Source organism: Mustela nivalis (assembly GCF_964662115.1).
Source record: "Mustela nivalis genome assembly, chromosome: 9".
Lineage (NCBI taxonomy): Eukaryota > Metazoa > Chordata > Mammalia > Carnivora > Mustelidae > Mustela > Mustela nivalis.
In genome coordinates this window covers 75557822-75702000 of record NC_139028.1, presented here as the reverse complement: position 1 = coordinate 75702000, position 144179 = coordinate 75557822, and the positions used below count along the sequence as shown (strand labels likewise).

Here is a 144179-nt window from a genome sequence, read left to right as displayed (position 1 = left end):
TTACCATTCCTTCTTCTTGTGCTCTTCCAGAATTATTTCTAAGAAATAGAAATAGACTAGGAAATAGACTGTCTCTGTGCTCTTTTCCATTTGTGTTTACAGAGTAAAATCCTGGGTCTCACTGTCACCAAACCAAGGATCTTGGACTTGAATCCATGATGACACAGTCCTTTCATTTTTCAGGAAACATTCATTGAGCACCTGCTAGGCATCAGGGATTCAGGGATGTCTATGATGAAGTTCTTTCTGAAGGCTCCCAAACTATTGAAGAGAAGTTAAATAAGACAGAGGTCAAAAGTTCCCATAAATAGAGTGACTTGAAATCACAGTAGAGGAAGGTGCCAACCCATGGAAAGGACCAGGGAGGCCTGCTGATGAATTGCAGATGAAGTGGCAGGGAAACTGGTCTTGAAGTGTCTGTAGAAATTAGCAGGCAAAGAAGAAAGATGAGGACTCCAAGGAGATGGAAGCGCATGTTCAAGGCTAGAAAAACAATAAAGGACATGACTTGTCAGGAAATAAAAAGAATTTTGTGCAGCAAGAGAGTGGTGAGAGAGAAGTCTAAAAAAAATGAGTAGTCGGGAGGGAGACAAACCATAAGAGACTCTTAATCTCACAAAGCAAACTGAGGGTTGCTGGGGGGTAGGGGAGTAGGGATAGGGTGGCTGTGTGATGGACATTGGGGAGGGTATGTGCTATGGTGAGTGCTGTGAAATGTGTAAGTCTGATGATTCACAGGCCTGTACTCCTGAAACAAATAGTACATTATATGTTAATTAAAAAACACAAATAATTTTTAAAAAGTGGCTAGAGGCTAGCTTTTGACAAGTCCTTGTGTGCTGCGTTAAAGAATGTGGGATGCATTCAGTATTCATACATAGGGAGCACTGGAAGTTCTCAAGTGACAGAGAGTGACATGATTACATTTGTATTTCTGATAGATTGTATGGACAATAGTGTCACCCCCTTATAGTAAGTAAGTCCTTCCAGTCCTGCTCTTTGGATTTGATGTTCTTTGGATTGATCCAACTTTTAGTCTTTATGATCACTACTGTTTTCAGGTGTTTCTCTTTCCTTCCTCAACATATAATCGGCATACCCTAAGGATCCCCCTTACCCATCAGCCTGGGTTATAGTATTCCCTTAGAGAAGTAATTCTCACCCATGTGTGGTTGTGTGCACTGTGGGAAGAGTATAATATTTTCTTCTGGAGGGCATATTCAAGCATATTCAAAATACATATGCCTTTGTGATACTTTCCTCTTTTCCTGAAAGTGTGATAGGCCTAAGGTTTAGGAGGATGGGTTGCATTGGTTGGGGAGACCAGCATTTGGAAAAGGTTATTTTTTTAAAAAGATTTATTTACTTATTTTAGAGAGAGAGGGGTCGGGGAGGGACAGAGGGAGAGAGAGAATCCTGAAGCCGACTCCCCACTGAGTGCAGAGCCCTAAGCAGGACTCGATCCCAAGACCCTGAGATGACCTGAGCTGAAACCAAGAGTCAGCTGCTTAACTGACTGAGCAACCCAGGCACCTCTGGAAAAGTTTATCCTTTTAAAGAGTTGGGATCTGGCCACGGGCACTATAATCAAGATAACGTCCCTCTCGATTCCATGATTGTTATTAAAATACAACAAAATCTGCACTAACATTTGAATAATGATACCCTCTATAGATGGTTGAACTGGCCTCCAAAAACATATGTCCATGTCCTAATACCTAGATCCTGTGAATGCCACCTTACTTGGAAAAAAGCTCTTTGCAGCTGTAATTAAGTATTTGAGATAAGATCATCCTGGTGGGCCATGGATCTAGTGATGAGAGGCTTTATAGGAGACAGAATTGGGGCACCTGGATGGCTCCATTGGTTGGGCAGCTGCCTTCAGATCAGGTCATGATCCTGCAATCCTGGGATCCAGCCCCATGTTGGGACCTCTGCTCAGCAGGGGAGTCTGCTTCTGGTGTGTTCTCTCTCTCTCACTCAGTCAGTCTCTCTCTTTCAAATAAATAAATAACATCTTTAAGAAAGGAGAGAGAGAGAAGAAAAGATGGGGATCAAGAGGAAAGACCATGTGAAGTTGGAGGAGGAGACTGGAGTTTTGCAGCCCCAAGGCAAGGTATGTCTGGAGTCACCAGAAGCTGAAAGAGGCGAGGAAGGATTCTCCTCTAGAGCTTCCAGAAGGAGCACAGACTGCCAACATCTTGATTTCAGCCTTCTGGCCTCTAGAAGGTGGAGAAAATAAATTTATTTTTTTAAGCCAGCAGGTTTGTGGTAATTTGTTATGGCATCCTTAGAAAACTTACGCACTGTCTTTCTCATAAGGTATGCTTAACAGTCACTTTTCAGAGAGGAGACAGTTTTCAAAAGTGTTGTATGGTGGTACAATGTAAACGGATTTGGGCAAGGTAACTTAATCCACACAAGGATTTTCCACCTGAAAACATGGAAACAGTAACCCTATCCTCACAGAATGTTAGACTATTAAGTGAGATAAAATAAGACTAGCCAGCAAAATAAAACTGGCAAAAAAGGCAGCTGCTCAAAGATTTATCCATTTTAGTGTAGGAGCCGACATATACAGCACAGACACCCTAGTGAGACAAGGCCTCCCAGGAAAGAGCAGGGACGGTGAACGTGCAAAGTCAGGGCCTGTCTCAGAATCTCTTTTGAATGTAACCACTTGACACCCATCTGGCGTCAGCTCCTGTTCTCACCAACTAACCACTGCCCTATCCCCCAACCTTCTCTACTTCCTGTTTACGTAGATGGCTGCTTCCTGGCCGAGGGAACTGAACTGTTTCAGCCAGACTGCCTTTCCCCTGGACCTATGCCAAGAGTACTTTCTTTGCTTAACTCTCATTCTGCTTTCTTCTTGTCTTAGAAGCCATCACATTACTGGGGAGCAGATTGTTGCCCCGAGCAATCCCCAGCTAAGCAGTTGGTTCTCTTCCTGGATATTGGACTGAATTAGATGGACATGAGAAAAAAGCAAAAAAAAAAAAAAAAAAAAGCCCTATTCAAGTATTATGTGGGCATCAAGAAATCTGTCCATCCCTGCTTGCTGCAAGCCCTCCAAGCTATTGGTACTGATGTTTTTTATTAAGTTGTTCTGGTCACAATGCCTTCACTCTCAGGCTCAGCCCTAACTTGTTTGTGGGGAGCAGTCCTGACTGAGACGGGCAAGACAGCAGTAAGTTAAATTTGACTAGAAGGCCATGTCAGTTGGTGGTGAAAATTGTTTGATTTCTGGTTCTCAATATGAGACCAATGTCTAAATCATCTGAGAGTGTCTACCAAAATAAATAAATAAGCAAACATTTAGAACTTGAGGGTAGCCATGGGTACTTTGAAAAAAAGTCCCCAGATGATAATGCTTTTCCTCACAATTCCAGGCTTATCATCCTTAACTCAGCAGATAAGAATGGGGAACTCTGGAGCCTGACTGCATTCCAGTTCTGGCTTTGACATCTATAAGCGGTGTGATATTATACATGTTACTTTATCTCTCTGTGCTTCAATTTCCTCATCTATAAAACAGTGGTACTAGTACCTACCTTCATTACAGAATTGTGAGGAATGAATGAGTCAGCATATGAAAAGCACTTACACTATAAAAAAGTTAGCTATTATTATCATTACTTTTATTGTATTTATTGACCTGCTGAAGGGAGAGGAAGCTGGCCAGAGGCTGGAATGCCTTAATTAGTGACTTGAAGGTGACACAGGTAGAGGTGATGACAGAGTTCGCAGTAGGACAGTGGAAGTGGGTCATGGGAGCTGAAATGGAAAAAAGAACACCACTGGAAAGAGAAATATTGGAGCAGTGAAGCGCATGTTCTCTGGGACTAAAGTGCCTGAGTTTAGTCCTACCTTCACTACTTAATGGGTGACACGACCGTGAGCAATATACTTAATTGCTTCCTCATTTGTAAAATGGAGATGATAATAACAATGACCAATCTTACCAGGCTGTCATGGAATCAAATGAGTTAATACATGACCTCCTGATTTCTTAGACTAGTGACTGGCATGTAGCAAGTGTTAGCTTTTATTCTTACCATTTTTACTAGAGATGAGAAGGTCAAGGAACTGAGGGGCCAATTGTGAGCTGAACATTGGCATTATCTGAGGTGACAGAAAGGTCTGAGGTAAACAGGAACACTGTGATCCAGGTGTAAAAGTCTCCCATGAATAAGATGACCAGGAGGCTGATAATAAAGCAGTGAGGAGGAGGAAAGTAATCATAGCCAGATGGCGTTAGCCTCCAATGGCTGAGTCTTTCATGAGAGTGTGGAGGCATGTACGGGGAGCAAAGCAGACCCACCACCATATCCTGATCCTGAATGGAGGAAATCAAATAAAGCCAAGAGTTAGAAGGAACACTCAGAGTAGGTATTGAGGCTATATAGGGTTCTCTGGTGAGGGAATGACAGTCTAGATGGTGTGGTAGGAATCTGGAAGGTACAGGAAGGATGGGAATGGAGCTACATTTGCTAAACAGCATAGAGCCATGGACAATATATGGTACAGGTCAGCACTATCAACTAAAACCTTAGGCAGTGATGGAAATGTTCCATATCTGTACGTCCAATATGGTCAACATAAGCCACGTATGGCTATTGAGCCCTTGAAATGAGGCAGTCCAACCAGTGATCCTAAATCATAACTGAGGAATTTTTTCCTCAGTTAAGATGCAGAACCCCAGACCTCACTTTTATCTACTTAACTAGAATCTCTGGGGCTTGGTCAGAGATCCCCAGGTGACAAATAAACAGCCATATTTAGGAATTGCTACATGATCTAAGGAGGCTGGAGAAAAAAAGGTATCCATTTGGGCATAAATATAGGAAGGGCTATCACAGAAGTTTAGATTTGGAGGGGTTTCAACTTGTTATTTATTCTGAGTGGCATGAATCACATTGATAGTTTTATTTTGATGATGTTTGGCATGGTTGATATAAGAAAATTCAAAACTAAAATAATGTAACAGTAGAGAAAATTTTACATTAAAGATTAGCACCAGTGTTCCTATTAGGGGAGAATTAACTGCTTAAGAAGAAATATTTGGATAACTGCTATGAGAGTTGAAAAGTGTGAGACAGAAAATCTGCTCTGCATAAAAGGGTAGGAGAATTTGAAATTTGGAGGGCTCTGTGGGATGGATAAAGTTAGAGTAGAGAAAGTAATGGGGAGAGAAGTCATACAAGATGGCAGTGGGCTGGGTACCATACAATGTAATAGCACCTCTCCTGAAAAGTCTTAGTAAAGTCCACCAAATTACAAGTGTTCATTGTCCTCTCTGTGCCTTAGTTTCCCCATCAGTAAACCAGTGGTGATAATACCTACCACTATGTAATACCCACAAATTGTTTTGGTTGGGAGTAACATGTGAAAAAGCCGAGTTTTCTAGCTCTTGACAAAACTTGGGTTGAATAATTTCCTTACATCAAACACAAAAATAGACTCAAAATGGATGAAAGACATAAATATGAGATAGGAATCCATCAAAATCCTTGAGGAGAATACAGGCAGCAACCTCTGTGACCTTGGCAAGGGAAGAAAAGGCAAAAATAAACTATTGGGACTTCATCAAGATAAAAAGCTTTTGCACAGAAAAAGAAACAGTTGACAAAACCAAAAGTCAACCCACAGAATAGAAGAAGATGTTTGCAAATTTCTTATCAGATAAAGGGCTAGAATCCAAAAATCTATAAAGAACTTCTCAAACTCAACACCCAAAGAACAAATAATCCAATCAAGAAATGGGCAGAAGACATGAACAGACATTTCTCCAAAGAAGAAATACACATACACATGGTCAACAGACACATGAAAAAATGCTCAACATCATTCGGCATCAGGGAAATACAAATCAAAACCACAATGAAATACCACCTCACACCAGTCAGAATGGCTAAAATCAACCAATCAGGAAATGACAGGTGTTGGTGAGGATGCAGAGATAGGGGAACCCTCTTACACTGTTGGTGGGAATGCAAGCTGGTGCAGCCACTCTGGAAAACAGTATGGAGGTTCCTCAGAGAGTTGAAAATAGAGTTACTCTACAACTCAGCAATTGCACCACTGGGTATTTACCCCAAAGATACAAATTGTAGTGATCTGAAGGGACATCCACACCCCAATATTTACAGCAGAAATGTCCACAATAGCCAAACTTTGGAAAGAGCCCAGATGTCCATGAACAGGTGAATGGATAAAGAAGATGCGGTGTATGGGCGCCTGGGTGGCTCAGTGGGTTAAGCCGCTGCCTTCGGCTCAGGTCATGATCTCAGGGTCTGAGTCCCGCATCGGGCTCTCTGCTCAGCAGGGAGCCTGCCTGCTTCCTCCTCTCTCTCTCTACCTGCCTCTCTGCCTGCTTGTAATTTCTCTCTGTCAAATAAATAAATAAAATCTTAAAAAAAAAAAAAAAAGAAGATGCGGTGTATATATACAATGGAATACTACTCAGCCATCAAAAATTTGAAATCTTGCCATTTGCAATGATGTGGATGAGGCCAATTATTATCAGTATTAGGCTAAGCAAAATAAGTCAATCAGAGAAAGACAGTTATCATATGATCTTACTTATATGTGGAACTTAAGAAACAAAACAGAGGATCATAGGGGAAGAGAGGAAAAAAATAAAACAAGATGAAACCAGAGAGGGAAAAAAACCATAAGAGACTCTTGATCATAGAAAACAAACAGGGTTGCAGAGGGGAGGTGGGGAGGGGGATGGGGTAACTGAGTGATGGACATTAAAGAGGGCATGCGATATAATGAGCACTGGGTATTACACAGGACTGATAAACCACTGAACTCTACCTCTGAAACTGATCATATAGTGTATGTTAATTAATTGAATTTAAATTAAAAAAAAGAAACAGAAAAAAGTTAATGTAAAGCAAAAAGCAAACAAACAAAACTTGGGTTGAACAGGGGCAAGTTAGAGCTAGCACAATTGAATGCAGAAGGCTGGAGGTAGAGAGGGTTAGGAAAGTAGAAACCTCCAGAAGTTCCCAGAAGGCTGGGGAAAGTTTTGTGTTACTCCATGTTATGGAATCAGTTAGAAGAAGCAACTAGCTCTCATGGGTCAGGGAAGCCTCAGCCTTCATCTGGGTAGCAGCAGGAAAGAAAGCAAAACAGAAAATGGCCTGTGGGTCCTTATACCAGAACCAGCTGACTCTTAGGTTGGCCACATAAGCCACTGTGCACTCATGGGCCTCTCTGCTAGTCTCTCCGGTCTCTGCGGCTGGTCAGAGTGGGCTGGACAGCTCTGGCCTCAGCTCTTATCACTCCCTCAAGGAGTGTCACAAGGAGCTATGCAGATATTGTAGGTGCTAGAGTCTAGGGCATTGAGGAAGAGAGACAGCAGTGTGGGCTTGAGTGATTAGGTATCTGATCTGCCCTTGAGAGAGGCCAGATTAGGTCAGGCAGGGCCACAGGCAAAAGTGAGGCCCAGAAGGTAGGGACAGCTCTGGGGTTCCTGAAGTACAGAGTTCTCCAGAGCATTTGGGATATAATTGAGACAGGAAAAAGAGCAAATGATGAATATATGTCAGCAACTGAGTCTTTGACACCAAACCTGCATTGCATCCAAGCAACAAGGAATGGTCAGATATGGAAGAAGCCCAGTGTCAGGAGTAAGTAAATGCAGAAACAGAACAGAGGACAGGGTTGAGGCAGGAATGAGCAAAAGGTACAGGCTTTCCAGCCACATGATAGGTTACCTAGGGCTCTCCTCTACCTCAGTGGGGGATAGAGGTTGGGGAAAAAGTGTATGCCCTGCACACTGAAACATACCTTTTTGGGATGCCTGGGTGGCTCAGTGGGTTAAGGCCTCTGCCTTCGGCTCATGTCATGATCCCAGGGTCCTGGGATCGAGCCCCGCGTTGGGTTTTCTGCTCCGCTGGGAGCCTACTTCCTCCCCCCTCTCTCTCTCTGCCTGCCTCTCTGCCTACTTGTGATCTCTCTGTCAAATAAATAAAATCTTTAAAAACAAACAAACAAACCAACAAAAATCATATCTTTTTGTATGTGTGTTCAACAACATAAAATTTACCATTTTAACTATTTTTAAGCACACAGTTCAGCAGTATTAAGTACATTCACACTGGAGTGCAACATCCCCACTAACTATCTCCAGAACTCTTTCATCATCCCAAACTAAAGCTCCATATCCATGAAACAGCTCCCCGTTTTCCCAGTCCCACTGGGAACCACTGCCGTACTTTGTTTCTATGAATTTGTTCTATCAAATTGTTTCTATGAATTTGACTACTTTATGTCCTTCGTGTAAGTGAAAGCATACAGTATTTGTCCATTTATGTCTGGTTTATGAAACATAGCTTTTTAAAAAGAATTCATTATTTATTTATTTGAGAGAGAGGGAGAGAGCAAGAGAACGTAAGCAAGACCAGGGGCAAAGGGAGAAGCAGACTCCCCACTGAGAGTAGAGACCCATGAGAGCTAGCCCCGACATGGGGCTCAATCTCTAGGATGCTGGAATCATGACGTGAGCCAAAGGCAAAGGCTTAACAGATTAGGCACCTAGGCACCCCGAAACATAGCTTTTTCATATTCCCTTAAATTTCTAGGGAATCTGTTGTCAGATGAGCCCCAGGTCATTCCACCATTGGGGCCTTCCAATAAACCCGCCATCTGGCCCTTATCCACCATTGGTTGTGATTCTCCCTTTGATGGAGATGAGCATGTCAAGAGCAAGTCAGTCAAGAACATGATGACCCATTTTTTCCCTTTCCATCATTTCTGCTGTCCCTGCTAATGTGCCTCCTCTGGTTTCCAGTGCTGATCACCATACCAGTGTGAGGTCTATTGAATCATACCACAGCTTTCTCCAACCCTAAAATAGAATGAAATCGTTCCTCCAAAGAGTGAGAGCATTTCCAACACATCGTAGGTAGTCTGGCATCTAAACAAGTGCATTTGGACTCAGCTAACCACAAACTCTTTTCATTAAGTAAGGTTTGATTTGGTCTAGGACTCCCTTGGTGACACCACCTATCTCAGCCTCTCTCACCTATCTGATTTGTGCCCATAGTAAGATGGACATACCCTTCCACTCTCCAGCACTACCCCACTATCACCTTAAGACAGTCGGTGGGGCCTGCTTGACTCTTGATCTTGGGGTTGTAAATTCAAGCCCCACATTGTGTGTAGAGATTACTTAAAAAAATAAAAAATAAAAATAAAATCTTTTTTTTTTTTTAAACGGGGGAAAGATAGTCCTCTGGTTTTCCAGCACGAGGCATCTGCCCTCCTCCTGGGACTAGGGCCTACTTCATCATCCCCTCTCTGTTCAAGGGTGTCAACCATTTCTCTAGGACCCCAATCATTAGTTCCAATGGTCCTCTACACCATTTCCCCTAGAAAGCCTAAGAGCCTTCATGCAAACCAGACACCTGGGGACTGCTGTGACATCCCAGAACTCTCAAGGTAATATGCAATCGAGTCTCACCATGACTCTTATGACTCATGGATTTTACTTTTGAAAGGGAGGAGAGAGGGGCAAGTTGAAGCCTGTACTCTCATGACCAGACACTGTCAGAGGGCTTTGCTGAAAGGCTCTTGCCAACCAGAGAAATATAAACACTATCACCCTCACAGTCTGTGAGTAAATAACGAGGAGGAGGAAAACACACGGGCTTTGGCAAAAACTGTGATTCATACCCTAATTCCTTCATCTACTAATTGGTTGACCTTCATAAATGATTTAATCTGGCTAAGCCACAGTGTTCTCATTTGTAAAACTGGAATAATATTGTACCTGGTATATAGAGCATATCAGTTTGTATTAGTGCTGGCTGTGAGAAACAGAAATACAGTTCAAGGGGTTTAAGCAATATTTTACTGTTATTTTGCATGGCAATCCTGAGTTAGAAAACACAGAGCTTCTCTACAGTGTCCTCAGAGACCCAGGCTTATCTCACTGTTCTTCATTCCCCAGTGAGGCCCTCGCTCTCATGGTCCAAGATGGTAACTAGCATGGCAACCATCCCATCTGCGTTCCAGGAAGCAGGGGGGAGGATGGGATGAAGAAGAGGCAAAGGGCATGCACCATTTATCTTTTGAGGACAATTGCCAGAAGTGGCCATACAACACTTATGCTTGCATATCATTGACAAGAAGATAGTGACCTGGTCATATCTAGCTGCAAGGGAGGCTGGGAAATGCCAGGGAGCCTTGGGCACAGCTAAAACTTGGGAATCCTATTACTATCAAAGAGAGACAAGGTGTTTTGGGAGGACAGTCTGAGGCTCCATTAAAGACTCAAGTGCTTGAAAAAATTCAAGAACTCCATCAATACATGTCAGTTACTTTTAGTATCCTTCCTTGAGCGATTACTAAGGAGTAACTCAGGGAAGCAGGAGTAAGAGTGTCCCCTTAAAGATGAGAAAATGTAGCTTTCATTCTATAGTTTGTCTTCTTTTTTTTTTAAGTTTTTATTTAAATTTCAGTTAGTTAACATCCAATGTAATACTAATTTCAGGTGTCCAATATAGTGATTCAACACTTCCCAAACAGCCCTGGTGTTCCTTACAGCAAGTGCCCTCTATAATCTCCCCCAGCTATTTAAGCCCTCCCCCTGCCCACCTCCCCTCTGGTAACCATCAGTTCTCTGTAGTTAAGAGGCCGCTTCTTGGTTTGCCTCTCTCTTTTTTTTTTCCCCTTTGCTCATTTGTTTTGCTTCTTAAATTCCACATACGATCTTTTGTCTTTAGATAGTGACTCACCCCAGACATTGTGGCCTATGAGGTGCTGACTTAAAATTTTCTAAGTTGTTATCTCCTTTACAGATTTAAATAAGTGATACTCTAATGGGACTGAACTTGCTTTGAGAGTCTCATATTAAGCCAATCAGTGGCATGGCAAAACAGATTCTCAGAAGGGAGCATATCAATATCCCAACCACATATGGTCCCTAAAAGGGAAATTTTCAAAATATCTCTGTACCTCCTCATACCTCATTCCCCATCATTGTGAGTTTCCTTTTCTGTAGACTCCTCCAGTGTCTAGCGCCTGATCAGCAGCTGTCTTTAACCTGAGTCAGACTTCCCCTCTGCCCTCAGCTTACATTTATTCTGTGATGCAGAAAAGTGCCTAGAGAATCTTGCTTCTTCTCTACCTTAATAATTCTTGCGTCACTCACTAACTGAGATGATCTCTTTCATCCTAGAGAGCAAAGCCCTAATTGCATTCAGAAAATAACCAATGCACTGGCATTGGAAGAACTGATGAATTAACTAGGGACAATTAGGACAGACTTCCAGAATCACAGGGACAAGGTGGTCAGATTCCAGTGCAATGGTCTTCAAGAGGCTATTTCAGCAGAACTTCATCCCATCTTTCTTTCTATTGAAATATCACATTGCATCCCAATAGTAGAGCTAATAATAGCAGATCTGGCCTGATTGTCGGTGGGAAGAGCCCAAAGCCCAGCCCACTCAGCTTGCCTCTTCCCAAGCACCTTCACTCCCATGCAAGGAGTCTTGCGTACCTCCATAAAACCCTAGGGCTTGCTCCAGTCATCTCAGCTTGAACATCCCCATTTTGGTCCACTCCCTTGCTTTAAGGCTGGTCAGGTGGAGGGGAAGGAAAAGGGCTTTGGAAGCAAACAGTCCAGGTGTGAAATGTTGAGCTCTTACTAGCTGTATAATGTTGGGCCACAATTCTCCCCTTTGTAAAAAGGAGATTATAAAAGCTCTTTTCCAGGACACCTGGGTGGCTCAGTTGGTTAAGCAGCTGCCTTCGGCTCAAGTCATGATCCCAGGGTCCTGGGATCGAGTCCCACATCAGGCTCCTTGCTCGGCAGAGAGCCTGCTTCTCCCTCTGCCTCTGCCTGCCTCTCTGTCTGCCTGTGCTCGCTCGCTCTCTCTCCCTCTGTCTCTGACAAATAAATAAAATCTTTAAAAATAAATAAATAAAAGCTCTTTTCCTGCATTATAATGAGAATTAAAGTAAGTTGAAGATATAAAGTTTCTAACACCAAAGCAAGTTCTCAATAAATGTTTCTTTCCCCTTAAGATAGGATTACACCTAGCGCATCTTTATTTTTTAAAGTTTTATTTTAATTCCAGTGAGTTAACATACAGTGTTATGTGAGTTTCAGGGATGCAATATAGTAATTCGGCACTTCCATACATGACCCTGTGGACATCTAGCACATCTTAATGGATGTTTAAGATCTTTTCCCACTGCATTAATCACTGTATGTGTAGATGAGTGTGTCTCCATGCATGTATCGAAGAAGGTCTGAGTGTGCTTTCATGTACATATTTAAAACAGCACAGGAACCTCTGAGTAGTTTTAGGAGCTGGAAACTAATGATTATTGTAGTTTGTATAAACTGTCCTCAGGCATTAATCGAGTTAATGAAAGTACTATCAGATAAGGCTGGGACATAGAATGGAGAGATAAGCTTCTTACGTTTGAAAATATCCATCAAAGAAAAACCAGATCTATGAGCTAGCTATCACAGTAAAAAATCTGAAGGTGGAGGGGCGCCTGGGTAGCTCAGTGGGTTAAAGCCTCTGCCTTTGGCTCAGGTCATGATCTCAGGGACCTGGGATCGAGCCCCCGCATTGTGCTCTCTGTTTGGCAGGGAGCCTGCTTCTTCCTCTCTCTCTGCCTGCCTCTCTGCCTACTTGTGATCTGTCTCTGCCAAAGAAATGAATGGAATCTTTAAAAAAAAAAAATCTGAAGGTGAAGAAATAAAGAGAAGTTTCTCCTACCCACCAGTTTGGCAAGAGCAACCAGAGTACTTACATTCTCAGTGTATGGCACCTCAGGCCATTTTATTTATTTATTTTTAAGATTTTTAAATTTTAAGTGTGTAAACCTGGTGATTCACAGACCTGTACCCCTGGGGATAAAAATATATGTTTATAAAAAATAAAAAATTAAAAAAAAGATTTTTAAATTTTATTTCTTTTTTGAGAGAGAGAGAGAGAGAGAGAGAGAGAGAGAGCAGGAGCCGGGGGAGGGCAGAGGGAGAAGCAGACTCCCCCAGCTGAACAGAGGGACCAAGCAGGGCTCCATCCCAGGACCCTGAGATTATGACCTCAGGGGAAAGCGGAGGCTTCATCGACTGAGCTTCTCAGGTGACCCCTTGGGTCATTTTATATGAAGGGAGCCGGTGAGGCCATAGACCAACTCCTCCAGCATGGGATTCACAGACACTATCACAATGAGCTTGAGCCTGGTATCTGAGGGAGTTTACTAAATTCCAAATTTTGGTTTAGAAACAGAGAGCAGCACATAATGGATAATGGTTGTCGAATGTGGAACAGGAACCCCCAAAGATACACGTACCCTATCTCTGGAACCTATGAATATACTACCTTAGAGTGCAAGGGAACTCGTGGCACTCCAGCAAGGGTTGCCAATAGAACGAAGGATGATTTTAAGGAGATTATCCTGGATTATTCAGGTGGGCCCTCTGTAATAAGGGTCCTTAATATGAAAGAAGGAAGCAGAAAAGTCAGAAGGAAATGTGATGACAGACGTAGAGGTTGGAGTGACTGGATGTGAGGATTCACGCTGCCATTGCTGGCTTTGAAGATGGAAGAGGGCCATGAGCCGGGAAACACAGGTGACCTCTAGAAGCTGGAGAGGTAAAGAAACAAACTGTCCCCTCCAGGGCCTCTAGAAAGGAACACAGCCCTCCTGACACTCTGATTTTAGCTTGGTGAGGTCAATTTTGCTGTTTTGATCTCCAGAACTATAAGATCATAAATTGGGGTTGTTTAAGCCACCAAGGTTGTGATCATTTGTAATAGCTGCATAAAGAACTAGTACAATGGGTGATAGGCAAAAACTGGGTGGGGGGAGGGGGGATTTTGCACCAGTGAGCCTAGCCATGGGAAACTAAAGGTTACAGAAATTGGGAGGTAAAGCCCAATGTGCCAGGGCTTATGGTAGCTTAATCGCCAGCTTTCTGGCTTATTGGCTTGTTTGTTGGCTAAATTAGATTTGGCCACTTTTTACAACCCAGGCTTGTAGATCAGGACTCAAGATGAGTAAACTTTTCTAGTTAGTCACCCTATGATCTTGAGAACTAATGGTCTCCGGAGCCCCCATTATAATTACTGCTGAGGAGTGTTCTGCAGGCTTTCTGACACTTAAGTTATCAGAATTGTTTCTCAGACAGAGTCTGAGAAGTCTTCCTCTTTAAAATCCTCAGAAACTCAGTCTATTTTGCTTCCATCCTCAGATCTGAGAAGAAAAAAAAATACCTCACTATGTGTAAGGGAATAACACAAGGTGAATCATATGATTTTTTTTAAAGATTTTATTTATTTATTTGATAGTGCTCACAAGTAGGCAGAGAGGCAGGCAGAGAGAGAGGAGGAAGCAGGCTCCCCGCGGAGCAGAGAGCCCGATGTGGGGCTCGATCTCAGGACCCTGGGATCATGACCCGAGCCGAAGGCAAAGGCTCAACCCACTGAGCCACCCAGGCGCCCCAGGTGATCATATTATTAATGATAATAATAATAGATACCATTTGAGTTTCCTGAGCACACTGCACAAAATTTGCTAAACCTCATTTCTTTTAGTCATTATGATCCCATAAGGTACATACTACTGTTATCTTCATCTTACAGATACAAGGAGTAAAATCCAGAGTGATTAATGAACCTACCCGACGTTACAGCTAGCAGGTGGTAACCTAGCTCAATCTTACTCCAAAACCCATGCACCGTCTCCCATAGCCTTAAGCGCCACTCCTCCCCAGTTAGGGACAGACTGGGAATCTCTAGCTTCCTGTAGCTCTTCCAACACCAGGGCAGAGATTCTGACTGAAAATCACTTCCAGGACTAAAACAGCAAAAATGTGGTTCAGAAATCTAAAATTTGTTCCCACTCTAGCTGCCCTGCTATATTGGTACACTCACCGTCAATCCCTTCTTAGGCTCCCAGTCAAGTAGATCTATCTCTTCCCTGCCTGACTTCTGATCTCCTCTTCTGTATTCTCTCTGAAACCCCATTTGCAATGACTGATGGGGAAGAAAAGGGGAAAGTAAATAGGGTAGAGGAAGACAGGGGCCGGTCTAGGCTAACGGAGTGGTAAGCGTCCAGAGCCCTGTGTAAGAATGGGCAGCACTGGTGCCCAGCAAGTCTAGTAAGCTGAAGGCTGGGGTCCTGTAGTTCAGAGTCAAAACTAGCTCCCAGCTCAAGCCATACCCCAGGACTTCTCTTCCCCCATATGCCTCCATTCCAGTCCTGCTTGGGATTCCTAGATCCATCTTACCAGAAGTAAAGGGGTAAGCCATAGGAGAGAACATGAGGACAAATGAAGAAAAGAGACAGATTCAACAGAATGTAGCTCCAACTCAGTTTCATTTACAATTTCTTAACTGCTTCCCCTGAAAAACTCCAACACCCTCCCCGTTTTACCCCCCTATCCCCCCACCCCCAGCTCTGCCTGCCCAGCTTTGTGCCCTTAAGGATTTCATTCTGTCACTAGCCTATCCCAGAGCTCTTTCCTCTGGGGAAGACAGGTGTCAGTCTAGCTGCCCAGACCTCCGTTCAGCAAACGTCACTGAGGATCATCTCTATGCCAGCCAGTGCTTCAGGCAAAGTGACTCAGAGATGAACAAGAAAGATGGTTCCCATCAAGATGCATCTTTCAGGAGCAAAGTCCTATGGGAAAATATCCAGAAAGCCTTTCCAAAGAGAGTTAACCAGACACTCAGAGCTACCAGGGGGTCTAGGCTTTGAAACTGACGTATTCGCTTCAACTCTCAAGTTCCTTAAGCCTGGCAATGCAGATCCTCTAAGTGTATTCTTCATCTTTAAGGACACCGGCTATCATGCAAGGAAGTTAACAGTTTCATCTTATAGGCCAACTCTGATGAGTGGATAGTGGTTGCCTGGATCCTGTCTTGAGAAGGAGTATGGAGCTCCCATCAAGGCTCAACAGGAAGAGGGGCTGTGGTAGATGAGCGATGCCTGCCACATATATTTAAGGGATGAGAGGACAAACGTGTTACATGTTATTGTCCCAGCCTTAATGTAGATCCTACTATGGTTTCCACAGTTGTTTCATACCTGTTCATTTCCCAACTAGGCAACAGTTTCTAGAGGAGGCAGCAGTGTGCAGTGGAAGGAGCACTGGAAGGAGCAAGAGGTGTCCAGAATCTGAGAGGCATGGCTTCAGAGCTGGGTGTCCAAACTGGTCCACCGATCCTGTACATGGTACAGTGGATCCTTGTTTTTCGTGGTAGTTATACTCTGTAAAGTCGCTACAGACACTGAATTAGCAAACACTGAACTATTATGCCCAGGGGAAATATGGGGTTTGATCCCTGTGGGCCCAAGGTCATGACATTTTCATCACCTGTCAATGTACAACTTCATTTTATGCTTGTTTCTGCTTAAAGACAGACAATTTAATATATATTACTGATTCATTAACACTGACCTCACAGCCAACAGCACTACAACTCCTGCCTAAACAAAGATCGAACACACATTTTCTCTGTAAGGCACGTCAGTCATGGCTTTCTTGTGCTTAGAAGCCCAGACTGGAGGCCATCTGAAATAGTGAAATCGCCAAAACCCAACACGAAATGTGACAAATGTGGCACTAAATAGACTGCAGATGGGAACCTTGTTTACAGTGTGGGAGCTGAAACAGAAGGGCTGAGTGTCACGTTTTTAACATCAGCTGGGAACATGTGCCTGGAACAATTCAATTTTTTCACCACTCTGCAGGTGTCTGTCAACACTGGGAAAGGACTCAGGGTACTGATTTGGGGTTACAAATAGATTTTAGGGAGTAGGCCAATCTGCAAATCCAGATTCAATGAATAACAAAGGTAGGCTATACTTAACCCTCTGTGAGCCTCCATAATGCTACCTCTCTGACCCTCCAGATTAAAGGAGACAAGGTATGCAAAACGCTTCACATGATTCCAGCTAGTTCTTTACCCAAATATTTGAATTGTCACCTTTGTACCTTGTCTGCCATGCTCGATCCTGAGAGATAAGCAGACACCAAGAAACTTCCAGTTAAATGCCTCGTAGACCAAGAACAACTCCCACCAACTTAAGTAGGAAAGGAAGTAGTTTGAACTGATACAAAAGGTACGGTCTCCAGGGGCTCTGAAGTGCAGGGATCAGCCCAGCAGGGACCACGCCCCCAGGATGGGACTGAAACAGGTAGGTGAGATGCTATGCGGTATCTCATGCGGCTGCCTCATCACCCATCCCTGCTTCTCTCTGAGCATCTCTACACTTTCTGCTTCTCTCAGGAAACAGCTTTCCTCTGCTTTCTCTGGCTTCCTCGAACCCTCGTAATTTGGGCTCATGTTTGGTTCTGGCTTCTGAAGAGTCAATCCCAGCCTGACTTGGCACACTGGAGCACACCTGTAGTCTTTGTCCGTCTAGTGCCATTCCCCCGCCCCTGGTAACAGAGGAGGTGACTGTACCTCTGGCTCCAAGGTTGGCCAGTGACCCAGACCTGGCCATGAACTCCTTCTCCAGAGAATCTGATGCGGTCTTAGTTGTCTTCTGTCACTTCCATCATTACTTCATATAACTTTGGGCTGCTTCATGGCTTTCGTTCGCTCAGATTCTTGTTTATGCACCGCTTTGGCTTACTCATGACGTCTGAATGCTGCCTCTCCCTGTGACTGCCCGCTTCTGCTTTCATGGATTGTCTTTTCTTATTTCTCCAGGTCTGATTGTTGAAAGGGAAAATCATTGGCACAGTTAATTGCCACTTATTTGGGCAAAACTTTCATACCAGGACACTCTGTAGGCTAATGTCCAGCCTATTGATCAATTCCTCCTACCTTAAGTGTCTGCCATTGTCCAATAAGTTGTGAGCAGGGTTGTAGGGGTGGGAAGGGTGCGTATGGTATGGAATGCGGTCACCTGCACTTAAGGATGGAGCTTAAGCTGCTTATCTACATACCTAACTTTTTTGAATACCCCAAGTCCAGCCTATAAAGAACTCCTATTAGCTCTACTCTCAAAACGTGTGTATGTATTTTTAAAGATTTATTAATTTATTTTAGAGAGCACGCATGGGGAGGAGGAGAAGGGGGGAGAGAGTCTCAAGCAGACCCCATGCTGAGCACAGAGCCTGACATGGGACTCAAACTCCCCACCCTGAGACCATGATTTGGGCTGAAACCAAGAGTCAGATGCTCCACTGACTGCGCCAACCAGGCACCCCCAAAATGTATTTAGAATGTAATCACTTCAGGGGTGCCTGGGTGGCTCAGTCATTTAGCGTCTGCCTTCGGCTCGGGTCATGATCCCAGGGTCCAGGGATTGAGCCCCGTATTGGACTTCTTGCTCCGTGAGGAGCCTGCTTCTCCCCCTCCCACTCCTCTTGCTTGTGTTCCCTTTCTTGCTGTCTCTGTCAAATAAATAAATAAAATCTTTAAAAAAAAAAATGTAATCACTTCTCCCCATTCCTGCTGCTAGCACTCTGCCCCAAGCCACACCACCTCTCACTTGCATTGCTGCAGTAGCCTGCTAAGAGGTCACCTGCTTCTCTTCTCCACTTGGTCTGACCTGCACATAGCAGCCAGAGTGATTCTGTGAACACCTAAACCGAGTCATGTCATTCCTTTGCTTCACATACTGCAACACCTCCCCATTTCACTCAGAGCAAGACCCAAAGACCTGGCTCCCATTATACTCTGATCTCATCTTTACTATGTCCCCCTTGCTCATCCTGTGCTAGTCACACTGGTCACCTTGCTTCTCCTCAGATAATCCAGGCACACGCTCACCACAGGGCCTTTGCTCTAGCTGTCCTACCTGTCTGTAGCATACTGCTACCAGATATGGGCCTCACTAACTCTTTGAGATCTTTACTCAAATCTCACCTTCTCCACAATCCTGCCTGACCAACCTGTTCAGTACTATGCCTGTAGTGTCAAACACCGTACTGTCAGTACTGGAGTATTAAACACTGTAGTTCCCCACATGTCCCTTTCCTCTTGTCCTGCAGTACTTTTTGCTCCTGTACATATCCCTTTCTACCATCCTATCTAAATGATGCTCATTATTTATTGTGAGTCTCCCCAGCTAGAATGTGAGTTCTACAAAGATAGAGATCTTTGTCTGGCTTGTTCCCGGTGTACATTGAGGATTTAGAACAGTGCCTGGCCCAAGCACTCCATAAATATTTGCTGAATTGAATTGAATTCCTCAGTAGGGAATTATACACATGGCAGGTACACTACAGTTTCCCTATACAATAGAAAAATATCTCTTTCAGGGAAATTTTTTTTAAAAATTTTATTTATTTATTTGACAGACAGAGATCACAAGCAGGCAGAGAGAGAGGAAGGGAAGCAGGTTCCCTGCCAAGCAGAGAGTCTGATGCGGGGCTCAATCCCAGTACCCTGGTATCATGACCTGAGCTGAAGGCAGAGGCTTTAACCCACTGAGCCACCCAGGCACCCTGTCTTTCAGGGAAATTTATAACACTAAGTGCACATATTAGAAAAAAGGAGACATCTCAGATCAATATTCTTTCTAAAAAAATTTTTTTTTATTTTTAAAGATTTTATTTATTTATCTGACAGAGGCAGAGACGGCTAGAGAGGGAACACAAGCAGGAGGAGTGGGAGCGAGAGAAGCAGGCTTCCTGCTGAGCAGGGAGCCCAATGTAGGACTGGATCCCAGGACTCTGGGATCGTGATCCGAGCCAAAGGCAGATGCTCAATGACGGAGCCACCCAGGCACCCTCAGATCAATATTCTAAGCACCCATTTAAGGAACTAGAAAAAGAGCAAAATAAACCCAAAGCAAAAGAAAGGGAATAACAAATAGCAGAAATTAATGATTTTCATTTTTTTAAATTTTTTTAAAAAGTTTTTATTTAAGGGACACCTGGGTGGCCCAGTCGGTTAAGCTACTGCCTTCGGCCCAGGTCATGATCCCAGGGTCCTGGGATCGAGCCCCGCATCGGGCTCCTTGCTCTGCAGGGAGCCTGCTTCTCTCTCTGCCTCTGCCTGCTACTCTGCCTGCTTATGCTCTCTCTCACTCTCTCTGACAAATAAATAAAGAAAATCTTTTTTAAAAAATTGTTATTTAAATTGCAGTTAGTTAACATATAGTGTAATATTAGTTTCAGGTATACAATTTTTCCATATTCAACACTTCATACATCACCAGGTGCTCATCACAAGTGTCCTTCTTAATCCCCATCACCTATTTCACCCATTCCACACCCTTCAAACCTCCCCTCTGATAACCTTCAGTTTGTTCTCTATAGTTAAGAGTCTCTTTCTTGGTTTGTCTGTCTCTCTCTCTCTTTCTCCTTTTTCCCCTTTGCTCATTTATTTTGTTTCTTAAATTCCATATATGAGTGCAATCATACGGTATTTGTCAGTCTCTGACTTATGCTTGATACTCTTTAGCTCCACCCATGTTATTGCAAATGCCAAGAGAAATCAATGATTTTTTTAAAAAAATACTATGAACAATTCTACACACATAAATTCAGCACCTTAGATGAAATGGACTAATTTGTTGAAAAATGCAAACTAACACAACTCACCCAATATGAAATAGATCTTTCGAATAGCAATGTAACTATGTTTTAAAGATTTATTTATGTATTAGAGAGAGAGAAAGAGAAAGACAGCATGAGTGGGAGAGTCAGAAAGAGAAGGAGAGAGAATCTCCAACAGACTCCACACTCATCCCAGAGCCCTGTGCGGGTCTCCATCCCAGGACCCTGAGATCAGGATCAGACCTGAAACTAAGAGTTGGACACTTAAATGACTATGCCAGCCAGGCGCCTCCGCACTACAACTATTAAGGAAATTCATACCAATCAGGAAGGCTAAAATAAAAAGTTAACACCAAATGCTGGTGAGGATGCCAAGAAATCAGATGGTTCATACAGTTTGGTAGTTTTATAAAGCATTAAACATCCAACTACCATACAACCCAGAAATTGCATTCCCAGCTGTTTATCCCAGGCAAATGGAGACTTCTGTTCGCACAAAAATCTGTCCATGAATGTTTACAGCAGATTTTTTTTTAAAAGACTTTATTTATTCATTTGACAGAGAGAGATCACAAGTAGGCAGAGAGGCAGGCAGAGGGAGAGGAAGGGTAGCAGGCTCCCTGCTGAGCAGAGAGCCTAATGCGGGACTCAATCCCAGGACACCGGGATCATGACCTGAGCCAAAGGCAGAGGCTTTAACCCTCTGAGCCACCCATGCGCCTGGTTTACAGCAGCTTTATTTATAATAGCCAAAAGCTGAAAACAACCCAGATGTACTTCAGTGGATGAATGGTTAAACAAATTGGATATGTCCTATTCATGGAATACTCAACAATGAAAAAAGAACACATTATTGATACATGCTAAATTTGGCATGCTAGGTGAAATTAAGTTAAAAAATTACTAATTTCACTAAGTTAAGAAAAGAATTATGTGAATTGGGAAAATAAAAGCCAAAAAATACATACTGTGTGATTCCACAAAATTATAGAAATAAAGAACCAACTGATAGCTGCCAGGGATAACAGACCCAGTGTGGGTGAGGAGAGTGGGACAAGTTGCCTTACAAAGGGCAACATGGGGATTCTTGTGGTGATGGAATGTTCTGTACAGTATCAATATCCTGGTTGCAGGGTGTCTGGGTGTCTCAGTGGATTAAGTGTCAACTCTTGGTTTCAGCTCAGGTTATGATCTCAGGGTCGTGATTACAGAGCCCCACGTCACACTCTCAACTGAGCGTGGAGCCTGCTTAAGATTTTCTCTCTCCCTCTGCCCCTATGCAGCCCCCTCTTCCCTCTCAGAAAGAGAGAAAGAAAGAAAGAAAAAGAAAGAAAGGAAGAAAGAAAGAAAATAAAGAAAGAGAAGTGCCTGGGTGGCTCAGTGGGTTAAGCCTCTGCCTTTGGCTCAGGTCATGATCCCAGCATCTTGGGATCGAGCCCCACACTGGGCTCTCTACTTAGCAGGAAGCTTGTTTCCTCCACTCTCTCTGCCTGCCTCTCTGCCTACTTGTGATCTCTGTTTGTCAAATCAATAAATAAAATCTTAAAAAAAAAAAATGGAAGGAAGGAAGGGAGAAAATCCTGGTTGTGAATCTATACTACAGTTTTGCAAGACAGTGGAAGAAACTGGGTATATTAGTTAGGCGTCTCCAGAGAAAGAGAACTAATAGGATTATAGATAAAGATGTCAATGTTGATAGAGATATATAGATATAAGAGGAGATTTATTATAGGAATTGGTTCACATGATTATAGAGAAAGTCTCATGAATGTGTATATTCATTTTTATAATCCTGTACATCTGATCTAGGAAACCATTCAGAAGAAAAGACACCAAAATCACAGTAGTCATTTCTAAGTAGTGAAATTATGAGCATTCTTTTTCTTTTCTCTTTTTCTTTTCTTCTTAGCTTCTGGGGATTTCATCATTTTTGTATAGTGAATACTTTTGTGCAATTTTCAAAGCACACCATATTTTTAGGACATTATTCAGACCGATTCGTAACCCATGGCTTGAAAACCTGTGACCAATCTCCAAATAATTAGTCATTTCAGTCTTTCATATCATAGAAATCAATAGTTCCCAAAGCAGTTCAGGTAGATCTAATTATTAGAAATGAGAGCTATTGAAAGCAAAGGTCTATACTCCCTGTGCCTTCAGAGTAAAGGTTTAAGGACATGGATTCGGTCCGAGCAGAGTTCATTTAACTTGGGTCATTCATGGGGGAAAGTGGGAAAGGTACCCCTTCCCAATGGCTCACGAGGGCCACATACTACTCAAACACTGTCCATATAAGAGACATAAACATGTGAAAGCAAAGAGGTGACACAAATCCATCTCTGCTCTGGACCCCCTCTCATGCTGAACAGACAATTCCTCATTTCCTCAAGTGGTCAGAAGGGAACATACAAAGATTTTAAAATACGTAGTTGCTATAAGCAGTAGCCAGAAATGGACGTGTAAAAAAACAATCCATCCACAATCAAGACTCCAGATCCCCACTAAATATTTTAATGTCTAACAAAAACTATAGAGGAAACTCCAAAACCTTGATGATGATACAGTAAAAGGAAATCAGACTTGATGGAGAGTTAACCTTGTTCATAACTGAAAAGACTGAATACATGTTAAGGTGACACTTTCCATTCACAGATTTAATGCAATGCTAATTAATGGAACATTAAGAGTTTTACAAATATAAAACACAAAACAATTGTAAAATGCACCTGAAAGGCAGCAAACAAAAATGCTCATGTTCTGGGAGATAAAAAGATAACATTGCAGAACTTCCCTTTCCTGGATTTAAAAACATTGTAATGTCACAGAGCACAACTCTCTTTGGCAGCTCAACTCCCAAACAGAGGGTCTGTTCTGAGTCAGGGCAGTAAAGGAAAACATGGGGGAAGAGGCCAAGGCTGATGGCCATAATGGGGATCTTGGGAGGGTTTGTTTGTGAGACAAGTAAAAGGAGGCTTATTTTAAGACTATAATATGTCATTTCACCTCACTGAGGATGAAAACAGAGTCGTAGGATCTCACTGCACAAAAACTATGAACCAAGGCAACTCTCTCCAGATCCCAAGAACCTTTCCTAGTGCCTCCGTGATCCCCCAGCTCTGAGCACTGGCTGGGTGACAGCATCTCACACCTGTCCCCACGGGTCCAGCTCCCGCAGTAGCGGCAGCCTTGGAGGAGTTGCCTTCCCAGCGTTCTGACAAACTCCCTGAATTAAATCCCTTCTGTATAACATGTCCGCGGTGGTTTCGGTTTTCCGGATTGGACCCTGATTGCTATGTGGCCACCTCCAGGACTGACCTTCATTTGGTTTTTTTGAGCATTCGGGCGCACAAAGCACAAGCTATCTCTCCTGTGGGCAAAGAGATCCATTTCTGCCATTTCTGGTCCAAAAAAGCACGTCCAGGCCATGGCTACTTTGAGCAGATGGTCTGTCCCCGCAATGTTCTGATGCAGCTGAGAATAGGGCAGCCCAGAAGCTGGGAGAGCTGGGGGCGGGTGGGCAGTAAGAAGGTGAGCAGAGTTGATAATTGAGGCAGGACTTCAAAGAGATTTGAGCAGCTGCCCAAACACAGAAAGAGCAAAATCTGGTATCAGAACTCTAGAAATCAATGACTGGTAGCCACTGTGCTAACCAACTGGGTCTAACACCAAAGGTAGCTAAAGTTGCAACTCATAGGTAGAAGTTTGCACGAATAGGACTGAGACAGGCTGGGACAGGAGAGCAGATATTTCAGAAACGTCAGGGGCAGCTCTGCAGAGATAAGCTTACACAGAGGGCTGGATGGTGTCAAGCATAATTACATGAAGGGACTTGAGAAGAATTACCGTTTGTCTGAGTTTGCCCCCAATGTGACATATTCCCTAACCTGCTCCTTCTTCTTTCTATTTTCCTAATAACTGCCTTTTATTTCATGATTGATATTTTTGTTTTCTTCATTTTGTTTTGAAGAGTTCCTCCGTTTTTAAGTAATGAAGTGATAGGTGTTAATATTAATGTAATATATATTAGAGTTTATAGATAAATGACAAGAAAAGTATGAAATTCATCTGTAATCCAACCATCCACAGTTAACCCTCCAGGCTTTTTTGTCTCATATTTATTTTTATGCATATACTTATGGTCATATGCATATATTTTAGAGGGAAGAGTCTTATAGTACTAGATTTTTTTTTTTTTTAAATAGACCGATTGGGGGTACTTGGGTGGTATAGTTGGTTAAGCATCCAACGCTTGGTTTCAGCTCAGGTCATGATTTTGGAGTCATAGGATCATGGGGTTGTGGAATCAGACCGAGTTGGGCTGCACATCCAGGAGGGAGTCTGCTTGGGATTCTCTCTCCCTCTGCCCCTTTCTGTCCCCCTGTCTCAAATAAATAAATAAATAAATAAATCTTTAAAAAAAAAAAAAAAGTAGACAACTGACCAAATTAGAAATTGCAGAAATAAATTCAAATCTACACAATGCATGAAAAATTTGTTGAAATAAATAACAAATAAATTAATCCCTGTTAAGCCATAGTGGAGAAACTGGATATCATTTAAAAGAAGGTAAATATATGACCCCATTTACACTATTTGTTGCAATAACTTTGGAGAAGTTAAACCAAAATCGATTTCATTCGAAGGTAAAAATTTCAAAAATTTGTCATAAAACATAGAAGACAATCCAATAATATTCCCTTCCTAACAGAAAATAAAGTATCAATGTTAGAATATTGAAGCACTTAAAAAAATGATTTCTGGCAAGATCAGTGGGTTTTTATGCTGTAAAACACAAAGCCAACTGGGACACCGGGTGGCTCAGTCAGGTAAGTGTCCATCTTTGGCTCAGGTCATGATCTCACCGTTCTGGGATTGAGTCCTTCATCAGGCTCCTTGCTCAGCCAGGAGCCTTCTTTTCCCTCTGCCAGCTCTACCTGCTGCTCCCCCTGCTTGTGCTTTCTCTATGACAAATAAATAAAAGTAAAATCTTAAAAACAACAATAACAAAATCACAAAGCCAACTATTTAAAAAGTGAATTCAAGATAAAGAATAATGGAATGAGAAACCACTGAAAAGAAATGTCAAAGTTTATTATCTGTAATATATAAAGGCCTGATAGAAATATGAAAACTCAGTACCCGTTTAGATAAATAGCCAAAAGATATAAATAACAAAAAATACAAAAAGTAAATAAACACTTGGAAAAACTCCCTGCCTCACTGATAATTAAGGAAACTGAATTTAAAACAATGATGAGGTGACAATTCATTCTACTATCAAAAATACAAGTGAGAAAAATCCAATCTTAGCATTATAATGGGTTAACAGGCATTTGAACATTGCTTATAGCACTGCAAATTAAGAAAACCTTTCTCAGGGCTCCTGGGTGGCTCAGTGGGTTAAGCCTCTGCCTTTGACTCAGGTCATGGTCTCAGGGTCCTGGGATCGAGTCCTGCATCGGGCTCTCTGCTTGGCAGGGAGCCTGCTTCCTCTTCTCTCTGCCTGCCTCTCCGCCTACTTGTGATCTCTCTCTGTGTCAAATAAATAAATAAAATCTTTAAAAAAAAAAAAAAGGAAAGAAAAGAAAAAGAAAACCTTCCTCAAAAGCAACATGGGAATATAGCTGTTAATACCACTTTGGGGGGAAAAAAAAAAAGAGAGAAAGATTTTAAAAACTGGGACTTTAAAATAATTAATTAATTAATTTTTAAAAGATTTTATTTCTTTATTTGGGAGACAGCAAGAGAGAGCCTGTGGCGGGGAGGATAGAGGAAAACAGGAGGAGAAGCAGACTCCCCAGTAAATAGGGAGCCCAATGTGGGGACTTGATCCCAGGACTCTGGGATCACGACCTGAGCTGAAAGCATACACTTAACCAACTGAACCACCCGGGTGCCCATTGGGTTTTTGCTTTTTTAAAAAAAGATATTTTTATTTATTCATTTGAGAGAAAGAGCGAGCCAGGGAAAATAGGAGCAGCGGGGAGGAGGGAGGATCAGAGGGTCATAGGGAGCGAGAGAAGCAGACTCCCCGCTGCGCAGTAGGGAGGTGACGAGGGACGTGGGGCTCTCTCCCAGGACCCCAAGATCATGACCGGAGCCAAAGGCAGATGCTTAACCGACAAGGCCACCCAGGCGCCACTTGAGAACTGTTTTAAATAAGCATTATTTATTATTGTGAAAAACGATAGAGGTCAAATGCCCCCAATAGAGGGAATAAGTCATTATGAAAACATTGATAAATTAATATGGAACAATACTGAATTGCTAATAAAAATAATAAATTTGGGACGCTGGCTGGCTCAGTTGGTTAAGCAGCTGCCTTCGGCTCAGGTCATGATCCCAGCGTCCTGGGATGGAGTCCCGCATTGGGCTCCTTGCTCCGCAGGGAGTCCGCTTCTCCCTCTGCCTCTGCCTGCCACTCTGTCTGCCTGTGCTCGCTCTCGCTCTCCCTCTCTGACAAATAAATAAATAAAATCTTAAAAAATAAATAAATAAATTTATGAACAATGTGTATTCATGGAAAAGAAAACACAGAAATTAAAATAGTATAAAAACAACTTTTCGTTAAGACTATGCAAACATTATGTCTATATAACAATAGTTTTTAAAAAGCAAGCAGAATCTCATAAATGGTGAATTTTTTTTTTAGATTTTTTATTTTTTATAAACATATATTTTTATCCCCAGGGGTACAGGTCTGTGAATCGCCAGGTTTACACACTTCACAGCACTCACCAAAGCACATAACCTCCCCAATGTCCATAACCCCAACCTCCTTCTCCCAACCCCCCTCCCCCCAGCAACCCTCAGTTTGTTTTGTGAGATTAAGAATCACTTATGGTTTGTCTCCCTCCCAAACCCATCTTGTTTCATTGATTCTTCTCCTACCCACTTAAGCCCCCATGTTGCATCACCACTTCCTCATATCAGGGAGACCATATGATAGTTGTCTTTCTCTGCTTGACTTATTTTGCTAAGCACGATACGTTCTAGTTCCATCCATGTTGTCGCAAATGGCAAGATTTCATTTCTTTTGATGGCTGCATAGTATTCCATTGTGTATATATACCACCTCTTCTGTTGATGGACATCTAGGTTCTTTCCATAGTTTGGCTATTGTGGACATTGCTGCTAAATGGTGAATATTTTATGAAAAAACCCTTCTCTGTGTTTTTTGTTGATCTGTTTAGTTTTTTTTTTTTTTTTTTTGGCCTGGATCAACATGAAACAACAAAATAGGCAGTTTTCAATGAATTTTTCCAGATAATCCGCTATGAAATTTGGCAGGTGATACATCTCACAAATCTCTATCCTAACTCCAACCCATCCCCATTCCAGAACTCCTCAGAATATCTGAAATTTAAAACAGAAACTCCTACCATTTAGTCATTGTAGTGGATTCTGTGGTAGGCTGCCTCCCTAGATCTCCCTTTCCCTACTGATGCACTCATCCACCCGGCCTCCACGGACCCTCATCCCCCACACCCCTTGCCCATCCCAGGGGAGGTGGCTGGCAACTCTCAGAGGAGGATCTCTTCAAGAATTTCCCTCATGAGAGCCTGGGTGGCTCAGTCAATTAAGTGTCTGCCTTTGGCTCAGGTCATGAGCCAGGGCCCTTAAAGCGAGCCCCACATCAAGCCTCACATCAGTGGGGAGCCTGCTTCTCCCTCTGCCTGCAGCTTCCCCTGCTTGTGATCTCTCTCTCTGTGTCAAATAAATAAATAAATAAAAAGAATTGCCCTCTTTCAACTGAAAAGAGCTGCCTTGCTCAAGGTTGTGTCCCTTCCTTGAGGGGAGCCACTTCTAATGTCTGGCCAATGACGGGGAGTAGGGATAAAAAAGGCCAGACTCCCTTGCCTCAAGGAAGCACACCTCCAGTGGTCATCTGGTCCCAGGGCTCCCTATGGGAGCCTTTGTGGCCACTGCATTCACTGTTAACTTCTCCCTCTGTCCAACACGCCACCAAGAGATACCAAGCCTGAGCCCCCAGTACAGCACCATTTTTTGGGAGAGCAACCAGCCCCTTAATGACAAGTTGGTTACACCAGAACGGGCAGTGATTCATTCTGTCAGGAATGGATATATATTTGGGGTATAGGTTTGCCTTTCCTGCCCTCAGCCCTCAGCCAGCACCACCATCTGCGGGCATGCAGTGTCTGATCCACCAACATGGAATCCTGGGAAGTATTTTTATTGGACCCAGGAACCCATTTCACTACAGAGTAGCTACACCAGCAGCCCATGACCCTGGGATCCACTCTTCCTATTTCACACCAGGCTGCATAGAGGCTGTCAGCTCCAGTAAGGAAATGGCCTTTTGAAGGTACAACTGAGCTACCGCTCTGAAGGTGATATCTTTCAGGAACGGAGTGACATCTTCCAAGATGTTGATGCAAATCAACAATTATTGTACAGGCCTCGGTTCTCAGTAGGCATAATACATGGTTCTGGAATTGAAGGGAAGGAAGTAGCAGTGGCTTTGAGCCCTGCTTACCATCACTCACAGTGACCCACTTGCGGTATTTATGCTTCTTGTCCCAGTAACTCTAAACTCTGTGGGTTTGGAGGTCCTAGTGATTGAGTAAGAAACGCTTCGCCAATTGTGATGGTAAACAGAGCTGAGAGTGAGGGAAACAAAACTGGGTTACAGGGTAAGGAGATAAGTATCAGTTGCAACGTTCAGACCAGGTGCAGTACCGGGGGTGCTGCTGGTAGCTGTAGTTTATCCTACTAACCTTCCTCTTCCCCAGCAAAAGAGACCAACTGGAGGAGTTCTCGGATCTTATTATACAAAGTGAGTGGATCCAGTGCAAAGAGTTTGCCGCAATGGATGCTACGGTATGCCACTCAGATCCTTCCTTCCGAATCAAGACAATCATTCACTTAGCTGATGGAAATATTGGTGGCCCATGGCTCTCAGATGAGTGTCTTTTCTGATATTGTCCTCAGCTTGAGAGTCACCTTGCCCACATCTAATTGATGTGGTTTTGGAATATAGATAAGGTTTGGTGAGGTGAGGTCTGGCGCTGACTGCCAAGAAGGAATTCTTAAGACATCTTTGGTGCAAAAAGGTGTTTGTTTGTTTTAAAGACTGATTGATGGGGCACCTGGGTGGCTCAGTGGTTTAGGCTGATGCCTTTGGCTCGGGTCATGATCTCGGGGTCCTGGGATCGAGCCCCGCATCGGGCTCTCTGCTCCGCAGGAAGCCTGCTTCCCTCTCTCTCTTTCTCTCTCTCTCTACCTGCCTCTCTGCCTGCTTGTGATCTCTGTCTGTCAAATAAATAAATAAAATCTTTAAAAAAAAAAAAGACTGATTGATTGATTGATTGATTGATTTGACAGACAGAGATCACAGGTAGGCAAAGCAGCAGGCAGAGAGAGAAGAAGAGAAGCAGGTACCTTGCTAAGCTAAGAGCCCGATGCGGGGCTCTATCCCAGGACCCTAACATAATGACCTGAGCCAAAGGCAGAGGCTTTAACCCACTGAGCCACCCAGGCGCCCCAAAAAGGTGGTTGTATTAAGGCACAGGGAAGGGATCCCTGGGCAGAAAGAGCTGCTGCCCCGGGTTAGGGAGGCGTGGCTGATTATATACTTGGGAGTTAGGGGAGGTAAGGAAAAGGGAGGTCTCAAAAGAACTTTCATAGGCTAAAGAAGACCTTTAAGATTTCTGAGGCCTTGCCAAAATCAGGTTAGGTTACTTTCCCCTCTAGCAGGGTATTAACTTTTAGAAAATTGGGAGATTCTTGGAAGAATGTCACACAGATCCCACCCAGGAGAGAGGGGTAGGGGGAGGTTACGGGGGTGTCGGCTTATGCTTTGTCTTCACCCAGTCTTCTGCTCCCTCATGATAGTGACCAGTTCATGCCCAGGTGTGAAGACTCAGCCCACTTTGCTCCAAAGCAGGACAGAGTTTCCTACAGACTGGCTGAGAAGCTTTGGTGTGACCGTACTGTCTGTCATTCAGTCCTTCCTTCTACCCAGTCTTATTTCCTTTACTCCTCTACTGGTGTTGAATCCCTAGGTTCTCCCCAGTAAACTTCTTGCATGCAAATCTCCATCTCAGAGTCAGTTTCTGGGTGACTCAGTATGCAAACGTTGTATCAGTTTTTTGTTTTTGTTTTTTCAAACAGAAAATACCACCTAACACACAGGCTTTGTGTGGCTATCACCTGTAAGTAGATATTTGGAATCCCTAGATGATCTGCATCTGGAAAGCTCATTGACCTCACCAGCAACACTGACACCGTTACTTCTCCTTTTGGAGACGGTTTTCCTGGGACCCTGTTGCAGGCGCTAAATGCTAGAAGCAGCCAGGGAGCCTTCCAGTTCAGCTTGTCTCATGGTCCTTTCTTTTCTTCTTCAGCTCTCTGGTTGTGCCAGGCCATCTTTCCAGAAAGTCTCTCTCCTGTCCTTCTAGAAAGCTCCTGATACTGCTAGCTGTCACTTATCTCCCTCCACTCCCAGTCCAGGAAGTCCCAGATGCTGAAGGAGTTGTGGGAATCTCTGTGTCACTAGGAAGAGGGGACCTTAAATTTCTCCGGTTACTAATCACCATTTGTTTCATTTGCTCCCATTGACTTTCTCTCATGATCAGAGAGTTAAGTCACTTCCTTACTCCACTGCATCTTCAAGTTCCTATGCCCTCTGGGATTTCAATACCCTTTGATAGTAAATCTCTGTATTACACTTTCAGATTTTATTATTATTATTATTGTTACAGTTTAAAATTTTTGAATGACAAAGCTAAAATGAAAACGAAGCTCTTTCCTTCCTTCCTTTAGTACATTTCTTATGAACCAACCCTGAGTCATCGCTTAAGTGAAGCTGGGCTATACCTACACCCAATTTAAGGTTATTAAAAGTGTTGTTAGGGGCACAACCATTCTTTCTTGCAGATTCCCTGGGGATCAAAGTTGGCATCAGATTGCTGTGTCTGGCTGAATCTTGCAATACATCCCACTGCAACAACCCAGAGCTCATGCCCTTGGATGGAGATCGTATTAACATCATTCTCTTTGTGTAGGTGTTAGGTCCCCCCAAAATGGGCACCCCAATAATGGGTCCGTGATTAAAGGAGCGAGACTGATACAAAGCAAAGGTCAAGCAAAGCTTTATTTCACGCCAAGCATCAAGAATCCGACTGACCGTCAAACAGACCAGTCAGGGCCACCCCTTACAGAGAGGGCAACCTCTCTCTTCTTTACAGACTAGCTTTTAAGGGCAAAGGCCATGTGGTTGGGCCTGGCCACACACAGGTGACCAGTAAGATTGTAACACACACAGGAAACTCCACAGTGATGCTAGGTGACTAATTAAAATACAATTTGCCCTAGTAGACATCTGAACCAGCCTATCACCTAGTTCAGAATTGGCACCCAAAAGGTGCCCAAAGGGCAGGGCCCATACTCCTTGGTAGCTAGGAGACAGTATGGGCCCCCACTGATTGAATACCTCCACCTGGCCTGACCCACCCTTGTATTTGGACTTTGTTACTTGGGACTGGTTTCCTGGACTTGCTTTTAAATAAGTTCCGGGGGTGGGGGGGCAAGGTCAATTTAAGTTTTACAACAAAATGGCAGTTCAACCATTGTGGGGCCACTCTGGCTGAATAGGCCCTTACATTCCCCCCTTTTCTTTGGAGATTAGTCAAATCTTTGCCTTTTTAGCCAGTTCCATGTCCCTTTTTTAATAGCTGCCAGACTGTTTTAATGATTCCAGAGTGATTTACCCAGAAACAGCATTTCTCTCCTAGGGCTACGCAGAGACCGTCCCCCCTTTTTAGAAAGAGTATGTCAAGCCCTAATTGGTCTATATTTCCCACCTATATTTTAACAACAGGAGCAACAATGAACTCATTGTTTCCCGAGTCTTAGCTTTAGTCCACGATCGGTGGGGTCCGTCGGCAGCAGCATCCACCTCTGGGGGGCGTACTCATCCTTGGCTCATTTGACGTGACCTGCGAAAATCCAGGCCCTGATGACTTCTATTTTCACAGCTGTGGGGGGTGGTCGGGATGACAGCAAACGGTCCCTTCCAGCGAGGCTCCAAGCCTCCCACTTGGCGGCAGCGCATCCAAACCAACTCCCTGGGTTGGTGAGGATGTGGCTCCTTCCAAGACAGCCTGCAATGCCTGCAGTGGCTGGAGTACAGACTGATCAGTCATTTCTGCCAGGACAAACTCTTGTAGCCCAGGGCAGAGCAGGGGGTGCCTCGCGAACACGATTTCAAATGGGGTCACCTTGTTTAAGCAGGGTATACATCGTGCCCTGAGGAGAGCGAAGGGAAGGAGATCCACCCATCCACCGCCAGTCTCCAGAATTAACTTTGTCAAGGTCTCTTTAAGAGTCCGGTTGATCCTCTCTACTTGCCCAGAACTCTGGGGTCGGTAGGCACAATGTAGTTTCCAATTAGTGCCCGCAGCCTTGGCCAATGCCTGTCAGACTGAACTCACAAATGCAGGGCTGTGGTCTGACCCAATCGCGAGAGGTAACCCAAACCTCTAGTAGCCTTTTTGGCTACCATTCCTGCCATCTCCTGTTTAGCAGGAAAAGCCTCTACCCAGACTACCATCTGTATAGATGTTGGCGGTCTTACCCTTGGCCATCTGTAGTGCCTTGGTGAGTGCGATCAGCTTCGCTATTTGCGCCGAGGTTCTGTGTGGCAGGGCTGTTGTCCAGAGTTCCTGCTCAGGAGAAACCACCGTAGCCCACATACCTCTTCCCATTGACCATGTAGCTACCCCCGTCTGTGAACAGAGTCACCTCCGCATCCGGGAGGGGAGTGTCTCTGAGGTCCGGCCTTATTCCTGCGACCTGGGTTAGGACCTCCCCACATTCTCATGGGTGGTCAGCCAGTTCCTCTGGTAGCAACGTGGCTGGATTTAGCACTGCCTGAAGCTGGAAGATCACTTTTGGTTCGTTGAGGAGGGCCTGATACCCCATCACTCGGGCGTTTGTCATCCACCAATCTGGTGGAGTCCGAAGGAGGCCGTCCATAGTGTGGGTGGTGGTCAAGATGAGATTTTACCCAAAGTCAATTTGCTTGCATCCTTGACCAGGAGGTCCATGGCACAATTATGCTGAGGCAAGGGGGAACCCATCCGCTACTAGATCTAGTTTCTTAATAAGATAGGCGACTGGCCTTTGCCAATGCCACAGAGTCTGAGTGAAAACTCCTTTAGTCAGTTCGTAGAGAGGTCACGCCATCTTCGCAAACTGCGGTATCCACAGCCTGTAGTAGCCCACCGTCCCAAGAAACTCCCTCTTGGAGATAGAAGCCTAAATAAGTGGCATGGCTCTGACAAAGCTGTGCTTTCATTGCTGGCACCTGATACCCTTTTTTCCTGCAGAATCTGTAAGAGAGCTCTTGTCCCCCACAAACATGACCCATAGTCCTCAGCGGCTATTTCCACTCTTCCCACTAACTCATATTTTTCCTTTCAAATCCTTCAATTTCCTGGAGTTTCCTCCTTATCTCTGGGGCTGACTGACTGCCAAAAGCAAGATCATTTTGGGCGCCTGGGTTGCTCAGTGGGTTAAAGCCTCTGCCTTCCGCTCAGGTCATGAAACTAAGGACCTAGGATTGAGGCCTCAGGCGCTCTGCTCAGCGGGGAGCCTGCTTCCCTTCCTCTCTCTCTGCCTGCCTCTCTGCCTACTTGTGATCTCTGTCAAATAAATAAATAATCTTTAAAAAAAAAAAAGACAAGATCGTCTAAATGAGCTATCATGCAACTTGTCTGAAGTTTACCTCAAGTTATCTAGCTTAGGTATACATTTAAAGACAACCAAATCTAGAATTTAACACCCATAAAGGTGTGTTATTAAAACTAATTTTTCTTTCTAAAATAACTCTCATTTCCAGAGATAGCCAAATCAGGACTAATTCACTTGAAAAACAAGTCCAGTTTTAACAAACTTGGCCTAATTATTTATATAAGCTCAGCAAGAACAGTTGAGTGTGATCATATAGATCTTTTAGAATCTGCTCTGCTGGAACTTCTTATAAGGAATCTCTACGTTGAACTTTTAGTAGCCTCTCGGGGCCAGAAGCCAAGCCATGTACTTGCCATCATACATGCCTGCAATACCTGTCGAAATGGGTGAATTACTCTTCCTGAGGTCCTGTCCCTGCGAGGGAGTGACATTCTTGACTCATCTGGTAAGGCTGCTGGGAACTCTGTAAGCAAGGTATCAGGCCAACAGTTCCAAAGGGCTTTAGGGCTCCAGGTTTCATAAAGTCAACCTTAGTTCCTTTAAACTGTCTGGTCATATCTGAGCCTTTTCAAATATGACATCCCAGTCAAAGCCTTGGTAAAATAACCAGTGTTTCCAACGCTGTCCTGTTAAAGGAGAACAGATTCTTATTGAACTTATGCAAATGACTGATTGCCGTGAAAGAATACTTACTAAGACCTTTTGGTTTCAGAGGGTTCAGATAGAGAGAAAAGTTGAATGCCTTGATTCGTTTACAAATGAGTACTTTTACATCTCTGTAAGTTATAGATAACTTAAGAAAAAGTTTCCCTAGTCTAGAGGAGCAAACATTACAGAACCAGTCTCATGTCTAAAACAAGACAAAACATTAAGAGACACAACATTACAACTTCCTTCAGTTCACCTAGTCCCTGGTTTAGTCCGAATGCAGCTTTTACTTCTGGAAATTCTTACTCATTTCAGTTCCCCTGAACATCTCCCATATGAATTGCCTTTAGGGTGGTTACCCAAATGGAAGGCAAGGTTTATCCTTGGTTTAGCAGTACTCCCTGAGTAACTTAGCATATCAAGGAAAAGCCTTGAGTCCAAGAGACCTTATTTACAACTCTGGGCAGGCAAAGAGAAAACCATTTACAGATCCACTAACCTAAGAAAACTTTCCCTTTTTAAACAGAGAGAAAACCAGCTTTTCTATACCAGTGTCTTTCCTCTTTTTTTTAAGATAGTGAGTTTTCTGGGTTTCCCTCCCATTGTAAAGGAAGGGGGCTCTTTCAGATGCTGTCCTGCTCGTGTTCCTCGCGGGAACTTAAGAGCATCTTAGCTAAGGTCTGTCCGTATAAGCCCCAGACCAGGCTACTCCGTGGAGTAGATGACCGTTATGCCGTATGACGCCCTGCGAGACTCAGGGTGCAGCCCACTCAGACTCCGTAGCCGAAGTGGTGGAGCCATACAGACACATTCACACAGTCGAGCACTCTTCAGATTCAAACAGGTTGGACACCCTCCCCTTAGGGTATCCCTGGCTAATGGGAGGTGATCAGTCTTCCCTTCCATTCTTTACGAATGGGTCTAGCTCAGACAGTGGCCCCGGGGCTGTTAGAACAGAATTCCATTAAGCACAAAAGATATTTACCAACAGATTTCAAAAAACACAAACCTAGATCCAGCAACCAGCGGCTCTAGCATTTTACCCCATTTGGTTTAAAGTTTCAGGTTAGCAAAGACTTTGAGAGCTACTTTAACAATTACCCATTAAAACTTTGAGACAGCGGCATGGAGCCTGCTTCCTCCTCTCTCTCTGCTTGCCTCTCTGCCTACTTGTGATCTCTCTCTGTCAAATAAATAAATAAATAAAATCTTAAAAAAAAGAATATTAAAAAAAAACTTTGAGACAACTCTTTGCTAACAAATTTCAACAGATTTTTACAGATAACACGAGCTTATTTGACTTTAAGAACTCTTCAGTTTCACATTTACTACTGTGAACTCAAAAGACATGTTTATCCTAATTAACCCAACAAACTTAACTTAGTTCAAATACTGATTAATGTTCCACCTGGGCCCACTCTGTTTCGAATGTTTACCTGAGACCCGCGTGGGAAGATCTGGAATGGGGGGTGTTGGGTCCAGGGGGCGCTCTTCTTGTTTCCAGACAGTGAAGACCAGAAAAAAGTGCCACCAGAAGGCAGAGGAAGGATTCCCAGTTTTAGAGCACATCAGCTCCAAGAGAGGAGAAGACGCCATGCTTTCCCGCCAGCAAGGGGGGAGGGGCTAGGCAGTCTCCCTCGGGCCAGAGAGGGCAAGGAATGTCCCCGAAACAAAGTAATTTTTGGCAGCTGCTTGGGAATATTCCTAAAAGTCTGTCTCGAGTTAGACTAACCCCAGTTGGCTCCAGTTATAGCCCTAAACACGCTAAATGAGTGAGGGAGAAGCCCCACATCTATTAGGAGGTGGAGAGACGAAAGTTCAGAGTCCCCTTACCCTCTGCTTGCCCCCTTCTTTCAAACACAACAATACAACAGACAACAAAAAGACAAGACAAAGACAACCGCAAACCCAGGGGTCCTCGTCCAGAGCCTGCCATAGGTGGAGGTTTTCCTGGCCCCTATAGGGGTTACCCGGCCCCCTACAGATGCTGGCCAGGACTAGCCACAGAACAGAACCAGACTCAGCGGCTCTCACCCGCTGGTGGGGGTTTTCCCAGCCCCCTACAGATGGGGGTTACCCAGCCCCCTAGAGACCCAGATGACCACCTGGGGGGACTTGGACCCCTAGATGATCTACCAGAAGAGGGATGGGGCATCCCTGCATCCACTCCAGCCCTGGGGAGCATGGCTGCTTCCAGCTTCACCCCGGTGGGCCATACCTGGAGCTCCACAACCAGGCAGACAAATTCAGACCCAGAAATTCCGATGCTGGCTCAGTTCTCGTTGTTTAATCCAGGACGAGCTCCCATGTTAGGTCCCCCCAAAATGGGTACCCCAATAATGGCTCCGTGACTGAAGGAGCGAGATTGATACAAAGCAAAGGTCAAGCAAAACTTTATTTCGTGTCAAGCATCAAGAATCAGACCGACCCTCAAACAGACCGGCTGGGGATGCCCCTTACAGAGAACGACCCCTCCCTGCTTTCCAGACTAACTTTTATAGAGCAAAGGCCATGTGGTTGCGCCTGGCCACACACAGGTGACCAATGAGATTGTAACACACACAGGAAACTCCAGTGATGCTAGGTGACCAATTAAATTACAATTTACCCTGTAGACATTTGAACTAGCCTATCACCTAGTTCAGAATTGGCACTAAAAAGGTGCCCAAAGGGCGGGGCCCATACTCCTTGGTAGCTAGGAGACAGTATGGGCCCCCACTGATTGAATACCACCACCTGGCCTGACCCACCCTTGTATTTGGACTTGTTACCTGGGACTGGTTTCCTGGACTTGTTTTTAAATAAGGGGAGGGGGCAAGGTCAATTTAAGTTTCACAACAAAATGGCAGTTCAACTGGGGTGGGGCTGCGCTGGCTGAATAGACCCTTACATTGGAAGGCCTGCAAGTTTTGTAAAGGCCCACTATATCTAGTGTAGTAAAGTGCAATGTCCCCAACAGTAGATTTCTATCAACCTGCGGATCTTCAAGGCCAACCGGACAGGGAGGTTGGAAACCACAACCCAGCCCCCTCCCCAGTGGCTCCTTTAAGACATCAAAGCCTCTTGGGCACTTCTGAATCAAGCGCCTCGAGAAACTGGATCCTCCCCAGCCTCATATTGTTGTAGACCTTAGTTCTCAAACCTGGACCTACTTCTCAATCTTTCAACAACCTTCAGGTTTCTGACATTGGAACATTCTTCCATATATAGCCTCGCCTCTCCTTCAAGGCAGAGCTGGCATGGCAAAGGGAACTACTGCTCCTCTTCAGCCCATTATCTCAAAGTACAGTCTTTTAAATGGAGAAGTATGTAGAGAAAGTAGACAAAGACTGTGACTTTTAATACAATTACTCCTCCAGTTTCAGAACCTTCTTGTTTCTTGCTCCTGTTTTGTACCTGATTACAGGCACCATTTCTCTGACTTTAACTTCCAACTTTTGTTTTTCTCCTGAATCAGGATTCAGGTTCCCTCACACTGGGACAGATCAAAGAAGGCAGAAAGAAGTAAGATAAATTGAACTGGTATATTGGTATACTCTGAAATTGAAGGCATCAGATGCCCCCTGAAGATGGGAATGTGAGGTAGAAAGGAAAGATGCTTCGAAGCCTTTACAATGACCAGTTAAATGTCCAAATCTTCTTCCCAAGAGTACAGCCAAGTGACTACCCTTCCGCCACCCTAGAAGAGGCCAGGAAGTTTATTCTCTTGAGAGGCTGGGCCAAAGGCTCTAGGCTTGGGGGTGAGGGCTGCTGATTAATAAAAGTCTCTACAAGGAATTATGAACTCCCCTCACCCTACCCTACAGTCCCTTTCCCCTGATAAGCTCCCAGAGGGCTAAGGCAGGTTTATAAATTCCCATGCAAAAAATTTCTCTGACTGACTGACTTCCCAGCCTAAGAGAAAAGATCTTCCCGTAATGACATTTGGAGGTCCCTCCCCTGCAAAATAGAAATGTGAAACTACTTTGAAGCTCAAAAGCCAAGAGGATCTGCCCATTCAGAGGGGCATTTAAGTTTCTCACTCTTTAATATAAATAGGCAGCCATTCATGAGAAGTCACTAATGTGAAATACAAACAAAAAGAGTTCAGAGGGAGAGGACAATGTGGCAAATAAAGGAAAACTTCAAACACTAAAGTTAATGTCCTTAGATGAGAGAAAACACGGCATCCATGGAGTATCTATCTATTTACTTATTTTTAAAAGATTTTATTTATTTGACACAGAGACACAGTGAGAGCAGGAACACAAGCAGGGGGAGTGGAAAAGGGAGAAGCAGGCATCCTGCCTAGCAGGGACCCCAAAGTAGGGCTCCGATCCCAGGACTCTGGGATCAAGACCTGAGCTGAAAGCAGATGCTTAAGGACTGAGCCACCCAGGCTCCCCCATCCATGGAGTATTTAAATGACAAGGACAAGATGCCACTTAAAAACAAGGCAAAACAAAACCAGGAATAGAGGGAGGGGACAGAGAACGAGATAGAGCTTTTTAAAAAATAACAATATGAAAAAAAATAATATGAGACCAGAAATTTACACTTTCAATAGAAGAGTTAGAAGACAAAGAAAATCTCCCATAAAAAATATTCAAAGACTATTACATCAGTTCAAGTGATCCAAGAACTGAATCAAGAGTTCTAGAAATAGGAATGCTTGGGTGGCTCAGTCACTTCAGTGTCTGCCTTCAGCTCAGGTCATGATTCCAGGGTCCTAGGATTGAGTCTCGCATCAGGCTCCTTGCTCAACAGGGAGCCTGCTTCTCCCTCTCCCTCTGCCTGCTGCTCCCCCTGCTTGTGCTCTCTCTATCTCTCTCTCTCTCACAAAAATAAATAAATAAGATCTTAAAAAAAAAAAAAAAAGGAGTTCTAGAAAGAGTGGAAAGAGAAAATGGAGGGAGTAGTGTAAGGGCCTATTTAAAGGGCCTATTTAGCCAGAGCAGCTCCATCCTGACCCTGCCCTCCCTCCTTCAGGGAACTTACTTAAAAACAAGTCCCGGAAACCAGTTCTAGGTTACAAAGCCCAAATACAAGGGTGGGTCAGGCCAGGTGGAGGTATTCAATCAGTGGGGACCCATACTGTTTCCCTAGCTACCAAGGAGTATGGGCCCCGCCCTTTGGGCACCTTTTGGGTGCCAATTCTGAACTAGGTGATAGGCTGGTTCAGATGTCTACTAGGGTAAATTGTAATTCAATTGGTCACTTATGTGTGACCTAGCAGGACTGTGCAGCTATTTCTGTGTTACAATCTCATTGGTCACCTGTGTGTGGCCAGGCCCAACCACATGGCCTTTGCCCTTAAAAGCCAGTCTGTAAAGAAGAGAGCGGTTGCCCTCTCTGTAAGGGGCGGCCCGGATTCTTGATGCTTGGCTCGAAATAAAGCTTTGCTTGACCTTTGCTTTGTATCAGTCTCGCTCCTTTGACCATGGACCCATTATTGGGGGACCGAACAGTAGGATGACAAAAATAAGAATATACATTAAAAAAAAGGAATATAAGTGATAATTTCTCAAAACCTAAGGAAATGTGTTTTCAGATTGAAAGAGCCTGTTGTGTTGAGTTCATTCCACACACTGTATGAAAAGAGACCCTGTTCCAAGGTATATCAACGTGAAATTTCAGAACATTAGGGGAAAAGGGAAGATCCCAAGACCTTCCAGAGAGGAGGGAAAAAACCATGGAAGGTGTTAGCATCTCAATAGCTAGGTGGGAAGCTAGACAACTAAGAAGCAATGCCTTTAAAATTCCAAGTGAAAATAATTTCCAAACTATAATTCCATAACCAGACTCTCATCCCAGGGTATTGCTAAAACAAAGGCATTTCAAGACATGTGAGGTCTGAAAAATATTTACCTTTCATGAACTTTTTCTCAGGAAGCTATTGCAGGATGAGCTCCACCAAACCAAGTACGTAAAACCAAAAGGAAGATGAGATCTGGTAAACAAGGGATCCGACAGAAGAGAGATGCAGAAGAAATTCCTAAAATGATGTAAAAGGGAAATCTTAGGATGACAGCTGGATGGCTGGCCTAGAGAGCATTAGGTTTAGACCTAAGCTGGATCATGGAAAGTTCCAGAAGAGAAGTCTTTGAGGGGGAAAAAAACACACACAAAACTGATGGAGTGAGAGATTCACAATTCTGTCAGAAGGCTTCAGCAGATGGGCGCCTGGGTGGCTCAGTGGGTTAAGCCGCTGCCTTCGGCTCAGGTCATGATCTCAGGGTTCTGGGATCGAGTCCCACATCGGGCTCTCTGCTCAGCAGGGAGCCTGCTTCCCTCTCTCTCTCTCTGCCTGCCTCTCCATCTACTTGTGATTTCTCTCTGTCAATAAATAAATAAAATCTTTAAAAAAAAAAAAAAAAAAAAAGAAGGCTTCAGCAGAAATTAATGATTGCTGTAATTATGAAACTGAAGCTTAAAAAGGACAATAGTTGGCTCTGTAGAGCAGAAATCATAAGTGGGAAGGAGTGGGCAAAGGGTCTGCCATTTTATTTCGCCAGTGTTGTTAAAAGCTTTGTATTTGATTTTTTTTTTATAGTATGTGTGTTTATATTTTGATTCTTAAAAAGACTGAAGAAAAAAGTGAGGGAGGAAATAAGGAAGAAGAGAAAATCAGAGTAGAAAAAACAAGATGAAGTCAGAAGTAATATTAGATCTAGTATATATCATTGCTAAAGATAGGCTGGAAATTTGGTTCTGAGCTTTTTAGCGGACAGCACAAAGTGGGAAATGTAATCATTTATACGGTTTCACCATGTCCAAGAGATAAAAACAAACCACTTACTCAGGAAAAATATATCTATTCCGGGTACTGAGATCTGAGAGACATTTTTCCCATCTGTCCTCCTAAAGAGGACATCATGTGACACAGTGAACCACAACCTCATCAACTTGCCTCCAGCAACTGCAACAATACTTTCACTGAGCTGTTTCTTATGATGTCTCTTGACGTAGGCCGATGACAAAATGCCAACACAGATGCCAGTAAAAGCAATCCTGTGTAAAAGATAAAATGTGCAACATGGTGCCAGTGAGTGGGCCTGAGTTTAAAATCTGTCTCTTCAGAAAGTTACTTAACTTCTCTCCACTCATTTTTCTCATCTATAAAATAGGCCTAAATATTAGCATTTCATAGGACTCTGTGAGGATTAAATAACTTTATGCTTTTGAAGCACTTACAGCAATGCTTGGCATAATAAGCACTCAAAGAAAAAGAGCTATTTTTCAGAAAGATTTTTTTTTAAATGGATTGCATATGATAAAATTATACTGAAACACCAAGATATTGGTGAAGGGATAGATACATTGATTAATGGAATAGTATAGGGAAATAGACGCACACAAGTGTAGCCAACTGATTTTTTTTTTAAGATTTTATTTATTTCAGACAGAGAGAAAGCACAATGGGGGGAGGGGACAGAGGCAGAGGGAGAAGCAGGCTCCCCACAAAGCAGAAATCCCAAGTGGGGCAGGACTCTGGGATCATGACCTGAGCTGAAGGCAGACACTTAAATGACTGAGCCACCCAGGTGCCCCATAGTCAACTGATTTTTGACAAAAGTACAAAATACTTAATGGAGGAAAGATAGTCTTTTCAACAAAGGATGCTAGAGCAATTGGATGCCCATAGTCAAAGAAATGAACTTTACTGTAAACTTATACAAAAATCAACTCAAAATGGATCACAGATTTAAATGTAGGGGCGCCTGGGTGGCTCAGTCATTAGGTGTCTGCCTTCGGCTCAGGTCTTGATCCCAGTCCTGGGATCAAGCCCCGAATGGGGTTCCCTGCTCAGCAGAAAGCCTGCTTCTCCCTCTCCACTCCCCCTGCTTGTGTTCCCTCTCTCACTGGCTCTCTCTCTGTCAATTAAATAAATAAAATCTATTTTTAAAAAAGAGATTCAGGGGCGCCTGGGTGGCTCAGTGGGTTAAGCCGCTGCCTTCAGCTCAGGTCATGATCTTGGGGTCCTGGGATCGAGTCCCGCATCAGGCTCCCTGCTGAGCAGAGAGCCTGCTTCCCTCTCTCTCTCTCTCTGCCTGCCTCTCCATCTACTTGTGATTTCTCTCTGTCAATTAAAAAAAAAAAATCTTAAAAAAGAGATTCAAACGTAATATGTCAAACTATAAAACTTTTAGATAAAAACAAAGGAGAAAATCTGTAGAGCCTAAGCCTAAGTGAAGATTTCTTAGATATGATACTCCAAGCATACTCAGTAAGAGAAAATGTGATAAATAGGACTTCATCAAACTTAAAAATTTTTGCTCTGTTCTATTAAGAGCAAACCCATTGGAGTGCCTGGGTAGTGCAGTTGCTTAAGTGACCGACTCTTGGTTTCAGCTCAGGGTCATGAGATCAAGCCTTGAGTCAGGTCCTGCAGTCAGTGCAGAGTGTGTTTGAAGTTTCTCTCTCCCTCTTTGTGCTCCTCCAACCCCCTCCCCACTGCCCCATGTGTGCATCCTCTCTCTCAAATAAATAAATTAAAAAAGAAAAAGAAAACCTCTCAAAAAGACCCTGTTAATAGGATGAAAAGACAAGACACAGACGGAGAAAGTAGTCACAAACCAAAACATATTAATAGCAGAAAGTACTGCAAACCAAACATCTGTTAAGAACCATAAAGAATTCTAAGAAAATCAACGGTAAGAAAACAATCCAATTAGAAAATGAGCAAAAAGAATGCCTGGGTGGCTCAGTAGTTTATGCATCTGCCTTCGGCTCAGGCTATGATCCCAGAGATGAGCTCCTTGCTCAATGGCGATCCTGTTTCTCCCTCTGTCTGCTACCCCCCACAGCACCCCCCCCACCCCCAATAGGCTCTGGTCCTCCAAGGACACCCAGCATCATCTAATCAATCATGTTAGCTTTTGCAGACAGTGGGAAAAACCATTAACTTGAAGCTACTTTTATTTTTGGTCCTGCCAAAATACCTGCAGTAATTACAAAGCCTCACTATCTTCTGAAACGTGGGGGAAAATATAGGGAGAACAAAATAAAATTAGTATTTTAACAAATCATTCTGCCAAAACTACACTGAACCAGAAAAGCCATTTAATTGATTTGCAATAAGCAATGAATATCACAGCAACAGGTCACATTCCCGTGGCTAGCCCATTCTGCTCTTTTTTTTTCTAAAGATTTTATTTATTTATTTGATAGCAATCACAAGTAGGCAGAGAGGCAGGCAGAGAGAAAGGAGGAGAAAGCAGGCTTCCTGCTGAGCAGAGAGCCCAATGTGGGGCTCAATCCCAAGAGCCTGAGATCATGACCTGAGCACGAGAAGGGGGGCAGGGTGCAGAGGAAGAGGGAGAAGCAGACTCCTCCCTGAGCAGAGAGTTTGACATGGGGTTGAATCCCAGGGCCCCAGGATCATGACTTGAGCAAGACGATGCTTAACCGACTAAGCTCTCCATTCTGCTCTCTTTAAGATAAATATTCAAGATTTTAGACTGTTCCTTGATGAGCCTAGAATTAGAACCAGGGAAATTAGAACAATTCAACATTTAAAGGGGTCAGGCTGAATGAATGAATGAATAAATGAATAAATAAATAAATAGGTAGATAATTGAATCAGACTGTTTTAGTCTCAGGTATCAATCCCACGATAGGGATACTGACATCATGCTAAGGGAGTTGGAAACACTGGAAGTTCATTGGCTATAGTCCCCTGGGTCCATGCTCACTTTGGGAATGTCCTTGCCAATGAAGTTGCAATATTCAGAGGCATTTGGCTATGACTCTCTCTCCCAGGAGACCACTTGGATGAGCACCACGACCATTTGTCCTAGAGACTGTCCTTTTTTTAATGCTTCCACAACTGACCACCTCTTTCATCAAATAACAGGCCAGTCCTGCTTGGCCTAGGATTCACATCTCTTTGAGATAATTTGCACAGATCTGTTCCAATCAGTTGCACAGGGACTTTAGATTGAACGCTCAAAGAGCCATATAATTTCTTTGTTCTTGGGTTACTCCTCCCGTATCTGCCACATCCTAATAATATACAAAACTATATATACAAAACTAATTATATTAGATATACAAAACTAATTATATTAGATCTTCAGTGTGGGATTCTAAACACAGAAGCATCCACAATAATTATCTTAAAATTTTTTTAAATAATTGCATTTTTCTTTTTAAAGATTTTTTTAATTGGGGGAAGGGTCAAAGGGAGAAGCAGACTCCCTGTTGAGCAGGGAGCCCCATGTAAGACTAGATCTTGAGACTCCAGGATCATGTCCTGAGCCGAAGGCAGTTGCTCAACCAACTGAGCCACCCTAGTGTCCAAAATAAATCATACTTTTAAAAAAATTACATCATAGTAACCATTGAAGAATAATTATTAGTATGCATGATGATGGGTGAAATTTGCTGGATATAAACGATCCATAATGAAATCTGAAATCAGATTTTTAAGTGTTAAGTACATACTGTTAAGTATCAAGTGATTTCACTGTAAATGTTCCTAGGTGTTTAGGTGTTAGTGGGTAACGATATCTTTTTTGGGTTATTGTATTTTATTATGTTGTGTGATTATTATTATTGTACTGTGTTGAGATATCTAGTATATTTTATACTAGATTATCAATAATCTAGTATAAAATAAGCAAGTCCATGACATTTCCTCCCACTCTTTGCAGAGAAATAATGGATGTTCTAACAAAAGTATTGTACTCTCAATTTGAAAATGCTTAAAAGCAATCTTTAGGGTAATTCCTCACCTATATTATCTATGTGGAAACTATGAATTATTACCCTATTTTCTACTTTATAGAAGAATAAGAAAACATAATTAATAGTAACAGTAATAATAGATTTCAAGGTCATTTTTCCCATAAAAAGTTTCAGTTATATTACCCATTGTAGCATGAATAAAATTAAGACTAAGCTTGTTTCCTCAAACTGTTTAGTTCCCTTATATTCTCTAATAACTTCTGCTTGCTTTTTATTTCCCTTTTAATCTTACTTTTCTTCTCTAGTTTTCTCAAAAAGGCACAAGCAGAGTACTCATCATTACTAATGAGATCTTCCTAATCTTAATCAATTCATTAAGTGCAATAAAGCAAGAAAAAAACACCAGTCAATTGGCCTCATGAATGATTTTGTAATAGCTTTATCTACGAAGATAAATAGATAGGCCATTAGCATGTTAAGGCTTCTGAGTAATTCCAGTATAATTTTAGGCTTCCAAAGGCAGTATATGAGAAAAATGAAGTTTTTTAAAGTTCAGTTCAACTGGTTTGGGGGTAAAACAGCATAATGTTTCTATCAAGTTGTGCTGTTTTATTTTGATTTGATTCCTTGACTATTTATGAAACACATGAATGTTTATGAAATACATGAATATATTTACTTTGAGCTTTGCTTTCCTCCAACTCATGCATACTGACCCTTTTTTATTTATGTGAACTTGAAATAATAATAATAAGCTAGTTGTGTTCAGCTCTGTCCTTTGAGATGAAGAGATGCAGTCATAGCCCCAGAGGGAAGTCATATGGTCTCCATCGCTCTCAGCAGGATTACAAGTAAGGACTGTGCTCAGAATCTTGTTCAGATGACCATTTCACCCAAGACACATTTTTGTGAAATACAGAACACCAGGCATTAGGGTAAGATGAGGCTTAGAAGAGTTAACAAGTCTTGTTTTGCTAAGACAAGAACAGATCCAGTTCCACGTATCCTTATTACCTACTGACTCCATCCCCTTGCAACAGGATTGGAGCATCAGGACAGAATCTGTTCCCGTCCTCCCGGCTCTGGCCAGAGCTCCTGTCTTGCGTACACTCTGTGATACTTGGCCGGGAAGAAGCAAGGGCACAGGGAGAGCGGCCCTGTTGCCATGTTGCATGAGGTGACAAGAATATCTCTTTAGATTTAATTTTCACTGCAGGGAATTATAAAATCATTTGACTGCACAGAATGGGACTCACTCTAAGAGGCGAGAGTGAGATATAGAAGCCTTTCAGCCCACTTACCAAATGCTTATAGTTTCCATTTCATTGTGGATGAAACAATAATAAATATTGAGCAAAGGAAGTTGATCCACATCCGGACAATTGTATTAAGTCAAACAACAAAAGCTGTGCAGATCCCAGGCAATGAGTTTCATATTAAAATTCACAGCAACCCATAGGCACATTTAATCAAAACCCTCAAGAGACATATTGTAGGGGCGCCTGGGTGGCTCAGTAGGTTCAGCCTCTGCCTTTGGCCCAGGTCATGATCTCAGGGCCTGGGATCGAGCCCCGAATTGGGCTCTCTGTTCAGCGGAAAGCCTGCTTCTCTCCCCACCCACTGCCTGCCTCTCTGCCTACTTGTGATCTCTGCCTGTCAAATAAATAAATAAAATCTTTAAAAAAGAGAGAGAGACACATTGTTGTATATCTTTCTCACTGCAGACTCTATCATGAGTCTGGCTGACAAACCAACAGTAATCACAAAAATCAGTATTTTTCTTTTAACAACATAGCAGATCTAGGGACCTATCAGATAGTGTCCACAGAACGGTATCAAGGCATTATTTCTTATAACAAAATTTAATTTCATATTTTATAGCAAGTATCTTTTTTTTTTTTTAAGATTTTGTTTATTTGACAGAAACAGAGAAAGGGCACATGAGCTGGGGGGAGGGGCAGAGGGAGATGGAGAAGCAGACCCCACTGATTAGACAGCTGGATGTGGGGCTCAATCCCAGGATCATCCCCACCCAGGGACCCCTTATAGCAAGTATCTTCTAAAGAAATCTTCTAAATTGATCTTTTAAATCAATTAGGCTGAGTGTGAGGGAAAGTAGGTCAAAATAAAGTTATTATGCAGTCTTAGTATTTTTAAACCTTGTTTTATATTTCGGCACTTTTAATTTATGTGTGGTTTATAATATATCTATGTGATATGTGTACCCAGTGATATGCTAGTCAAATAAGTAAAGTCTTAGTTTATATAGCCTTTGACAATTTCCATGCTGTAAATACTCCCACCATGGCCAATTTCAAGCCACCCACATGATGCCACTGAACATGAAGTTGGGAAAAGATATGCACATGTGGCTCTAGAGAGTCAGTACCAACAAGCCCCACCTCACTGCTATATCTAGATAGGTGTAGAAGCATATACATACACATATACACACACATATACATACACATATGCACACACACACAAGCATACACATATACACACATACACACACACCTACACATACATGTATGTACACATATATACATGTACACACACATAAAGATATGTATGCACACAAAGCACATACTCCTTTGTGTATGGGTATGTATACACACCACACACACACACACACACACACACACGTGCGCACGCATGGGCACGAAGAAGGCTACGGAGTAGAGAGAAAGACTGAAGGCAGTGCCCACTTTGAAATCCTACCTCTACCAATCCATTTCTAGTTATGTGAGTTGGGAAAATCACTTAATGTTTCTGTTCTGTTCTGTTCTTTTGCATTATGAACATAATTATACCATTTAGAAGGTACATTATGCAGATTAAATAAATTAATGTGTGCAAAGTATCAACAGTAACATGTAAGTGCTGTATAAGTATCAGCTATGATTATTGCTGTTGCTACTCAATTATTACCTACATATGACTCTATGTGTGTGCATACCTGTGTGTACACATAGATGTAAGGATTTGTCAGGATCTTACCCCCCTGAAGCAGCTGCGGCTGCCCTGGATCTCCTCCTCCACTCCCCAGCCTCTGTTCCATCTCTCTCTTCCTCTAATTTGCAGGTTCAGGTTAGCCTTGTAGGGATTAGACTCTGTCCCAATTAGAATCAGCAAATCTTTAGACTTGAGGAAGGACCCGTTCTGTGATGGGACCTTAAGGGTGCTGTCTTGCTGCGTGCGTGTCCCTCTCCACCAGTCAGTCCCTGGGGAGCTCCAAGAACTGGAGCGCTGCCCTGGGTGTTTGGCTACCTACCCTCATTCCCCAGAGCATTTGAGCTCATGTAGTTTTCTCTCTTCTATTGCTTTCTTTTTTTTTTTTTTTTTAAGATTTTATTTATTTGAGAGAGAGAGAGAAATCACAAGTAGGCAGAGAGGCAGACAGAGAGAGAGGAGCTCTCTTCTATTGCTTTCTGACTGGTGTCTTTTCCTTATCCTTGCTCTGAGTATATACCTGGATCTCTGGACTTCAACTGCTGGGTTTTGACCTCATGACCTTGCTTTGCTTTGGAACCCCAACTGATGATCTTGTTCTCAACCTTCCTCATTTCTTACCCATTTTTACTGCAATTCCAATTCTCTTGACCTGGGATATCTGTAACTATGATAGCCATTCAACCTGGGTTTTCCAGATAGTGTCAGTTTCAAATATTCTGTCCTTCCAACCTCCAATGCTTTGGTATATAAACTCTTGCCTAGAGAATTTTTGATGACAGAAAGAACTACAAAACCCCATAGTTTTTTTTCTTTAATCCAGGAAAATCATGGTGGGTCTAACCTTTTAATTTCCAATACTGAAGTGACCACTAGTCTTTTTTTTTTTTTTTTTTTAAGATCTTATTTGAGAGAGAGAGAGAGAAAGGAAAGGAGTGTGGAGGAGGGGCAGAGAGGGAGAGAGAAGCAGGCTTCCCGCTGAGCAAGGAGCCCGATGTGGGACTCAGTCCCAGGACCCTAGGATCATGACCTGAGCTGAAGGCAGATGCTTAACCAACTAAGCTGAAGGCAGATGCTTAACCAACTAAGGTGCCCCAAGAAGTGACCACTATTTTCTTAAAATTTTTTTATTAAGTTTTTTTTTATTATTATTAATTTGACAGACAGACATCACAAGTAGACAGAGAGGCAGGCAGAGAGAGAGAGGAGGAAGCAGGTTTCCTGCTGAGCAGAAAGCCGATGCTGGGCTCCATCCCAGGACTCTGGGATCATGACCCAAGCCGAAGGCAGAGGCTTTAACCCACTGAACCACCCAGGTGCCCCAGTCACCACTATTCTTAATGGCCAGTCCCAATCCCTGGTCCAAGCCCTACTACTCTATCAGGCAGAAACATATTGTGTGCTGTAAGTGATTTGGAAAGAAGGCATAGCTCACAGGAACTATATAGTTCCTCATAGTTCACAAAAACTTTCTTGCTCCAGAATTCAAATAATGGCAGAAATGTCACACATTCTGTTCTCATTTTAAAAAGTTATTTACTCTATTTGTGTGTACATATTGTAATCATCTGGTATTTGTTGTCTGGATGTAATGGAGGCAAACAACTTTACTATTTTCCTCCATTCCACCTCTTAGTGACCATATGTGTATTAGCGGCTGTCTCTAATGATGGCGTGCCCTGGTAAACTCCTCTGTAACTCAGAAAGTGGCTAAATTTCTGCGAAATCTAAAATCAGTGGTTGGAGCTTGGTTACCCCATCACTTCCCACTGATTCAAACTCTGCCGGCAGCTTTCCTGCCTTGCCAGGCATTCAAAGGCAAGTTCTTAAAAATATTCCCTCTGAGAAAACTGAAAAATTCACATTTCCCCTAGAATTCTAAGTAACAAGTATTTCTCAAAATCAGTGTATTCTATTGAAAGGGAGAAGAAGCATTCTAGCATCATTTGACGATGGTAGTTGTGGTGAGGCGGGGGCGGAGGGGGGGTTGGGACAGGGTAGGAAGGGGAAGGTTAGAGCCAAAAATCCTTTTTTCTTTAGAAACTCCCATGCAAGCAAATCTTGGGTCCCTCTCTTTTAGAAATGACTCACTTTGGGACGCCTGGGTGGCTCAGTTGGTTAAGCGGCTGCCTTCGGCTCAGGTCATGATCCCAGCGTCCTGGGATCAAGTCCCACATCGGGCTCCTTGCTTGGCAGGGAGCCTGCTTCTCCCTCTGCCTCTAGCCTGCCACTCTGTCTGCCTGTGCTTGCGCTCTGTATCTCTCTCTCTCTCTCTAACAAATAAATAAAAATCTTTAAAAAAAAAAAAAAAAAGAAATGACTCACTGTAGCAGTTTAAATAAAATTCATTCTTTTCTACTTACTCCCCTTTATTCAAAAAGAGTAAGGTTCGATGGGGTACTGGGCTGTCATGAAGAATAGTTTTATACCACCTCTCTCACTGACTTTCCTGATGAACCCCTACAGGGTCTATAGATAGAATTCAAGGTGCCAGTGAATTTGGAAAGGAAAAAATTACATCATTATTAATTGAAAATTAGCATTTCATTCAGCACCTCCCAACATCTCCTCTATGTGTTACTTCTTCCCGTTTGTAGGCTTAAATATGCCATGTAGTCCTTCGATTATTACTACAGACAAGAAACCAGCGTGTTAGTAGGACTTGTGACTTTTCACCAACAGAAATCAGATATTTTATTGCTTTACATTTGTTGCTGATTTATCTCAAAGTATCATAACCATTCATCACTACTTCAAAATCATGGTAGTTAATAGATTTGCTGCTGTAATTTAAAACTTTATGTGTTAATAAGAAAGCACATATCTTACAATATCACATATTTGTTTTTTAATATACTGATGACCACATTCTGATAGAATTGGTTTCCTTTGGGTTCTTATGTATGCTATTTTTAAAAAAGATCTTTATTGAGATATAATTCATATCACATAAAATTCATTCATTTAAAGTGTACAATTCAATGGCTTTACTGTAGTCACTGAACTATACAACCATCATTATAATCTAAGTTTAGAACATTTTCATTACCACAAAAAAGAAACCCATCCTCATTAGTTATCACTTTCCACTCTCTTCCTTCTAGCCCTCAGCCCTAGATAACCACTAATCTACTTCTGATTTTTATAAATGTGCCTATTCCAGATCTTTCATATAAATGGAGTCATACAATATATGGTCTTTTGTAACTGGTGTCTTTCACTTAATGTAATGTTTTTTAAGGTTCATCTGAGTTGTATCGTAGATCAGGACTTCATTTCTTTCTACTGTCAAAAAATATTCCATCGCAATAGATATACCATGTTTTTATTCATACTGATGGAAATTTAGGTTGTTTCAACTTTTTAGCTATTATGAATAATGCCGGTATGAGCATTCAGCTACAACTGTTTGTAGATGGGTGCTTTAATTTATAATGGGTTTATCCCTAGAGTTGCTGGGTCATAAGGTAATTTCATGTTTGACCTCTTGAAGACTTGCCTGACTGTTCTCCAAAGTGGTTGTACTATTTTATACCACCAGCAGTGTTTGCCAGTTTTGATCTCTCAATGTTCTTTCTATCTCTAGTTGTTGTGTATCTTTTTGTTTACAGCATTCTAGTAGGTATGAAGTAGTATCTCATTGTGGTTTTGATTTGCATTTGCCTAATGGCTAATAAGGCTTCGCATTTTTTCATGTGGTTATTGTGGTGTCTAAAAAGGGTGTCCCTCGATCAGATGGGGCCCCCCAAATGTGGGGCAACAATAGAGTGGAGGCCAGTGGTAGGGGCAGTGAAAGGATTCACCTGAGGCAGAAAAAAGGAGACAGAAGTCTATTGAACATACCACAGGGGAACAGCCGGCAGAACAGTAGCAGGAAGGACAGCAGAGAAGAGGCTGTCTGCAATGAAGCAGTGGGTGGGGGCTGTTTTTAAGGTGGGGAGGTGAGGAGGTATGGCAACATATGGAATTCTCCCTTTTCGATAACTGTGCCTGGTTATAAGTAGCCCATTGGTTAGGGTCTATGGATATCTGGAGGTGAGTGAGCCTGATGGGTATTTTCTACATTCCATTGCTGAAGCTCTTTTGCCATCTGTATTCCTTTTTTTTTTTTTTAAGATTTTATTTATTTATTTGACAAAGTGATAGAGAGAGAGCATGAGATCCTGATGCAGGACTTGATCCCGGACTCTGGGATCATGACCTGAGCCGAAGGCAGTCCCTTAACCAACTGAGCCACCCAGGCGCCCCTTGTATTTCTTTTTTGAAGAACTATCTATTCAAATCCTTTCCCCATCTTTAATTGGATCATTTGCCATTAATTGTTGAGCTGTAAGAGTTCTTTATATATTCTGGATAGAAGTCCCCTATCATATGTATAATTTGGAAATACTTCTCCCATTCTGTGGGTTGCCTTTTCAATGACTTGGTATTATTTGCAGCAGAGAAGTTTCTAATTTTGAAGTAATTAATTTTAATTTTTAATTTTTTCTTTTTTTAAAGATTTTATTTATTTATTTGACAGACAGAGATTACAAGTAGGCAGAGAGGCAGGCAGAGAGAGAGGAGGAAGCAGGCTCCCTGCCGAGCAGAGAGCCCAATGTGGGGCTCGATCCCAGGACCCTGAGATCACGACTCGAGCCGAAGGCAGAGGCTTTAACCCACTGAGCCACCCAGGTGCCCCTAAATTTTTAATTTTAAGTAATACAATTTACCTTTTGTCTTTATGGCTTGTGCTTTTGAAGTCGTGTCTAAGAAATCATTGTCTTGGTAATGATTGCACAACTCTGTGAATATACCAAAAACTATTGAATTATATATTTTAAATGAGTGAATTATATAATATGTGGCTTAATCTAAGAGATATACCTTTTAAAAATAGCAAAAGAAAAGAAGAGGTAGACTGAGAAAAATCTAGACTTTGTTGTCACTGTTTGGTCATCTCTGTACATATACCAATAAATCCTCCTTATTGTTTAAAAATAAATAAGTAAGTGGGGCACCTGGCTGGCTTTGTTGGAAGACCATTCAGCCCTTGATCTCCAGGGTTGTGAGTTCAGGCCCCCAAAATAAGTGAAGATTACTTAAAAAAAAAATTAAAATCAACAAATCAGGTCCTAAAATTAGACCATGATAATAGTTGCACAACTCTGTAAATATACTAAAACTATATATACTTTAAATGGATGGATTTTATGGTATATATAGATTACAGTTTGATAAACTGTTTTAAGAAAGGCAGAAGAAAACATTCCCTAATCTACAGTTACTCAAGTTTACTCATATTTTCTTCTAAGAATTCTATCATTTTAATTCTACTAGGTTTTTGATCCATTCTGAGTTAAGTTTTGTTTTATGGTGTGAAGAAGGAGTCCAACTTCATAAACTTGATTTTATGCTCTTAAAAAAAAAAAAAAAAGATTTTATTTATTTATTTATTTTAGAGGGGGGAGAGTGAGAGCATGAGCAGGGGGAGGGGCAGGAGAGAGAAAAACAATCTCAAGCAGACTCCCCACTGACCTTGGAGCCTGATGCAGGGCTGCATCTCAGGACCTGATATCAGTACCCCAGCCAAAATAAAGAGTTGGTGCCTCAAGGGACTGAGCCACTCAGGCAGCCACTCTGCCCCTCCCTGTGCTCATGCGTTCTCTCTTGCTCTCTCTCTCTCTCAAATAAATAAATAAAATCTGTTTTTTGTTTTTTAATTTTTTAAAAGATTTTATTTATTTATTTGAGAGAGAGGTCACAAGTAGGCAGAGAGGCAGGCGGGGGGGGGGGGAGCAGGTTCCCTGCTGAGCAGAGAGCCTGATGTGGGGGGCTCAATCCCAGGACCCCGAGATCATGACCTGAGCCAAAGGCAGAGGCTTAACCCACTGAGCCACCCAGGCACCACAAGAACATTATTTTGAGAGGGAGTCCATAGGTTTCACCAGATGACAAGGTGATTCATGGTATAGAAAAAGAAATCTCTGCCTTAGAAATCGGACGATAGGGGCGCCTGGGTGGCTCAGTGGTTTGGGCTGCTGCCTTTGGCTCGGGTCATGATCTCAGGGTCCTGGGATCGAGCCCCGCATCGGGCTCCCTGCTCCGCAGGAAGCCTGCTTCCCTCTCTCTCTCTCTCTGCCTGCCTCTCTGCCTACTTGTGATCTCCGTCTTTCAAATAAATAAATAAAATCTTAAAAAAAAAAAAAAAGAAAAGAAATCGGACGATACTCTTAGTCCTCTGGGCCTCAGTCCCCCGTAAATTCATGGGTGGGATTAAATTGGGAAATCCCTTCCAGTTCTATGGTGCTTTTCATTTTCATTATGGGTAGAGATCAAGGACTCTTTTCTTAAGAAAATACCGGTTGCTTCTAAGTACTTTTTTTAAAGGAAGCCAAGCTCTGGCAATTACAAGAGGGCTCAGCCGGAGCTTTATGAAGTGTTTTAAGGGGTAGAGGTGACACAATAGGGGAAGGAAAAGCAGTCAATTGCTTGCAACAAGTAGCCAACAAACTGGGAAAAGATTTTTTCCTCTGGTTTCAGTTGAATGCCAGCTTTTGGAAGGTAAATAGAAGAGGCCTGATGAAAGAGTAATAGACACCCCCAAATGAGGGAGGGCATTGTTTGTACAAAGTTAGCAGGAGGAGAGATGCCAAGCATGCAACTGAGCCACTGGCACTAAAGTCATCGAAGGGGAAGAAAAATCCGGAAAATCAAATCTTTACTTTTGCAATGATAAAGGTAATTTTACAATTGTTACAATTGTTGCTCCATATAATTTACTTCTTTCTTAAATATTAAACACAGTATAGAAGGTGTTACATATTGTTAGGGTCTCTTTCAAAATTAATCAAATAATTATGAAAAAAATCATTTGCATTTTCAAAGTTTTTAGCATTAAAATTTATAACTTACTTGATCATGGTCTATATGCACTGCAATTTTTCCTTAAATCTATTCCCCTACAACAGAACTACTGATAATAATTACAAAAAGGAAGCAAACTGTCTGTAAAAAGTTTGATTAAATACAGAGTTTAAAAAAGACTATGGGATATTTGCAGAAGGGCTAGCATGGTCTTCTGAGGCTTGTAAATTACCCTAATACATAGAGCCTGCTAAATTCTCCATATTTTTGCAAATTTCGCATGTCTTATGTTGACATCCTTTTAAATTAACAGTATCTCTCCTATCAAGGACGGAAAGAAAATCCTTAGAGGCTCAAGAGTTAGGACTTTCACTTATCCTCTCCCCAGCCCTTCTTCCTCAGGCTTTTTCCCTCTTCCAAGAAGTACCAACAGTGTGGGGAAGAGGAAGAGCATGGGCAAAGAGGCAGCAGGGTTAGGGCACAAGAGCCCTGCAGGCTAGTCAAAGGTCAGCACGGAAGGGACTGTCTGTGAGAGGACAAGGAAGCTGAACTTCTCATGAGCCAGCTCAACTGGAGGGCAGCCAATCTCTGTCTCCTTCCTGGGCCCGCCGGGAGCTCTCCATGGCTGTTTGGCCCTACATAAAAACAAAAATACTCTGTAGAAATAGGGTCTAGTTTTACCTTTTTAGGTGAACAGACTGAGCCAGGTTTCAGCAGGGGGTCAAGGGACAGAGGACAGAGAGGACCAAACTGGTATTTGCTCTGTCAAAACTTACAGGCTTATTTGGAAAGACTGAAACTAAATAAAGCTTCTTATGAACATAGGACTAGAGTTGTGAAATCTGGTCAAAGGGTTTCATGCAAGGTTGTATGTATGTATGTATGTATACATACATACATACATACATACACACATGTATGTATACACTCTCATGGTAATGGGGAAAAGTAGGGAAAATGCAATATTTTAATTAGGAAAGAAAGCGATTATTTTTCGTAAATTCATAACATTTCTCATGCCAGCAATTTTCTTTTTATACTGGAACGCAGGAAAGATGCTCCCAAGTTTTTGCCCCTCTCCTCAAAATGAAAAGGGAAGTAAAATTCTTTTCACAGAAATAAAAAGCACTTTTTAAAAAAAAGATTTTATTTATTTGTCAGAGAGAGCGAGCCAGTGAGCAAAAGCAGGTGGAGCAGGAGGCAGAGGGAGAAGCAGACTCCCTGCTAAGCAGGGAGCCCCACATGGGACTTGACCATGACCCAAACTGAAGGCAGATGCCCAGCCAACTGAGCCACCCAGGTGTCCCTAAAAGGCACTTTTTAAAAAAGAGCATTAAACCAACATTAGATGACTTATCTTCCCGTTTAACTGGGTTTTTCTTCAGATTTTCTAAGAAAAATTGACGTCTACCTTGATGTGTTAGTTCCTTTTTTGCTTTCATAAATTGTTTTCTCACATTTACTTCCTAGAGAAGTACTTTTTTATTGTTCTGTGAAAATCTGACTGTAATCCATCAGATATCAATTGTTAGTAAGGTAATATGTGTAAAACTGGGGATGTCTGGGTGGCTTAGTCAGTTTAGCGTCTGTCTTTGACTCAGGTCGGGCTGACCCAAGTCGGGCTTTTCTCCCTCTACCTGCTGCTCCCCCTGCTTGTACTCTTTCTCTCTTGCTCTGTCAAAAAAAATAAATAAAATATATTTAAAATATTATGTGTAAAACTGAAAAACAAACATTTATGTCCAGAAATCATGGGCCTTTTGCTTTTTTTGCACTAAGGTGCTCTCAGCCTATATTCTGGAAATATGCATAGAAACATAAGGGATACCTGATCTCTCCTGAGGACATGATCTTGCTCAATGCCTGTCTGGGTTCATTGTCTTTACGATAGGAGGAAGAATACTGAAGAGTGGGTCCAACAAGGAGGAATATTACCCAAGGCAGCCTGAGACAACATAGCTGTCCCCAGTTTTCATCCTCCTATTTGTAGGGAGTCAAGGTCATGGTACGGAAGACAACCTTGTGCGTTCGTGGGCCAGGGAAATGCAGAGAGGTAAGCGGTGAAGCTGAGATCAGGTGAGTGAAGCCATGAACAGAGTGAGGTGGGTGCAGAGGGTCAAGGGTAGTGTTTCAGTTCTGAAGCTAGAAACGGGAAGCGGGGCCGGAGTGCCTCTTTTATGTCAGCTTTTGAGAGAGTTCTGGTGCTTGGAGCAGATGCCCAGCACTCCAAGCTAAATACTGAAAATCAATAAGTATACCAGACCTATTTCCATTCACTCTTTCAAATACTTTCTTTTCTTTTCATCTCAGTGCTATAATAGTGTTTTATCCTTTCATTCTTCCTTCCATGGGTTCCTGTTTTTAAACTCCCTTCTCCATACTTCTAGGTTCCTTTGCATTTTGGGGGTTTGTTTCCTTTAAGGGCTTTGTGAAAGCTAGCATTTTTGCCTTTTTTTTTTTTTCCCCTTTGTTCGTGTAGTCTGACCTGGAAACCAGGACTTTATGTTGGCCTAGATTTCTCTAATCAACTCTGCAGAAAGTGAAATAGCTTGGCGACAGGCATAATAATAATAATTAAAAATAACTGTGAGCACAGAACTAAGAAATGAGATTCAAAAATAAAAAGGAAAGTGATAGAGAGTCCTAGGCTTTCATGCAAAAATATCTATTCTGGTCAACTTAGAAGCACCCTTACAAATCAGTTTAATAGCCATCTCCCAACGTGGAGAAAAGCAAAACCATTGGGAAATACTGCCTTCGGGAGTAAAGTTTGCTTTGTGTATTACCTTCTGGTGAAATTCCCACATACAAACCAACATTTGAAAAGCTTGATGAAAACAATGGCTGCCACTAGTTAGATTTCCAAGGGTCCTTGTAAAACACAGAGTAGATTTGTTTTGCTGGGACAACTCCTTCGTAGAAGTTCTCCCTTAAATCCATGCATGGTCATTTTCTATCTCCCATTTATGCATTCTTGTTTGCTGAACGTAGTCCCGTCAGCGAGTTATTTTAAAAAAGTACTTTTTAAAGTTACCCACACCCTAAACAGCAGAACTGTTCTGTGTATACAAATGCTCTGGAAAGGCACAAGTCAGGTATTGGGTGTAGGCACAGGACAAACCGCATCGTCTGCCTTGGCAGCCCTGTCCTCACCTGCAGGCTGCCCACACACACTCCCTTCCAAACGGTGCTCTTCTGATGCCAATTGGCTAGCTGAGCCACTCCGGGAGGAGGCCTATGGGAGGAGAAGGGGGGGAAGGTGATGCAGAGAAATATTTTATAAACTAAACTTTAAGCTTTCAATTTGATTTACTCTTTCAACCAATTCACACTGTAAGTCCCATGTCTTAAAAACCTTGGATACTGAGGAGTTAAAGGGGTATGGAAGCTGGTGTAGCCCAGGGCTACCATCCAAGGCCGGCAGAAAAGGCAGCAGGAAGGGTTTGGTTCTGGCTAGGCTACAGACGGGCCATCTGGATGCAGGGAAGGCCTAGAATGCCAGAAACAGCTTTTCTTTTTGGTGTTAGGCTTCATTAAGTTCAGCCTGGGGAGAGTCTTTTTGGTTTGAGACCCAAACTGAGAGTCTTCTTTGAATAGGGATTTGAAATTTTGAATTTTATGGAGCAAAACACCCACTACATACAGTCTTTTGGTAAGGAAAGTCACAAAAAGCAATGTACATGAGTAAATATATTTTTAAAAGCATTCAGACCAGACTCCTAGATTTATAAACACACAGAAAGTATGTGTAGCCTTTAAATAATTTCGATAGGAATAGATAAATCTGAATAGGTCATCTGAAAAGGGGGGGAAAAAACAACAAAACCTTAGTTTTTAAAAAAAATATTGTACCAGTCTGTGATTCTGATAAAGAATTATTTTATTGTTTTTCCTATAGTTCACCTGGAAAGCAGCGTCACCACACTGGAATTACTTTGAGGTCTTTAAAATTATTTTCCTCCTCCATTTTTATTTTATATTTAACTATATTACATTTGGCATAAAGTTGGCATGGGCCAGTTATAATTCCTTTCACAGGAAATTTTCTTTAGTAAAACTGAAAGAAGAAAAAATGCTGCAGGGAAATTATAGCAACTTCCTACTCTATATCACTCATGAACATACACTCTTTTTGGAAACCACCCTCTTTAAAAGATACGATCTATTCTTCCCTAGCTATAGCAGTCTGCTTTAGATTTGTATGTGTTATTCTTAACAATTAAAGGAAAAGGTGAATGTAAATTCACTTGGACAAAACAAAACAGGAAAGAGAATATTATCCTTAAGAGAATTCTTACCTTAAGGAAGAGAAAACGCACGTATCTTTCTGGGTGGGGAAGGAGTGGGTGGGGGCCCGGGCAGACCTTTTCCTCTCCAAGGCATTAATTGCCACCTAGCAGCAGAGAAGGGAATTGCACACTGGACTTCAAGTCAATTGGTTTTAAAGGGCACGTTACTTTTTTTTTTTTTTTTTAAAGTAATCCCTACACTCAACATGGAACTTGAACCCACAACCACCGGATCAAGAGTTGCCCACTCCACAAACTAAGCCAGCCAGGCGCCCCTAAAGGGCATGCTACTTTTTTTTTTTTTAAGATTTTATTTATTTATTTGTGAGAGTGAGAGAGTATGAATGAGAGAGAGAGAGAGAGAGAGAGAGAGAGAGAGAACAAGCAGGGGAAGAGGCAGAGGGAGAACCAGATGAGCAAGGACCCTGATGCGGAACTCAATTCCAGGACCTGGAGATCATGCCCTGAGCCGAAGGGAGACACTTAACCGACTGAGCCACCCAGGTGAAAGGCACGTTATTTTTAACATGACCAATATTTGAAGAATAATTAGCCTACTCGTAGATTAGGGATTGAATTTTTTTTCTCTTGTCATGAGGAAACAAAAAGAAATAAAACAAATGAAAAATTTTGGCTTATTGATAAGAATGCTATTTCCATCACAAAATGTCTTGGTTTTTGTTGTTATTGTTGTTTCTCAGTGGTTACCTCTGCCACCTCAGCAATAGGCCAAAGGGAAAGAAAGGCTGAACTCACTCTGGGACTAAAAAATGCTGGCTTTAAAGGTAGAACTGGGTGTAGGCATCTTTATTTTAAAGATCTTATTTATTTATTTATCACAAGTAGGCAGAGAGGCAGGCAGAGACAGAAGAAGAGAAGCAGGCTCCCCGCCGAGCAGAGAGCCCGATGCAGGGCTCAGTCATGGGACTCTGGGATCATGACCTGAGCCGAAGGCAGAGGCTTTAAGCCACTGAGCCACCCAGGTGCCCCAGAACTGTCTGTTTTTAATACAGAAAGTGATTTTCCAAATAATCTTGGGGTGGATTTCTATAAAAAAAGGATCAAAATGGATTTTATTTGGTTAGGATAAGAGGTTGTTTATTTTAAAAATTAGAAGACATCTTCCTATAAAGCATGAAATAATTTCTAGACCAATGAGTATTCAAATCTGTTGAAGAAGGACATCCTTATTTCAAACTTTACCAACTATGTGTCTACTTTTATAGCAGTCAGCCATACTGAATGCCAAGGCTTTAAAGGAGTCCCTATCCTTGTATTTCAGAGATCTGGGCAACTAAAACAAAATTAACTTCTTTCTTCAAAGAAGACCTACAGGTGGCCAACAGACACATGAAAAGATGTTCAGTATCACTCATCATCAGGGAAATGCCAATCAAAACCACAATGAGATATCACCTCATACCTGTCAGAATGGCTAAAATAAAAACACAAGAAACAACAAGTATTGGTAAGGATGTGGAGAAAAAGGAACTCCCGTATGCTGTTGGTGGGAATCCAAACTCACGCAGCCACTGTGGAAGACAGAATGAAGGTTCCTCAAAACATTAAGCATAGAACTACTCTAAAATCTAGTGATTGCACTACTGGGTATTTACACACACAAAAAATGCAAAAACACTAATTTTGGGGATACATGCACCCTATGTTTACTGCAGCATTATATGCCATAGCCAAACTATGGAAACTGCCCATGTGCCCAATGATTGATGAATGGATAAAGACAATATGATATATATATAGATATAGATATATAATGAAATACTATTCAGCCATCAAAAATAATGAAATCTTGCCATCTGCAGCAACATGGATGGAGCTGGAAAGTATAATACTAAGCAAAACTAGTCAGCAAAAGACAAATACTATATGATTTCACTCATATGTGGAATTTAAAAAACAAAATAAATGAGCAAATGGAGAAAAAAAAAAACAAAGAAATAGACTCTGTTTTTAAAACTAAGCTTTCTGCCCAACATGATGCTTTAACTCACAATCCTAACAGCAAGAGTTTCATGTTCTACCAACTGAACCAGTCAATCAGGATATAGACTCTTAAATATAGAGAACAGACTGATGGTTACCAGAGGGGAGGTGGGTGGGGGGAAGGGTGAATTAGGTGATGGGGATTAAGGAGTATGTTTCTCATGATGAAAAAATAAGTTACATTTTTAGCCAGGAACCTTTTTTTCAACTTCTTAGCTTTTGAAGTTCTCCTAAATATTTAATTTTGCTTGAATCTCCTTTGAGAAATGTTTATTTATTTATTTATTTATATTTTTAAAACTGTGCTGAGCAGGGAGCCTGATGTGGGGCTTGATCCCAGGACCCTGAATTATGACCTGAGCTAAAGGCAGACACTTAACTGATTGAGCCACCCAGGAGCCCCATTACTTTATTTATTTATTTAAGATACTATATATGGGGGAGGGAGTCACACACTGGACACTTCAGTTTGCCACATTTTATTTAGCTAAATAATAGGTATTGTTACAGTATAGATTCTATGAGTATATTATCACCAAAGCAACCAGCAACATTTTGGAAGACAAATGCTGGTTTAAAGATAATAGTAATAGCTAATATCTTATTGAGTATTTACGATGAGCCAGACAGTGTGTTAAGTGCTTTAAATAAAAAGTTCACTTAGTCTTCACAATAATCATAAAAGATACTAGCCAATATTATCTTTATTTTATTTTTAAAAAATTTTAAAAATATTTTATTATTTATTTGACAGATAGTAAGTGAGCACAAGCAGGGGGAGTGGCAGGCAAAGGGAGAAGCAGACTCCCTACTAAAGCAGGGAGCTCGATGTGGGTCTCGATCCCAGGACCCTAGAATCATGTCCTGAGCTAAAGGCAGACATTTAACCGACTGAACCACCCAGGTACCCCTTAAAAAAGATTTTATCTGCACCCAGTGTGTGGCTTCAACTCAACCCCAAGATTAAGAGTCACAGGCTCTACCAACTGAACCAGCCAGAAGCCCTGGTGACTTCCAATTTTAGATCTGCAGCCTCCATCTTTCCACTGAATTCCAACTCACATGCCAACAAACTATGCCTCAACTCCACTAGATAGTCCAGCAGATATCCCAAAGTTGAAATATACAAAACTGCCTTCTCATCTCCCCACCTCCCACCCAAGACTTGCTCCTCCCACCTCTCTTTCCGTACAGTTCACTGGAACTCCATTCTTCCATCTGCTCAGTCCAGTAACATTCATCATTTTGCAACCTCTCTTTCTCTTACCTGCCACATCAGCAAAGTCTTGTTGGCTCTGCCTTCAAAATAGATGCAGAATCCAACTATGCCCCACCATCTCAGCATTACAACTCTGGCCCAAGCCACCGTCATTTCTAAGAGCCTTGATCTTATCAGCCTGCTTGGCCCTCTATAATCTGTTCTCAGTACATGGATCAGGACAATCTTTTTTAAAGGCCAGTCTTGGGGCACTCAACTGGCTCAGTTGGAAGAGCTTGGGACTCTTGATCTTGGGGTTGTGAGTTCGAGCCCCACATTAGGCGTAGAGATTACTTAAAAATAATTAAACTTAAGAAAATGAAAATATGGGACGCCTGGGTGGCTCAGTCGATTAAGCCACTGCCTTTGGCTCAGGCCATGATCCAGTGTCCTGGGATCGAGTCCCACATCGCACTCCTTGCTTGGCAGGGAGCCTGCTTCTCCCTCTGCCTCTGCCTGCCTCTCTGCCTGCCTGTGCTCGTTCTAGCTCCTCTCTCTCTGACAAATAAATAAAATCTTAAAAAAAAAAAAAAAGGCCATTATTTATTAGCTCAGGATTTTTTTTTATTATTTTAAAGATTTTTTTATTTATTTGACAGAGAGAGAGACAGTGAGAGAGGGAACACAAGCAGTGGGACTGGGAGAGGGAGAAGAAGGCTTCCTGCTGAGCAAGGAGTCTGACAAGGGGTTCAATCCCAGAACCCCAGGATGGATCATGACCCAAGATGAAGACAGACGCTTAATGACTGAGCCATCCAGACACCCCAGTTCAGGATTTTTTAGAATTAAATAAAAATAAATTCTAATATGAGCCAAGCTGAAATTCTCCCATGGATATGTAACATTCATTGTTACTCAACAATCTAGATGACATTCTGTAATAATTGCTTCATTTCTGGAAAAAATATTTCTAAACAACTAAAGGATGCCAATGGCTTTTGTACAGGCCTCACTTTTGGTAATACTAAGGGAGGGAAATTATATTATGAGTTTAGATAAGACTCTAAATTGTTGCTCTTCTAAATTATGTCTATTAGTTCCAACTGTTCTATTCCAAGCTTTAGTTATTACCAGAAGAGAACTGTAACTTCTGAATAACTAGAAAAAGTAAAAATAAAAAGGTAGTAAACACAGATAAGGCTGCCTTTAGAATGAGGTATCAGTTAAATGTCTGTTAAATAAATGATAATATGGGCGCCTGGGTGGCTCAGTGGTTAAGCCACTGCCTTCAGCTCAGGTCATGATCTCGGGGTCCTGGGATCAAGTCCCGCATTGGGCTCTCTGCTCAGCAGGGAGCCTACTTCCACTTTCTCCCAATGCCCCCTCAGCCCCACGTGCCTCTCTGCCTACTTGTGATTTCTCTCACTGTCAAAAAAACAAAATCTTAAAAAAAAAAGAAGAAGAAGGTAGTGGGAGAAAGAGGTCAGTGTATTTATTACCCTCCCTCCCTCCATACTGGTCCAAGTTGGCAGTGGTACTGTACCATCTCTTGCTGCCTTGCCCACATGCTGATGTACTCTCTTCAGTTGTGCCTTTTGACTGTGCCATCTGTTTCCTGCTGGGACCCTGACGGATTTGAATAATATTTTAAATATTTACAGGGTACAGGAGGTATACAATACCTCCTGGGAAGACAGGAATGCCTTTCAAAGTGAGGTGGAAGAGAGATTCCTCAAGACTTAGAAGTCTGAAACGCAAAAGGTTGAGTGAGCAGCTAAATCTTCCATCTTGCTCTGTGACAGAGCCCAGGATGATGGCAAAACCTCAAAGGGGAAGTCTGCACCTGGGTGCTGGGGTTGCCAGATTCACTCATTTGAGTCCAGATTCTTGAGTTCCAAGAGTGGTAAATGAATACTGGAATCATCAGACCAGAAGGGAAGATGGCATAAAAGGAAATCTCAGCAGTAAATCAATGTGGACAGACAACTAAATAATTTCCAGGTATAGGGCATCTGGGTGGCTCAGGTCATGGTCTCAGGGCCCTGGGATGGAGCCCCACATCACATCGGGCTCCCTGCTCAGCAGGGAGTCTGCTTCTCCTTTTTCCTCTGTCCCTCTCCCCCACTCATGTACTCTCTTTAGGTCTCTCAAAGAAATGAAAAATAAAACCTTTAAAAAATAATAATTTCCACGTACTTCCACAATAATTAAGGCCCTAGAAACTTCGTACAATCGTAGGTGGAGAGGAAATGCTCAGTAACTGAGACTGACTTTCCCACCAGCCTTGGCAGGGTGAGAGCTCAAGATCAGATTCAGGTTGATCTAAAGAAATGCAATATTTATTTCAGTGGAATGAGAGCCACACCTACAATACATATATACTTATACAATGTACTGCATATTATAAATATTAGAAATATATTCTCACGGTAAATTTTCTTCCTTTCTTTAGATGTACATTATTATAGGAGAAAAAAAATCACTAAAATTTTAACAGTGATTTTTCTCTACCTAGTGAATTAGAAGACATTTTTTTCATGCTGTTTGCATTTGAAAAAGTTTAAATGTGTATTCCTTTTAGTATTGGAAAAAATTATAAAACCAACTGTAAGCTGACTTTTTTCCCTGTATATTTGAGCAGGAAAAAAACAGGGAAGGGGATATATCATAATCTTAGGTTCTATTTTCCAGTTGTTTCAGACCTACCAATATTAACCTTCTAAGAGGTATAATATAAACTCAACTTCAAGAAAACAAGCTTTTCTCACATTAAAAAAAAAAAGGTATTGTATACCTCCTGTACCCTGTAAATATTTAAAATATTATTCAAATCCGTCAGGGTCCCATCAGGAAACAGATGGCACAGTCAAAAGGCACAACTGAAGAGAGTACATCAGCATGCGGGCAGGGCAGCAAGAGATGGTACAGTACCACTGCCAACTTGGGCCACTATGGAGGGAGGGAGGGTAATAAATACACTGACCTCTTTCTCCCACTACCTTCTTCTTCTTTTTTTTTTTTTAAGATTTTGTTTTTTTGACAGTGAGAGAAATCACAAGTAGGCAGAGAGGCACGTGGGGCTGGGGGGGCATTGGGAGAAAGTGGAAGTAGGCTCCCTGCTGAGCAGAGAGCCCGATGTGGGGCTAGATCCCAGGACCCTGGGATCATGACCTGAGCCCTGAGCCGAAGGCAGAGGCTTAACCCACTGAGCCACCCAGGTGTCCCTCTCCCACTACTTTCTGATGTCCTGCTGGTGCCCTCCATCCGCTGAGCTCAACCAGAAGCCAGAGGGGAAAGGGATGTTGCTGAAGAAGATCTATAGGGGCAATGGAGACTATCTAGCTCAGAAACATCAAGGTATAAGCAATCCTACAAAGCTGCTATAAATATTTCCAAATTTAGGAATTAAGTGGTACAAACTTCCAGTAATAAAATAAATAAGTCACAGGGACGAAGAGTACAGCATAGGGTATATAGTCAATAATATTATAATAACTTTGTATGGTGGACCGGTAGTGACAACACTTACTGACGTGAGCATTTTGTAACATATATAATTGTTGGATCACTATGTTGAGACTAAAACTAATATAATATTGTATGTCAATTATACTTCAATTAAAGAAATTTTTTTAGGGGCGCTTGGGTGGCTCAGTCATTAAGCATTTGCTTTAAGCTCAGTTTTTAATCCCTGTATCCTGGCATGGAGCCCCACATTGGGCTCCCTGCTTGGCAGGGAGCCTGCTTCTCCCTCTCCAGCTCCCCTGTGCTTGGGTTCCCTCTCTCCCTATCTCTGTCATAAATAAATAAAATCTTTAAAAAAATTTTTTTAATAGAAAAAAAATACTTTCAAACTTAAAGATTTCTTCTAGAAGAGTATTCAGAAGACAGTTTTCGACATTAATTCTGGTACTGTGCAATATGTTTGGTATTATTATTATTATTGCTACTAACGTACCTTTATTCATTCTTAACTTTTTAAACCATATTGAGCACTCAGTTTGCATGACACCATATGTATGTGTGTGTGTATAATATAAATATGTTTATTTATATGTAATATATATAACATAAATTATATATGTGTGTGTATATATATGTGTGTATGTAAATATACACGTGTATATATATGTATATATACATGTGTGTGTATATGTGTGTGTGTGTGTGTGTATAGATATATATATAAAACATAGGCCTTGTCTTCCAGGAGCTTATGATTTAATAGATGGAGACAGTACATAAACAAACATGTACAATTGGGTTTTTTTGCTTTTTTAAATTGTTTTTATTAATACAATGTATTATTTGCCCCAGGGGTACAGGTCTGTGAATCATCAGGCTTACATACTTCACAGCACTCAAAACAGGTGCAGTTGTTATGTGTGTGTAGCAGGAGGTTAAAATGAGACTCTTACTTTTGTTTGCGCCTCTAAGAAAGTGAATTATTCCCACATTCCATGGTAAAGTGGAGGGCCATCAAATGTAGAAACTGAAAAAAAAAAAATGGGGGCTGCTTTTGCAATTCTTACTTGTCTATCCACTTCTAAGTTAGAAAAAAGTTGAAGTTTAGAAGATTTTGAGAGGCGGTGCCTGTGTAGCTCAGTTGGTGAAGCATCTGCCTTTGGCTCGGGTATGCCAGTATGCCTTTGGCTCAGGTCATGATTCTAGGGTCTTGGGATCGAGCCCCACGTTGGGCTCCCTGCTCATTGGAGAGCCTGCTTCTCCCTCTCCCTCTGCCTGCTGTTCTGTCTACTTGTGCTCTTTCTCTAGCTCTCTGTGAAATAAATAAATAAAATCTTAAAAGAAAAAAAAAAGATTTTGAGAGGGTTTTCAGTGTGCAGTGTGTTGACATTGCTTCTTTCCTCACCCCATGCCTAGGGAGATAGGCTTTATACAACTTTGATATATGGCCCTTAGAGCTGAGGGTTCTGGAGATCATAGTGCACTAATGTCAGGATGATATTTGAGGAAATCATTCATTCGGTACTTACAGAGCACTTAAAAAATACAAGTATATTCTAGGCACAGGTGACTACAGCTGTGAATGAAATACATGAAAATCTCCTGCCTTCATGGAGCCAACATTCTAGTGGAATCTAGACAAGCAAAGATGGCTGGCTAATTGCAAAGATGAGTTTTGAGTTTGGTCCAAATATATACTCCCAGAGGTGTGAGGCAAAGCCACTCCAGATATCTGGATCAGATATGGACTACTGAAGAAAGTCAAGTGGAAGAGTAGAGACTTCCACAGAAAGAAGCTTGAGGCATAGAGCACAGATGCCAGCAACCATTGAACTGATTGCCAGATGACATTTATTCACCCAAGTGTAAGCAAGAGATTGCCAGTATTTGCTCATCAGGGTAAGATGAGGGTAGAGGTGTTTCCAAAGAATGCATAAAGTAACAAGTATCAAGTGTAAACATCTGTTAAGTTCAGAGAGCATCAACCCTTAATTGCAGAACTTTATTAGCCATGTTAAGAACGCTCTTGCCCTTCCCTCGGTCCCAACTTGGGAGAAGTAAGGAAACCTCCTTGGTAAAGGGAAGGGGTATTAAAAAAGAAATTTTAGGTAGGGACACAGAAACGAAGTCAACCATTCCCCTTTCTGTCAGAACAGGCTCAAGCTGGAGGGAAGATAATACTGGTGATATTTGTGTCATGTTTCATTCAAGGAACAGGGAGGAATTAACTCCACTGAGTGTGGTTTTGGGTTTTGTTCTTTAAGGGAGAAAGAGTGGGAGGGCATGGGCACTGGGGGGAATGTGGGAGGGGCAGAAGGAGAGAGAGAATCTTCAGTAGGCTCCATGCTCAGCATAGAGCCCTACTCTGGGCTTGATCTCATGACTGAGACCATGACCCAAGCCAAAATCAAGAGTCCGACGCTCAAGTGCCTATGCCCAGGCACCCCAACCACTGGGTGTGTTTTAATGTATGGGGGAAAATAGTAAGTTATTTGCAAATTGTACCTTACACATCTCATTTGCACAATGTACCGATTATAGCTGTTAAACAGTAACATATTGAGATTTATATCCCCATGGGGAAAATTTCCAACTTGGCTTTTATTGAGCATTTACTGTTTAACTTGATTCTAAAAAAGCCTGGCATATGGGTGCCTAGGTAGCTCAGGTGGTTAAGCCTCTGCCTTCGGCTCAGGTTATGAACTCCGGATCCTGGAATGGAGCCCTGCATCCGGCTCCCTGCTCAGCAGGCAGTCTCCTTCTCCCTCTCCTTCCCTCCCTACTCTGCTTGTGCTCTATCTCTTGCCCACTCTCTCCCTCTCTCTCTAATAAATAATAAATAAAATATTTTTAAAAAATAAAATTAAAAAGCTTGACATAAATTAACCAGTGACTGGGGCACCTGGTGGCTCAGTGGGTTAAAGCCTCTGCCTTCGGCTTGGGTTGTGATCACAGGGTCCTGGGATCGAGACCCACATCAGGCTCTCTGCTCAGCAGGGAGCCTGTTTCCCCCACTCTCTCTGCCTGCCTCTCTGCCTACTTGTGACCTCTCTCTCTGTCAAATAAAGAAGTAAAATCTTAAAAAAAAAATTAACTAATGACCATTAAATTGAAGAAGCAGTGTTACATTTGCTGACCCAGTCTTCTTACTAAATATCTTTATTGACTAATTTTTCAGCTCTTGGTTAAGGACCAAGATGTATTCCACCCAAATCCCCAAAACATGCAGAAAGGAGCTGAAAGTCATATCAAAACTATGTTAAGTACTTAGGACCTTCAGTTTTGACAAAAGGACAACCAAATGCCTCTTCTGATGGCTCATAAGTGGAGCCTTGATAAGAGCCAATCACTGTGAATGAATAATATATCACAAAGCCCCAGATATTTGCAAAAGGGCAAGTTTGGGAGTAAGAGATTAACCACTCTTTCATTCAACAAATGTTTAGTGACTACCTATTACTATGCCAGGCCTTGTCCTAACACCTAGAAATACCTCAGTAAATAAAAAAATTCATATCCTTGAGTATTTATGTGATTCCCTATTACATATTTACAGTATCCCCATGCTGCAGCCCACCAACTTTTACTTGAATTAATTTCATTGAGTTTCTTTTTTTTGTATTCAACAGGATCCTTCTACGAAAGTAACACAGTAACAAGATAATGGAAGGGAACTCCTACAAATCAATGAGAAAATGACTAATAATAATAAATTGAGAAAAGGAATTAAATGACAATTCCCTAAAGCAACATAAATTGCCAAGAAATGCATGCAAAGTTTTTTTTTTTGCTAATCAAAAAATACATTAAAATTAAAGTTTTTTGTTTGCTTGTTTGTTTGTTTTCTTGCCTATCAACTTGATAAAGGTAAAAAGTACTCACCCTATCCAGTGCTGGTGAAGTCAGAAAGTGGAACTCTCAGGCACTGTAGAATATAAATTGATGTAACTTTTTACTGTTTTGTAACTTAGCCATATTTATCCTAATTGTAAATGCAGGTTCCCTTTGACCTGGCAATTCTATCACTATGAATTAATTCATCATAAAGAGGAAATCAGGAAAGTACACAAAATGTGTGTATGTATAAGAATATTCATTATAGTATTTTTATATTAGCACAGGCTTAGAAATGATCTAATGGCTTACCCATAGTTAATTAACATATTTCTACACAATGGGATAATATCGACTATTGAAAATAATATGTATCATTATTTAACGAACATGAAAACATGGCCATAACTTTTTTTAAAAAATATTTTATTTATTTATTTATTTATTTGAGAGAAGGGGAGAGAGAGAGAGTGCTTGCACATGGACAAGCAAGGAAAGGGGCGGAGGGGGAGGGAGAGAGGTAGACAATTTCAAGCAGACTCCTCACTGAGCATGGAGCCCATATGGGGCTCCATTCCATGATCCTGAGATCATGACCTAAGCCGAAACTAAGAGTCAGATGCTTAACCGTCTGAGCCATCCAGGCAACCCCACCATAACTTTTTAAGTGTAGTATAAAACAATTTAGGATGATCTTATTTGTAAAAACAATTATATATCTATTATACATATGTATATTTTTAAGCAGGCTCCATGCCCAGTGTGGAGCACAACGTGGGGCTTGAACTCACAACCCTGAGATCAAGACCTGAACTGAGATCAAGAGTTGGACCCTTAACAGACTGAGCAACCCAGGTGCCTCCATTATACGTATTTTTGAAGCAAGTGAATATATACATGTGAAGAATAGTCAAAATGTTTTTGGGCTACATGAACAATTTTAAATGAATAGTTCCTTGGTCTCTCAACATTCAGTATTTATTAAACATTTAGTATGTGCTAGGCATTATGCTGAGTGCTAGAGAAACAAAAGAGAACAATCTGTTAATTTAAACCTGTTAATTTAATTCACTAAATTAACAGTGATTTTTAAAAATGACAACAACCAATATTGGTGAATTTAGGGAGAAGACCCTCATATACTATTGTGAAGAGCGCCAAATCCTAACCACTAGACCACCAGAGAGGTTTCATCTAATATTGTGCAGAGTATAAACTGGCAAAACATTTCTGGAGGGCAATTTAGCACTTTCTATTAAAAGCTTTAGAAAAATCCATTTCATTTGACCCTGCAATTCCACTTTAAGGAATTTATTCTAAAGATTTTTATTTATTTATTTACTTGACAGAGATCTCAAGTAGGCAGAGAGGCAGGCAGACAGAGAGAGAGGAGGAAGCAGGCTCCCCGTGGACCAGAGAGCCCGATGTGGGGCTCTGTGGGACTCGATCCCAGGATCCCAGGATCATGACTGGAGCTGAAGGCAGAGGCCTTAACCCATTGAGCCACCCAGGTGCTCCAGGAATTTATTCTAGAGAAAGGAGTATAGCTTGCTTCTCCCTCTGCCTGACACTTCCCCTGCTTATGCTCTCTTTCTGACAAATAAATAAAATCTTAAAAAAAAAGAGTCTAAAAATATTTATCAAGCAGCTCATAAATGAGTGGGTAAGTGGTGGGGGGAACTAAATATTAAACAATGGGGACTTCGGTAAATAAAACATCATATATGCATAACGCAGAATACTAGAAAGTCATATTTAACCTAAAAATGTTTAACAGGGGAAAAAGACCAAAATATAAAAGCGAAGGTTTAAAAAGAGTGTGATACTAAATTGCTCTTAACTTGAGCAAATCACTTAAGTGATCTGAGTGTATTACTTACCTGCAAATTTAAGATCATTAAGGATCCTTTCAATTCATACCTTAACTCATACATATCTTCTCTACTTTGTAAAGAAAATAAGTCAACCCTGGCGCAAAGTGGATGTTACTGTACCGAAGTCTTTTATCTGAGGATTTACTGAAAGTTCTCAAGAGAGAAAATATGTTTCAGAAGAAAATGCCCAGTTCCCCTCCTCCAGTAGTCTAATCTACCAGATTAAAAATTTATATTAAAAAAAAAAACAGATAAAAACCAAGCATCATGCTTGGTTTTGAGACCCTAGAAAGACATTACTGCCCTCATGGAGTTCAAAGTCTTGTAGAGGAAACCAATCACGATAAAGCGCGATCAAGGGTAACAGCCTTGAAAAGTGTTTTCTCCAGGAAATGGAGAAAAGGATTCCAAAGTAGAAAGAAAAGCATGTACACAGACAATATACTAGACGAAGAGTGTGGTTCACACATACAAACGGACCATTATTTTGTGGCCTTTCTTACAGCCTCGTCCTCTCCCAGCCACATAACACCCCAAATCTCTGTGGACCCTGAACGAAAGATGTCCAGCGGCACACTGGATCACCTGGAGTCGCAGGTGTTGTCTCGATCGATTTCAGGTGTATCGGTCGGGCCGGTGAGGACTTGGCGGGAATCTGCAAAAACACAGGGAATCTGCAAACCACTGAGAATCCAAGAAGGGCGACTTTGTAGCGGCCGCCCCGCAACTCTCTGCCGCCGCCCGCACTCCTTACCCAAGATTTCCCGCCAATCTCAACTCCTCCTTCTTCCTGAGCCCCGCCCACTTTGGAGAGGCGGTGAGCCTTGAGGGCGGGGAAGCGCCGGGTTCTATCGATATCTCTGGGATAGACTGCCCTGCCCTGCGCCGCCTTCGTCAAAATCCCGAAGGCTTCTCTGTAGATTGTCGAGCGGTAGTTTCGGCAACCTTTCGGATTCCGCACCTCTGCAGGAGGCCGCAGCCAGATCCGCGCCGGAACCATGGTGCGTTGGTTTCAGAGCGCGGGCAGTTTTGGGGCTGAGGTCCGCGGGCGGGGGGAATGGCGAGCCCCCCGTCCTGTCATTCTCAGAGCGGCCCGGGGCTAGGGGCTATGGGGAACCCCCGCCAACGGGAGGATTCCGGCAGTGATTCAGCATCTCCGGCCTGGCCGGGAGAGGGGCGGTGGGTAGTCGGTGCCGCGGTTCTCCGGGGTTCGTTTCGCTTTCTTCCAAGCCTGGGACACTGTTTCCTCGGTCAGCCAGCTGAGTTCGCCCCTCCAGTTATTTCAGTGGTGTAATTCCAAGCAGCTCAGAGTGGCCCCTCGTGCCCTGTGTGGGAGAGAAGGGGACACAGGGACTAGACTTCGACGCTTCACTGTATTGCCAGAGCAGACTTGATCCCTGGGTTTGGGTTCCAGGACAGCGTCCATTTTACTTGTGGGTCCGTCTGATTTCTTTCTCCCCTACCGCTTGATCAGAAAGGGTTCTTTTGGGGCACCTGGGTGGTTCAGTTAGTTAAGCGTCTGCCTTTGTCTCGGGTCATGATCCCAGGGTCCTGGGGTCAAGCCCCATGTCGGGTTCCCTGCTTCTCAGAGAGTCTGCTTCTCTCCCTCTCCCTCCCTCCCCGTCCCTCGCGCTGTTGTGCGCTCTCTCTCTCTCTCAATAAATCTTTTTTTAAAAAGAAAGGGTTCTTTTCATTTTGGCCAGTCACCTAGTTTTACGGATGAATAAACCGAAGCTGGGAGAAGTGGTGGTGTCACGGCTACCACCTGGCTTCAGGACTTCCAGCCATAATCTGCCATTCCAGCACTCAACTTTCTCACTCTCCCCCGGTCCCGATTATTCTCCCAGTATTTGGCTAGTAGGCTCGTTTCAGTGTCTATTAAAGCAGTAGTGGTTCTGATGGCTGTAACTGTTTGTGTCAACGTCAGACTTCCTGAGAACATTCTTGTGTTTATTCATTCAGTATGAATGTTTATACGTTCAAGGCACTGTTTTGAGTGCAGCAAGGGTTCAAAGATAAATCTGCTCTCCTCCTAATCATTAAGCAGAAAGGGACGTGCAGATAAAGAATTGATGGGAGTGTATGTTGGAATTTTGGGAGAAAAGACGAAGACTTAAAGAGGTAGACATTTGAGCGAGTTTAAAGAGGAAAAGTGCTTTTAACTCTTTTAATGAGGGACCAGGATAAGGAAAGAGCATAAACAGGGAACGAACGTTGAACACTATTGAACTTTAGTAATTGAACCCAAAGGGAGTATGACAGATAGAAAGTTGGTCCCATCTAGGTCCCTTTTAGCTCCTGGTAAGTTTTAGAATTTGTTTTGCAACTGAATAATCTTCCAATGAGGTTGTATAACAGCATGTGTTAATGTTGAATGGAAACAGATGGGAGAACATTTTTTAATGATAGAGCTTATTAAAAATTTGAATTTGTAATGTTCTTAAATCAATAGGTGTTTTTTCTTTTACTTTTAGTTTCGCAACCAGTATGACAATGATGTCACTGTTTGGAGCCCTCAGGTAAAAATGTTTTGTACTTTGTCTGTGAAGTGGCTTTAGAGGGTCAACTAGCTAGCTCACTAGCAGCTCTTGATCTTGGGGTGGTGAATTTGAGACACACATTGGGTGTGGAGCCTACTTTAAAAAGAAAGAAAAACTCATGAAATTTGTAGGCTGTGAGAAAATAATCACAACTCATGAAATTTGTAGGCTGTGGGAATATAATCATTTCAGACATTCTTGCAACCTAGATTTATCATTAAAGTAACTTTCCTAATTTAAATGAAAAATCAGGGTCGCCTGGGTCGCTCAGTTGATTAAGGGACTGCCTTAGGCTCAAGTTGTGGTCCCAGAATCCAGGGATCGAGCTCCATGGGGAATCTGCTTCTCCCTCTGACCTTCTCTGTCATGCTCTTTCTCTCAAATAAATAAATAAAATCTTTATAAAATAATAGAAAAGAAAAATCATATGAGATTTAACTATATTCACCTGAGATTTAAGAACACTAGATCAATTTTGAATATATGAAGGGTCTTGTAAGATGACTCTAAGATGTGTTGTTGTTTTCTCTTTAGGGCAGGATTCATCAAATTGAGTATGCAATGGAAGCTGTCAAGCAAGGTTCAGCCACGGTTGGTCTGAAATCGAAAACCCATGCAGTGTTGGTTGCACTAAAGGTGAGTGAGGCAGTAAATAAATCTTCCTCATGTAGGAAATGGAACTAACAAATGTAAGTTTCACTGTGTAAATAATAAAGCATAAATGTTTTTGTGTTTTATAATGTCCCTGTTTAGAGAGCACAGTCAGAGCTTGCAGCTCATCAGAAAAAAATTCTCCATGTTGACAACCATATTGGTATCTCAATTGCGGGACTTACTGCTGATGCTAGACTGTTATGGTGAGTATGATTATGTAAAACAAAAGAAATACCCCTTTTGATTCGTCCAGTTAAGACATTTTAGGAAGTTGTCTGGTAGAGATTCTAAATTCAGATTGTGATACCTTAGTGGATTTGGGCTCAGTTGCTGAATGCTCTGTTTCTTGATCCCTCTAGTAGAAACTACTAGATTTAACCATGTTAAGATTTTTTTTTTTTTAAGATTTTATTTATTTATTTGACAGAGAGAGATCACAAGTAGGTAGAGAGGCAGGCAGAGAGAGAGAGAGAGGAAAGCAGGCTCCCTGCTGAGCAAAGAGCCCGATGTGGAACTCGATCACAGGACCCTGAGATCATGACCTGAGCCAAAGGCAGTGGGTTAACCCACTGAGCCACCCAGGCGCCCCAACCATGTTAAGATTAAAGCTTTTGTAGGGCACCTGGGTGGCTCAGTGGGTTAAGCCTCTGCCTTCGGCTCAGATCATGATCTTGGGATCCTGGGATCGAGCCCTACATCAGGCTCTCTGCTTGGCGGGGAGCCTGCTTCTCTCTCACTCTCTGCCTACTTGTGATCTCTGTCAAAAAAATAAATTAAAAAAATCTGAAAAAAAAAAAACATTAAAGCTTTTGAGAAGTCACCAAATAATGTGATACTTGTTAACTCAGGATATATTGTTTGAGACAATGTTATGACGAAGAAGACCTTGACACTTTGGTCTGATTTCTGAGGGTTGGGGGAACTACTCTTGCTTTCTTTAATATGCCAGTATTTATTAGACATATATTTCTTGCAAAGCTCAATACTGGATACTGCAGGGTACACAAGGATGAGTCATATAAGCATCTTTTCTAGGAACTTAAAATCTAGTAGTATATCCATAATACAAGGTAGAAAGTGGAGAGTAACAGGTAGATTTCTGTGAGTCCAGAGGAAACAGATTATATCTAGTTGAGAGGCATTCTAAAAATGAAGAGCTGGGGCTTTGAAGGCACACAGATTGAGTTTCATTCTTTCTTTTACCCCTTAGTATTTGAGATGAGGCTAGTTACTTAAATCATCAGTTCTTTTAGTATTTACTTTTTCAAGGTTTTTGTTTAAGAGCCCAACATGTAAAGCATGTAACGCAGTACCTTTTGGGTAATTTATTGCTCTTTTTCTCTTGCTCAGCCTTCTCTGTTCTCTAAAGTGCTCAGAGACCAAGTTTATCTAGACTAAGGAGTATTTTAATCCTTTTTTTTTTTTTAAACCTCATGTGTCCCAAGAGTTTGGTATAAATACACATCCTTGTGGCCTTTCTCATTCCCTTACATGGATGTAATCCATGTGAAGAAAACAAAACAAAACAAAAAAATCAAACTACTTTATTTAGACTGAAATAACTCTGATGTGAAATAACTAATTTTCCTTGTTTCCTTTTTAGTAATTTTATGCGCCAGGAGTGTTTGGATTCCAGATTTGTATTTGACAGACCTCTTCCTGTTTCTCGTCTTGTATCTCTAATTGGAAGCAGTATCCTTTTTTTGTTAGCATTTATGAATGTGAACTTTAAATAGAGTTTTGATACTTAAGTGTTATGTTAATTATTGGGAATATAATACATAGCATAGGTAAAATTTTGAAAACTTTAAGGTTAGTTACTTTTCAACAACAAAATGTTTAAAATTTTGAAGGAATTGTGGGGCATTTTGTCATGGAAAAATGTATTCTAAATAAGGATTTGGGTTGCTTTTTTGTCAGCCCTTTTCTAGCCATAGATAAGCTCAATTTGAGGAAAATCAGTCAAGTCTCATTTTTAGAGAAGATTTAAAGTTTTTTATTGGTGGTTCTAGATGTCCTTCAAAATTCATGATCCCTTATATCCAAAACAGATGAGGTACTCTATGTGAAGAGACCATTTTGCTAGCACTCATTCTTGGGTTGGGTGGATAGTTCTAACATTTTTGTAATACTAGGCCAAAGAAATATTTCTCTTGTATTTCTTCTTGCTGTGGTGGATTGTGCAGCAACTTTAAAAGAAGAGCAACAAAAACAGAGCTCTTTGTTAATAGTGTTTAATTTGAGAATAAATTTAATACTTTATTACTTGTTAGAACAGTTTCTTTAACTAGTTTAAGAGACCCAGATACCAACCCAGCGATATGGCCGGAGACCATATGGTGTTGGACTGCTGATTGCTGGTTATGATGTAAGTTAATAGAATTATTATATTTTTATGATTTAAAAAAAAAAACTGACTAGAGGGTTCCTGTGTGGCTTATTGGGTTAAGCCTCTGCCTTTGGCTTGGGTCATGATCGTGGGGTCCTAGGATCAAGGCTCACATCAGGCTCTCTGGTCAGCTGGGAGCCTACTTCCCCATCTCTCTGCCTGCTCCTCTGCCTACTTGTGTTGTCTCTCTCTCTCTCTGTCAAATAAATAAAAAAAATCTTTAAAAAAGGCAAAAACAAAAACAAAAGAAAACTGACTAGAAATTATACAGTGTGTGTATGTATATGTATTTCTTTTCTATTTGTAGGATATGGGCCCTCACATTTTCCAAACCTGTCCGTCTGCCAACTATTTTGACTGTAGAGCTATGTCCATTGGAGCCCGTTCTCAATCAGCTCGTACTTACTTGGAGAGACATATGTCTGGATTTATGGAGTGTGAGTGATTTTTTTGCGGGGGTCCCCTCTAGTCTTTATATAGTGAATAAATAGTATCCTAAATGAAGAAAACTATCAGCCTTACAGAAGGAGTTTTTGTTTTACTTTGTTTTCAAATATGCCCATGGAGTGTTCATTATTTTTCTCATACATACTGGTTATTACCCCATGTAGCCATCACAGTAGTTTCCATCATAATAGAACTTTGTCAAAATACAAATAGGAAAATACAAATGTCCTCAACTTTGAAGAGTCTTGGTTCTGTTGGTCTGAAGTGTGTCCCAACCAGAGTTGAGGACCAGTGTACTGTTTACCAGTTTTAAGTTCTTTTATCAGCTTTTAGTTTTCTGTGATTCTCTTATTTTTAGCCACACAGATATTTCTGTATTAAATAGTCCATAAACAAGTAAAAAATTAATGTAACTATGGGAAAGAAAAGTAAAATGTTGATGTAAGATGTGGTCATAGGACAAGCTTTTCAAGTGCTTTGCTTATGCAAGGGTCTTAGACCTTAACACATCCTTTTTGGACATCTCTTGAGGTGACCATGTGGTTGTTTCCCCTTCGTTCTATCATGGTATATTGCATTATTTGACTTTTGAATGTTAAACCAGCTTTGCATTCCTAGGATAAATCCTTCTTGCTCATGATTTATAATATAAACTATATATATATATATACATATATATATAAATGTTTATATAAACATAAATGTTGCTGGATTCATTTTGTGGATATTTTGTTGAGGTTTTTTTTTGTGTGTCTGTATCTGTAAGGATTATTGATCTGTAGTTTTAGTTTTTTGTGATATTTTTTTCTAGTTTGGTATCAGGTTAATACTGGCCGCATAGAAAGAGTTGGAGACTTTGTTTATAAAGAGCAAACACCTTCCATAGAATACATTCTACAAAACTTTGTGCTGTAGCATTTCTGAATCAGGATTCCCATTTGATTTAGAATAAAAAAGGCCAAATTTAGGAATAAAAATCATGTATTTTCTTAATACATAAAATAATGGTGATGTTATTTATTATTATTAGAAGATTATATGGCTAAACATTATAATTTTGGCTGTTATTATTGTGATATATTTAGTATGTGACTGAAACCATAATAGACCTGACAAATAAAAGTAGCCTAGCAGGAAGGTGAAATTAAGAAATAATTGTTAATTTATTATATAGGCAATTTAAATGAACTGGTGAAACATGGTCTGCGTGCCTTACGAGAGACGCTTCCGGCAGAACAGGACCTAACTACAAAGGTAGATAACATGTTCTTCAATTCAAGATTTCAACATTATAGGTCAGTCATTGATTTCATAAATATAATAGAGGAGTATATGCTTAACAGTTCTTTAATTTGGGAGTTGGTTCCCTTGGTTGGTTCATTCTTTTTCTTTAAGCTATTCACTAAATGATCTGATTATGAAATGATTTTCAAACATTTCTTTTTGGAATAAAGCAATAAAACCAGTAAGTCTTAGGTGGAATGTCCTTCAGTTTCTTCAGCAGGTGGGAATATCTTTGTATTATTAACTCAGTTAACAAATATATATATTGAGCACCTATCATGTGTAGGCAGTAGACATTGAGAATATAATAAACGCAGCAAACATCTTGGCTTTCTTGGAGCATACATTCAGGTCGGGGAGGTAGACAATATATGTATAAGTAAATTATATAATACATTAGAAAATGATAAATACTACAGAAAAAATAGGTTAAGAGGAGAAAGAAGGACCATCTGGATATGGGAAGAAGGTGTGGTGAGGGACATTTAAAATAGGTTGGTTAAAGATGGCTTCACTGAGAACGTGAAATTTGAGGAAGATATCTAAAGGAGGTGAGTTAGTGAGTTATTCAGATGTCTAGAGCAAGATCATTCCAGGGAATACAAGTATAAGGGCTTTGAGTCCAGAATATTTCTAGTCTTTGAGGCAAGAAGGCCAGGAGTGTTGGAGATCAAGAGGAAGAGAATGACTAAAGTGCAATAATGGAGCCCAGATTGTGTATAAACCATTGTAGGTACTTTGGATTTTACTGAATAGATTATTAAGTTTGAACAGAAGAATACCATGATTTGATTTAGGTTTCAAAAGAGTTATTCTGGATGCCATTCTGAAAATAGATTGTAGTGGGCAACATGGGTGAAAATAGTTTTGAAACTGTTACGTTGATATAGAATACAGAGGAATTGTGGTGTAAAAGAGCCTTGAAGTTGGAGATCAGGATAAGGGGTTCAGTTTTGGGTATGCTTTAAAATTAGAGCTAAAAACATTTGCTAGTGAATTGGTTGTGAGGGTGTAAAAACAACAAAAAAAGTTGTTTTCAAGATTTTGGGATTGATTAGAGGAAGGAGAGATTTATGATTTACTGAGCTGATTATAAGACAGTGGAAGGAACAAGTCTTGGGGTAGGAGTTGTGGAGAAAGATCAGGCAGTTAGCTTAGGACTTAAAACTTGTTAATGCCTACTGTCCATTGCTGATAGAGAATAAGCAGATACTGGGGCACCAGGTTGGCTCAGTCAGTAGACTATACAGCTCTTGATCTTGGGTTTATGAGTTCAAGCCCCATGTTGGGCATAAAGCTTACTTTAAAAAAAAAGATGATAATACTAAGCAGCTATCAGATGTGTATGCCCTGGAGTTTGGTGGAAAATGATCTAGCTAGACTTAGAAAGTTTGGAGTCTTTATGTAGAAATGACATTTAGAGAATGAATTGGATGAAACCACTGAAGGAATCAAATAGTTTCTCAAGAGGTTTGAGGCCTGGACAAGGGGCCCTCTAGAGTGCCTATCGCACCTTTAGAGATTGGAACGTGAGTATCAACAAAAAGAGACTGAGAAAGATGACAAAGAAGGTTGGAGGAAAGCATTCTTGAAAACAAATGAAGAAACTATTTCGATGAAGAGGGAATGAAAAATTGCTAATACATCAAGGAAGATAGGGAATGAGAATTAACCATTAGATTAATAATGATGGGGACTTGACTAGACAATTTTATTGAAACAGTAAGCCCAAAACTGAAAGGAATGGAATCGGGACAGAATGGGAGAAGAGGAATTGGAAGTGGCTTTCATTCTCTTGCAGGTTCAGAGAAATGGGGTGGTGGTTGGAAGAGAATGTAGTGAGAGTTTTTCGTTGTTTTGGTTTTTTAAAATGGGAGAAATTACAGCATGTCTGGTGCATGATTATAAGAATAATCCAGTGTAAAGAGAAACATTTATGTTGGAGAAATAGGAGAAAAACTGGTGGACCAATGTCCTTAAACAGTATACAGGTGGAAAGGTAGACCTTAGGATATTGATTCATTCACACTAACAGGAAGGGAGAGAATCTAGGGTCGTAGATACAGGAAACAGTAGTTACTATGCTTCTGTTTTCTCAGTGAAATGAGGAGCAAGGAGAATGGAAAATCTTAGAAAGATGTCCAGGAGAGAGGAGATTGGATGATCTAGGGACCCGTATAGTACAATGCAGGAACCACTATAGGCCTCCTTGTGGTTAATGATCATGAAAGGGAGATCAGTCAGCATTTTGTAAATCTGTCTTATTATCGTGATTGGATAGTTATTATTGTATATGTATGTGAAAAATTTATAGCCTGTGTAATCTTTTAAAAATAATTTTTCCTATCCTAAAAGTAATTTTTTAAAAATCAGGAATGTACATTAAATTATTTTTATTTGTTTACCATAGGGGCACCTGGGTAGCTCAGTTGCTTAAGGATCTGACTCTTGATTTTGGTTCAGGTCATGATAAGATCGAACCTGCATTAGGCTCCATGCTGAGTGTGGAACCTGCTTAAGATTCTCTCTATCCCTGCCCACCCCACTCCCCCCAAAAATGAGTAAAGTACCCATAATGCCATCACTCCAAGACAACTATCTTTTAAAATCGGGGTTTACAGTTACTTGTTGACATTTGCAATTTGGAAAACTTTGCTCAGGTATCTGGCTTTCTCATTTCATATGTTTACTGACTCATGGAGAATGATAGTGAAATCATTGAGAGAAGGCCTATATATCATGCCTCAATTTTTCACTAAAATTTTAATCTTATAGAAGGCCTTTTTACACTGGTTGGCATTCACTGAGCATTTTAAGAATTGCTCTTGAATTTTAACATGTAGAAAATAGTTCAAGACCCCACCAAAGTCAACATTTTAGAACCTAAAACTTATTCTCTTTCCTTATTAAGAATCACCATGTCTTAATTCACATAGGAAACAAACCCGATTATTTCTTTGAAGTTAGGCTTACTTCCCAGACAAGTTGCTTGGTCTGGTAACACTGGTCTGCAGCACATTTCCATTATGAGCCTCGTTACAAATTCCTAGGAGGCCAGACCTTTGGCATTCCTCATGATTATCAAAAGTGAATATTAAATTTGCAAGTTAAACAGGGATCTACTAGTTTTCATCTTCCTTTTTTCTCTACACTTAAGTACTTTTTAGTTTTATTAAGTGCTATATAAACTTTTATTTTGTTTTTTTTACTCAACATTTAATCAAAAGCATTTTTCAATATGAATTCTCCTGATTTTCAATTTTTATCTTTCCCTCCTCCTGCCCCCAGAATGTCTCCATTGGAATTGTTGGTAAAGACTTGGAGTTCACGATTTATGATGATGATGATGTATCTCCATTCCTGGAAGGTCTTGAAGAAAGACCGCAGAGAAAGGCACAGGTATATAACTAATCATAATACCAGAAGGTTTAGTTCTGTCATAAACTGCTGTTCCTACCACAGTTGTGGAGGAAAGACACCATTTTTGGCTTTAATTATTGAGATAGGCTCGCAGTTCAAATGGCAGTAGGAAAACTTGGAACTGAATAATGTAAAGTACTGAGGGGGCGGTAATCTCTATAAGCAACGAGGGTTGATGATTTGGCTCTCTGTTGGTGTTTTTCGCAAATCTCTTTGTGGACTGTGGCTAAGTCATTCTTTTGCTGGTCTCATTTAGGGTCTCTTATAGTCAGTTGAAGCAGTGGGACTGGAACATCCAAGGTGGCTTTATTCACAGTCTTCATTATTCATACTCTCTAGGTATATCCTAGAGGGACAGCTAGAAGGTTGGGACCTCTGCTAAGATGACTGGACCACTGTCCGTGTAGTCTCAGAGCCTCTCTTCACCAGGGTCTCTTTAGCAGGGTAACAGCTCAGGGCTTGCAAAAGTTCAAAAGCTCAAAAACGGAAGGTGCTAGACATTCTTAAAGGCTAGGCCTGGGAGGGGCACAGCATCAGTTTTACTTATTCTGTTGGTTAAAGGAAATCATAAAGCCAGCCACGAGTCTATAGGAGTGGGGACTGAGAGAAAGTTTATTGGGGTCCCTTTGGAAACTGAATTGACCCTTCACAAATACTGAGAAAAGGATCAGGAAGTGTTGGGAAATCTTAGATTAAATACTGGTCTTTTTTGTTGGGTATTTAGAATACAGAGTTGCTATTTATAGATACTTATCTGATGGCTGTGTAATTGAAAATAAAGTGTCCTAGAGAGAAATATTTTCTGCATTGTGAATTTTTTTTTCAACTTGGAGAGGATATTGTTGGTACTATTTGGAGGAGTAGGATTTGCATTATTTAAACTGTTGTTGGTAAGAACCAGTGCTGTTGGGAAGAATGCTGTGAGTTACACACAGCTGATTTGTTCGATCATGTTTTCTCTGTGTTATTAGTGCTGAAGAAGATGAGAATGTCAAAAATGTACTGATTATATTCTAAGGCTAGAAGTGATAATAAAAAGGAGGCCTTTGTTCCTGAACAAGACAAAGTATGATAAAATGCTGGAATTGTTCAATGATGCTTTGGTTTTCAGACCTATAAAATGATGCCTGCTTAAAAACAAAAAACGTTTGTTCAGAAACTTTAACAGGGCAGTTAACTAAAATATTTTAGTTAACTAAAATTGAGTATCCAGAATATCTCCTAACCCCTTTTTCTTGCATATTTTTTATAATATTTGTGATAAGAAGTATATATTGGTCAAGTGATTTTTTTCTTTTTAACCTGTTTTCTTTTTTCTTCCCCTACAGCCTGCTCAACCTGCTGATGAACCTGCAGAAAAGGCTGATGAACCAATGGAACATTAAGTTACAAGCCAGTCTATGTGTGTATTATCAAATCTGTAAGAATTCAGGAACATGTACTGATGACAGTAATCTATACTTTGAACCAAAAGATGCAGGGTGGTCTTATGGTATGTTTTAGGAATCAGTCCAGATGTGTTTTTCCTAAGCAACTTGTCTGAAACCATATAATGGTATGATTTTTCTTTGAGAGGGTCTATATAATCATTTTCTAGTAAGTATAGTTATCTGTACTAATGTTTTTATATGAAGAACATAGTGTCTTTGTGTTTTTAAAGACAACTGTGAAATAAAATTGTTTCACCTGCCTGTGTATTGGGTTTTTGTTTTTTAAGTAGCTTCAACTATAAATAGTAATGAGATTACAACTGGTCGTCTGCCATGTTTGCCAAATTAATTTGCCTTAGGTTTAGTGATGGGGAAAAATAGTACCTCTTATCTATCACAGCCTTATACCAATCCCCTAGGTATGGACTGGCTACATGAGAATCCATGGAGATTTGGTTCAGAATACAAATTGCAGGGTTCAACCCTGGAGATTTTTTTTTAAGATTTTATTTATATATTTGACAGAGACATCACAAGTAGGCAGAGAGGCAAGCAGAGAGAGAGGAGGAAGGAGGCTCCCCGCTGAGCAGAAAGCAAGATGTGGGGCTCGATCCCAGGACCCCGAGATCAAGACCCCAGCTGAAGACAGGCTTTAACCCACTGAGCCACCCACACACCCCAACTCGAGATTCTTACTAAAACCTGAGAAACCATGAATGGTTTTTCATTACAACCAGCAGATGGCAGTAGTGATAACACTGGTCTCAGTGTAGGGAACTTTTGCAAAAATGACAAAAGGGGTTTTAATTCCAAACCATCATTTCCTCTTATCATGTCCAGCCCCACTCTGGCGTAATCTTTAGACTGCCTTCCATTATTTTTGTGAGTGGTGTATCCAGATACTGCAATACAATTTTTATCTTAGGCCATGTAAAATGAAATTCGAGGAAATCTGATTTACTCCAAACACTCCAAAATTTTGCTGCTTAGGAACCTTGCGGAGTTTTTTATTTCCTGAGATTCCTATCGTTCTAGAGAAGAACAGTTCATTTGTAGTTAGGGAACTTGGATTTTAGATCTAATTCTACTAATTAGTTGCTGTTTGGAGAATTATTTTAAAGGTAAAATGGGAAACTTTATGTGAAAATACCTTATACACTCTAAAATTCATAAAATGTTAGTTTATTTTTTTTCTAAATTGCCCAAAATTTATTTTTATTTAAAGATTTTATTTTGGGGGCACCTGCGTGGCTCTGTTGGTTAAGTGTCTGCCTTTGGCTCAGGTTGTGGTCCCAACATCCTGGGATCAAGCCCCACATGATGCTTCCTGTTGAGCTATAGCCTGCTTCTCCTTCTCCCTGTCTGCCTGCCACTCCCCCTGCTTGTGCTCTCTCTCTCTCTCTCAAATAAAATATTTAAAAAATAATATTTTAAGTAATCTCTACACCCAATGAAGGGCTTGAACCTATAAGCCCAAGACCAAGAGTCACATGCTCCACTGATGGAGCCAGCCAAGTGCCCTACAGATTGCCCAAAAGTTTAAAAGTGTTAGTAGATTTAAATCTCTCTCACTTCTTGAAGGTAAAGTGCTAAGACAAACTCTGGCAATCTTGTTGAGAGAAAGACCTGACTAAACACAGGAATGTGTGAGGTGTTGGGTCTTTATTCTGGAAGTAGACCCAGGAACAGGCATTGGATCTTGGGATGAGGCCATAAAGACCATGTGGCCATTTTACCTACCATAGAAGTTGGTTTGAGCATGTGCAACTAACACACACAAAGTGAATGGAAGGGAGGGGTCCCACCCGCCTTCACACTCAATGGCTCTTCTTGTCTGGAGGAGGGAACATAAGTGGGAAATTTCATAATCTCTTTAAAGCCTCAGGCAAGTCTCTCTTCCTCTGTGCCTAGCATTGTATGAGCCTCTTGTCTTGTTGGGTGATTCTGTTGTTTAAAGATAATGTGTAACATTTTGTATCTGTTCCCTAAATGCAAACAAATTACTTGACTGGCACTCAGCTGGGGGAAAAAAAGTCATCCCTCAGAGCCAGTTTTAGTAATCTTTTTATTTTTATTTTTGTAAAGATTTCATTTATTTGAAACAGAGGGTATGAACACAGGACCATAGAGGGAGAGCAAAAAGCAGAGCCCCACAGAGCATGGGGCCTGATGTAGAGTTTGAGCCTAAGACCCACAGATCATGACCTGAGCCAAAGGCAGACAGACACCTAAGCAACTGAGCCACCCAGGAGCCCCTTAGTAATCTTTTTTCTTTTTTTTTTTTAAGGATTTTATTTATTTTTTTGACAGAGAGATAGAGCACAAGTAGGGGAAGTGACAGGGAGAGGGAGAATCAGACTCTCTGCGGAGCAAGGAGCCCATTGCAGGGTTGCAAGGCTCAATCCCAGGATGCGAGATCATGACCTGAGCCAAAGGCAGAGGCTTAACCGTGAGCCACACAGCGCTCCCTTAGTAATCTTTTTAATATATGATGTTAGTCTTATACACTGACCTTAGAACTTAAAATCCCTTCCACCCCAATAAGATTCAATCAACTCCACTGTCTGTACAGAGTTCTTTGTGAAGCATTTCCATTGTTGTTTTGTCTAGTGTGTTATCTTTAGTTATTCTGTTTAATCTGTGTTAAATAATGATAAACAAATCCCTAATAATCTCTCATTAAACCTATCACTGATATAAAAATATTTAATTCATCTGGAATTTATTAGGCATCTATAGGTGCAGCTTTGAAGAACTCATGGTTAAAAAATAAGAGGCAGTTGGGGCGCCTGGGTGGCTCAGTGGGTTAAGCCGCTGCCTTCGGCTCAGGTCATGATCTCAGGGTTCTGGGATCGAGTCCCGCATCGGGCTCTCTGCTCGGCAGGGAGCCTGCTTCCTTCCCTTCCTCTCTCTCTGCCTACTTGTGATCTCTCGCTGTCAAATAAATAAATAAAATTTTTTAAAAAATATTTTATTTATTTAGGGGCGCCTGGGTAGCTCAGTGGGTTAAGACTCTACCTTCGGCTCAGGTCATGATCCCAGGGGCCTGGGATCGAGTCCCGCATGGGGCTCTCTGCTCAGCAGGGACCCTGCTTCTCCTCAACTCTCTCTCTGTCTGTCTCTCTGCCTATTTGTGATCTCTCTCTCTGTCAAATAAATAAAATCTTTAAAAAAAAATATATTTTATTTATTTATTTGTCAGAGACAGAGGGAGAGAGAGCGAGCGAGCACAGACAAAGAGGCAGGCAGAGGCAGAGGGAGAAGCAGGCTCCCTGCTGAGCAAGGAGCCCGATGTGGGACTTGATCCCAGAACCCTGGGATCATGACCTGAGCCGAAGGCAGCTGCTTAACCAACTGAGCCACCCAGGCGTCCCAATAAATAAAATCTTTAAAAAAAAAAATAAGAGGCAGTAAAGTAGGTGACAGGATTCAGGTTCTAATTCCAGCTTTTTCAATGTTTGACCATTTTGTGATATGAGGACAAGTTCCTTTTCTCTAGGCTTTGATTTCCTAGACACCTACATTTTTATGATTCTAGGTATATGACAAGGCTTTTGCTCTCAACTTAAAGTTAGAAAGCATTAAATCTTTGGGGAAAAAAGGTGGGGGGGCCACCTTGGTGTCTTAGTCGGTTAAGCGTCTATCTTTGGCTCAGCTCATGATCCCAGGGTCCTGGGATTCAGCCCTGTTTCTGGCTCTCTGCTCAGCAGGGGCCTGCTTCTCTCTCTTTCTCTGCCTGCCACTCTGCCTGTTTGTATTCTCCCTCTTAGACTCACTCTCTCTGTGTCAAATAAATAAAAACTTAAAAAAAAAAAAAGCATTCAAAATGAGGGGTGCCTAGGTGGCTCAGTCAGACTCTTCATTTCAGCTCAGGTAATGATCTCAGTCATGAGTTCAAACTCCCAACTGGGGCTTCTCCGCTCAGTGGGGAGTCTGCTTCAGATCCTCTCCCTCTACCCCTCCCCCGTTCTTGCGTGCTCCCTCTCTCAAAAACAACAACAAAAACTTAAAAAAAGGAAAAAGCATTCAAAATGATACAATTATATACTAGAGTAAAAACAAGACCCAAAACAAGGTGCATATTATAAGTCAGGAGGAAATCAGGTATATAAGGTCCTGATATCTATGGAATAAGCTCTGTATTTAATATACAACAATGTGGGGCAGCTGGGTGGCGCAGTGAGTTAAGCATCTGCCTTCGGCTTAGGTCATGGTCTCAGGGTCCTGGGATTGAACCCCGCATCAGGTTCCCTGCTCCTCGAGGAACCTGCTTCTTCCTTTCCTTCTGCCTGCCGCTCCTCCTGCTTGTGCTCTCTCTCTTTCTCTGTCAAATAAATAAAATCTTAAAAAAAAAAAAAAAAGAGTACACAACAATGTATATGTTGTGTATACTTAATAGTTTCCTTAATGACTTGGTCATGATAATTCAAATTCTCTTCTGTAGGTGCGCCTGTGGGTGGCTGTCGTTAAGCATCTGCCTTCAGCTCAGGTCAAGATCCCAGGGTGTAGGGATCCATAGAGCCCTTCATTGGGCCCCTTGCTCAGTGGGAAACCTGCTTCTCCCTCCCATTCCCCCTTCTTGTGTTCCTTCTTTTACTGTCTCCCTCTGTCAAATAAATAAAATCTTAAATTTTTTTTTTCTTCTGTAACACACTGAGCCTCCAGGGCAATTGAAGTGGGTGTGGTTGGTCCTGCATTATGGTGGCTCTAAACTGCTGAGCTTTGTTATTGCTAAGTCCAGTTTTTATGCTTTTGGGGGTCTCATTTCACACCAACAGATTGTTCCTTCTTGATAAGTGGGCTTGGAAACCAGATACAGTTCTTGTAAAATTTATGAATACACAGAAGTGAAACAACCAGTTGTATACACATCTTAGGTTCATCTCAAGGGAATTATGTTGCATGAAAATACAATCTCTGTGGTTACATTGTACAGTTAATATACATTACATCTTTGACAAAATTACAGAGATATGAACAAACAGCTTAGTAGTTGCCAGAGGGGTGAGGAGGGAAGTGGCTGTGACCATAAAAGGATAGCAGGAAGGATCCTTGAAATTGTATCATGCCTGGTGGTGGTCGCATAAATCTATTTTTTTTTAAAGATTTTATTTATTTATTTGACAGAGAGACAAAGATCACAAGTAGGCAGAGACACAGGCAGAGAGAGGGGGAAGCGGGCTTCTGCTGAGCAGAGAGCCGCTGTGGGGGTTTGATCCCAGGAGCCTGAGATCATGACATGAGCTGAAGAGCTCTTTTTTTTTTTTAAAGATTTTATTTATTTATTTGACAGAGAGAGATTACAAGTAGGCAGAGAGGCATGCAGAGAAAGAGGGGAAAGCAGACGCCCTGCCAAGCAGAGAGTCCAATTTGGGGCTCGATCTCAGAACCCTGAAATCATGACCTGAGCCGAAGGCAGAGGCTCAACCCACTGAGCCACCCAGGTGCCCCATGGTCACATGAATCCAAACATGGTAAAATTACCTAGAACTAAATGCAGAAGTGACTGTATGTAAAACTGGTGAACCTGAATGAGGAGTAAATTATATCAATGTCAATTTCTTGCATTTGATATTGAACTGTACACAAAATGTTAGTTTTCTCCCTAGTTGGGAGAAACTAGGGGAAGAGTATATGGGATCTCTGTATCTGTAATTATTTCAAGATAAAAAGTTTTGTTTTTTTAAATCAGTACATAGGATTTGAAGAACATTCTTAGAACATGATGTGAACTAATGGGCTTTGTGATATATTTTGGGTGCTCAAAGAATTTATACTTTGCTTGATGGTTCTTTTTAGAAGAGAAGAAATCTCAATTAGCTGGATTCTAGATATGTGAGACAGTATTTTTTTCTATGTTCCTAATGAAGTATGTACTTGTTAAGGGTGAGTTCTGTCAGATGTCTTTTATTCACAGTGTTTTGTTCAAGGCTTCAAAAAAAAATTTTTTTTAATAACAATTGGCCAGAAAAGTTTTTGAGGGGGAGGTCTGCGTGGGAGCATATGGAACCTCAAGAACAATTCCGAAGGTGCTATGGCTATTAGTAGCTGCAACAATTGGGTTTTTGGAGAAAGGTAAAAATCTTTTTAAAATAGTGAGGTCAATCTCCCTTTTTGCAAATAAATGTATGTATGTATGTATGTTAACTTCTTGGATGCTCAGAAAGGATCTTGAAATAAAGCGCCGATGTCCCAGCAACCCCAGCCTAACTGCAAAGGCAGAAACCGAGATTCCTGGAGAGGTTAAGAACTGAAATGGATCTTCATAAAATCTAGTCTCACTTATTTGAAGAACTGAAGTGACTCTCCCAAATAGTAATTAGTTACAGTCCCTGTTTATTAGTGGGTGAGCTAGAAAAGGAACGTAAGCTTTTTAAGCTTTCCCAGATGCCCCTGCCACCTAAAACTGCCGCGGACTGGAAGGAAGAAACTTGAGCATACTTGCAGAACGCAGGCGCAGGACGGAGAAGACTTGGCCTCTCTGAGTTGCCGTAGGGGCTAGGTGGCTTGGCCTCGTCACCCCACCCCCTTCCACGTCAGCCGAGGACGGTGCGGAGCAGCGGCTGCTGCTGCGGGTTGGAGCTGCAGTCGACGGTCCCACCGTTGCCCTAGCTGCCGCCCCTTGGAGCCAGGTAGCGGGCCCAAAGCTCCCAATCCCGGAGGCGTGCTGGGCTGGGCTGGGCTGGGCTCGGTCGGAGGAACCAGCTCTCCGGCGGGAGGATGCGGAAGAGGAGCGACTAGGCCGCTCGCGTCCGGGCCTGGCGAAGTAGAACGGGGGGCTGGGAAGCTCTGGGCCGAGCGCCCCTTCACGGTCTTGCGTACTGGCCAGGAGTCTGAGCCCTCCTAGGGCCCAGGGGTTCACGATTCCGGGCCGGGGCTGCTTTGCTGGAGGGACAGGAGGAGATGGGGGTGCAGCGCACTGATTGACCGACCCACACACCGTCGGGTCCACCCATGAACAAGAAAATGTTGTAAGGTTTTTAGCTGTGTTTTCGTGCACAGGGTCTCTTATTTGAGAAGTTCAGATTGTGTGTTATGTTTAAAAATCATTGTTCTGATTGTTCTGTTACGCGGTTGGGCGGGACTGGGGGACTGTCACTGTATTGTGGGCCTTAGTGTGCAGTACGGCATTCTCAAGCCCTAGGCGGGGTTGTGGGGTGGGAGATAATATCCTAAGACCGAGGCAGACAGGCGTGTCTTTTATCATATTAGGCATTGTTTTTATGGGACACAGTATGAATTGACCCTACCCTTCTAGTACTTTAAAACTCAGCCAGACTGAATGAACTTTAGACAGTAAAGATCATGATAGTTACTGGTTGTGTGTGTGTGTGTGTGTGTGTGTGTGTGTGTGTGTTTACTTGTAATGATATCGTTCTATTTTTCTAGATATTCTGGCATCTATCATCCTTGAATCTTGTATCGAGGTTTGATTATATCCGGAAACCATGACGGCTGCCGAGAACGTGTGCTATACGTTAATTAACGTGCCCATGGATTCAGAACCACCATCTGAAATTAGCTTAAAAAATGATCTAGGTAAACTCTGATGATATTTTGAAAATTAAATGGAGAAGAAATGAAAATAAAAGGCTCATTTCCATTACAAGTTTCTTTGTAATTAGAAATACTTAATTTTTGTCTAAATACTTTTTTCTAGAATCTCTCAAGTAGAACTTTGATTTTTTTTAAAAGATTTTATTTTTTTCTTTGATAGAGGGCACAAGTAGGTAGGAAGATGGAGAGGGAGAAGCAGGCTCCCGGCTAGGCAGGGAGCCCAGTGTGAGGATCCATCCCCCATTGTGGTCATGATCTGAGCTGAAGGCAGATGCCCAACAGACTGAGCTGCCCAACAGACTGAGCTACCCAGGCACCCCAGAACTTGGGTCTTGATAAAAATTAAAACCTGGGGCACCTGGGTGGTTGGTCAGTTAAGCGTCTTCCTTCTGCTAACTAAGGTCATGATCCCAGGGTCCTGGGATTGAGCCCCACTTCAGACTCCCTGCTCAGTGGGGAGTCTCCTGCTCTTTCTGACCCTCTGCTCTGCTCCTGCTCTCTCTCTCTGGCTGTCTCTCTCAAAGAAATAAAATCTAGAAAAAGAAAACTTGTTACATTTAGACTCGCAGTGTTGGTTTTTGGAAATAAAACAACATCTCAGCTTAGTAAAGCTAAAGAAATATAGTAGTTTAGTTGTTAGATATTCCTCACAATAACATAATGGCTTGTATAGTTTAATATATTAGGCTTAAGTGTAGCTGACATTTCTTTGCAGGTAACAGGTTGAGAATGTGTATTTGAATGTTTTAGTTCCTTTGTGTACTTAACTTCTTATTACTTAGCTTGTAAAACCAAAATAACTTTGTTCTTTGGGTTTGCCACCTATTGAACTTGGATTATGCATGTGTTTTCTGGAAAGTTTTAAGCTTTTTCAGCATTTGAGGTTTAAAAAGGTTTAAGCTTTTTAAAAGCATTTATTACAAAACGAAAACAAGTATATTTCTGGATTTTAAAAGTGTATACTCGGTATCCTTTTTGTGAGTGATTCTGTGAAAAACATTTTTTCCAAAGTAAGGCACATTCCAAAATAATGATTCTTGTTTCATTGAACTGCTAAAAATAAGTTTTACTTAAATGATAACTACTGTTTAAAACAAAGAAGAGTGAAAATTATGCTTCAGGTCTTTAAAGTATCCTTTTAGAAGGTAGTTTGCTATTTGAAAGGAGACAGTATTTTACTTGCCTGTTCCCATGTTTTAATCAGAAATAATAGAATTATCTCCCGATTTTAGGCTTCTTAATAACTTGGTTTCTATTGAGATCCACTTTTAGAGAAGGAAAAAGAGATACTCCTTTATGTCACTTAAACCTATAGGCCTATATACCAAAGCCACAGATAGTTCTTTTTGTGTGTGTATATGTGTTTATGTATGACAATAGAATGAAATGCACATTAATGAATAAACTTGATTACTATTTCTTATAATTTAAAAGTTTTCAGGACACTTGGCTGTCTCAGTGGGCAGAGCATGTACTTTTTTTGGTTGTTTGTTTTTTTTAGGATTTTTATTTATTTATTTATTTGACAGAGAGATCACAAGAAGGCAGAGAGGCAGGCAGAGAAAGAGGGGGAAGCAGGCTCCCTGCTGAACAGAGAGCCCAATGTGGGGCTCCATCCCAGGACCCTGAAATCATGACCTGAGCCAAAGGCAGAGGCTTTAACCCACTGAGCCACCTAGGCACCCCCGGAGCATGTACGCTTGATCCCAGTAGTAGTTACTTGGTAGATTTTGGCGAATTGAATTATTATTTGAAATTTTCCATATTTTTATTTTTATTTATTTATTTATTTTTAAAGATTTTTTAATTTATTTGACAGACAGAGATTACAAGTAGGCAGAGAGTCAGGCAGAGAGAGAGGGGGAAGCAGGCTCCCAGTGTGATGCGGGGATCATGATCTGAGCCCAAGGCAGAGGCTTTAACCCAGTGAGCCACCCAGGTGCCCCTTCCATATTTTTAGTAGTGTTGATGGAAGAAAAGAAGTTCTGAAAATTTTGAAGAGGTAGGAAAAAAGCATCCTTCAACTCAGTTTGAATTGTTGGAATAGAAATTAGGGCTAAGAGGGCATGAATTATAAATGGTACAGATTTTTTACAAGTTTTCTGTGCAACTTCTAAAACTTTTTAACATGTAGTTACAAATGGAGCTTTATCCTGCTAAATTCTTAGGATTTGCTGATTTGGGAAAAGTAGTAAAAACTGGAACAGAAGACATTGGCATTATAATGACACAATTTTATGCCTTTCGGAATTTGTGTCCTTTATGCTATCAAACAGATTAGGAAGAAAAGACTTTTTTTTTTTTTTTAAATATTCAGAAAGGGAGCTCAGGACAAAGATAAGAAAACCTGTTGAGGCTCAGCAAATACAACTTTAGCCACTTAAAACTTTGCCAGTCTGTCTTATTAAATAGTTATTGCTGTCGGCTGCTGTCACCTTCCTGATGCTTTGTAATTGTTTGCACAGGTTAATAGTTCATCATTTTACAGGTTTTTAAAAAATTTTATATATGTATTTGAGATAGAGTGAGCACACAGGACCAGGGGGAGGCATCGGGGTGGGTTAGAAGCAGGCTCCCAGTAGAGCAAGGAGCCAGATGCAGGAATTGATCCCAGGTCTCTGGGATGTTGACCTGAGTTAAAGGTAGACATTTAACCAACTGAGCCACCCGGACACCCCCAATTGTTTTTTTTTTTTTTTAAGATTTTATTTATTTATTTGATGGGCAGAGATCACTAGTAGGCAGAGAGATAGGCAGAAGCGGGTTCCCTGCTGAGCAGAGAGCCCCATGCGGGGCTCGATCCCAGGACACTGGGATCATGACTTGAGCTGAAGGCAGAGGCTTTAACCCACTGAGCCACCCAGGCACCCCCACCCCCAGTTGTTTCTTGATTTAATATGGCAATACCAATTTTTTTCATATGTAGCAGGAGATATAATACTCTGAAGCAAGGAGAGATGCATGAGAAGGTGGTGTATTTTGTTTTTTATTTTTATTTTTTTAAGATTTTTAAAGAATTTATTTGGCAGAGAGAGAGTGTACACAAGCAGGGGGAGCTGCTGGCAGAGGTAGAGGGAGAAGCAGGCTCCCCACTGTGCAGGTCACTGATGCAGGACTCAATCCCAGGACCCTGGGATCATGACCTGAGCTGAAGGCAGACACTTAACTGACTAAGCCACCCAGGCCCCCCGAAGGTGGTATGTTTTAAACAAAGATGTTGACCCTTGTGGAATAAATTTGGCAAGAACACTTACTGTGTTCTCAGTTGAACACAAATTGAGAACCTGAGAATGTTCTCTTATTCTGCAATATGTAAAAATATCATACCAAGCTAGTAATAGATATGTAGCCTTGGGGGCTAGAAAGGAATTTTGATTTACCCACTATAATTATTCCAAAGCTTAAATCCTTTCTGTAACTCTATAAGTTGGGCATTCACAGTCTCTTGTCTCTTTGGCAACAACAAGGAGCTTTTCATTTGATAGCCACTTAGCTCTAATTGTTGGAAATGTATTCCTAGTTCTTTTCCTCGTGATAACTCTAAGATTATTAAAAACTTCGTCATCCCTCTGTGTCCTCCCCTCTCCTAGATACTTGTTTATTTCTGTGATCTAAGCAGCTGTAGTAGTGTGCGTGCCTCTTACATTCCTGCCTTTGATTCCAGTGATAGTGATGAAATTATGGATTGTGTTGCATGAAATAGTTTACAGTATAAATTGCTTTAAGCTAAGTAATAATAAACTAGTACTTTAAATATGTCATCCTTAATTCTAAATAATGGCTACTCATCTAGTACATTTTAATTTTCTTCTAGTTTTTTAGGTGATTTCCTAAGAAAGATTCTGAAGTTTTGTAGTCTGTTCCAATTTTAGTTTATGTGCTGCCCAAGTAAGCATTGCAGTTTTATAGCCTGTAGAAATACGGGATTTTGGATTTACTATATTAGTTCCCAGCTTTTTTTCTTTTTTAACATTTTTTTTAAAGATTTTATTTATTTATTTGTCAGAGAGAGAGAGCATAAGTAGGCAGAGTGTCAGGCAGAGGCAGAGAGGGAAGCAGGTTCCCCGCTGAGCAAGGACCCCCCCGATGCAGGACTTGATCCCAGAACCCTGGGATCATGACCTGAGCTGAAGGCAGAGGCTTAACCAACTGAGCCACCCAGGCCTCCCCTCAGCCTTTTTGAGTTAAAAAGCCACTGATCTTCCCTGTTTTCCCCTCATGATAGTGGTTGTAACTTCCACTGACTAAAGGCTATGTTGAATTCAGAAGCACTTATTCTAACAACCTCTGTGAAACAACACTGTGAAAACTAGCTACGTATGTATTTGAGACATGCATCATTTGGTATACCTACAGATTCATGGCTTCTGCATTAACTCCATGGGTTAGGGACCAGAGATCTAATCCAGTGCCTTCATGTTCTGTGTAAAGTATCATAAGTTTCAGAGATAAATGACTTGTGTAAAGTCATTCAGCTTGTTTATGGTAGAACTAGGTGGAGTACCCTTGTCACTTTCTTCACTGTCTTTATTACAATTACTACTGATAAAGTGAGAAAATGTTTTACTTTGTGAATTGTAAAATAACCTGAGGAATTTTTCTTTGAAAGGATTGTGCCTTTTTTTTTTTTTTGAATCAGAAAAAGGAGATGTGAAGTCAAAGACTGAAGCTTTAAAGAAAGTAATCATTATGATTCTTAATGGTGAAAAGCTTCCTGGACTTTTGATGACCATCATTCGTTTTGTGCTACCTCTTCAGGATCATACCATCAAAAAATTACTTTTGGTATTTTGGGAAATTGTTCCTAAAACAACTCCAGATGGGAGACTTTTACATGAAATGATCCTTGTATGTGACGCATACAGAAAGGTAAACCAAACCATGGTTATTTCTGAATATTGCTTTGATTTTAATTGTAAAATTGGTGGAATGGGATTTGTTTTAATTTTTAAAATGAAATCTTGGATAAGATCTAAGTTATCAATAATTGGAACTGAAGTTGTGAAAAGCTATTGTAAAAAGTTTTATTGTTACTTTCTTTGGACATATTTTCCATGCATTTTTATGTTACTAGTAAAAAAAAAAAAAACCAGTAACTCATAGAATATGAGACATTGATGTAATAAGTAAAAATTGACAGGTATCTGAAGGAAATTGTCTGATAATGTAGATCTTTTTCCACAAACCTACTTTCTTTTTTTCATAAGAAATTTTGTACTTCACTGTGTGGTGTTTTGTAAAATGCTGGAACTCAACATTTCATATTTAAATATTTTCAGGATCTTCAGCATCCTAATGAATTTATTCGAGGATCCACTCTTCGTTTTCTTTGCAAATTGAAAGAAGCAGAATTGCTAGAACCTTTAATGCCAGCTATCCGTGCTTGTTTGGAGCACCGACACAGCTATGTTAGAAGAAATGCTGTTTTGGCCATCTATACAATCTATAGGTAAATAAAGGTACTTCTGTGTCTTAGTTTAGTGAGGATTATTTACTCTTTTTTTTTTTTTTTAAAGATTTTATTTATTTATTTGACAGAGAGAGATCACAAGTAAACAGGCAGGCAGAGAGAGAGAGGGAAGCAGGCTCCCTACTGAGCAGAGAGCCTGATGCGGGACTCGATCCCAGGACCCCGAGATCATGACCTGAGCCGAAGGTAGCGGCCCAACTCACTGAGCCACCCAGGCGCCCGGATTGTTTACTCTTTTAAACTAGAGCTTCCACAGCAGTTCCTTGCAGATTGTATGTAGCTTGAGAAAATGTTTTGTTTGGCCTGAACAGTTTTTTTTTTTCTTATTATCATTATGTTGTCAACACTGAAAAGATCTGGCAACCCCGGGTCCTAGTTTCTGCATGACAGTATACTGAAATTAACAGTAGCTCCCTTTAAATAAGTTGTACACTTTCCACTTTACGGTGCCTGTCATTCTCAATTGTAGTACTTAAGCCCACTTAATTAGTTAACTTGCTTAGCCCTGTAGCTTTTGAGTTTTGACCCTGTTTTTGAATTCTCTTTATGTGGAATGTGGGTCTTATCTTTTAACCCTTAGAAGCCTTGAGGGAACTTTTTTATTATTATTTTTATTAACATACAATGCATTATTTGCCCCACGGGTACAGGTCTGTGAATCATCAGGCTTACACATTGCACAGCCCTCACCATAGCACATACTCTCCCCAATGTCCATAACCCAACCACCCAGCCCTGCCCTCCCACCCCCAGCAACCTTCGGTTTGTTTTGTGAGATTAATAAGAGTCTCTTATTGTTTGTCTCCCTCCAGATCCCATCTTGTTTCATTTTTTTTCCTTCCCTACCCCAACAACCCTCCGCCCTGCCTCTCAAATTCCTCATATCAGAGAGATCATACGATAATTGTCTTTCTCTGATTGACTTATTTCATTCAGTGTAATACCCTCTAGTTCCAACCACGTCATTGCAAATGGCAAGATTTCATTTCTTTTGATGGCTGCATAGTATTCCATTGTATATATATACCACATCTTCTTTATCCATTCATCTGTGGATAGACATCTAGGTTCTTTCCATAGTTTGGCTATTGTGTACATTGCTGCTATAAACATTTGGGTGCACATGCCCCTTTGGATCACTACATTTGTATCTTTAGGGTAAATACCCAGTAGTGCTATTGCTAGGTCATAGGGTAGCTCTATTTTCAACATTTTGAGGAATGTCCATGCTGTTTTCCAGAGTGGCTGCACCACCTTGCATTCCTACCAACAGTGTAGGAGGGTTCAAGGAGGGAACTTTCTAATTAGAAAGGTTGCAGTTCTTAACTGATTCCTGTTCTTGGAAAACTGAAGATTTTGGACTTTAAAAATGATACAGAGGGACGCCTGGGTGGCTCAGTTGGTTGGACGACTGCCTTCGGCTCAGGTCATGATCCTGGAGTTCCGGGATCGAGTCCCACATCAGGCTCCCAGCTCCATGGAGAGTCTGCTTCGCTCTCTGACCTTCTCCTCGCTCATGCTCTCTCTCACTGTCTCTCTCTTAAATAAATAAATAAAATCTTAAAAAATAAAATAAAATAAAAATAAAAATGATTCAGAGAACCCAGTTAGATAAGGCTAGAATGCTTGGCTTTTATACACTGGTGTCAATCTATTTAGACATAGGATGTAACTTTTACAAATATCTTTGTACTATAAGAGTTGATTGTTCTGTTTCACAGTTCTCTTATTGTTATATTAGATTTTGTTATCTCTCGGGGAAGTGGTATTCTGGTTAATAATGTAGAGTTCTTTGAAAGTTACCATACAGACTACACAAATTTCAGAACTTAAACTAGACTGCATACACAAAAATTATGACATTTATTAAGCAGCAGGAAGTTTGAACACTATATGATGATATTAAGGAATTTTTACATTTTTTAAGGCATGAGAATGGTATTGTGATTTGTTTTAAAAAGAAAGAATCCTCAATTATAATATGTTGATATATTTATAGAAGAGGTGGTAAGTAGTCTGGGATTTGCTTCAAAATAATATGGGGGGAAAAGTGGGCAGGGGTATAGGTGAAACAGAATTGGCCATGAGTTAATAATTGTTGAAGTCAGGTGACAATTTTTAAGCTGGGGTTCATTAATCTGTATGTTACAAATACTTAAAAATTTCCTGAATAGGAAGTAAGTTAGCAAGTAAGTGAGTAAATATAATGCATAATTAATACAGTTCAAAGGACTATTTTTATTCTTGATAATTCTTTTTTTTTTTAAGATTGTATTCATTTATCTGACAGAGAAAACGAGACATTAAAAGAGGGAATACAAGCAGAGGGAATGGGAGAGGGAGAAGCAGGCTTCCCCCTGAGCAGGGAACCCAATGCGGTGATGTGGGGCTCCATCCCAGAACCCTGGGATTGTGACCTGAGCTGAAGGCAGATGCTTAATGCTTAATTTGATAATAAATGAAGATATAAACTTGATAAAGATTAATTTTATAGGTGTCCAGGGAGTTACTAAAATAACAAATAGGTTTTTATTAAATATGAATATTACCTGTTTTATTTTAAGGAATTTTGAACATCTTATTCCTGATGCTCCTGAACTGATACATGATTTTCTGGTGAATGAGAAGGATGCAAGTTGCAAAAGGAATGCATTTATGATGCTAATTCATGCAGATCAGGTGATGAACTTTCTAAAAAGTACTTTTAGGACTGTATTCAAATGAGAATTAAAAGTATTTACATAGACCTAATCAAGTTTTTAGTCAGTGATTTTGTTTATAGAACAACTGTGTATTTTGGGGTTTTTTTAGATTTTTGAACTTAATTTATATAAAATAGTATTTTCTTAATTTTTCTCCAGACAACTGCTTATGTATATAGTTAATATTTTAAACTTAATATGCACTTAATATTTTTTTTTTAAAGATTTTATTTATTTATTTGACAGAGAGAAATCACAAGTAGATGGAGAGGCAGGCAGAGAGAGAGAGAGAGAGGGAAGCAGGCTGCCTGCCGAGCAGAGAGCCCTATGCGGGACTCGATCCCAGGACCCTGAGATCATGACCTGAGCCGAAGGCAGCGGCCTAACCCACTGAGCCACCCAGGCGCCCCTGCACTTAATATTTTAAACGTATATAATATTAGCCACTTGGTGGTTTTTCCAGAATGAAATTATTATGGCCGTATTTTGTAGCACTCTGTTTTGGGGTTTAAACCAGTTTTTCCTTATGTTGGTATAGACCTAAAATTGTTTAATAGAGAAAAGTAGTAGCTTTATATAGGGTTCACCCTGAGCCATGTCTGTGAAAGAAGCATTGTCTTCATTGTATGTGAGTATCCTTTCTAGGCTCTTCAAATTTCCTAAGTTGGTGTCAACTCTACATCTGCCTCTGCTGGTGCTTAAAGTGTATGGATCAGCAGTGACTGCGTACTTTGGTGGCATCTAATCTTGGAAGTTTTGCTGCCCAGTATTCTCAAAATGTGGGAAGTAATATGCATGAAGACTGAAAAATATAGAATCTGTCCATTTCTCTGAAATCTAGATGCTGTCATTTTATCTTTGTGAACAAGATTATTAGAAAGCTGCTTGTTTGGGCCAGGATATTTTGTCCTCTTGTACAGTTGTTTTTATTGACCTATATATTTGGTATTGTGCTCTTTAACTACATGGGGGGTATAACTAGAAAAAGTTCAATAAAATTTCCTGATACTTTTGCTGTAGAGATATTGTTGAGGTCATAGTTTTCTATGTCAGCATTCAGTATATAAGTGTCATTGAGATTTTTCTTTAAATCTTAGAAGCAGGAATAACCATGATCCTAAACAGCTGGTTTGTTTTGATTGTAGGGGTACTCTGTCTGAGTCCTTTTATTGAATGAGGTGGAATTTGATCAATATATTTTTATTTTGTTAGGATCGAGCTTTGGATTACCTAAGTACTTGCATTGATCAAGTTCAAACATTTGGAGACATTCTTCAATTGGTGATTGTTGAACTCATTTATAAGGTAAGACTAAAATGGGTAAAATACTCTTTAAGAGTTTAAGACAATGTTAAATTGTCTTTTTCTGGAATGCTGCTTAATTCTAGGAGAATGTTTTAATAGCAGAAATATTTATTTATTTTTTAAAAGATTTTATTTATTTTTTTGACAGAGAGAGACACAGTGAGAGAGGGAACACAAGCAGGGGGAATGAGAAGAGAAGAAGCAGGCTTCCTGATGAACAGGGAGCCAGATGTGGGCCAATCCCAGGGCCCTGGGATCAGGACCTGAGCTGAAGCCAGACTCTTTTTTTTTTTTTTTAAAGATTTTATTTATTTATTTGACAGACAGAGATCACAAGTAGGCAGAGAAGCAGGCAGAGAGAGAGAAAGGGAAGCAGGCCCCCTGCTGAGCAGAGAGCTCAATGTGGGACTCAATCCCAGGACCTTGAGATCATAACCTGAGCCGAAGGCAGCAGCGCAACCCACCAAGCCACCCAGGTGCCCCCCGAAATATTTTAAAACATAGTCTATGAAAGCCTTTTTTTTTTTCCCCCTTTCCTTTGGTTTATTGTGTTTTTTAAGCACTTCCAATTTTTATAAACCTCCTTAAAGATTTCTGTTAAAAACTCATGGCTTGACCCAATTCAGCAGCAGAGAAGTCATTATGCATGTTCAATAACTGAGTAGGTTATAAATCAGGCTTTGGAAAAAAATTCAAAATCTTTTCTTGAGTACACACCAGACTACTTTGGAAATGTTATAAACAAATGAGAAAAGCTTTAAATACTTTCTGTGTTCCATGTGTGTAAAAGAAAATAGAGAGACTTTAAATATGTCAGTATGACATTGTCAGCCATTGACTAATAGGAAGTCTAATAAAACTAGGTGAGATTGGTGTTTTAAAATGAAGTGTTTTTTTGGCAACATTTAAATTTGATACATTCTTTGAAAGAATTGATTGCATCTTAATGTTCTGATGAAAGGTAAATAACATCCTGTTTTGGTACTGATAACATTGGAAGCCAACAAAAATATACAACAGGAATGACTTTACTAAATAGGGTAATATTAACAAAGTACCCACAGCAGACACTGCTGATTACAGCTGTCTTTGATTCTGAAAGGAAAAGGGCCCCTTTCAACACAAGGAGCCAGTCATTTGGATTTGGCATTTAAGATGAAACCAGATCTGTGAATGTATGGTTCCTTTTAATTCATCGTGTGGTTTAGAGATGCTGCTGAGGCTCTCCAAAGTAGGGATTCTCTGCTATTCAGAAACTTCTTTGTCTAGCAGAGTCCACGTTACAGTAAGGGGAAATAGCTTTTTTTTTTTTTTTAAAGATTTTATTTATTTATTTGACAGACAGAGATCACAAGTAGGCAGAGAGGCAGGCAGAAAGAGGGGGAAGCAGGCTCCCCGCTGAGCAGGGAGCCCGACGCGGGGCTCGATCCCAGGACCCTGAGACCATGACCTGAGCTGAAGGCAGAGGCTTAACCCACTAAGCCACCCAGGCGCCCCAAGAGGAAACAGCTTTTGAGTCATGCCTGAATAAGAAATTTGACTGTGTATATGTTAGAGGAAAATCTGATGGAAAAACCAACTTCAGAAAAGAAAGAATAAGGAATATTTGCTTCATAGGTAAAGATATTAAAATATATTTAGGATCACATAGGGAATTCTAGTTGTCTCCACAGTATGGAATATCATTCCAAATAAATAAGTAGTAGTACTTGAGAAAGGGGTTATCTTTCTTGCTTTGAGAACAGGTATTTTCCTTTTATCAGGTATTGAGGTTGATATCCATCATGTTTCCCTTTTTGACCTGACATCCAGAATAAAATTTTAGGACCAAATTTAATATACTATCACAGTACCCATATTAATGCACTTGGTCATTGATTTTATTACTTTACATTTTCTTGTTCTATTTCAGTTGTGTATAGTATGTATATCTTTTATTATAAACTATTGGAAATTTTTTGTGAATGAGAATATTAATTGTGATTGAATAAATGAATTAATGAGTAGCTGTAACAATTGTCTGAAGTAAAACCTATTTCTTCCTGAAATTACTAGTCATAGTGTCTTATCTCCTATTGGCTGATATCTTCAGATGCACTTATTGTTCTTTGCTTTCAAATTAAGAAAACTAGCATCTAAGCTGACATCTATTTTTTTTTTTTTTTTTAAGATTTTATTTATTTATTTGACAGAGAGAGATCACAGTAGGTAGAGAGGCAGGCAGAGAGAGGGGAAGGGAAGGAAGCAGGCTCCCTGCTGAGCAGAGAGCCCGATGCGGGACTCGATCCCAGGACCCTGAGATCACGACCTGAGCCGAAGGCAGCGGCTTAACCCACTGAGCCACCCAGGCGCCCCTAAGCTGACATCTATTTAAAAAAAGATCTGTGGTGAAAGCAAGTGTCCCTGGAGTCCGTTGAAACCTAAATATTTTCTTCTCCAGGTCTGTCACGCTAATCCATCAGAAAGGGCTCGTTTCATTCGCTGCATCTATAACTTGTTGCAGTCATCTAGTCCAGCTGTGAAATATGAAGCTGCCGGAACATTAGTGACACTCTCCAGTGCACCCACCGCAATCAAGGTACTGCTTATTTCTTTTGGTGCCCATTAGATGATAGATATGCTGTCTTAGCACTTAAGATTTATTTATTTTTTTATTATTTTGTTCTCTTTTTAAAAAGATTTATTTATCACTTGAGAGAGAGGGAGAGAGAATGCAGGGGAGGAGAGAGGCAGAGAGAGAGAGAATCTCAAGCAGACCCTGTGGGAAGTGTGCAGTTCAAGGCAGGGCTTAATCCCAGGACCCCAAGATCACGACCTGAGCGGAAACCAGAAGTCAGACACATAAAAAGACACATTTAAGTAAAGATACATTAAACCCCAGTGCTTAATGACTTAGTGGCATTGCAGTTTACCCTGTGATTACATGGCATTACCTGGCACAGAAATAACAGTTTATAAATATTGTGAAATTATTGGATTCCTTACATAGTCCAATCTTTCTTCTTTCTTGCTTTTATACATATATGTGGGGGAGAAAGACAGAGAATACTAATATTTCTAGTTTCTGGAGAATGATACTGGTATTTTAAGATCTATCCTCATGTAATAAGTATGTTAAAACCTAGATCTGGGAAAATGAATTTTGGATCCTACATGATATTAAAAAAAGTTTACAGTGCCTATTTTCAATAATGGAATGTTAGCTTTCTCTTTAATATATTGTATCAAGACTGCATGAGGAACCCTTAATATAGTCAGAGACTGAATAGTTCTTTAAAGCCAGTTTGCATAAATAGGAGACTTGATTGCTTTACCTGCCAGTACTTAGAAAAAATTGTTTAACTTTTTATTTTGAAATAAATTTAGGCTTACAGAACAACAAAAGAGCAAAAGGTGTAAAAATGGGACAAACTTTTCATTATCCTTCACCAGCTTCCCATAATGTTTGTGTCTTCATAGCAATTGTGTAATTGTCAAAATTAAGGAATTACCACTGGAACAAATATTAACTAAACTGTAGATGTTACTTGAATTCCACTGATTTTATCACTAATCTCCTTTTTTTGTACCAGGATTCAGTCGAGGATTCCCACATTTTATGTTTCGTTGTCATGTGTTAGTTTCCTCCTATCTGTGCCACTTTCTCAAGCCTTTTCTTGTTTTTCATGACCATAACACTTTGGAAGAATACTAGGGTAGTTTGTTTGTAAAATGTCCCTCAATTTGAGTTTGTCTAATGGTTTCTGGCAGATAGACTGAGGTTACGCATTTGGGGAAGCATACTATGGAAGTGATGAGATGAGCCTTTCTCAAAGTAATATATCATGGAGTGTACATGATGTTGGAATACTGTCAGTGATGTTAACCTTGATCAGTGGGTTAAGGTGATGGCTGCCAGATTTCTCCACTGTTGAGTTATGATTTTTCCTTTTGTAATCAGTAAATAATGTAGTAAGGCACTTTGAAACTGCAAATATGTTATTTCTCTTCAAACTTATACCAACTAATTGTAGTATTTCTGTACAGCAGTTATTGATGTGTTATTCTAATAATGACTTTCTGTTTCTGTCATTATACATTTATTAACTGGAGTCCTGTAAGAAGAGCTGTCCCTTTACCACCTGCCCTTCTTTCATTCTTCGTATCAGTATGGCTGTTTTATTCTGCATATTATAATCATTATCGTTACTTGTTTCATTTATCATACTGTTCCAGCTTTGGCTGTTGGGAGCTCTTTCAGGTTTGCTCCTTTGTCTAATGCTTTTACTGAGTCAGAGTCAGACTTTGTGGTCCTGATTTTTCTGTACCATAATGCAGAAAATTTAGACTTTGCACCTAAACTGAAAGATACTCAATAGCTGTATTTTGGTGGGATACTCTGTCTGCTTTTTTCTGCCTTGTTCCTTAGCTTCAACCCTTAATTTTTGACTGTTAGTATTTCTGTCTATAGCCACCCCTTTTCATTCTTTCAACTTGTGATTCTTCTTAACTTTTTTAAACTTGAAAATAGTGAGATTTATTAGAATTTAGGGAACAGAGGGACACATTCCTTTGGGGAAAATGCATAAACTTTTAGTGCAGGAGTAGCTAATGTATTTTGGATTCTTTGGAAGCTTTTTCTTTATCTTCTTATTTTCAGGGTCTGTGCTTGAGGTGGATTAATGTGTTCCTAAAATGTTTCTTCCTTTTATATAGGCTGCTGCTCAGTGTTACATTGATTTAATTATTAAGGAGAGTGACAACAATGTAAAACTCATAGTTCTGGATCGACTGATAGAATTAAAAGAGCATCCTGCCCATGAACGAGTACTACAGGTAACTGTTATCTGAAAGGAGAAATCCTAGATAAAATCTTTCTCAAATTGAGGTAACATTCAAGCCTTGCTATCTTGGTTAACTTAAATTCTTGGGAGACTGGGTAGTTTAAATTTTGGTCAACTAAGGTGTACTATTGAGTCAGCATAGCCTTATAGAGAATTTGCCATGAAAAATATTTGTTTCTTTTTTTTTTTTTTTTAAGATTTTATTTATTTATTTATTTGACAGAGATCACCAGTAGGCAGATAGAGAGAGGAAAGCAGGCTCCCTGCTGAGCAGAGATCCCGATGTGGGGCTCGATCCCAGGACCCTGGGATCAAGACCTGAGCCAAAGGCAGAGGCTTTAATCCACTGAGCCACCCAGGCGCCCCATGAAAAATATCCCAGGACCCTGAGATCATGACCTGAGCTAAAGGCAGAGGCTTTAGCCCACTGAGCCACCCAGGCGCCCCATCTTTTATTTTCTTTTTTTTTTTAAAGATTTAATTTATTCATTTGACAGAGATCACAGGTAGGCAGAGAGGCAGGCAGAGAGAGAGAGAGGAGGAAGCAGGCTCCCCACGGAGCAGAGAGCCTGATGTGGGGCTTGATCCCAGGACACTGGGATCATGACCTGAGCCGAAGGCTTTAACCCACTAAGCCACCCAGGCGCCCCTAGTTTCTTTCTTTCTTTCTTTTTTTTAAAAGATTTTATTTATTTGAGAGAGAGAGAGCATGAGAGAAGTCAGCGGGAGACGCAGACTCCCTGCCAAGCAGGGAGCCTGATGTGGGACTCGGTCCTGGGACTCCATGATCATGACCTGAGCCAAAGACAGTCACTCAACCAACTGAGCCACCCAGGCGCCCCAAAATTAATAGTTTCTTAATATTATCCAGTACCAACTCCAAACTCAGATTTCCCCAAGTGTCCCTGAAATACCCCTTTGTTTGGTTTGTCCAGTCATGACCATATATCTTACCTGGCTATGACTTTGATGTTTCAATTGGAGCAGTAATTTTTTTCATGATATGGGTTTGTTGAAGAGACCAGACCAATGGTCCTGTAAGAGGCCACTCCTTGAAGATACATCTGATTACTTTTTGGTGGTGTCGTTTAGTTTGTTTCTCTAACTTCTGAATTTTCAATAAACTATGAGTTTGATCTAAAGCTTGATAGAGTCACAGTAAACATTTGCAGTTTGAATGCATTATATGTGATATATACTTCATACCGTGTTATATCAGGATACCTAAAATATCTGGTTTTTCCACTACCAGTGATTTTATTATTGATGAAGAATTAAGGTGGTGATGGTGAGAACCCTCCATTCTGTGGTTAAGATTTTTTTCTCTTAATGTTGGTGTTAATTCTGGATTTCTTGTTCTTTCTCAGGATCTGGTTATGGATATCCTGAGAGTACTGAGCACACCAGACTTAGAAGTACGCAAGAAAACTCTGCAGTTAGCACTGGATCTCGTCTCTTCTAGGAATGTTGAAGAGGTAAAACAAAACTCTGACAGCACTGTTGTAAGCTGTCAGGCCAAACATGGTATAATTCCCACTTATTTTTACTTTGTTCTCTAGTTGGTTATTGTTTTGAAGAAGGAAGTGATTAAAACAAATAATGTGTCTGAGCATGAAGATACTGACAAATACAGACAACTCCTTGTGAGAACATTGCACTCTTGTTCTGTCCGATTTCCAGATATGGCTGCAAATGTTATTCCTGTGGTATGTATGATGACTTTAATTTTGAAATTCTCTGAAGGAGTATAAAGTTTTAGTTATTTAGCAGTTAAACTATCTAGTAGAATCACTAAATCTTGTGGTCAAAAGTGATCTTTCTCTTCACCCTTAAGTTCAGAAGAATAAAGAATCTGACTTCTTTCTCTTACTTCTTCATCAAAAAAGTAAACACACAAAAATATAATGACAAAAATACCTCCGCATATTATTATAATTAATGTTTGTTACAGTTACCTATGGTAAAATTATGCTATGTATTGATATCATTCAGTAGCACAAACAAGTATTTCTTTAAAATAGTTTTACCTCTTTAAAGTTGAAGGATTTTTGTTATAAGAAAAATACATATATTTAGAATCATTGGCTTCTGCCACTGTCAGATAGATGAGATATGTTATTGTAATTTGAAATATTGTCTTTGAACCCCAGATTTTCTCTGAAATGATTTTACTTTTAGTTACAACTTAGAAGTATCCAATTAATTTATTTTGAGTTGCATATTTCCAGCTTTTGTTTTGTAGTGAGTTTTTTGTTGTAAACTTGGCTGCACAAAACCCAGAAAAGACATTGTGACCTCCTTTACACAGTAGTGCGTGTTTTTCAACTTAGATTTTATGTTTTAAAATTACTATATTTGTGAAGTTGTTTAGTTCTTAGAACTTTGATAGTTTTCTTTCTGAAAACTGTATAACTTATGGGGTGCCTGGATGGCTCAGTCAGTCAGATATCTAACTGACTGATAGATAGATATCAGTCTATCTGATCGGATAGATAGATCAGCTCAGGTCATGATCTCAGGGTCCCGAGATTGAGTCCTATGTAGGACTCAGTGCTCAGTGTAGGGTCTGCTTGAAATTCTTTCTCTCCCTCTTCCTGTGCCCTTCCCCTGACTTGTGTGCACATGTCCCTCACTCTCTCTCAAATAAATAAATAAATCTTTTTTAAAAATTCTTTTTTTTTTTTTTAAAGATTTTTATTTATTTATTTGACAGAGAGAGATCACAAGTAGGCAGAGAGGCAGGCAGAGAGAGAGAGGAGGAAGCAGGCTCCCTGCTGAGCAGAGAGCCCGATGTGGGACTCGATCCCAGGACCCTGAGATCATGACCTGAGCCGAAGGCAGTGGCTTAATCCACCGAGCCACCAAGGCACCCTAAAAAAATTCTTTATCTTATTCTTTTTTTTCCCCTTTCAGTTAATGGAATTTCTTAGTGACAATAATGAAGCAGCAGCTGCTGATGTCTTGGAGTTTGTTCGTGAAGCCATTCAGCGCTTTGATAACCTGAGAATGCTTATTGTTGAGAAGATGCTTGAAGTCTTTCATGCTATTAAATCTGTCAAGTAGGTTTAAAGTCTGTTTAAATGTAAGGTCAAGGAGGCAATTTACCAGTTTCTATCTTTAAAGGGTCAGTGGATTGAAAATGTAAGGGAGAAGAAATGAATCAAGATACTCATGTCAATATAAGTATCACAATAGACATCCCCTCACCCACCCCTCAGTAAATCCATAATCTGTGCACAAAAATTTGCTTTTGTAAGTGTGATTTAGCTAGGTTTCTCTACCATTATTTCCTCTAAAACATGGTGAATCATCAAGTGACTAAGGAACATATTTTTAAAGTTTATCACTTTTGGAATATCATTATTTATATCCCCCATTAGTATTTATTAAAGTGAGGGATTGAAAATGCGGACTAAAACTGACATAATACATTTCCCTTAAATAGCCTTTGCTAATGAGAAAAGATTGTTGCATCCAAATTTACTTCATTTAAAGCACCTGATGAATAGAGTATACTAGACTTGCATTATATCCATGTTGGATAGAAAAGAAAGGTCCACTGTAAAATTGTTTTTATGATATAATGTTTTGATATTTATGGAAGTGAGAAAGATTGCTTCCTTTGTGAGGAAAAAAAAAAAACATACCGAAGTTTTGCCTTTAATGGTTATCATCTCTCAGAACTTTAGTTTCTAAAATGTTCTCTTGAATAAATTTAATGATTATCTTAAGGAAAAGATAACTGAAGACTTGATTCAGTTTAACAACTAGAGAATTGTTGCTTTCTTTATGTTTTTGGAGTGTTTTAATTACTGATCCTTTGCACTCCTTCCTTATCCATGATTCTGTTGAGCATCTTGCCTTTTCTTTCCAGTGACTACAGATAAAAAGTGAATTACTTTTTACATCAAAGTTATGTATTTTTTATAGTAGTAAATGATAAAAGTTACCTTAACTCTGTCCTAAATGGAGGATAACCCCTTTCTGGGAGATATTTTGTTATTTTTACTAAGGAGTTTACCAATTTTAAGGTGTTCCTAATAATAATGGTGAGAATACTTACTTTCCTTTTGAAGCTTGTGATTTCTGGAGAGAATCAAACTTAATGTCTTTGTTACCTTCCTTCTTAAAATTTCATGCGTAGTCCCTTGGAACTGCAGAGTCTTGTTTTCTGCTTGAGCTTAAATTCACAGAGAAAGATCTCTCCTTTAAGATTTGTTAGCAATGTCAGTGTTTCAGAACTTGTTCTTCCCTTAGGATTTACCGAGGAGCATTATGGATCCTGGGAGAATACTGTAGTACCAAGGAAGACATTCAGAGTGTGATGACTGAGGTCCGCAGGTCCCTTGGGGAGGTATGTTTTACTTCAGTAAATGCTACTATATATGGTGATTTTTACTTTAGTAAATCTGACTTTTATGTGGTGGTTTGCTTTTGTATTTTTATTTAGTAGTGTTGGAGTTAAAAACACTAAAAAATGTGTTTTAATTACCCAGATAAAGCTTAGAGGCTGTGGGGTATTAGGGGCATCCCTCTCCCTGCATGGATCCATAACTCCTGTTCTATTGTCTGTCTTCTTTACCCTTTCAGGTAAGATTCTATTTAAAGGAAAGACTTTTAAAACTCTGTGTTAGCCTATGTATTCTGAAAAGAGAATGCGAGTATTACAAGAACCATGCTAACATTAGACTATTAATGTACTAAAACTGGCAAATAACCATCCAAATAACCATATGGTAGAGTAGGAAGAACATTGTTTGTGAGGAGATCTGGGTTACAGTCTTGCTTCCCCTATTAATTAACTCCAAAACCTTGGATATAAATTTCTTAGCGTGACTGGACTTGAGATTTTTCACTTAGGAAGAAAAGGAAAAAAAGGAGTTTCACTTAGGAAAAAAAGAAAAATTTCTTTCCTTGGGAAGGAAAGAAGATTGAATGCAGAGTTGCAAAAATCCCATTGGGGGAATTGCCTTCTCCATAGAAATGATTGAATATTTAAATATGATTTTGCTTCTATTGATATTATTATTAGACTGACGTTTCCAATTGATTTTTAGATCCCAATTGTAGAGTCAGAAATAAAGAAAGAAGCTGGCGAATTAAAACCTGAAGAGGAAATAACTGTGGGGCCGGTTCAGAAGTTGGTAACTGAGATGGGCACCTATGCAACTCAGAGTGCACTTAGCAGTTCTCGACCCACAAAGAAAGAAGAAGAAAGGTAATCTGCAGCACCTGTGCCCTACCATCTATACTTTTTATTAAACTATTACTCCTGAGTATAGTACAGTCAAGTGATTTTTTTCCCTCTTACTTGCTTTTTGGAAATCTTTGGCATTTAAGATACTTGAAAGGAGGTTTAATTTCTCTCAGGAATTACATTGATGGTTTTACTCCTCTTTTTCCTAAAACTGTTTTCATTGAAATAACTATTCTATTTAAAATTATATTGCTCATATAGAAATTGCTAAGTGGAGCGGCACTGGGTGGCTCAGTCAGTTAAGCATCTGATTTTTGGCTCAGAGTTCTGGGATCAAGCCCCACATCAGGCTCTCCAATCAGCGGGGAGTCTGCCTCTCTCTCTCTCTCTCCCTCTGTCCCTCTCCCCTTGTGCATGCGTTCTCTCTCTCAAATAAATACAATCCTAAAAAGAAGATCTAAAGAAAATGCTAAGTGGAGGTAACTGAATTTTGTTGCCTGTGTTAGTGCTTGAGAAACATATTTTGAAAATTTTCCACCTAATTGATGGAATAAAATTTTAAATTTTTTTGCCTTACTTTGCTCTCCAGTATTATAATGAACATGACAAAAATAATGCCTAAAATTTTAATAATTGCTTACTATATGTTAGGCATTGTACTAAGTAGTTTGTCCCTTGTAATCTTCAGCAACTCATTGAGTTACAGTTTATTATTATCCCCATTTTACAGAAGAGGAATCTGAGGCTTAGGAAGGTTTGTAACTGACCCATAGGGACACAATAAATAGATAAACCAGAATTTGAATGCTCTTTGGCTCTAGTGCATAGACTTCAAATCATTTTCTCTTTCCATATTGACTTGGCTCTAGTTCTTTTGAAGATAAGTTATAAAACCATGTATATTTTCCTTTTTCCATTTTTCTTCTAAAAGCTAAAGAGGGAGCTAATTGAGATCCTCCTCACTGAAGGGTAGCAGTGAGAGTGTTAAGTAGGCTTATTTGAATCATTTTTGCAAAAGCTGTATGCTGCTTAAGAAATTATTGGATTTCATTTTCCTTGATTGCTTTGCAGACCTCCCCTGAGAGGCTTCCTTCTGGATGGAGATTTCTTTGTTGCTGCCTCCCTTGCCACAACTCTGACCAAGATTGCCTTGCGCTATGTAGCTTTGGTTCAGGAGAAGAAAAAGCAAAATGTAAGTTCATATATCCTTCATTTACCCAGCAAATGTTGAGTGCCTACCATATGCATTGGACAGTGAAGGACCTAAAAGTGAATGCTGAAGTTCTTATCATTAAAGAGCTTATGTAATGGGGAAATGGACATAGTAATAAAATGTTATTGTAAAATTGACAAACTAATAACAATAATGTTACCTTGTGATTAGTCCAGTGGAAGAGATGTAAGGGCTTATGAAGTCAGTCATTTGCTTGCTAGGACCAGTCAAGGCCCAGAGAAGGAAAGACCTCTCTCTCAAGCATTTTCATCCAAAGAGTCATTGTCTGTTTTGTCCCGGAAATGTCTCTTAAATGTGTTTTCATTTCTACAGTTTATGCCTTCATCATAGCTTCTGACCCATTCTGACTGTACACTCATTGACAGTAATCCCATTTCCATTTTCCCCAACCTTTTGTGCTGTTTTCCTGCCTTTTATTTCTGTGTGTCATGCTATCAGCCCTAACATGCATTGCTATTATTTTTGCTTTGAACAGTTAAAAATTATTTGTGTATGTGTATTTATATACATATATATGCATCATTTATTTTATTTTTATATTTTTTTACATTTCTTATTTATCTAGTATATGGCTGGGCTTGGGTATGAAGGGGGGCATAATTAGTTGTAAGAAGTCGAGAGGTGGGAATAGGACAAAGTTCAAGTACCTTTCTGGGTGACATTTTTTTGGCATTTTTTTTCTTTACAGTAAAATATACATAATGTAAAGTTTACCATTTTAACCATTTTTAAAAGTGCCACTCAGTGACATTAAGTATGTTCATATTGTTGCACGGCCATTACCACCATCCATCTTCAGAACTTCATTATCCCAAATTGAAACTGTACCTAGTGAACAATAATCCTCTCATAGTCCTCCCCACCAGTCCCTGGCAACCACCATTCTGCCTTCTGCCTCTATGAATTTGCCTATTCTACATACCTCATATAAGTAGAATCATAAAAATTTGTCCTTCACAATTGGTTTATTTTGCTTAGCATAATGTTTTCAAAGTCCATCCATATATGGGGCGCCTGGGTGGCTCAGTGGGTTAAGCCTATGTCCTCAGCTCAGGTCATGATCTCAGGGTCCTGGGATGGAGTCCCGCATTGGGTTCTCGGCTCAGCTGGGAGCCTGCTTCCCTCCTCTACCTACTTGTGATCGCTCACTCTCTCTGTCAAATAAATAAAACTCTTTTTTTTTTTTTTTAAAGATTTTATTTGTTTATTTGACAGAGAGAGATCACAAGCAGATGGAGAGGCAGGCAGAGAGGGAGATAGAGGGAAGCAGGCTCCCCGCTGAGCAGAGAGCCCGATGCGGGACTCCATCCCAGGACCCCGAGATCATGACCTGAGCCGAAGGCAGTGGCTTAATCCACTGAGCCACCCAGGCGCCCCTAAATAAAACTCTTTTTTAAAAAAAGGTCATCCATATAGTAGCGTGTGTCAGAATTTCTTCCTTTTTAAGCTTGTATAATGTGCTGTTTTTGTTTATGTATTTATCTGTTGTAAATAGTCAATATTCTTTTTTATTTTTTAATTTGACAGAGAAATCACAAGTAGGCAGAGAGACAGGCAGAGAGAGAGGGGAAGCCGGCTCCCTGCTGAGCAGAGAGCCCAATGTGGGGCTTGATCCCAGGACCCTGAGATCATGACCTGAACTGAAGGCAGAGCCTTGACCCACTGAGCCACCCAGGTGCCCCCAATAGTCAATATTCTTTTAAATATATATATATATATTTTATTTATTTATTTATTTATTTAAATGAGAAAACAGTCTTATATTTACCCACATATTTACCATTTATGGGGCTTTTCATTTTCATTCTTTTGTGTAAATTCAGATTTCCAAGTGATTCTTTCTGCCTAAAGAACTTGATCATTCTTACAATTCATGTCTGTTCATAAAGAATTCTGTCAGCTTTCATTTGTCTGAAAAAAATCTTCACTTTGCCTTCATTTAAAAAAATCTTTCTGTGGTAGAATTGTGAATGCGGAGGCACCTGGGTGGCTCAGTCGGTTGGGAGTCTGCCTTGGCTTCGGGTTGTGGTCCCGGGTTGATGTGGGATCAAGCCCCACATCAGGCTCTGGGCTCAGTAGGAGGCCTGCTTCTCCCTCTCCCACTCCCCCTGCTTGTGTTCCTGCTCTCACTGTCTCTCCCTCTGTCAAATGGATGGTAAAAATCTTTAAAAAAAAAAAAAGAAAAGAAAAGAAAAAAGGAATTGTAAATATGTTGGTTTTTTTTTTTTTAAGATTATATTTATTTATCTGACAGAGATCACAAGTAGGCAGAAAGACAGAGAGGGAAGCAGGCTCCCTGCTGAGCAGAGAGCCCAATGCGGAACTCGATCCCAGGACCCTGAGATCATGACCTGAGCCAAAGGCAGCAGCATAACCCACTGAGCCACCCAGGTGCCTGTGAATGTGTTTAATTTTTATTCATTTTTAATTTGTTAAAATAAGAAGTGATACATAAAAACTAAGAAAAAAAAATCACTCATGGCAAGAGGACTGAAGTACAAATCTTATTAATATTATAGTGGAGGGGCGCCTGGGTGGCTCAGTTGGTTAAGCAGCTGCCTTTGGCTCAGGTCATGATCCTGCATCCTGGGATCGAGTCCCACATTGGGCTCCTTGCTCGGCAGGGAGCCTGCTTCAACCTCTGCCTCTGCCTGCCATTCTGTCTGCCTGTGCTCGTTCTCTCTCCCTCTCTCTGACAAATAAATAAAATCTTTAAAAAAAAATTATAGTGGAGATAGAAACATCAAAAGATAGAATTATATTACCAAATATGATAACAAAAATCCTTCCTTCTCCTGAAAGAGTTTAATACAGCTTTTCTCTGTGGAACAATGTTTTCCCCAGTATTGATCATTCTGTGTTTTATAGCACTGCAGCTTCACTTTACATTTTAGCAAACAGTCCCATGTTCCTCTATGACCTTCCTAATCCTTGTATTTAATAGCTGTATAGTAGTCCATTAGATTCCTTCATTTACTTAAGCTCCCATTTTAGATTGGAATTTTCAAAAGGATTTTTTTAAAAATTCCATCATGAAGAGAGTCGTAAGTGAGATTTAGAGAGCCAAGTAAATTATGAGGTGTATTATCTCTCTTTAAAAAAAAAAAAAAGATTATTTATTTTTTTATTAGACAGAGAGAGAGAGATGCACAGGGAGAGGGAGAAACAGGCCCCCTACTGAGCAGAGAGCCCAGCTCAGGCCATCTCAGAACCCTGGGATCACGACCTAAGCCTAAGGCAGATGCTTAACCGACTGAGCCACCCAGGTGCCCCTCTTTATCTCTTTTTTATCAATTTATTTTGATTTGTGGGTGATAATTATTTTGCAGCTCTCTGTGGGCTGTTTCTTTATTTAGGTTTTTGTCGCAGAGTAATTGTCTGTTCTTTAAATTTTGCTTTTTTAAAAGTCTCCAAAGATTTGTTTCTGGGTCCAGTTTGATTTCTTTTCATGGAATAGCTGCTCAGTTCTGCAGACTGGGAGACCATTTGTGCATTTGTTGATACTTGTTAAAGAGAACCAGTTTACCAGTAACTGGTTCATGAAGTTTGTCACATGTAGTACAAGGCAGGAAGTTGGGTTATCACTTCCCTGACTCTCCTTCACTTACGCCTTTTCTAGAGTTTCCCTGGTTGTATACCTTTTATATACCAAATATTAAAGGCTTTGCTTTAGTATTTTTTTTTAATAAGAGACTTTAAAAAAAAAGATTTTATTTATTTATTTGATAGATTACAAGCAGGCAGAGAGGCAGGCACAGAGAGAGGGGGAAGCTGGCTCCCTGCTAAGCAGAGAGCCCAATGTGGAGCTCGATCCCAGGACCCTGAGATCATGACCTGAGCTGAAGGCACAGATTTTAACCCACTGAGCCACTCAGGCGCCCCTAATAAGGGACTTTTTAAAAAGTTAATTATTTATTTAAGAGCAAGAGAACAAGTGAGAGCACTAGTTGGGGGTAGGGAAAGGGGCAGAGGCAGAGGGAGAAGCAGGCTCTCTTCTGAGCAGACAGCCCGATATGGGACTCGATCCCAGAACCCTGGGATCATGACCTAAGCTGAAGATAGATGCTTAACCAACTGAGCTACCCAGGTACCCTTTGCTTTTACTTTTCTTATATGTCTGTTGACAATTAATTTTCTTGGTTTTTGTTTGTCTGAAGTAGCCTTATTTTTCCTTCATTATTGAAAGATACCTTTATGGATATAGAATTCTAAATTGATGGTTTTTTTCTTTTGGTTCTATAAAAAGGTTACTACATTGTCTTCTGGCTTGCAGTTTACTATAAAGATGTAGCACAAAGGGCGCCTGGGTGGCTTAGTTGGTTGAGCAACTGCCTTCGGCTCAGGTCATAATCCCGGACTTCCAGAATCGAGTCCCGCATTGGGCACCCAGCTCCTTGGGGAGTTTGCTTCTCCCTCTGACCTTCTCCTCTCTAGTGCTCTCTCTCACTCATTCTCTCTCAAATAAATAAATAAAGTCTTAAAAAAAAAAAAAAAAAGATGTAGCACACGTATCTTCTGGCTTTCTGATGAGAAGCCTGCTTTCATTCTTACACCTCTATGTGGATGTGTCCTGTTCCCTCTGGCTGGTTTTAGATTTTCTCTATATCATAGGTTTCAGTACTTTGATTAGGGTTTGTCTTGGTGTGGTTTTCTTCATGTTTCCTTTGTTTCTGGTTCATTGGGCTTCTTGGATGTGCAGGTTTATAGTTTTCATTAAATGTGGGTACTTTTTGGCCATATTTTTTTTTTAAGATTTTATTTATTTATTTGACAGAGAGAGCAAGAGCAAGAACACAAGCAGGGGGAGTGGGAGAGGGAGAAGCAGGCTTCCCGCTGAGCAGGGAGCCCAATGTGGGGCTTGATCCAGGACCCTGGGATCATGACCTGAACCGAATGCAGACGCTTAACGACTAAGCCACCCAGGTGCCCCTTGGCCATGATTCTGTAGCTATTTTTTCCTGTTTCTTTCCCTTTCTTCTTCTTCCAGAGACTGTATCCAGACTCAGGATTATTACACTCATTCTTCTGCTCGTTCGTTCCCAGGCCTCTGGGAGTCTTTTCAGGCATGTGTGCAGAGTATCACTTAGCCAAAGATGGGTTGGCAGGGATATAGAGCATGTGTCTGGATAATTGTACACAATACTAAAAAGCCAAGTTGGAGTCACTTGTGGAAACTGAATAACAGGCTAGGTAGTACAAACTTCAACATGAAGGCTATTGGAAGTCACTGAAGGTACTTGAATGTAGAGTGAAGTGATTGGTGCACAATAAGGATTAAGATAGCAGCAGCAAGGGATCACACTTTGTGCTACCAATAATGGGGCAGCCTGACATTTTGTGTTCCTAATGCAGTACAGTAAGAGATATAAAACATCACCTATCTAGTATTCTAACCAAAAGTGGGGGACATTCTACAAAACTGGCCCAGCCTTTTTTAAAAAGTCATTGTGATGGGAAACAATACAAAGAATCAGGGGGACTGGTCTAGGTTAAAAGGGACTAAAGAGAATAACAGTCAAATAAAATGCATGAAGCTGATCCTGTATTAAAAAAAAAAACCATAAAAACACTTGGTGACATTAGGAAAATTTATTTGCAGGAAAATTTATTTTGGGACTGTTTTGTTTCTCAGGTGAGATAATGATACTGTGGTTCTAAAGGAAACTGTCCTGATTCTTAAGAGATTTATGCTAAAGTGCTTAGAGGGTGAAGAACCCTTCTTTCATATGTTTAGCCAAAAAAGTAGGTGTACATGAATAGGTAGAATAAGAAGGCAAATATGGCATAATGTAAGCAACTGGTAAAGTGTATCTATTCTTTTAACTTTTCTGTAGTTGGAATTTTAAAAAAAATTTTTTTTAAAGATGTTATTTATTTATGGGCACCTGGGTGGCTCAGTGGGTTAAAGCCTCTGCCTTTGGCTCAGGTTATGATCCCAGGGTCCTGGGATCAAGCCCCGCATCGGGCTCTTTGCTCAGCAGGGAGCCTGCTTCCCTTCCTTTCTCTTTGCCTGTCTCTCTGCCTACTTGTGATCTCTGTCAAATAAATAAATTAAATCTTTTTTTTTTTTTGAAAAATTTATTTATTTATTTGACAGAGAGAGGGAGAGAGAGAACATAAGCAGGGGGAACTGCAGGGAGAGGCAGAGGGAGAAGCAAGCTTCCCACAGAGCAGGGAGCCTGATGCCAGGCTCTATCCCAGGACCCTGACCTGAGCCAAAGGCAGATGCTTAACCAACTGAGCCATACAGGTGCCCCTGTAGTTAGAATTTTAAAAAAGACAGCATTGGCATGTGAAGGGATTAGAGTAAGGGAAAACAGTTAAAAAGCTGTTGCTATTTTTCAGTTGAAAGTTAATGAAGGTATTGGAAGGTGGCAGTTAAAAAGATAGGAAGGAAAGGGGGACATCAAACATACGGAGATAAAAATCTAAAGCACTTGAATTCTTATTCGGCTGAAGTGAAAATTAGATTTATTTTTTGGATTTTGAAGTTACAATAAAGTGACATTACTGAATTGGAGGACCATGACAGTAAATAATACATTTCTTTACTTTTCTAGTCTTTTGTTGCTGAGGCTATGTTGCTTATGGCCACTATCCTTCATTTGGGAAAATCGTCTCTTCCTAAGAAGCCAATTACAGATGATGATGTAGATCGAATTTCCCTGTGCCTCAAGGTCTTGTCTGAATGTTCACCTTTAATGAATGACATTTTCAATAAGGAGTGCAGGCAGTCCCTTTCTCACATGTTGTCTGCTAAACTTGAAGAAGAGAAATTATCCCAGAAGGTAAGGTATTTATGAGTACTTACTAAAAGTGGTTTGTGGGTTTTTAAGAAATTCTCTTGGTTTTTCGGTTCTATATGAGGGCAGTCCCTATTATAGGTCTACAGAAAACTGTCTTTTTTTCCATATTAAAGAGAGATGTATTGTTTTTTCAACATAGAAAGAATCTGAAAAGAGGAATGTGACAGTACAGCCTGATGACCCCATTTCCTTTATGCAACTAACTGCAAAGAATGAAATGAACTGCAAGGAAGATCAGTTTCAGCTGAGCTTGCTGGCAGCAATGGGCAACACACAGAGGAAAGAGGCAGCAGATCCCCTCGCATCTAAACTTAACAAGGTAACAAAATGTCAAATATGTTGGTAAATTATTTAAATGAGTAAATTATTTAAATGAGCCACTTAAGAAAGTAGTAATTAGGAAGTGGCTAGTCCCAGTGTTTTTTAAAAGAAAAAATAACTTGTTATATAGCATCAGTTTTTTCAAGTCACTATGATTGATAGGCTCATGAAACAGGAATTAAAACTCAGATGCTGGGGCACCTGGGTGGTTCACTTGGTTAAGTGTCTGCCTTCAGCTCAGGTCATGGTCGCAGGGTCCTGGGATCCAGCCCTGTGTTAGGCTCCCTGCTCAGTGGAGAGCCTGCTTCTTCCTGTCCCTCTGCTACTCCTGCAGATTGTGCTGTCTCTCTCTCTCAAATGAATAAATAAAATTTTTAAAAATAAATAAATAAATAATACTCAGATGCTGATATTTTACTGTACACTAGTACTATACGTCTAGTAGATGGCTTTACAATTTGTTTCAGTTGTGTGTGGAATCGTAGAGTAACATGTAAACTGGGAGATCCATAAAGATTAACTAAAACTTAAAAAAAAATTGTTTATTTCAATGTGGTGCTTAAATTCACAACCCTGAGATCAAGGCCTGAGCAGATATTAAGAGTTGGACATGTAACTGACTAAGCCACCCAAGCCCCTGAAGATTAACTAAAACTTAAAGGGCCGGGCTCTGGCCTCTACTCTAACATCCTGCCCTGTTTCTCCTGTCCCCTGTTACTTTAAACAGGACAGCTCCACTTTTATATTCTTAGTGTATTGACTTCCATGTCGGATTTTATAGAGAAAGTTTTCCTACTCTTAAAATATATAAATTTACAAGTCAGACTAGTCCCTTCTATTAGATGAATAAGCAGTCTTAGATTAATTGGTCCAAGATAAGGTTAGTAGTAGAATTAGAACTACTGAAACACTCTCTCTCCATTAAATTTAGGAATTGATGTTGATAATATTACAGTTATACATTTTAAAATTTTGTAATAAATTTATAATATGCAAAATTATACAAAATTTGCATATTATTAAACTTATCCTCTTAACTATCCTTAAGTGTACAGTTCAATGGCACCAAGTATGTGCACATCATTGTGCAGCTGTCACTATCATCCCATCCATCTGCAGCACTTTTTTCATCTTGTAAAGCTAAGACTCATGCCCATTGAACAGTAACTCCCCACACTCCCTTCCCCTCAGTCGCTGAAACCACCAGTCTGCTTTCTGTCACTGAATTTGATTGCTCCAGGTACTTTATATTAGTAGAATCATTTGCCCTTTCGTGACTGGCTTATTTCACTTAACATAATGTCTTCAAGGTTCATCCATATTGTAGAATGTGTCAGAATTTCTTTTTTAAGGCTGCATGATACTCCATTATGAATATATACTACATATTGTTTATCCATTTATCTGTTAACAGACACTTGGGTTGCTTCCACCTTTTGGCTGTTGTGAATAATGCTGTTATGAACATGGGCCACAAATACCTCTTTGAGGCACTAATTTCATTTCTTTTGGGTTATACCCAGAGGTGAATTTGCTAGATCACAAGTCCCTTATCAGATGTATGGTTGGCAAATATTTTCTTCCATTCTGTAGGTTGTCTTTTCATTCTGTTAATAAAGTCCTTTGATGCACAAAAATTTTTCATTTTGATATAATTCAGGTTTTTTTTTTTTTTAAGATTTTGTTTATTTATTTACTTGATAGAAAGTGAGAGAGAGCAGGAAAGGGAAGAAGGTCAGAGAGAGAAGCAGACTCCCCATGGAGCTGGGAGTGCAATGCAGGACTTGATCCTGGGACTCTGCAATCATGACCTGAGCTGAAGGCAGTCTCTCAACCAACTGAGCCACCCAGGCACCTGATATAATCCAGTTTTAATCTATTTTTTGTTGCACGTGGTTTGGGTTACAGTATTAAGTTTAAAGTGCTGTACTTGTGGGGGTTTTTTGTTTTTTTGGTTTTTTTTTACTTTGGCTGGGGGGGGAGCATATCAAATTTATCTTCTTGGAATTACAAACATTTCTTGCTGTATAATCTATTTAGTTCTTGAATTTAGGTAGCAGGGACTACCATGTGATTTGTATTTTATTTAGTTCCCAAGTTTTGGAGAGCAACTAGTGAATTGAGATACTGAGGGATTTATCTGAAAATGTATCCAAATCTATTCAGTCCTTAAATTGAGATCATGTTTAAGGTATTTGCTCAACATATTTTTTTTTTAAAGATTTTATTTATTGGGGCGCCTGGGTGGCTCATTGGGTTGGGCCTCTGCCTTCAGCTCAGGTCATGGTCTCAGGGTCCTGGGATCGAGCCCCGCATTGGGTTCTCTGCTCATCAGGGAGCCTGCATCTCCCTCTCTCTCTGCCTGCCTCTCTGCCTACTTGTGATCTCTGTCTGTCAAACAAATAAATAAAATCTTAAAAAAAAAAAAAAAAAAGATTTTATTTATTATTTATTTGACAGGCAGAGATCACAAGCAGGCAGAGAGGCAGGCAGAGAGAGAGGGAAGCAGGCTCCCTGCCGAGCAGAAAACCCGACGCGGGGCTTGATCCCAGGACCCTGGGATCATGACCTGAGCCGAAGGCAGAGGCCTTAACCCACTGAGCCACCCAGGTGCCCCTGCTCAACATATTTAATATCTTTTTCCTACTGAACTGTAAACTCTAGTACCTGTTAGTTCTAATGTCCCATTTGCAATTACCACCTCTATATTACACAACAATTTCATTGTATCAGTTTCAAAATGACTTGTCTGATCTAAGTACATCTGTTAATTTACCTAACAGACTTAGTCATTTGGCTAGGATATGTTTGGTTAAATTGTCTCAGTCACTTGATTTTTCTCTTTATTTTTGTTTAACAGGTCACCCAGTTGACGGGTTTCTCAGATCCTGTATATGCAGAAGCTTATGTTCATGTCAACCAGTATGATATTGTCCTGGATGTACTTGTTGTAAACCAAACCAGTGATACTTTGCAGAACTGCACATTAGAGTTAGCTACTCTGGGTAAGGAAATTTACCATAAAGGAAAGATTTTGTTATATAGTAAGTCTATATGACAGATTATTAAGAGTTATGTACAAGTTTTGTATAAGAAATCTTTTTAGTATAAGAACTTTTTTTTAAAAAAGATTTTATTTATTTGACACAGAGAGAGACACAGCAAGAGAGGGAAGACTTGCAGGGGAGTAGGAGAGGGAGAAGCAGGCTTCCCGCTGAGCAGGGAGTCCGATGTGGGGCTTGATCCCAGGACCCTGGGATCATGACCTGAGTTGAAGGCAGTCGCATAACCAACTGAGCCACCCAAGCGCCCCAGTATAAGAATTTTTAATCAAGGCTTAGTTTTACATTTAATATTTAGTCTCCTTCAGCTCCAATTTTCTGAACCTCTGTGGTACTTGACTTTCTTAGGTTTTTGCTCTTGGTACATCCAGATGGGTTTATTCAGTAAGCTCAACCTAGCAAATGTCAGTTTTTCTAGATAAAAATAAGAATTGTTTAACTTACAGATTTACCACATGGCTCACTTAGTTAAATTTTTAATTGCCTTAGAACAGAACTAGGCAATTTCTGAGTCTATAGCTGATACCTACCACATGTAGCCAAAGTAATATATTATTATTTCAATTAGCAACTCAAGGTGTGTTTTTATTCTTAATAAAAACCCATCAATCTTACTCTCTCTGACCACTTATACAATGACTTTGAAGTTGGAAAATATAAATTGTATATAGAAACAGTGCAGTGCCAGGGCGTCTGGGTGGCTCAGTCAGTTCAACAGTGGCCTTCGTCTTCAGGTCATGATCCCAGGGTACTGGTGTTGAGCCCCACATTGGGCTCGCTGCTCATCAGGGAGCCTGCTTCCCCATCTCTCTGCCTGCCTCTCTTCCTACTTGTGATCTCTCTTTCTCTGTCCAATAAATAAAATCTTCAAAAAAAATTTATTTAACAGAGAGAGAGAGCGTAAGCAGGGAGAGGGACAGATGAAGCGGGTGAAGCAGACTCCCTGCCAAGCATGGTGCCTGATGTGGAACTTGATTACAGGACCCTGGCATCATGACCTGAGCCTAAGGCAGATGCTTAACCAACTGAGCCACCCAGGTGTCCCAATAAAATCTTTAAAAAAAAAAAAAAAAAAAAGTGCAGTGCCTCTAGGAAATTCCATGTGGCTTTTAAGCAAGAGTTAAAGGACTTTAAGGGAAAAGATAACTTCTACCCTATCTTCCTCAGCATAGCTTGATGCCTCTTTAAAGAACTATGTTTCTAGGGCGCCTGGGTGGCTCAGTGGGTTAAGCCGCTGCCTTCGGCTCAGGTCATGATCTCAGGGTCCTGGGATCGAGTCCCGCGTTGGGCTCTCTGCTCAGCAGGGAACCTGCTTCCTCCTCTCTCTCTCTGCCTGCCTCTCTGCCTACTTGTGATCTCTCTCTGTCAAATAAATAAATAAAATCTTTAAAAAAAAAAAAGAACTATGTTTCTAAAAATTTATAAATCTTCTGTGGATTATCATTCTTTGTAATGGAGTCTATAGTTTAAGACTTAAGCTTTTTGAGAACTTTATACTCAATCATTGAAAAAGAATGGTAAGCCCAAAGTACACACACACAGACGCACCAACTAATTCTGAGGAACCTGTTACTTTTTCAAAGAAAATGTGCAAATTGATATGAATAATAAGATGTTAAATGATTTCTTTATTTTCTCCTCAAAATATTTGAATCATAACTTTTCTCTTGTTCCTTACTTTGCTAGACGCTATTAAGCTGCATACATTTTAAGATTTTATTTTTGGGGAGATAAATGTGAGAGAGATGTATGTGATTTAATGTATATTTTAACCATATCGCAACCATATTTTTTTTAGGGGACCTGAAACTTGTGGAAAAACCATCTCCTTTGACTCTTGCTCCTCATGATTTTGCGAATATTAAAGCTAATGTTAAAGTAGCATCAACAGAAAATGGAATAATTTTTGGTAATATAGGTAAGGAATTGTTTTGTAGCATGTGATCTTTTTATTAAAGGATATCTGTAATAAGCAGTTGTATGACATTTCTTGAGGACAGGACCTGAATCCATTCATCCACTCTCTCATTTATGGGGGCACCTACTATTCTACTAAGCATTGTATTGTGTTCATGGATGTACAGAAATGAACCATAGAGAGATTGTCCTCAAGAAACTGCCAAGCAAAAGAAGGAAATAGATAAGTAAAATATATTTAAGTGCAACACAATGTGAGAGGTTCTAGTTTATATACTATATGCTTTGGGATCAGAGGAAAAATGCTATCCATATGGAAGGCTTTATAGAGGAGGAGGATATGTTATCAAGGGGTAATGTTTGAACTGAGTCTAAAATTTTGTATAGGCAGAGGTTCCATAGGAATGTGGGGACTAACTTATATGGAGGCATTCAGTCAGTCAATAAGCATTTTTTTAAATAAGTTCTGTGGTAGGAATGGGGTTACCATGGTGAGGACAAAAGATCTCTCCTCAGGTAATACGTGGTGGAGTGAGGGAAGACAGATAAGCAGAATAAATATGCGTAATACATAATGGTAAATACTACAAAGGAAGCTTGTGTGAGGTAAAGTTGGAGCCTGTGTAGAATTCAGTCATTTTTCTCAAAGTGTTGGTAGAGTGGGGAGGGGAGGGAAGGTTAGGAAAGGCTTTGTGGAACAACTGATGCTCACGTGGCATTCTGAAAGATTAGTTAAGTGTTCTGCAGATAGGATTCAGCCAGAACAAATGCAAGTAGTTTGATACAGTTGGAGTTCAAAGTGGGCTGGAGGGTAGTGGTTTAAAAAATGAGGTTGGTGGGGGCGCCTGGGTTTGCTCAGTGGGTAGGGCCTCTGCCTTTGGCTCATCTCAGGGTTCTGGGATTGAGCCCCGCATCAGGCTTTCTGCTCAGCAGGGAGCCTGCTTCCCCCTCTCTCTCTCCCTGCCTCTCTGCCTACTTGTGATCTCTGTCTGTCAAATAAATAAATAAATGAATAATATTTTTTTAAAAAAATTAAGTTAGGAAGGTTAGTGGGAGCTCAGTTTTACTTGTCATGCTAAGGATTTCAGACTTAGTCCTGGATATAAAGGGTTAGAACCATTAGGGAATTCTCAGTGAATTACATGATAACATTTCTTTCTTCCTTCTCTTCTCTTCTCTTTTCTTTTCTTCTTTCTAAGAGAGAGAGTGCATGCACATGAGCTGGGTGGCAGGGGGAGGGGGCAGTCAGAGCGAGAGGGAGAGAGAAAATCTTAAGCAGGCTTCACACTCCGCACAGAGACTGATGTGGGGCTACACCTCAGGATCCTAAAGTCATGACCTGAACTGAAATCAAGAGTCAAGGATGCTTAATCAGCTGAGCCACCCAGGCATGCCCGTTATTAAACAATTCTGTGATAGCACTGTAGAAAACCAGTTAGAAGAGGCAGAAACTACTAACTAGTACAACCCACCCAGGCACCCCCCCAACCAGTTAGAAGAGGCGGAAACTACTAACTAGTACAACTAACTGTTACAGTAGAACAGGTGAGAGATGACAGAGCTCAAACTAGTGCAGTAGTGGTTGGGTTGGAGAGAAGGGCTGAATATTATCAATATTAAGGAAAGAGAATACCCAGGACGTGGACTGATTAAAGAGGGAGTGACTAGAGTAATCCTTAAATTTTTTTATTGGGTTTATTGTGTTGATATTTTTGGCAATCACCAAAATGGAATATAGGAGAGGAACAAATTTGAGAGCGAAACTAAGGTAAGTCTTGAGCAACTTGAGTAATATCTCAAGCTTGGATATCTAAAGATGTCTAAGGGCAATTTGATAAGAGTGTGGCACTTGAATAGGAGGTCTAAACTAGAGATAAGTACTTGTTTGAAAACCATAGAAATGGAAGAAATCACTAAGGGCATCAAGTGAGAAGAGGGGAGATTTGAAAACTGAATCTAAGAGAACGGCAATATTGAAAACTTGATCAAATGAGGAGAATCCTACAAAGCTACCTGAAATGTGATAGAGAAGTAAGTAAAAATCTTCCAGAAGTATCCGGAATTGCAAAAGGTCAAGTAACAGTAAGTCTAAAAGAAGAGTCCTTTGGCTTTGATGATCAGTGAAATTAAATATTGTTTGTGGTATATCTTAGGCAGTGGTGGTGGGTTGAAGACTTGGAGAAATAAGGACAGTATGTGTAGACTGTTCTGAGTGTAGAACTGTGTTTTTTTTTTTTTTTTTTAAGATTTTATTTATCCATTTGAGAGACAGAGATCACAAGCAGGCAGAGAGGCAGGCAGAGAGAGAGGAGGAAGTAGGCTCAGAGAGCCCGATGCGGGGCTCGACCCCAGGACCCCAGGATCATGACCTGAGCCGAAGGCAGAGGCCTTAACCCACTGAGCCACCCAGGTGCCCCTAGAACTGTGGTTTTGATAAGAATGAGAGAGGGCAGAAGATGGAAGAAGGGGGATGAAGGAGAATTTTTTTTAAGGTGAATATGTTTATAGACTAAGGGAAGAGCCAGTATATGAAGGTAAAAACTTAAGAGTAAGGTGGGTAATGATTGCTGGAGTGATGTCCTGAACCAGAGCAGGGATCATAGATAGCAGAAAATACAAATCTAGAAGAGAAGAGTCAGCACTTCCCTGATATGAAGGGTAGGGAAGTGAGTGTGGATTCAGAGAGAGAGAAATTTGTTTTTAGATGTGGGGCTAGAAATTAAACTTATTTTCAGTGACCTCAGTTTTCACTGAAAGTAGATAGAGTAGAGGAATGTCAAGAGAGGAGGCTTGGAGGAGGAAACATAGGCTCCAATCAGATGACAACTTTCTGCTGTATATAAGGTAGTCATAGAAGTAAATAATCTTGTATTATTAAGTACTGTGGCTCCTCAATATTCATTCAGAAATATTAGGTAGGCACCTCTGAGGGAATACTACTGTTTACCTGCTACATACATACTGACTGAGTTTTAATCCTGGCCCTGCCACTTAATCAGATCTGTGACCTTGAGCAACTTACGTGACTTCTCTGTTTCCTCATCCATAACATGGACAATGATAATACCCAAACATAATATTGAAGGGACTATTTAAGAGGTAAATCTTTGTGAAGCATTTAAAATATGGCCCAGGATAGACTAAGCATTATATAAATAGTTGGCTAATGTCATAATTATTATTAGGAAATATTAAAGCTTTTTAAATTAAAATTTGCCTCTGGTGACTCAGGGCCTTTTTTTGTGTGTACATTGCAGTTTATGATGTCTCTGGAGCAGCAAGTGACAGAAATTGTGTAGTCCTCAGTGATATTCACATCGACATCATGGACTATATCCAGCCTGCCACGTGCACTGATGCTGAATTCCGTCAGATGTGGGCTGAATTCGAATGGGAAAACAAAGTTAGTCCTTGGGAGATTTCCTTGAACTCCTTATCTTCCTTTCTGGCTAGTGTTGAGGAATTCTCTGATAAGAGTACTCCCACTAAAAAAAGTGTCAGGCGTAAGAAGCAGTCTCTCAATAGCTATTCTTGCAAATTAGCCTTAACCAGAAACTATGCAAGTAGCGTGGTAAGTTGTTATAAACTGATGAGGGTAGCAGTTGTATGATTAGTCTAATTGATCAAGACATTAAAGATAATACCCCATCCCTTGGATGTATGAATAATAATTTACCGTTGAATCTAGTATCTAGAAGAAGTTTTACAAAGTCAGTGGCCTTGATATTTATTAAAAATATTTTATAGGCAGCATTTTGATCTTCTATGACATTATCTGTATATGCAAGTTCTGATATCACCTTGCAGTTTGTTAGATTTTGTAGGTGTTATTTACCTTTTTTTTTGCCCACCTGCCCCACTAAATACATGAAAGGGGTTCCATATGATATGTGAGTCTGTTTTCTCAACCCTAAGATCAGAAATATGCAACTCTTTCATTGTAAGGTTTATGATCTCCTTTTTTTCCCCTCTGTACAGGTGACGGTTAACACAAATATAATTGATTTAAATGACTACTTACAGCATATATTAAAGTCAACTAACATGAAATGTCTCACTCCAGAGAAGGTAAGATTTGACCAAGAACTTCTTAAATCTGATAGAGAGTAGTATGGCCGATTCCTGGCTTACTTGTATTTCCTTTGGTGTATTTTTGTTACTGTTCAACATGAGAAAATCAGTGACATTCTGGACTAGCTGAAAGAAATTATCTCATTGAATGCATCAGTCTGCTTATCTCTTTCTGCTGGAATATACCAACCTGCTTGTTTCTAGTGCAGTGATCAAACTGAATAGTCAGACTTATTTTTCTTTTCAGTCTTCTCCCTTTCAGCTAAAGGCTCATTCCTTTTTTTTTTTTTTTTTAAAGACACTTGTGATGGCCTTTATTTGTTTTTTTTTAAAGATTTTATTCATTTATTTGACAGACAGAGATCACAAGTAGGCAGAGAGGCAGGCAGAGAGAGAGAAGGGAGGAAGCAGGCTCCCTGCTGAGCAGAGAGCCCGATGCGGGGCTCAATCCCAGGACCCTGAGATCATGACCCATAAAGGCTCATTCCAAAATAGGTTTTGATACTGGATTAAAAATATCCGTGACCTCTTCTTTTGGCTCTGATTGTGGGTCAGAATATATCTCTTCAAATACGGAATTTTCTGCTAAGTTCTGTATATATGAAAAAAGAATAGAAATAAAAATGAAGTTGAAGCTTTAAGAAATTTTTTTTCTTCGTAGAATTCTTGCTAATGTTATAAAACTAATTTTATCAGCAAAGTTCTGCCAGACAAATGGGTTTTAATTCATATATTAGTTTATTCAACAAATACTCTAGCAGGTGCACAAATATCATATGCCCAGTACTCTGTGAGCTACTTTTATACAGAAATGAACAAAATAGGGGTGGGTGGGTGGCTCAGTGGGTTAAGCCTCTGCGTTCGGCTCAGGTCATGTTCTTAGGGTCCTGGGATTGAGCCCAACATCAGGCTCTCTGCTCAGCAAGGAGTCTGCTTTCCTTCTCTCTTCTGTCTGCCTCTCTTCCTGCTTGTGATCTCTCTCTCTCTGTGTCAAATAAATAAATAAAATCTTAAAAAAAAAAGAGAGCAAAATAAAAATTGTCTCTCCTTCTCCTTCATGGAGCTTAAGGTCTGGTGTAGTCAGACAACTCTGTAAGTAAATGGGGAATGTATATATGCAAACAGGTATAAGTGCTGTTTCTTTAAAGTCACGTTTATTGAGGTATGACATAGACACAGTAACATTCACACTTTTCATATATATGTTTCTATGAGTTTTCACATTTATGTAGTCATGTTACCACCACCACATAATAAATCCTATTTTAAATGATAATTTATATATGCTGCGGGTCTTTGCTTATGTGTCATTCGTTCTCTAGTGAAGTATTGAATATATCATATATTTCTTCCAGGCTCTTTCTGGTTACTGTGGCTTTATGGCAGCCAACCTGTATGCTCGGTCCATATTTGGAGAAGATGCACTTGCAAATGTCAGCATTGAAAAGCCAATTCAACAGGGACCAGAGGCCCCTGTTACTGGCCACATAAGAATTCGTGCAAAGAGTCAGGTAACAACTGGGTGTTTTGTTTTTTTCTTTTTGGGGTTGTTTCTGAACTGAACAAAAAGGAAGAATTTATTTCTTTAATATTTCTATATGTAGTATTTTCTGTTGTACTAATGTTTTATATATTAGATGCTTATATATAATAATAATATTCTCTGAATAGAAATAAACTTTTGGTTCATTAAGATGGCCCACTTTTTGGACCTATCACTCTGGATTATTTGCCTAAACCAAGATTAATTCCCGTAGGGTGTTTGTGAAATGGGTTCTTTAGAGTTTTTTGAAGTCCAATCTACAAATCTAGTGACTTGTTAAGTACTAAAAGTAATGTTTTGGTGAGTCTGTTTTGTATATCCTTGGTTTCATTATTGATGTATCACTGATGGGGGCTTGGTTAAGATACCAAAACAGGGGCGCCTGGGTGGCTCAGTGGGTTAAAGCCTCTGCCTTCGGCTCAGGTCATGATCCCAGGATCCTGGGATCGAGCCCCGCATTGGGCTCTCTGCTCAGTGGGGAGCCTGCTTCCTCCTCTCTCTTTCTGCCTGCCTCTCTGCCTACTTGTGATGTCTGTCAAATAAATAAATAAAAATCTTTAAAAAAAAAAAATACTAAAACATACTGGTTTTATATAGATTTAATAATTCTGAACATTTTCATTCTTCCTTACAGGGAATGGCCTTAAGTCTTGGAGATAAAATCAACTTGTCTCAGAAGAAAACTAGTATATAAGAATAAACAAAAAGTCCTTGCAGCTTTACAGTTAAAATTTAGGTATGGGCTTATTGGACTCCCAACATCTTTTGTACTCTTTCATGCTTTATGTTATATAGAATCTGAGTTCATGCTGAATGCATTCCAGCCAATAATTTATAGCCTTTCCCTTAAATCAAGATTGAGTTTAAAATTATAGTTTTGTCTTTTGTCTTAACAGTTCTGAATGCTGTCCTCAAAGTATATAATGTTTCTCACATGTACCAAGACCGTTTTCACAGTACAATAAACAGATCTATTCCTAAATCTTTTGTTATTTTATAAATAAATATATAATTACCTAATTTTAGTTATGTAGCAATGGATTTCTTTTAGTTGGGTTATAGGTTTCTATGACAAATTTAAATCACTTTGAGTTTTGCATACAAACTTTGTTAAGAGAATTTACAAATTTGGTGATCTGAAATGAGACAGACCTTGATTTACTTGATTGACTTTGACTTATTTATTATTTCAACATCAGTATTTCTAAAAATGTCTTACTGTGTTCAAAGAGCTTTTTTTGGGAATTGAGCTCTAGGAGGAAAGTATCAAATAACTTGAGAAAACAGATCCATCTTCAGTTTAAAAGACTATTGTGAACCTGATTTAAGTAAACATGCTCTTCTTAATTATCCTGAATCATAATGAAAAGTAATAATCCGAAGTAGATATTTTAATCATTCACATTTAGCTCAGAGTCTTTTTTGTGTTTGTGGAATTATGTTGGCTGCAGCCAGTTACTGAGACTGCACTGGGAGGATCCCACTCCAGGGGCTTCAAAAAGCTGTGTTGAGCCAGTGTCTCCTCGGAGCCTTAACTCAGCCTCCCCTTTCCTTCCTTCACACTGCTGCTTGGCCACCCTTGCCACTCAGTATGCTTCCGTGTGGCTTTCTGTGCTGAGTCCCCTAAGGTCTGATTGTGCTGTCCTTTTGGCCCTTGCCTGCCTTGGGGATGATTGAGGTGGTCTGATCTTTTAGGTAAGTCTGAACACCGAGCTATTATGCTTTGTCCTTCAGCGAGGCTTCAGGCTACAGTCAGGATGTGTCCACAGATAAGGTCTGTGAAAGAGTGAAAGCAGCATCTCCTATTTCAGTGCTGGAGTCAGTGAAATGATTTGTTTGGAGTGTAAAGGAGATTGATACCTTGTATGATGTCATGGACTTTGAAGCCACAGGCTTTTTTACTCAGAAAGAACCAGAGGATTACAAGGATTACATGTGAGATACCACAGCACTGAGATCTCAAAGCCAAGTCAGTGGCTCCCACTGGGGAAAATACTAGGAATGCAGGAAAGGGTCAGTTTGGTGCATTAAATCAAGTGCTGGAGATTTATGATGAAAGCAGAGGAACTGATGAAACTTTGGATTAGATCATTTCCCAAACTGTTCCCCTGAACATTAGCTTCCTTGATATCATTAGATATTCTGGGAGATAAAGGATTCCATAGTCCAGTAAGTTTGGAACAGCTTCATACTGTCCTACACCGGAGATTCACCATGGACATTAGCATACTAGAAATTCTGAGAGGTCCTTCAGTCAAGAAGCAGATTTGTTGGGTTTAACCCACTGTATCTTCATCTTACTTGTCCTGGGAATCCATTTTCATAGAATACCCATAGATGGTAGGACAGGAAAAGTGACTTAGCATGTTAAAGGTTGTGGTTTTATATGCACAAGCAAACAGTATTGTATTTAAAGTCTCAAGAAGTTATGCCTCAACTTCTACATCTAGAATATGTCTCTTGATACTCAGGAAATTGCCTAACATTTCAGCTATTGTTGGTGGGATCAGATTGGCTTACGTTGCCATTTTCTTAAATTCATAAATAAGGAGAACAGAGAGAAAGAAGTTAACACAGATGTCAGATATCTATACTACATTAAGCCATTTACTTCATTAACATTTTCTTAGCTTTGTGCCTTAATAAATGTAAACTGAATTGGATAGCTTACAGAGGCTGTTCATACTGTGCTCTTTTAATTAGGTTATAATATACATTTAAAGGTTGTGGTTGCTCCTATTAAAAGATCATATAATTAGGACCATGGTGTGTGGTAAGAGAATAAACATAGTATCTGACACCAAGTAAGGGCTTTATACTGTGAAGGTATTGAATGAATTATTGAATGAATAAACCTGTAAATCTCGAGACTTAAATAGCACTTATATTTAGCTATCACGACACTGGAGGGAGCTCTCAGCGCTCCCTTAGCACTCTTAGGAAGGAAGTTACTTTCATTTTGGGATTAGAAGTAATTATAATTTAAAGTTGTTTTGGAAGGGTTGTTTTGTTTTGTTTTTTAAGATTTTTAAAAAAATTTGTCAGAGAGAGCACAAGTAGTGAAAGCAGCAGGCAGAGGGAGAAGTAGGCTCCCTGTTGAGCAAGGAGCCCGATTGGGACTCATTCCCAGGACCCAAGGATCATGACCTGAGCTGAGGGTAAATGCTTAACTGACTAGGCCACCCAGACGTCCCTAAAGTTGTTTTTATAAGTAGGGAAACAGGGTAGTTTTTTTCTTTTAGCCAGGAGATTGATACTAGTGCCATTCTGCTATCTGTGAGAAACTTTTCTACAGGATTTATAAATAGGTGACAAAACTCATTTCATAATATCTAAAAAGGCAAGAGAGCCATGCAGTTTTAGAAACTGTATAGTATCGGGATGCCTGGGTGGCTCAGTCAGTCAAGCATCTGCCTTCAGCTCGGGTCATGATCCCCGGGTCCAGGGATTGAAGTCCCACATCAGGCTCCTTGCTCAGTGAAGAGCCTGCCTCTCCCTCTGCCTGCCTCTCCCTCTGCCTGCCGCTCCCCCTGCTTGCTCTCACTCTCTGACAAATAAGTCAAATCTTTAAAAATAATTTAAAAGAAACTAAGTAGTATTGGAAGTGAAATAACTGCTATATATTGGGTAAAGTAAGTAGTTTTACTGGTGACTTTTTCCTTCCACATTGGTAAATGTTATTAGCTAATAATTTATAGCCTTTCCCCTAATTAAATCAAGATGTAGTTTAAAATTATACTTTGTTGTTTTTTTTTTTTTTTTAACTATTCTAAATACTGTTCTCAAAGTAGGGCAGGCCTATCAGCTGTGTGCCTTAACTGCCCTCACTCATAATCTCCACACACCAGTAATGTTCCCTGTTCCCACCCCTGAGCTCCGCTTTCCACCACCAGGATCTCAGGAGCCTTAAGATGTAACCAGGTGAGTACAGTACAGTTGAGTTGAGTTGAGTTCAGCTTAAAATCAGAGAAATGTGGAATCTTGTGTTCTTACTTGCTGGGTGGCCTTAGGCAATGATAAATTGCTGGTTTGCTGAGTGTTGGTGCTGGGCATAATAGTGCTTTCTCCATGACCTTCAGAATCCTCCCAGTGACTCTGAAGAAATACAGTGAATATCATCATTTATAGGTGATTACAGCCTTAGGAGAGGGTAGGTTACTTACTATGAATAAAGGCCTAATAGGAAGACTTGACCCCAGATATAAAGCCAGGGTATCAGACAGTAAGTCCTTATAGCTAGTCATACACTGCTGCTCTCTTTGTGCCTCAGTTTCCATACTTGGAATGTGCTTATAATGTCTGTGTCACAGAGTTGGTGGAGGATGAAATTATATAATGTCAGTTGTGACTATTTCACACAGAGCAGTTGCTCATCAGTAAGGGTTAATCTCATTTCTTTCCCCACTCTCCTTCCTTCCTAACACTGCAGAGAGAATGGCAGCCTGCTCTCACTCTCCCCATACCTCCCTGTGAATTTAGATCCTAATTCTATACTCTCCTTGAATGTTTTTTTTTTTTTAACACTAATAACTTTAAAAGAATCTTCAGTTCTTAAGAATTCTTTAATTGAAATATCATTGGCTCTCAACTTCATGACGTTTTTGGTCGTGTCAATTTTTTAATTAGCTCTTGGCACTTCTGCTTAGCAGCCATTGTTATCACAGCTAATGTGACTGTCACACCCATATACCTCATATGATAAATGGTCTGTGGTGAACACGCTGGTTTTATTTGCTTTCAGAATGACAAATGACTAGTTTTTTAAAAATTGAGCACAGACCTATGTGCAGCCAGGTTATAGTGACCACATGGTATCTAGAGTCCCTCACTGATCAAGCCATTTCTGGCAGTCTGACTATCTTCTCTTTGTTTTCTCCACCTAGCTATGGCAGGACCTCTTTGATTAAGAAGTCAGTTATGCAGTGACAAAAGAATGCAAGTGGGATTTGTGCCTCTTACTGTGGTTCTGTGCTTAATTCTGGGATTCTGAGAAAACTCTGTATGTCTTTTTGAATAATTGTAAAACCAACAAGATTTACCAATGGAATGCAGCATGGTGACCTGAGATAGCCCTGCGTGAGTCTTTTTAAATCTAACCTCAATTCTCTATGTAATTTTCTGAAACTAGACATATCTGTGTGGCCTAGCTCCTTAACTGTAAAAGGAAATAATTCAGTTAGCTGATCTTCAGGGTTCCCAGCTGAAAAATTCATACTAAAAATTAGCCTTGTGTTTTTACAGCTATCTCATCAATAAGTTTTATAAGCAACTGGGATATCTCCTAAATATTACCCACAGTCAACTTAAAATTATTATCGTAAAATGAACATCTCTTGCCCCTCAAACTTGTTCCTCTGCTGTGTTCTGTCTGGTCACTTATGCTTGAATCCTAGTGGTCACCTTAACCTCTTCCCTTACCCCCTATATCTCATGAGGCACCAAGTCCCATATTCTTTCTTCCTCATTCCTTTTCTCATCTTTTTTTCCTACTCCTACCACCATTGCCCCAATTTAGATTCTTGTCATCTTTGGTCTACTACAGTGGCCTAAGCATAAATTTTTACATACAACTCTAAAATTAAAGCCTCCATTTTAATCTTGACCATATACAACAGTAGCGGTACAATTCCTTGACCTATTCAGACTCTTCCCTGGTAATAGTGTTTTGAGAGAGCTACCTGAGAAAAAGAAGTCCAAGGATTCTAATAATGGTATTTTCAATAATGAAAAATGAAAACAACTGGGACACCCCAAAATGAGTTTTAGTGAGCAAATGGTGTAAATTATATACAGTGTATATCAAAACCCTCACTAGATAGTAGATGCTCAATGACTTCTTACTGAGTGACCGAATGAATGAGGCATGTAGCTATCAAGATAACAGGGTGTGGATTAAATCACACCATTGACATGTCTGTGAAATAATGTTAGCTGGGAAAAAAAGATACTGGTCTGTAAGAATGTTTTCTGCATTCAGATGAATCAGGTTATGTTATAGATACATTGCCTGTCTCTCAAGTGAATAGAAAACCAAAATCACATCTGTCCTATCACTAATACATCTTGAAAATACATGCTGTCTAACCCCTCAGGACACTGGGTGTGGCTAAGATACTTCATTGGCTGGAGTCCCTGAGTCCAACTCTTGTGGATTTTTAGATCTGTGATCTTGATCTCTTGGGCTTCTAAGTGGCTGAAAGCTCAGCTTTTTCTGGGCCCACCCAGGAGCTGGCATCCCCTTGTAAGTAAGCACTGCATTCTCTTCTAAGAGGGTGGGGGACTGAATCACCGTACCAGGACTTCACCAGCCAGGACCCGGGTTGCGGGGGGGCTGGCGTGGCGGGGAACGCCTATCTGGAAAATTACTGAACTCTGCTAAGCTATGTCAACCATTTCTTAAAGCCCAACAACATTATAAAGTAAATCTAATTAATCATAATCAAAAATTTCTCTACGAAGTTGCCTAAGGTCAGACCTTTTTTTTCAGTGACTCTGTGCTTTGAGTAAAGTATGACTGTTACTCGTGCTTTGATTGAAGGTATGACTGTTGAGAACATGGTTTTCAAACTGTCTTTGCTAGTATACTAGGATTCCACAAGCTAGACCAGTGTGTGCCCACAGCTATAATCAAATAATGTTGGTCTTTTTCTTAGGTCCAAGAGAAGTTGGTAGAAAGAATCTTGTCAATGTTACTTTTTTTCTCCATGGATGTTTTTAACACGTTAATACCTGCTGCCTAATTTAAAGAGTAATAAAGAAGCATTATGGGATTATTTGGCTAGCTGAATGTTCTTGGTCTAATAGCTTGTCTTTGTGGCTACTTGTTCCCCTGGTGGTTTTATATTGTATACATATATTTTCTGCTAGTAAGCTGCTCCTTGTTCATCAAACTGAATTAAATGTGTTACTGTCATGGGGTCAGGAAAGGGTAACTTGATCTCTAGGTGCTCCACTACTGGCTTTGGTGTGTGTTTGAAATAGAAAATCTAAATGTTCTTTTTTTTTTTTTAAGATTTTATTTATTTGACAGACAGAGATCACAAGCAGGCAGAGAGAGAGGAGGAAGCAGGCTCCCTGCTGAGCAGAGAGTCCTATGTGAGGCTCGATCCCAGAACCCTGGGATCATGACCTGAGCCCAAGGGCAGAGGCTTTAACCCACTGAGCCACCCAGGTGCCCCCAAAAATCCAAGTGTTCTTATGTGAGTCGTATGGATCATATTCTCCTAGGAACCACTTACCTTAATGAAAATAAGCCTTGCTAATGGAAGTAAAAGTCCACATTCAGGTAGTCCCTGGCTTATGCCTTCAATGTAAAGATTCTGGAAAAGCCCTAGAAGAATGTGCTGTGGTTTTTGGCACTATCAGACTTTTCCCTTATTCCCTAACCTAAGGCACAGGATGGGGACTTACTAGGCCCCTTGTGTTCTGATTGAGAATACCTGTTATATGTCTAGTGCCATGGCATGTCCTAAAGTCACTACGGTTAAGGTACACTTTGGTGCATGTTTTAATGACAGCACGTAAATACCTCCTCAGGGCACTGGTTTTAGTAAGTCTTACTTAAGAATATGTACCAGCTGCTGAGAGAGTACAGGACACTGATAACAGAAGAAAGTCAGGCATGGTTTCACCAAGAGGTGACATCGGAACTCAGCCTTGAAAAATCAGAAATTTGCCTGCTGAATGTCAGATGAAGGTGGGAGAGAAGGGGTGACAAAGCCGGTCCAGTCACAGAACAGAGGGCATGGTACAAGAGAGACGTGTTTACTCAGCATGGGGCATGTTGGGGGAAGTGGCAGATGGTGAGGCCAGAGATGGTAGACAAGGGTCACTTCATGAGGCTGAGGCATTTGAACTTTATCTTGTAGTGGTGAGGAACTACTAAGGATTTTAAGCAGATGAGTGAAACCACCAGAGGGGTGGCGGATGTCCCAACGGCCACCAGTTGGGAGAATAGATTGAGGGTGTGGGAAAACAGGAAGGTGTTACAGAAGTCAGAGTTACTTTGTGACAAGAGGTGGTACGGAGGGTGGGACATGGTAGGGGGCAGAAAGTGTAGGACAGGTAGAAGCCTTTAAAAAAAAAAACACACAACCAAAAACGTCATTAGAGGTGTCCCAAGGCCAGATGGTGCTCTGACAAGTGGGCAGGGTTGCGGGGTCAGCTTTTCCTCATGCGGAAAATGGAAACAGTTATCCTTACTCCCGTCTTAAAAGGTTACTGAAATGGCATGAAACATAATCTGTATTTAATAGTATTGTTATAATGATTTTCATGCACAGAACAAATACCATGATGTGGGATGATATGAAATTGCCTCTTTTATGGTCTCCCTCCCCCAAAAATCAAGTATCAGAAATTTCATATGATTCAACTTAATAGTTTGTGACTTTTTCCCTGTTATTTCCTGCCTCCTTTTTGGCCATATCATTGCCACCCCACCACCCCCTCTTTTTTAAGATGAGCAATGCATTTCATCAAGGGGATTTCCAGGAATTCTGGGGAGGCAAGAGTATCAAGTGTGCAGGCTTTGGAGTCAAACCCAGAATCCGATTTTTCTCTGCAATTGATGAACAGTGATCTTGGACGAGTTGGTCTGTTTTAGCCTTACTTTATTTTTCCCATCTGGAAAATAGAAATAATGCTTGCCTTGCAGTGTTACTAAACAAGAGAAGTCATGCCTTATGAGTGTGTGGTATGCACAAAGTGATGAATAAAAGTTAGTCTCTACCACGCCTCCCCCCACCCCCTTCTCATTTTCCCTACTTGTTCACAGAAGGCTTGGCATAGAACCCTAGTTATCGGCTTACTTGTGGCCCAGAAAAGCCGAGTTAAGAGCTGCATACCGGGGATTTTGGTGCGTCAGAAATGTTCAGCTGTCATAATAACTTCAAGCCAAAACCTTTGAAACTAGTGACCATTTAAACTATCAAACTTGATTCCATGGAACTGCTTTAGTGCACAATTTGTTTCAAGTTTTTCCGGAATGCCACAAGCCTCATCACTTTCCACATCATTCAGGAAGTTACTCATTTAGCCTTTCCAATAAACTCATCCATACAGACTGTGTCATACTCCCCTGGTAGTGTCACCACCTTTTTTTTTTTTTTTTTTAATGTGATAACTGCTTTTTACAAAAGAAAAAAAAAACTGTAGTAGTATTTATTTCATTATATTTATGACTCTGAATGTAGCCCAAAAGGTGAAGTCACAATTGCTGACTGTCCACACTCTGGGTCCGGATAGCACAACTGGATTTCTGCCTCAGTTTCCCTACTGAACGTTTCCCCTTATGAGGAGTTTGGACTATGCATTACTCAGATTTTTTTTTCTTATTGAGCTTCTACTTTGTGCAAGCACCATTCTTGTCCCAGCATGTCTATGGTGAAGAAGATAGACAAAATCTTTGTGCTCTTGAGCTTACATTTTTGAGACAACAATCAAATATTTTCAGAGTGGATAGGTGCTGTGTAGGAACTAAATAGGCTAATGGGATAGATAGTGGCTGGTAGATAGAGGGTAACAGGGTTGACAGGGAAGTAAGACAGGAACAAGGCCCTGAGGTGAAGATGAGTCTGGCATATTTGAGGAACAGAATGGTTGGGATTCTTTATCCTTTTTTGCGACAGAGGGATAAGGTGAGTTGTTGGAAGATGCAGTAAGAAAGGTAGAGAGGGAGCAGATAAACATTACTCTCTGAGTTTTGACCTCCAGCTTCCCTGGAGAGTTGGCTTCTGCAGACAGCCAGCCATTGGACCTTCCTTTAACCCTGGTAAGTGCCTTCCAGAAGCATTCTGTGACTGCTCTTCCGAGCCCATCGCTGTTGCATGGAGCCTGGCTGCATTGCCCTACCCCTCATACTTGCCCCTGACTGAAAAAGTCAGAGTCCTTGGTTCTCTCATAAGTACGGCCTTCTTTCACTGAAAATTTAATTAGTACTCAGTAATGTCTTCTCATGAAGATAGAAAATGAAATAAGGCAAAATTTAAAAATTATCCACAAACCACCCAAAGATAAATACAGGTAAATACTGGTTATCATTTTGGTATATGCCATTTATATATACAAACTTTTAGGTCAAAATATCATAATATGACCTTCTTATTCAATGATATAAACTTCTATATCAACAAGTCAATGTCTGCTTCCTTGTTACTTTGAACACTTTGTCATTGCCTATGATATACCACAATTGATTCAATCCATTCACTGTTTTGAAGACTAATCAAGTAACAATTATGACAACCATAACAGCTAATGCGTGTTAAGAACACTGGTGATTTTACATCCTTCCTGAGGTAAAGAATAGCTAAGTGACTTGCCTACCACAATAAGTAACAGTGCTGAAGCAGAAAAGACATTTGCTACGTATACTGTGGGCCATGGTTAGTGTGAGCTTCCACACAGAGATAACTTCTCGTACTCCCTCAAACCTCACAGCTCAGAACCGTGTAGCCTTCAGTGATCCCAAGAGGAGAAAAGCAGCTGGATGTCCACACCCAAGACTGTATGTAGCACGTACAGTAATCAGGATGCTATTAGGAAGGGAGATGTGTGTGCTGGACAGCCAAAGTTGATAGTCTTTATTCTCTTGCATCAGGCTACAGTCCACTCTCATATTCTTCTGCCTCTCCATGGTGGCTCCCCCACCTCAAGCCCCTCATCTCTTACCTTCTCTGAGGTTCTTCTATAAGATGGGTATACTGTGATTTTTATTATTGTTGGCTATTAAATAGGAGTAAAGCCCAGCCCTGGGTGGCCAAGTTTCCAGCAATGAGGTGGGTCCCCACCCATGCCCTTTAAAAAAGAGAGAAAGGAACTGTCTGTGCTTGGGAACCTAGGGGACTGAGAAAGAAGGGAACCAGCTAGGATCAGGTTTTCCTTACTATTATTGAAGGAAATAGTGATGGGGGGAAGGAGATGGGAAGGGGATCCCTCCAGCAACTTCTTTTAGATGTGACATAATTATGGGGTGTGTGACAAGTAATGATTCCTTTAAAGCCCTACTGGTTTCCTGGGAAAGCTGCTCACACATTGACCCACTGAGCTGCCATTGGTTCCCACATTAGGCAGGGCAGTCAGCCAATAACGGACATCATCAGACAGTTGGGAAAAGGCTAGGAGGCAGAGGCTGAAGCAGGATGCCTCATATCTAGGGTATCTGAGCTGTGCTTTTGCACCCTGACAGTAAGTTGCTGACAGCAAGCAAGGAGACTAAACAAGTGTTGTTCCCATGGCAGCCAGGCTTTAATAGAAGCAAAGAGAATAAGCTTCTATGTGGGACCAAAGAGCCTCCTTTTTCTTTTTTCCAAAGAGCACTGGGGAAGTGGCACGTAATTCCATGTCTGTGGCCCTGAGTTCTACCTAGTTGGGTCTCTACCAATCACTCCCTGGGAGTAGAATATCTCTCCTTTCTTGGGCTTTCATCTTCAAGGCCCGGCTCACAAGCTCACTTGGGCTCTCCCTAACTGTTCCTTTTTCTGTGCTCACACAACACTCTCTATTCCGCTAAGATACCACATAGCACAGCTTAGCACATGACCATGTCGGTCTCCTCCGTCAGACTATGAACTCCAGAGTTAGAGACTGTGTCTGACTCATCTTACTATCACCCCCTCGCCCAGCTCAGTGACTGACGTGGGGTTAGCACGCAGTAAGGTTTCTTGAATAAATGAACCTGTAAAGTGAAGATCATGTTGGCCTGCCTTTGTCCCAGGACCAGTTCTAAACAGGGAGTCAAGCATTAGTGACTTTTGTCCAAATGCTTCCATTCACTCCCTGTGCAGTAATGATAATAAGAATTCACACGTGCACAACACCTTGGGGTTTATGATGCAGTTCTGCAACCATTATCTATTTGACCTTCACACAGAGCCAGTTTACCATTTCATCATTTCACAGATGGGAAAACTGAGCTCAGAGAGGTGAAGTCATTGGGTAAGGTTGCTCAGCAAGTGAGTGAGAGGGCCAGAAATGAAACTCTGACCTCTGACTCAGAGCATGTCCTCTCTGTATTCCATGTTGCTACTTCTGCTGCTGGAACATCCTTGATCCATTAGAAAACAAGCAAACAGAAACCTCTCCATTATAAACTTTAAGTTCATAGCAGATAACTGCCTTCACTTCCTACTTCATGGAAACTCGGCTGTACCTCAAGGTCACGTCTCCTCTCTGTTCTCTTCCAGCCTCGTCATTAGAAGTTGCCTATGCTCACATATTCCACTGGGGCCCGCACTGTCCATCCTGCCATGCCCTGTGGATGCTAACCTACCCCGACTCTTCTACCACATGTAAATTGCTGTCCAGCTCAACCCATCAGACCCTTGTCCTGGGGCCTTGACTCTTGAATGAGTGACCCAAGAAGGGAGAGATTGATGCGTGCACCTGTCCTTGAGGCATATGCCACCTTCCACACTATCTCTGCAGGGGTTGTTTGATCGCCTCGGGCCCCAGGGTCTTCTCCACGTTAAGTCCTGCCATCACCCAGGAGTCCTTATTTACCAGCCTTGTCTCCTTGCTCCTTAATGTCAGCAGCAACAATATCCACGACCTCCCAGCCGCTGTTATACCTGGAACCTTCTCGGGACCTGGAACCACTCCACTCGAGAGGTCTGGACGTCTGGTGCGCGGCATCTCTGACCTCATCCTCTGGCCGGCAGCTCTCTCACTCTAAAACTCTGCCGGACCTGCTCCTGGACACCCTGGTTAGCACCAGGCCTTTGGCCTCCCTGTTTTCTTCCAAGTCCATCACTCCCCTTACTATTTTTCTTCCTTCCCTATTAACCTAGCCCTGTAGGGCAGCATGAAAACCAGCATCATCCTCTTTCTGCCACACCCATTCTGAAATGTTTAAACTTTGTTATCAGTCCAACCTCTGCCTTCTCCACCCCTACACCTGTGCTGAACACAACCACTCAGACTGGCTCTTAGAGCAATTCTGTGGTCATCCTTGACTGGACCCTCACAGGTATTGCAATCTTGGCCATGTCTTCACAATAAATATTGTCCAGTGAATGGAGGGCTGAATCAGTTTTGTTAGTCAATGACTTTGTACAAGAGGTACGAATTCATTGACTAACAAAACTGATTCAGCCCTCCATTCACTGGACAATATTCATGAACTGTTATATGCCAGGCTATGTGCTACACATTAAATACATTACAGCGGACGAAACCAGTCCGTGGACACAGTGCCTGCCTTCAGGGAGGAAAGAGACCTCGTCCACTGTGTATGAACATGGACTCACACTTGGGAAGAGCACTGCAAAGGGAATAATCCCAAGTACAGTAACTGCACATAAGTGCTCGTCTGCTGGGTCAGAGAAGGTCCCCCCTCTGAGACACTGACTCTTAGTTTCAGGCTTACAGGAAGGGTTCAGATTAGCTAAGTGAGAGCAGTGGGAGTGGAAAGGGAAGGGCTTTTGAGGTGGAGGAAAGAGTCTGTGAAGGTCCTGAAATGAAAGGGAGCCCTGTGACAGTGTATGGAAGGCAGTGAGAGCAAGGTTGGAGAAGTCAACATGAGCCAGATCTTTGGGGCACTTTGAGGATTTTGAGCCAGTTTTATGCAGAGGATGGCACCATCTGATTTGCCCTGTCTTTAAAAAAGGGTCAATCATTTGTAGTACATTGGGAAGGTTGAATAAGTAAACCAGATAAGCTGTTGTCATTGTCTATCCAATGACTGATGACTTCGTGAAGACAGATTTGAGAACCTTCTCCAAACTCCAAAAGGTCCATAACTGACTTCTGATCCCTCCCACCCCACCACCACCACTACCACCATGTTTGGCAATTGACTTGCCTCCTACTTCTTAGGAAACTAAAAATATCAGGTGTGAACATCCTCAGTTTCCTGCCTCTACACCCACACCTTTATCTAACTGCACTTCCTTCACTTCCTTCCTGCCCATCTCAGAGAAAGAGAGTCAGGTCTCCTTTCTGGGGTCCATCCTTCCTTCTCCCACCTCCTCAAGGACTAATACTGTGCTGCATTGCTTAGTCACTCCTTGC

General features: G+C 40.7%; 2 protein-coding genes and 3 long non-coding RNA genes across 5 annotated transcripts; 2 read left to right on the top strand and 3 right to left on the bottom strand.

The window, feature by feature from the left end:
• Window positions 1–31601: 31601 nt before the first annotated feature.
• LOC309840769 lies at window positions 31602–54468 on the bottom strand. The gene is made up of 4 exons (XR_014298780.1): window positions 53200–54468; window positions 41757–41857; window positions 40715–40841; window positions 31602–34845 (listed from the first exon to the last, which is right to left on the bottom strand). It is a non-coding gene; the product is annotated as an uncharacterized lncRNA (long non-coding RNA).
• A 702-nt stretch (window positions 54469–55170) lies between these two features.
• LOC309840767 lies at window positions 55171–72571 on the bottom strand. Its single transcript, XR_014298778.1, has 4 exons — window positions 72478–72571; window positions 59632–59726; window positions 58487–58568; window positions 55171–55968 (listed from the first exon to the last, which is right to left on the bottom strand). It is a non-coding gene; the product is annotated as an uncharacterized lncRNA (long non-coding RNA).
• A 221-nt stretch (window positions 72572–72792) lies between these two features.
• Window positions 72793–84426, top strand: PSMA1 (proteasome 20S subunit alpha 1). Its single transcript, XM_082683208.1, has 10 exons — window positions 72793–72998; window positions 74472–74516; window positions 75072–75173; window positions 75291–75394; window positions 76795–76883; window positions 77489–77559; window positions 77888–78017; window positions 79202–79281; window positions 82600–82710; window positions 84060–84426. Exons 1-10 carry the CDS (start codon window positions 72996–72998, stop codon window positions 84114–84116), a joined length of 792 nt encoding a protein of 263 aa, XP_082539334.1. The 5' UTR covers window positions 72793–72995; the 3' UTR covers window positions 84117–84426.
• LOC309840771 lies at window positions 72908–74196 on the bottom strand. The gene is made up of 2 exons (XR_014298782.1): window positions 73705–74196; window positions 72908–73322 (listed from the first exon to the last, which is right to left on the bottom strand). It is a non-coding gene; the product is annotated as an uncharacterized lncRNA (long non-coding RNA).
• A 6201-nt stretch (window positions 84427–90627) lies between the features above and the next one.
• COPB1 (COPI coat complex subunit beta 1) lies at window positions 90628–131151 on the top strand. The gene is made up of 22 exons (XM_082683142.1): window positions 90628–90793; window positions 91551–91700; window positions 96358–96587; window positions 96998–97167; window positions 99753–99867; window positions 101103–101195; window positions 103636–103773; window positions 105891–106010; window positions 107386–107493; window positions 107578–107724; window positions 108932–109077; window positions 110276–110372; window positions 111076–111236; window positions 112287–112407; window positions 119010–119237; window positions 119395–119574; window positions 122437–122581; window positions 124437–124556; window positions 127813–127958; window positions 128534–128623; window positions 129982–130137; window positions 130804–131151. Exons 2-22 carry the CDS (start codon window positions 91610–91612, stop codon window positions 130861–130863), a joined length of 2862 nt encoding a protein of 953 aa, XP_082539268.1. The 5' UTR covers window positions 90628–90793; window positions 91551–91609; the 3' UTR covers window positions 130864–131151.
• Window positions 131152–144179: the final 13028 nt, after the last annotated feature.

Bases quoted from the DNA above. Each gene is read 5' to 3' on its own strand.
- PSMA1 (XM_082683208.1), top strand. The intron at 76,884-77,488 runs GTATCCTTTTTT...AACTAGTTTAAG, and splicing joins TGTATCTCTAATTGGAAGCA to AGACCCAGATACCAACCCAG. The intron at 77,560-77,887 runs GTAAGTTAATAG...TTCTATTTGTAG, and splicing joins TGCTGATTGCTGGTTATGAT to GATATGGGCCCTCACATTTT.
- COPB1 (XM_082683142.1), top strand. From the start codon at position 91,610: ATGACGGCTGCCGAGAACGTGTGCTATACGTTAATTAACGTGCCCATG. The intron at 96,588-96,997 runs GTAAACCAAACC...AAATATTTTCAG, and splicing joins TATGTGACGCATACAGAAAG to GATCTTCAGCATCCTAATGA. The intron at 109,078-110,275 runs GTAGGTTTAAAG...TTCTTCCCTTAG, and splicing joins CATGCTATTAAATCTGTCAA to GATTTACCGAGGAGCATTAT.